This window comes from Cavia porcellus, unplaced genomic scaffold (genome assembly GCF_034190915.1).
Source record: "Cavia porcellus strain 051 isolate PalLab524CR breed Dunkin Hartley unplaced genomic scaffold, mCavPor4.1 scaffold_21, whole genome shotgun sequence".
NCBI classification, from domain to species: Eukaryota; Metazoa; Chordata; class Mammalia; order Rodentia; family Caviidae; genus Cavia; species Cavia porcellus.
The window spans coordinates 46,750,616-46,894,794 of record NW_026947504.1 but is presented as its reverse complement, the minus strand read 5'-3'; the positions used below and the strand labels follow the sequence as shown (position 1 = coordinate 46,894,794).

Here is a 144,179-nt window from a genome sequence, read left to right as displayed (position 1 = left end):
CTGTATTCTTGTTTGTTTTATCCTTCTCTCATATTACTTTCATTGTATCTATTCATCCATCCAATCATTCATCCATCCATCCATTTCACAACACATATGAGAGAGAAACAGAGACACAGAGACAGATAAAGGTTACATGTATGTGAGTATTTTCATTCTTCTGGACTTTACAGCCAGAAAGTTAAATCTACCTGGAGACCAAATTGGGAAAAATAACTGCTTTCGTCACTACTTCTTTCTTGACCCACCTGTGTTTGCTGTGGAATTGATTGATTGATTGATTGATTGTTCAAGACAAAGTCTCCCAGGCTGGGGATTTAGCTCAGTGGCGTAAGCGCCTGCCTAGCTAGCACGAGGTCATGAGTTTGATCCCTGATACCAAAAAAAAAAAAAAAAAAGACAAGATCTTGCTTTGTATTCCAGGCTGACCTTGAACTCTATATAGCCCAGACTGGTCTTGAACTCACAGAAATACCCCTGCCTTGGTACCCTGAGTGCTGGGCTTATAGACATGAACCACTATGTCCAGCCTGCTGTGGCTTTTCATTTCTATATCATAAATTCTTACCTCACATGCCTACCATCAGCTAGGAATATCATGATTTCTTTGTGTAAATTCTTGAACGGACTAGCCCTGTGGGAGGATGAAGCAGGATTGTGAGTTTTTGAGTTCTACCTAGACAATTTAGCAAGACCATATCTCCATTTTATATCTATTTGTTTATTTGTTGCTACCATGGATCAAATACACAACTTCATGCTTGCCAGGCAGGCACTTGTGCTGCCAAGCTATATCTCTGGCCAAAACCATATCTCAAAGTCAGAAAATAAAATAAAAAGACTGGGGATGTAGCTCGGTGCAAAGGCCTTGAGTTCAGTCCTAGTAGAACCAAAATAAATAGATAAATAAATAAAATGTTAAGGGACAAAAAGGAAAGGGTTGCTTTCTGGTCTCCACCATAAATCCACGTCATGGACCCCTAATCACCCTGGGGATTGGTCTCCTGGGGTCAAGTGCCCTCTCCCTGTGTCCTTAGCTATTGTGGGGCAGGGACCTAAAGATTAGCATGCTAGGCTGCCGCTTTAAAAGTTGTGGGTGGGGCAGTTTAAATTAGAAGTTCCTGGACAGGTTCACTTGATGGCTGTTATACTTTGTGTGTGGATGTTCTCCCAAAGCCTCAGGCAGTCATGGGGGCTGCTCCCCAGCGGTGGCTGGATCTAGAGTTTGTAACTGATTCATGGTCCAGTGCTAGGATTAAGGGTGTGAGTGCTACTCCTGCCCCAGGGCAGGTAGCCTGCATACACTGTAACAGACAGAAAGAGGCTTGTCTTTCCCTCTTGTTGCTTGTGCCGTCCTCTGCAGCTGTGAACAGTTGCCTCTCTGCCCTCAGAAACAAGGGGAAAGTAAGACAAAAGCCTTAACTTCTTTAGATCCCCCTGATAACTCCATACCCTGAGCCTCAGTTTTCCCTTCTCCGTGAAAAGGTTTGCAAACACTGGGTGTGAGTTTGCTGTGAGAAATAAAGGAGAGAAGAGTGAACAGAAAAAAGAGACTAGTGCATGGCTTGTGCCCAGCAGAGAACAGTGGCAATCACAGGTAATATTCAATTTTTTTTTTTGTACTGGGAATCGAACCCAACTTGATGCTCGCCAGACAGGCACTGTGCCACTGACTACATCCCTGGCACAGATGACACTCAGACTTAGTGAGAGGGGCTTTACTGCGCTTTATCATCTTAATTCTCCAAACAGAAGATCTACTGTGTTCATTCAATCTAAATTTCCCATCGGTCAGAAGCTTATGCAGTGTGAAGGACCGTTTTGTCTTTAAGTGCATTATACTTTTTAAATTTAACAAATGTTTGTAGAAGACCCTACAGATAAAAAGTTTAGAGATGCCTCCCAGTCATTCTAGATCTTAATGGACAGAGAAAGGACCCAAAAGATTAGAATTCAAAGAAGTGACTGTGTCTTACGAACATCAGTTAAACTTATAACTTGAAAATAGTTCGGATCCTTTCATGAGACCCTTGTCCAAAATGTGCCTTTCTGCCCACCCACCTGCTGTGGTTTGAATATGTTCTCCTAGGTTTCTGTGCTAGAAACTTAACCCCAAATCCATGTGGTAATGGTATCTGTGATATAGCGAAATGAAACTCTCATCCTACTGGATGTCTGGTACAAGTTTCAGTTCTCTAAAACTGAAGAATGAATTTTAGGAACAACAGAGGTAAACAGCAGAATATATGCCTTAGTTACTTTTTATTCATCACTGAGACAAAATACCTGATGCCCAAAGTTGGGAAAGGAAAGGTTTATTTCTTACAGTTGGAGGTTTCAGTCCACGCTCAGTTGGCTCCAAGGCAGGCGGGCATGGCGGGGCCGCAGTTCATGGTGGCTGCAAACAGCAGGCAGAAACTGGCAAGAGAGAGACACGCGCCTTCTTCCTGCCATTACCTTGTATGCTGGCTCCACCCCTAGATGAGTGTAGCACTGACACCATCGATCCAAGCTAGACAATGAAACAATCACAAATGCACAATGCAAATCAGGCCTGGGGGCCACCAATATAAACCATGACAATCTATTTATTGAGAGAAAGAAAACTTCTTCCCGAGAGAGACAGAAGAAGAGGTCCCAAGCAGGTTGCCAAAGACTCTGTCTTTTCTATAACAAAATCACGAGGTGAGAGACAAGTCCAAGATAGGGAAACGTGGAAACTCACAAGGTGTGGGCATAGGGTGGGACAGAACTCTGAACCAATAAGATTCATTGTTTAGGTAACTGACCAAATCAGGGACAAATGAGGAAGCAAGTAGGCATTCTTCCAAAGCAGTGACTCTTCCTGAAGGGGCCTGAGATGGCGACTCCTGGCTTCCTCAAGTGATCCATACCTATTTAGAATTCAATTTCTGATTTTTATACTTAGGGTGCAAGTGCATTTGTTTTGCCTTTTGTCTTGAGACCTGGCCCACAGCGGGAGGTGTCTGTCTCTTCCAAAGCAGCAAGGTATCTGGGATCCTGCACTGGCTCCCTTGGCCCAGCCCTGTCTGACAGTCTATAATATTTCTAACTAGCTCAGCTGCCTGTAACATTTGGACCAAAGCCTTTGAGAGCTAACTAGGCCTAAGTAAGATCATGAGAGTGGTTCCAGGATGGCAATAGTGGTCTTCTGAGATGGAAGGAGACCTCAGTGGCCATGTTTGGCCTGTTTTGCTGTGTGATGCTGTTCCCCAGACCCCCATGTCATGAGGCTGCACAAGGGCCCTTGCCAGATGGTGAGCAGAGGCCACACGATGCTCTTGGACTTTCTTGCCTCCAGAACCATGAACCAGATAAACCTCTATTACTCATAAATTACAAGGACTGAGGTATTTTGTCATAGGCATGGAACAGAAACCTAGACCTTCTCTTTCCCACTGTGCCTGAAAAGGCTGCTAGATGCTCACTAAGTCACAAGCAAAACCTCACTCAAACTCCCTGAAGGTAAAGGGCGGGGCCTGGGTCACAGGCTGTTTGAGGGACCATCTCTGTCCTGCACTCCCACTGCAGCTGCCCTGGCTTCCTGTCCCACTAGCTGGCCAACTCTGTCTAACCTACTTACACTTAACCTTGGAGTGAGTGTGTCGGGCTCCATAATGACCACAGACCCCACTGGCCAACACTATTGGTCCACATCAGGGACCTGCCCTCGGATCAGATGGCCTGGTCCCTCTTGTCCAGTGATGGTGGACCCTTTCCTGCTAGCACAGGACAGCTCCCATGGCCAGGGCCCATGAGCAGGCAGTTTCATCTGAAAGAGGAAACAGGGTGTCAAAAGCACTGTGCCTGTCTGGCAGACATGGGGATATATATATCCTGGATATATATATATATATATATATATATATATATATTTTTTTTTTTTTTTTTTTTTTTAGGATATACTTTAAAGATAAAATATCACCCTTTGTTCTTAAGTTCTCTGCATTTCTACCCATCAGTATGGTAGGTTATGGTTTCTGGCCAGGGATACTTGGGATGCAATGCTTTTTGGCCCTGCCCAGAACCACTACCACCTAAAGATGTAAAGATAGCCAAGGGCTTGATTTTTTTTTTCTTTTTTTGAGACAAGATCTCATTATATAATGCAGGCTGGCCCGGAACTCACTGTGTAGCCTAGACTGGCCATGAACTCATGGTGATCTTCCTGCCTCAGCCTCCCTAGTGCTGGGATCACAGGTGTGCATCATCCAGCCAGCCTGCTTTTTTTTAGCTTGCTTTTTTTTTTAAACAAGCAAAAGGTATTATTTTCATTGGTGTACAGGCTGTTTGGCAGCATTGACATGCAATAGGTGTTGGATGAAAACAGAACAAAACAATAAAATTTTCTTAAATTATGACAACATACAAAAACTTCCACTTAGTTTCTTGTCCTGAAAAATCTCTCTCACTCCTGGTCCCTTTTCTTATTTCTCCACTGAGGAGGGCTGGAGGGCTCACAGTTCAGCCACACTTTTGCTCTCTTCTTCTTCATCTTTGTCTTTGTGAGACAAGGTCTCACTACACAGTTCAGGCTGGCTTTGAGCTCACTATGTAGCCCAGGCTGGCCTCACACTTGCAATGATCCTCCTGCCTCAGCCTCCAGAGAGCTGGGATTGGAGGCGTGAGCCCCCACACCTGGCTTCCTTTGCTTTCTTGTTCTTGGCTTAGCACAAATGGAGACAGGACCAACCACCGCTCCCTCTGCCAGCCCTCACGCCTGGAGGCCGTGTCGGTGAGACCCTCTGACTACCTGTGTGCCGGGGCTGGACCAAGCAGCCCTGCCGGAGGAAAGCTCCCTGAGGAACACAATTCCCCTGCCATTCCGAATAATTCCCGCTGTTTTCTGTTCCCTTCAGAGGGTGTGTCTTTTTGGCAGCCCGTCTGTCTTTTCTTTCTCTGTTTTCTCTCTCTCTCGCTCTCATGTTGAAGGACCGAACACAAATGTTTTGTTTTGCTTTTTGAGACAAGGTCTCCCTATTTCAGGCTGGCCCTGAACTCACTATGTAGCCCAGGAGGACCTCAAATCCACAGCAGTCCTTTTGCCTCAGCCTCCCAAGTGCTGGAATTACAGATGCCACTTCACCCCAGCTGGTAACTGGTTTTTAGTTTGGAGTTTCCAACTTTACCTACCTGTACGAGTTGTGCTTTTAACAGAAGGCGCATGTATATGTATATGTATATATATGTTGTTTTTTGTTTTGTTTTGTTTTGTTTTGTTTACCAGGGATTGAACTCATGACCTTGCCCTTGCCAGGCAGGCACGTGTGCTGCTGAGCTAAATCCTGGCCCGAGGAGCCCTTATATTACCGTTAGACAAGACTAGGACAGCAATCACTGTAACTGCCCTGCTGACAGTTTCAGTACTGAGGGTTAAGCCAGGCCTGGTGCACGCTAGGCAAGTGCTCTACCACTTAGCTGCTCTCCGTATGTGTATTCTTTTCATGAACTAGATGCCTTAGCAAAGCTCAGAATGCAGTAAGAGTGATTTCCTTTGGGAACTGAACCCAGGGCTTTTCACGTAGTAATAAAGGCTCTGCCACTGAACTACTGCTTCAGTCCAGTGGTTTGTACTTTAGTAGACTTCATTATCAGAAATAATTCTTCTTTTTTTTTTTTGTCTTTTTCCTTTTTATTGGTACCGGGGATCGAACTCACGACCACCTGCTTGCAAGGCAGGTACTTATGCCGCTGAGCTTAATCCCCAGCCCCCATGATGAAGGTTATTAAACAGAAATCAAAATACCTAAATAAAGCTGTGTGTGATGCTGTACATCTATAATCCAAAGATACAGAAAGCTGAGCCAGGAGGATTATAGAGAGTTGAAGGCCAGCCTGGGATACAGTGAGACCCAGTCAAGAAAAGAATGAAGAACTTGGCAGAATACGTGAAGACGCTGCATAATTTTGGACACTCTAGGTATATACTTTCATCAGATATTCACTTCTCACTTAGCTTCTAAAAGAAAGAAGTGGAAATAAATGACAGAAATAAATGGTAGGTGTACATCAAATGCTACTCCACTCCAATGAATTTTTTTTTGAGACAGGGTCTCAATATGCAGTTCAGGCCAGGCTTGGGCTCATATTGTAGCCCAGGCTGGCCTTGAACTTACAATGATCCTCCTGCCTCAGCCTCCCGAGTGCTGGGAGTGTGCTACCATGCCCAACTCCTCCAATGAATTTTTAAGTAAAATTAGGATAAAGTGGAGAAAAGGAGAAGAAGATCAAGTCAATTTTTTTTTTTTTTTTTTTGTATTTTACCAGTACCAGGGATCAAACTCAAGACCACACGCTTGCAAGGCAGGCGCTTATACCACTGAGCTAAGTCCCCAGCCCCTGGAAGATCAAGTCTTAAGACCTGAAAACAGCTTTGAAAATGTTTGAGGAACTAAGAGGTAAAGTGAATTTGGGGGAAGTTTTGCTAGTGTTGAGGACATAACACATTGAGAATATTTTTTGCTCTCAGAGCTAATCTTTCAAATCTGGCACAAGATTGTAAGTGAAACAGTTTCACTTAGCACTTTGTTTTTAGGTAACTTTAACCTTAGTCTCCCTCTGGCTTTGCAAAAACAGACCTGTCCAACACGAACTTAGAAGGTAAGAGTGGGTAACCAGTGTCCTGTCTTTGTGGTTCCCAGAGGCAGGCTCTTCCCTTCTCCTTGGTGCTGGGATGTGTTTAGAGGTTGGCTTTGGCTTCCTTCCCTGGTTCTGGCTGGGGAGGACAGGGGGGCTGGGGGCAGAGAGCTCTTGGCCATATAAGATGCCTTTTGACTGGTTGGCTATGTACCCTATCAAACACAGCAGAAATATTTGTTTCCATATGCAAACTAATGTTGCAAAATTATTTTACTGTCTAAAGCAGGCTTGTAATGGTTGATACATTGTGTCAACTTGAGGAGTCTGCAAGCTTAACTAAGTTACTCAGCAGGGAGCCAGGCATTCTCACTTTGTAAACATCCTGAGCCTGTGCAAGAGGAGGGCACAAAGACTGTGTGGGTGCTACACCTGCCCAAGGGCAGCCAGCTTGCTTACAGTGTAAGGGAGGAAAAGGGGCTTGCTCGTAGCCTTTTTGTTCTGGTTGCTTTTTCTGTCTTCAGCTGCCATGAACTATTGCCCCTCATGCTACCCTGTCTTGGAGCCAGCTGACTGGACTGAAACCTCCACAAAACATAAGCTAAATCAACTTCTCCTTCCTGAACTTTGGGCATCAGGTATTTTATCTCAGCAATAAGAGAAAAGTAACTAACACAAGAACTTTATTTATTAGGGGCAAAGCTGTTCTCTGTATCAAGTCATAACCACTGATTCCAGCTTTTGCAGCTTTGTTAGTTTCCTTCTAGCCAACCATCTCCATGAACCCTGATGTGTTTGTCTATGACCCTTCAGGAAATCAGGGATTGATGGCATTCACTGATAGATTTCAATAACTATTATAATGGCTCTGGAAAATGAAAGTGGTCTTCTCAGAGAGAGAGAGACAAAGAGAGAGAGAGAAAGCCTTTACTGAGGGCCCAGGAAGGCTGCTGAAGAGAGGCAGGTACCCTCCAGAGACTTGGGCAAAGAACCAAGGACTTTATTTGGAATTTGAGAGGGGGGCGGAGTTAAAGGGGCAGGTGGAATGATGTTTGGACAGTTGCTTGAAGGAGCATTTGTGCATGAGCGAAAAGCAGGAGGTTTGATGTTTGGGTTCATGAAAATAATGCATGGAGGCGCTGTCCAGCGCCAAAGTGAGGCGCTTTCTAGGAAAAACCTGTCAGATTTTTTTTTTTTTTTTTTTAAACAGGGTCTCACTATACAGTTCAGGCTGGCCTTGAGCTCACTTTGTAGCCCAGGCTGGTCTCAAATTTGCAATGATCCTCCTGGCTCAGTCTTCTGAGTGCCGTGATTACAGGCGTGCGCCACTACACCTGACTCGACATTTTTATTTAGAGTTTGCTTATTCTCAATTTCTTTCCTTTATCTCAAGAGAAATGATTCTATTTTTAGACTAAAGATGCTCAGGCAGGGTGTATGGTGTTAGGTAAATTGTCTTTAATAAGAGCCTTTAAACCAGGTGTGGTGCACACCTGTAATCCCAGCACTTGGGAGACTGATGCAGGAGCATTACCATGAGTTTGAGGCCAGACAGGGATACATAGTGATTTTAAGGCAGCCTGAGTTATATAGTGAAACAGTGTCTCAAAAAAAAAAAAAAAAAAAAAAAAAAAAGAAGAAAAAGTAAATTAACAATAGTAATAATAATAATTACAGAACAAGACTGTGCCTCCAAAAGAAAAACAAAAAGTATCTTTTAAAAGATTAGGCACAATAATACACACCTGTAGTCCAAACTACTTAGGAGCCTGAAGCCTGAGGTAAGAGCATCACAAGTTTGAGGCCAGTTTAGGCTATTAAATTTAAGAAAGAAGGAAAGAGAAAGAAAGAAAGAAAGAAAGAAAGAAAGAAAGAAAGAAAGAAAGAAAGAAAGAAAGAGAGAGAGAGAGAAAGGAAAGGAAAGGAAAGGAAAGGAAAGGAAAGGAAAGGAAAGGAAAGGAAAAAAGAAAAGAGAGACAGACAGACAGACTGAGGTACTACATAACTCCGTGGTGGAACATTTGCCTAGCATGCATGAAGCCCTGCATTCAATCCCAGGAGCACAAAAAAAAAAGAAGCTCCACAAATTTAATTGAAAGTTTTATTTCCCCAGCAAAGCTAAATATCAAAGATAAAAGATGTAGACAAATTGTTAAAGTATGTCTTCATAATGACCAGTAATGAAAATGGAAATTGATGTTACTGTTAAGACATCCTAAAAATTAAGCAGCTGTAAATGTACAGAAAAGATTTGAAAGCTTTTCTGTGCTCACTTTCGCAGCAGATATATTAAAGTTTTTTTTGTGAATTTTACTATCTTTTCTTTAAAACTAGTAAACTTCCCAAATGGCTACTAATGCTATAGACCAGTAGGGGGCGCTACAACATTGCTTTTAAACTTTACACAGTCATTTAAAAAATACTTTCATTTGCACAGAAAAGGCCTTTGGGACAGTTTCTTTTATCCTTTTGCAAAAGAAAATGAGGAGGGCACCAGCAAGGAAAATAGTCCCAGGAGAAGATGAAAGCTAACAAACAAGTTACTACAACCTAAGTTAGCAAAAGAAAGAATTATTTTCTTTGTCACAACTAATGTTTAGTGTTGATAAACGTCTCACAGGCACAAAACTGCCTGCTAGCTCTCTCACACCCCACAACTTCCATGGGCAATTATGTACATGGAATTTTCAAGCTGAAACTAACAGCAAAATTTAATTGTAGATGGTCTGCTGTCCATGTTGATGGTCAACAACACGTAACTTTAAAAACTCGATTAAAGTAGCTTCTGGATAGATTGCAGTTTGGGCACAAACTACTGAGCATGCCTTGTGGTGTGGCGGGAGTACACGGTGAGGTCCGCTGCAAGGTGCACCCGGCACCAAGGCCAGGTGCATTCTTGGTGTCTGGACAGTCTGGTGTCCCAGAAGCCTTGCCACTCTCCAGCAGGGACAGCCAACACTGTGCCTCAGTGTGCATGTGGTTCTAGAAAAAAGCAAATGCTGTTTCTTGGATTTTTTATTTCCATGAGAAGGAGAACATGCATTTCCTGTTGGGAACAATGGCACAGCTATTATCATTTGTGTTGCAAATTTTAGAAGCATGGAAAGAAAAGTGCCATTGGCACAGAGGGAAAGATTGTGGACTCTATATGTGTTCAGGTGATGTCAGCCAGCCACTCTCCAAGGGGAAAGGCCCAGATGTTGACAGCTCTCCCCAAGGTGAGTCCCCAGGAGAGATGGTGTAGACTCAGACCCCTGAGGGAAAGGTTGTGGTTCTGGGCTTGAACCCAGGCCTCAAGCATGCTAGGCAGCTACAGAAACCTGAGCCTCCAGGAATGTGCTTCATGAGGGAGTGCCAGTCCCAAAGCAGATTCTCCCGGGGCTGTGTGTCGCTCTTCCTGACCGCTTAGCTGATATCCCAGAGATGGGGTAACAACTCACATTATGGATTGTGCCTCCCAGGGCTGGGGTGCAGCTCAGCAGTAGGACTTTTGCCTAGCATGCAGGAGGCCCTAAATTCCTGGCCAGCATTGGAAACAAACAACAAATGCAACAACCACCACCACAGAGCACAGAAGCAAGCCAACCAAGATTCTCAGCAACCCAAACTGAGTCGCCTGAAGGCAGCTTGGAGGGGAGGGCCAGAGTTTAAGATCCAGTTGGAGGGGATCCAGTAGGGCCCTCTGATCACCTGCGCCAGCTCGGAGGAGGGCTTGCCTGGCCTTAGGGACTTACACTTACAGCAAAGCTGGAGTGTAGAGTTGGAGCTGCACTTTAGGATCTGAGTGTGGGGAGGAGGCGACTGCCCAGGGTGGATCCCATCCGTCTTTCCTCTTGTTTGTCCTCAGTGCAAGGGAAGCTGCACCTGCTTGGACACATAGGGTTGAATCCTCGAGCACTGCAAATTCCAGATCAATCAGAAGGGCATATAAATCGGTGGGTGGAACTAAGGCCCTCATGGACTGTCTCAGAGGAGAGTTCTGAATCTCATTACAAGGATCTTCAGCCTTTAGGTAAAAAGCCTGTAAACAGGCCTGGGGGGTTTAGGGCTAATCCCACCGCAAGCCCCTTGATGCCGGTGACCCCTCAGCAGGTCCGCATTGTGATGCCAATTGCTGGAGTAGGGGAACTTCCTGGAGCAATCAGGGCAGGGCTTGCATCTGAATTTAGGTCTTTAACTCAGGTCTCGTACATTTCTCTTCACTTTGCACTGCTGAGTAGTTAGTATTATCTATTGATTTAAGAAACAGCATGAATTGCAGGTTAGAAGCAAATAGTTTGGGTTGGGATCCCGGTTCTCAGACTTGTTAGCTACAGGACCTAGTACAAATGACTGAACCTGTCGGTCTCAGCTTCTTCATTGGTAAAATAAAACCTGCTCCATAGTTTTGTGACTATTAAGTGAATTTCTATAGTAAAGTATTTAAGACAACCTCTGGCATATAGTGAATGCTAAATATGTGTTTTCCTCTGTGGTGATGACCATGACGTTTGTTAATAAATAAAGTACTAGGAGAAAGAGATCGTCAAGGCTTTGTTAAGTTCCTGCTTTACTTGTTTAACTGTTGTATGGATTAGGCCCATAACTAAAGTTCCTCAACTGAATGCCAGAAGGTCTAGCCTACCCTTTGGGAAGACAATCGATCATTTTGTCGGTGTTTATGTTGCTAGGGCTGCCATAACAAAAGTGCTGCATGGTTTAGCCATTAGAAACTTATTTTCTTAAGGTTTTGGAGTTTGCAAGTCCAAGGCCAAGGTGTCAGTGGTTTTGAATTCTCTGGAGGCCTTTACCTGGCTGACAGGAGCCGCCTTCTCCTGTGTCCTCTTGGGGTTGTTCTCCGTGCAGAAACTCTATCCATGATCTCTGGGAACTCTATCCACATTTCCTCTTTTAAAGATGGGGTGCAACTGGGTTAGGGCACTTTCTGAAGCTCTCCTTGTAATTCATTCACCCCCTAAGAGGCCCTGTCTCTAAACACAGTTACCCTGTGAGCTACTGGGGGTTAGCACTGTGACAAAGGCAGTTGGTGGGTGGGGCAGGGGTGGGTTGGGGCGGGGCGGGGTTGGGGAGAGGGGAACGACTCTGCGTGGGAGTCAGGTTCCTGGAGGAAAGAAAGTTGGAGCTGGGGGCCCTGTAGCTAGCTCAGTGGGAAGAGGCTTGCCCAGCATGCAAGGGTCTCTATGTCAGATCCCCAGCAGGGGTGAGAGATTCAGATGTGCTAATCCCGGTGATAGCCCCCTCCCCAAATACCCCAGCTCAACCCCAGACCTTGCTTGAGATGAGCTCTACCACTGAGCTGGCCCCCTGACAGCACAGCCACCATTTGCTTCTTTGGTTTTGAGTTACTGGGGATTGAACTCAGTTCTTGCAGACTGAATCCAGTTGTTGGGGATTGATCCAGTTCCTGTACACTGAATTACATCCCCAGCCCTTTCTAATTTGTTTATTTTGAGATAGGGCTCCTAGATTGTCTAGGATGGGCTCAAAGTCGACACCCTTCTGCTTCGGCCTCCCGGAGCACTGTACCACACTCAGTTTGTAGCCAGGAATGGTAGTGCAGGTCCCTGATCCCAGCACTCACTGGCGCTAGAGATGAGAAAGGAGGGCAATTGGGGGAGCCTGGGCAATTTAGTGGACTTTGCCTCAGACAGGAAAAACGGAAAAAGGACGCTGCTGAGAGCTTGGGGTGGGTTAGTTGTTAGTGGAATGCCATCACAGTCCCGAGGGTTGCCGGGGTGTGGGTTACTTTTGTTCCTGTACTGGGGATGGAAGCAGGGCCTTGTGCATACCTTACCATGGAGCCGCCGCTGCCCCAGCCCCACTTAAAATTTTTAAAACTAGCATGCTGCACTAGGCAGGAGGATTCCGGGCAAGTTCACAGTGAGATAAACATGGAGAGTTCAAGACCAGCCTGACCCTATCTCAAACAAACAAAAACACACAAACAAAAAATGAAACAACAACAAAACCCCTAAACGCCCACCTCCATGGCTCCTGCTCTCTCCACCGTGGCTTCTCAGCGGGCTGAAGAAGAGGAGGAAGGTGGCGGGGAGAGCAGCTGGCGGTGAGCACTGTCTGAGGAACACTGTGATCCCACCAAGCCGGTCCACTCACCAGAGGGCTTCACCTTGCCAGGAACCCCCAGGACCTTACATATGTTGCCCACTTCAATTTCTCCTCCATGAAAACAAATTTTTTTTTAATCGTGACCTATTTAGAAATCATTTTTCTACCATGACTGGTTAAAGAATGGATTAGCTAAGAGGGCCACTGCTAACTGACCACCACCAGCCTAAAGCCTTTCATACCTTTCAGTGTCCTTTAGGAACATTTGCAATACTTAACTGTGTGATGTAGCAACTTGTTTTTTAAATTTCTGGTTTCTAATTTAAGATGTTTCTATGGCTTTCAGTTTTTTTTTATTAGTGTTAAGTTTATCATATTTTTAAATTCTGCTGTAAAAATAAGATGGCATTTATGCTTTTAATAGAATCCTCGTGTATATACACACACAAACACAGGTTGACAAGTGGTTTTACAGTGTAACTGCCAAGAACAACTAATCTAGGAATAACTGCAGAATCTGATAATACAGGTGGTGTGCCTTGTTAGAAATAATTTGTCTACGTGAGGAGACACGAATCCTTTCTAATTTTAAAATTCACATTAAAATGAAGAGATTGCTTTTTTCCTACAGAATATTTAACACTCTTCAAAAAAAAAGTCAAGCCTCCCCCCACCCCCCCCCAAAAAGATTCAGGATTTAGGAACCACTGTACCACAATTCCCCTTGAGTATTAGATTTTTTATTACCATTTTGTTTTACTTTTTTACCCTAAGATCTGGTTTCCTAAGTTTTTTTTTTCCTTTTGTTTTCTGTTTTCTTCACAACATAGTCACTTTTCTCCAATGTTTATGTTTCTTAGAAGTAACATCTAATTTACAAAATAGGTTGGGGGTGACTGAATAGACTTAGTTTTAAAAAACTGTACCCAAGCTGGTGGTAGACTGTAATCCCAGCACTTGGGAACTCTGAGGCAGGTGCAAGGAGACTCCAGGCCAGCCTGGACTACTTGGCAAGACCCTGTCTCAGAAAAATAAAGAAAGAAAGAGAAATTTTTTTAAACCCAAGAGAACCACAGAAAACTAAAGAACACATTGTATCAATTCTCTCCAGTAACTCTTTTTAGAGAAATCTGCTCCATTGTTAAAGTTGTTGTTCTGTTTTCTATAATAACATTATCTATTATGGAAGCTGCCCTTGCCTGAGCAGCTAAACCCCTGAAATGAGTCAGCTAACTTTATTTTTAACTGGTTTTTAATTGCCTGCTGAGACCATCAAAAATAATATAAGAGGATTTTAAAAGCTTTTATAGCAAAGCTTTCCCACAGCAATTCCCATTGCTTTGAAAGTGAAGCAAAGATTCAGAATAATTTGCATGTATTTTTTCTTTTCAAACTCGGTGGTTTAGCCAGGTGTGATGGCACATGTGTAATTCCAGCTCTCTGGGAGGCTGAGGATAGGAGGATCCCAAATTCAAATCCAGCCTGGGCAATTCAGTGACTTAGTGAGAGTCTATTTCAGTATCTCTCCCTGAAAAAGCTAGGTAGCTTGCTGGGTGTGATAGTGCACACTTAGAATCTCAGCACTTGGAAGCTGAGGCAGAAGAATCTCAAATTCAATTCAGTCTGCACTACTTAGCAAGACCCTGTTTTTAAAAAAAAAAAAAAAACTCAGTTTGGTAGGTGGTCAGGTATGGTTGTCCATGCCTGCAGTCTCAGCTACTTAGGAACTACTTGAAAACATGAATTCCAGATCTGCAAGGTGGACCCTGTCTTTTTAAAAGCAAACCTCATAGCTGGCCTGGGGAGGTAGCTCAGCAGTATAACAAGTGCTTAGCCAGACAAGGCCTGGGGTTCTATCCCCAGCAGGGCAGAAAGGAAACAAATAACAGTTTCAGAAGCTCCTAGCTGTAGGGTATAGATAGGTGGTAAAAATCCCTGATATTAACAGGCCTTTCCTAAGCTTTTGCTATGACGGTCTGTCCTCAGATATATTACACAGTACCTCTGGATCACAGAGAACAGGTTGTATTCTGGCAACCAACATGCACAGCACGTGAACGTAAAGTACAATTTAGAACAAATATCAGTGATTTAGAAATCATGTATTTACCTAAGTTAAAGCAATTTGGATAGTAACAAAAACCTACCCACAAGGTTGTGCCAGTATTAAAGAACAAACATTTCATCCTTGTTTCAAAGCACTTTAAGGCATTATTTTAATCCCTACAATGCTTCTTTGAGGTATGTAGGTGGCAAGTCATGCCAAGATAAAAATTCAAAATGCAGAGTAAATGGAACATTACTTAAGGAATAAAGAGCTTCTGGTCGATCATGCTTTGTTGATTTTGTGTTTTTCTGAAAGATCCATCAGTGATTTTGCTTTCTTGTATTTTGCATATTGCACTCACACCTGATCACGGGCCGGGGTGACACACAAAGACCTCTGTGTTCCCACAGTTCGCTCCTCCCATCAGCCTTGGCTGGAGATGACTGAAAGACACGAGCTTGCCACACACGCTGGCATCCTGTTCCTTCTCCGCCCTACTTCCCCAGGCCTTTGTCAGATTCGGATAGGACTGTCCACCATGAAAAGTGCGGTAATTAGATCAAGCATGAAACACATGGATGTTAAAGATGAGAGCGGAGTACCTGGGTGGTGTCCTGCTTTTGCTTTAGTTGGTATCATTCAGAGGGTGGTGTTCACCTTAAACGTCTGCTGACCTCATGCAGCAGTGTGAGGCACTGAGCAATGTCCAATGGGTCGCTGGGCCTAGGCCACTTCAGGGAGGAGCCACTTTCCCTTTGGAATTCATTGGCAATTCAAAGAAGGTTGCCCAGATAAGCTCTGATAAACTCTGGTTGTAGGGTTCTGCTGGTGGAGGTCACCTGTTCTTCTCTGAGACTGGAGGCTTGAACTTGTAGCTGAACGATGTTTTACTCTTGGTCTTTATGAAAATCAGGGATATGAGTATCTAATTCTGCCCCATTGCCACAGTAAGATTTTCTAAAGGTGGTTTAATCTCTGGTATTTTATGCTTATTTGGCAGTAGAGGGGAACACTCTCCAATTCACATAGAGGCCAATTTCAAAAGAGCAGAGTTTTGTTTATTTTGCTTTTACTTTTGTTTGTGTCTCAAGAAAGTAAATCTGACAGTTGCCCAGCCTGGTAGGCACAGCAACAGAGCTGGAGGAAGCATTATTGAGAGGAGACCATCATCTTCACTGTAGAATATTCACTCATTTCTAACTCCACACTTCTGAAACTCAGCCAAAAGATGGCTTTTAAAGAAAATCTCATTGCTAATCACTTTCTTTTGATGAGGGTACAGCCCCAGTGGATGCTGCTGTTCAACTTGGTTTGATGTGCTTCTTGTTTCAGGGTAAAGAAGTTTCAGAAAGATTCCAGAGAAGCCAACAATTCTGGAAGGGAAGCGGACAGTTTAAATAAGCAAGTGTTAATGCTCCAAATCCCTACCTCATTTGTATTATACACATGCAAGCATTAGCATTGCTATTGATGTGTATGTTGTCTCTGTGTCTTTCAAAAACATAAACTGAACTGGTTTTAGGCTGGCCGATTGCCAAAAATACTCCCCAAAAGAAACAAATTCTACCAATGTCCATATTTTTGGGGGGCAGAAAGTGTAATATTAAACAGGAGATGACCTCCAAGTTTGAGTAGCTGACTCAAGTTTGATTATAAGTAGATATGCTTTTTTTTTTTTTTTTTTTTTTTTTTTTTTGCTTTTTTCATTTTTAATCGGTACCAGGGATCGAACTCACGACCGCCTGCTTACAAGGCAGGTACTTATGCCACTGAGCTAAATCCCCAGCCCCTAGTAGATATGCTTCTAAGGTGAGCCATTAGATAAATTTTGTAGCTTTTCAATCTTAATTTATTTCTTCCTTTTCTTTCTTCCCTTCTCCTCCTCTGAAGGTACTGGAGTATATTCTGATTCTCTATAAAGATATCTTGTGTTTTAGAACTTGGTTTGTAATAATACATGTATATTTATGTTTCTCTTTTGTTTATTTTGGTGCTGGGAATGGAACCCATGGTTTGTCTACTGAGCTACATGTCATGTTATGTGGCATTTTATTTCAGATCATATTTAAATAACCTGAGAGAGAGATTTTACTAAGCCTAGTCTTGGATTCTGGAAAGCGTTTTTCCAGATTGGAATATTCTAGAGCTCAGGCATATAATGTAACTGTCAAATGTTCTGTTTTCAGTTTGTTGTTGAAATACAAAATTATTTAAAGTACATATGGCATCATATGAGACAAATTGATTTTGCCTCCAGCATTACATGGGGGAACAGCCAATCTGAAGTTCCATCTTAAAATGTTAAGCCTTAGAATATAGAGTGTTCCAGGGGGTTTGGAAAGCTGTATTTATCACAAAATAGAAACCTGATATCCTGGAGATACCATTCATCTCCGTTTACTTTTTGGCAGGGGAGACTTTGCATATAGTGAGCCCTCTGAATCAGCCAAATCTGAAATTTGATGAACTCCTACCTCCTGTGTTAGCACCCTAACTGACACAGTGCCTCTGCATATCATAGTAGAAACACATGCAATGTAACCACACAGTCATTACTTCTTGTTATTGATTTTTATCAACAAATGACAAGCAACATGGTTAGTTACTGCGAAATGCTAGCAGTTTCTTTTCTTTTTTTTTTTTAATCAGTACCAGGGATCGAACTCATGACCACACACTTGCAAGGCAGGTGCTTATGCCGCTGAGCTAAATCCCCAGCCCCTCCTCCTTCATTCTTTTATCACTGTCTTGGACACTCTTAGTCATTTGTTTACAATCACATTTGACTTCATTTCCCTGTGAAAATGTGGGAATAGGGTGTGTGTGTGGGGGGGAGAACTACCAATTATGGTGAAAAGCAACTAATTTCTTACTGCGTAACTTGAACATTTGTGCACATTAGTTTTCCAAGGAAATCAGTATAATATGCCTTGTTAAATTTCCTTTCTGCCAGAAATGCACTAGCATCTGTGTTCTACATGGCAGCGTTTTCTTATTTAATACATATGTCCCCCTTTTTGGGAAGCATGTTAAGAGCTTTAATATGACAAGAAACAGAAATAAAACAGTGAAAACACATTGTGTTTCAAGCAGGAATGCAAGGTTCAGATTTGTGACATTCAGAGGATTTGGGATTTCATGGGCCATCCATTAATTTTATGGCAATGCTGTCAGTCCTCCGTGTGAAAAAAAAATGTTTAATTCTAATGCTTATGCAGTTTGGGGATTGGAGATTTATAGATCCTTTCCAAGATAGTTGAGGACCTAGTGTTTAAAATCGGTTGATGAATTTCAGTGGGGCATGCTGGTGCAAGCCTGGAATCCCATCCTTGGAAGGTAGGACAGGATGACGCAGAGTTCGAGGCCAGCCTGGACTGTAATAGTAGAACCTGTCTCAAAAAGTGGTGATGTGTGTGGGGGATTTGAGTTTAATCAGATGATAGTGTCTGAGGCGCTTCAGATAGAAATGAGAGTCATGAAAAGCCATGGAATGGAATGCAGAGTTTTGGCTTTTTTTTTTTCAATCAGTACTGGGGATCAAACTCACAACCATGCACTTACAAGTCAGGCACTTATGCTGCTGAGCTAAATCCCCAGCCCCTAGGGCTTCTCTTAATAGGCACTGCCTTTTATTTGTGATAATCAGAAGTAGCTTTCATCTTTTGTCCATTTGGGTGAGATTATCCCAGCCCTGAAGCCTAGCAGCCAGGGTTGATACTCCTAGTGCCTATGCATGGTTCACTTAGCTTGTCTACCTTAATGGGTAGGCTCAGTGGCACAGCGCCTGCCTGGCAAGTGCAAGGTCTTGAGTTCAATTTGTGGTGCCAAAAGAAAAAAAATATTAGCTTGTCTTAAAATTGCTCTTTGAAATAGTAATTATGATATTTTAACTTTTCCTGCTCTAACATTCCTTATAGCTATCAACTCCTCTTTTTGTATAACCTCTCTGAACGAGAAATATTCTTTCAAATGTATGCTATGCATTGCTATTTATTTATTTATTTATTTATTGCATTGCTATTTATGAAGGCGATGAACTCTTAACTCCGTTATCAAATATCAAGAAAAATAAAATAAACCATTTTGAACCTCAAGACATTTACCATCAAAACAATGGACTCTCAGATTCATAGCACTAGGCATATATGTGACAGATGCCCTATAAACATTTGTTGAATGAATGACAAGATCCAAAGGAAAATTTATTTATTTACTTATTTATTTTGGAGACAGGGTCTTGTGATGCAGTTTGAGCTGACCTTGAACTCACTTTGTACTTGGCTGGGATTACAGGAATGTGTCACCATGCCCCGCTTCTAAAGGAAATACTCTCTTTAGAGAAATGAATAATTACATCTGATATTACTATAGCTACCAGTTATTATGCTAGTTTCCAGGGGATTGTTTTAAAGGCCTGAGACTACCATTCTTTTTTTCTCTTCTTTTGATTATAATTTTCTTTTTTTTGTCTTTTTTTTTTCATTTTTATCAGTACTGGGGATCGAACTCACAACCGCCTGCTTGCAAGGCAGGTGCTTATGCCGCTGAGCTAAATCCCCAGCCCCTGATTATAATTTTCTATGGGCAAACTGAAGAGTTGGTTTGAGGTTGAAAGCAGTATCTTTAATAATTCAGACAAAATACTGGAAATGGTCAATTGTTATGAAAAGGAATATGGAGCAAGAAGTAAGCTCCACAACCAGAAAACAAGAATCTAAGCTTTTCATATAATCATCAGATTGAATTTTAATTACCTACTTTGAGAAGTAAGCACTTACACCAAAACCCTGTGTATTAGTGGGGAGAGGGTAAACATAGAGATATTTGTCTGGAAACTGATTGCAGGGAATCATCCTCAGTCTTCCTGATAAGACAGATACAATGATTATTCTTGAAAACCAGGGACAGAAGAATATCATTGGTTTTTCAGATGGACTTTATGAGAAACTTTCCTTTTTCATTTTACTTGTCCTTATGTGGCATGAAATGTTTTTCTTCTCTATTTTCTTCCCAGTTTGGCCACTTGCAGAAACTAACAAATTATAATCAAGAGAAAAAGGCTTTAAAAGCAAATAACAACCACAGAAAACACAGAAAAAAAAAATAACATCTTTCCCTTAAACAAAACCAGTGCACCATGCTAAATACTTTGGGTACCATTCAGGGAGAGAGCAGATGTTTACATTTTTGACTAAAAACCCAAACCACTTCTTTTGTAATCTTTTTTCTTTTATTATCTTGCTATCATTACCATCTTTTTGTGTCTGCTTTCCTAATTTTTGAGATCAACTCCTTCTTCAGTGTGAAGAAGTTCCTGTAACTAACATTGCCAGGATCTATGGGTTGACTGGAAGGAGAGAGACCTGGGAAATACAGGTTTTGGGGATTGACAAAGGTTACTGATGGCAAAGCAGGAAATTGGCACCCCACTTTTTTGTCACTCGTGAGTAAATCAGTTTGTCCCCTTTGGCTCCACTTTTCTAGCTATAAATTTTAGGGAGTCAAAGGTGATCTTCAACTTTGTTTTCAGATTGAACATTCTGTGGGGCTACTACCTACAAGGAAAGTTTAGCTTGCTCCAAGCTTTACAAAAGGTAATTTGGCTGTGTTCAGAATGACAAAAATGCATAACTGCTGACACGGTGACACCAATTCTGGAGACTTCTCCTACACATGTGAATGGATGCGAAGTGACTCTAGTTCAAGGTGATGCCTTGCAGAATAGTTTATGATGGCTAAAGATGAGAAATAGTTAAATGTCCCTCAACACCCTACAGCTCAGTAAATTGTTTTAGATGATTTTGGCTTTTTTTTGGACATGTATTAGGGACATTAGTGGTATAGGTCCTCTTGCTTTACATGAAAGATATTTTTTTGAAGGGTATATATTATTTATTTATTTTTAAAAGGGTATACATTATTTATTTATTTTTTGAAGGGTATATATTTTATTGGAAACTTTAGGTATTCTTCAGGCAGACATCTTTAATCAAGGCTTTTGTGTGGCCTAGATAGAAAGCTGCACATTGTAGGGCTGGTGGGAAGGATAGGGACAATTCAGAGGACCAACCATTAGTCTGGCAAGAGGCCCCCTCATGATGAGTGCTCACTCTATGAGCACTCTTTGGCCAGCTTTTAGCCCTCTCTCGTGGCTTCTTCAGTGGATCCCACATATATGGAACATATGCCCTTGGGAAGTCAAGTTTTTTTTTAAAGACCAAATAAAGCAAACTATGATATTTATTATTACTTCTATGTGAGGAAGGAAGATTGGGGATTTAACTCAGCCTTCAGGAAGCTAAGCATGCATCCTATCACTTAGTTATATTACCCTCCCAACCTACGGCAATTAAAGAAATGACCAGGCCAGACATGGTGATGCCCACATGTACTCCCAGGTATTCATGAAGCTCAGGCAGGGGAACTGTAAGTTCAAGGCCAGCCTGGGCAATACAGCCGCATACTGCCTCAAAATAAAAATTGAACAAAAAGGCTAGGAATGTAGCTCAGGGGTAAAGCACTTGTATAGCAGGCCCAAAGCCTGGGTGTTGAAAAATAAGCAAATATTGATGGGGAAGCCTCAAAGATTTCAGAGATTTGGGGAGCCTGTAGGAGAACTCTCAACTACATATTCTCTTCTGACTGAGGCCCATGAAAAATAGAAGTGAAGACATGGCCAAATTTGGAGCTGGCTTCTTTGCCAAAAATGATCCACTAGGGCACTTCCTATTCTGTAGGGTGCAGCTGCCTGAATGGAAGCTGCTTCTGGGAGCATAATTGGAAAGGCCAGTGGTGGGGGTGGATGGGTAGCAAGTATTTTGTGGCTTTCCATTTCTTTGAGCTCATCATCTGGATTTCTGGGGTCCCCTAGGGGTCAGCAGAAGAGGCCCCAATTACCCAAACTGGATAGTACATAATTGTGAAAAAACCACTCACTAAAGGAAGAGGGTAGCAACCAACCCCTATCCTCAGTCTATCCAGCTCACAATCCTCCTCCACGCCGTCCTCCTTCAGTATCAGTAAGAAGCTGATGTGAAATTGGTTAAGCAACAGGGACCCTGGGCCTGGGGTACAGCTCAGCCTCACAGCACCTGCCTGGCAAGTGTTAGGCCCTGAGTTTAGTTCCTGGTATCAAACAATGACAAAGAAACAGAGGCCTGGACTACCGAGATAATAGTGAGGCTACAAAGGAAGGAATAAATCTCTAAATCAGTTTAACTTTTTAAGAGGCATATGTATATGTATATATATATATATACATTTTTTATTTTTGTCTTTCTCATTTTTATCGGTACCGGAGATCGAACTCACGACTGCCTGCTTGCAAGGCAGGTGCTTATGCCGCTGAGCTAAACCCCCAGCCCCAGAGTAAAATATTTAAAATATTTTATTTGGAGTTGGGGATCGAACTCAGAACCTTGCACTTCCAGGGAGGCACTTTGCCCCTAAGCTATGTATATCTCCAGACCAACTTTTTTCTTTTTTCTTTTTTTTTTTTTGTGGTGATAACAGTCCCACTCTGTTGAACTCAGTATGTAGCCCAGGCTGGCCTGAACTTGTGATGGTCCTCCTGCTGGGATTACAGGTACACTTTCTCTAATTTTTTCTCTTTTAGATGCCACTTTTTCAATTGAAGAATGATATGTAAGAAAGAAATGTGTCATTAAATATTGGGAGCTGATCTTTTGGACAAGATACTTAAAAATCTATTTATTATCTATCATTCATCCCGAGAGATCCCATCCTTCCAAAAGGAAATGCTTCCCATATTCTTCCTAAATGAATAAAACAAAAACTTGAAGACTGTATCTTCTGCTCCATGAGACACAGGGTCAGTTGTCTTCCTACCTTTGGCCTTCCTCCATTCAGTACAGGACGTCCCAGACTGGGAGCCCAAACGGGAAAGGTCGGGTGGGGGTTGGAGCAGACAGATGAGCATACAGCAGGTAGCCTTAATTAGCCCGGGCCAGCGCTGACCTACGGGCTGCTCTTAGCTTTTTTCACATTTAACTTCACGCGTCCATCCTAAAGAAATAACCAGTTTTAAGCTTATTTAGGGACATGTAATAAAGCAGCAGGCAAGATTCTCGCTAAAGACTTTTTCTGAATCTTATGCCACCGTCCTGTCTCAGTGGAGGCTACACGCAGGGAAAGAGGTTCCCTCAGAGGACCTGGGTCTTGGGTGACTTTACGTCTGTGTGTGCAACAGAAATCTGTTCTCCACGCGCCAAGCCCCTTTCTTTCATTCCTAGCTTTTTAGGTCAGAATACAATCGGTCTGGCCAGAGGCTGCCGACCTGGACGACTGGCCTTGGGCTAAGTCGCACTGCCCAGGCCCGGCTCCCGGGCGTGAGCAGGTGGGATGTGTGCGTGGGGGCGGCGAGAAGCGCACGCGGCGCGCTCTGCACCGCGCGGGGCCCGAGGACTTGACAGATCGCCGCGAAAGTAAACATTCCACAGAATAACAGCCCCTCCCCGACTTCCCACGCCGCTCCGCAAAGAAATCGTGGGAGGAGCCGAGCGAGGGGGAGGCCGAGTGGAATTCTGTGCGGCCGCCTGCGCCGCCCACCCCGCGCCCCCGGAGCGCGGCCTCCGTCCTCGCCCCACCCCGTCCGGGTTTGGCTCTGAGAAGAGGTCGGGGCGAAGCGGGCGTCTCGTTTCACTCGGGCTTCCCGAGTACTGGGCTTCTCTCCTCCGTAGTAAACAAAAGTGTCGCCGCCGCCTCCACGCTGGTTTGCTTCCTAGCAATCAAAACACTGAGAGGGCGAGAGACTCACAGAAACACTCGAGAATTACCAGAAAATAATAACAGATCAGAAAAAAAAAAAAAAAAGAAAGAAGCAGTGCGTGTGAGAAACAGAAAAACACCCCACTACCCCCCACCAACCCACTGCCGCCTCCCAGAGGAAGGCCAGGCCCCGCCCAAGCTCGCACTCACTGGCTGAGTGGGTGGCGGTCCCGCACGCTCATTGGTCGCGCAGGATGCCAGTCAGGGGCGGGCCGGCGCGCGCGCCGCCGCGGGCGGGGGGCGGTGGCAGATCCCGTAAGTCGGGCAGCGGCGTAGTTGCTGCCGCCGCCGCAGTCACCGCCACATTCAACAGGCAGCAGCGCTGCGGTCGCGCCGCCGGAGAGAGCGAGCATCAGTGCGTCCGCGTTTCTCTGGCTTTCCGTCCGCGGCCCTGTCACCAGGAGCGCGACGCCAGCTTGCCGTTCAGTCCGCGTAGCCTGTCCCGAGGAGTCCGGGTGCGGATGGACCCGCGAAGTTAAGTTCTGAGCTCGCTCTTCATTGCCCCGCGCCGGGCTCCGGGTTTCCGTCCGCTCGCGGCGCTGACCTCGGCCGCCAGACCTCGGCCGGCTCGCGGCGCCCTTTCACCCCCGCGCTCGCTCTCCCCTCCTGCGTTCTCCGCGGCTGGGGGAGGGGCGGGGGTCACCATGGCCGAGGCGCCCCAGGTAGTGGAGATCGACCCGGACTTCGAGCCGCTGCCCCGGCCGCGCTCGTGCACCTGGCCGCTGCCCAGGCCGGAGTTCAGCCAGTCCAGCTCGGCCACCTCCAGCCCTGCGCCGTCGGGCGGCGCGGCCGCGAACCCCGACGCTGCCGCGAGCCTGGCCCCGGCCCCGGCCCCGGCCGCCGCTGTCAGCGCTGACTTCATGAGCAGCCTGAGCCTGCTGGAGGAGACCGAGGACTTCCCGCGGGCGCCCGGCTCCGTGGCGGCGGCGGTGGCGGCGGCCGCCGGCGGGGGGCTGTGCGGGGACTTCCAGGGCCCCGAGGCGGGATGTCTGCACTCGGCGCCGCCGCCGCCTCCCGGGCCGCTACCGCAGCACCCGCCCGTACCCCCCGCCGCCGGTCCGCTCGCGGGTCAGCCGCGCAAGAGCAGCTCGTCCCGCCGCAACGCCTGGGGCAACCTGTCCTACGCCGACCTCATCACTAAGGCCATCGAGAGCTCGGCCGAGAAGCGGCTCACGTTGTCGCAGATCTATGAGTGGATGGTCAAGAGTGTGCCCTACTTCAAGGACAAGGGCGACAGCAACAGTTCGGCGGGCTGGAAGGTGAGCCGCCCGGGGCGCGCGGTGGGCGAGGCGCGGGAGTGGCAGGTGCGGTGAGGGGCTGCCCGCTACTGGCCGGGGCGCTGGAGTAGTGCGGGGGCGCGCGCGGGCGAGTTCCGGACTGGGAAGGGCGAGTCTGGAACTAAAGAGTGGAGAGAGTACCCGACTAGAGGGCTTCGGGGGGGGCGGGCAGAAAAGTTTAGCCCGCTAAGGAAGAAAGGAGTTGACTCGGAGAGCCTGCCCCTGTCTCCGCGGACCTCCGAGGGGAGGGGAGCGCCGCGCCGCGGAGCCGTTTCCGCCGCCCCGGTGGTGCCCATGAGCGCGCGACGGGGCCCCTGAGGACCCGGCACCTGGGGCGCGGGCTGCAGGTGGAGGGGACAGTGGGGCGCGGCCGGCGGTGCTGGCTCTGGAGGCTTGGGGGGGGGGTGAGCCCTCGGCTTTGTTTTGGTTTTAGCCAGAGTGGCTTCGAGTGCAAGGGGCCAGCCGCGGCGAGCCCGACGTAGCGCCGCCGACACGTGCGAAGGGGCGGCCACCGCCTGCGGAGAGCTGGCGCCCGGACGCGCGGGGCGAGCTAAAGTTCAAGTGTGACCCTCGGCGGGGGCGGGAGCTGCGGCGGCGAGGGAGGGGCCGCGGGCGCAGGAAGCCAGCGCCTTTAAAGGGCCAGCGCGTCCGGGCCGCGGGGCCAGCACTTTTCCTCGCAGGGAAGCGTCCCCAAACTTGGTGTTGCCCAGAGCGCGAGGCTTTTCCTTAGAAACGCCGAGGCTGCCCGGGTGTTTGTTGCCTTGACTTTTCCGTATTCCTGAGCACGGCGGCACTGGTGCAGGGCAGTTCTGTGACTGGGAACTTTGGGGAAGTCAAGTTGGAGGTGCGCGTCTAGGGAACTGCCGGGGACCACCTCCTGCGGGGGAGGGTAGTAGATTTGCGGATGAGAAGCTTCTGGCCCTTTTTGCCTTGCTTATTGAGACTGGGAGGGATTCAGGGTGGAGGATTGGTACAACCCGGCCAGGTGGTAAAGAAAGCCGCGGGGGCTCTTAGGGAGACCGGAGCTAGGGAGGGTTTCCGGTAGGTCTCCTCGCTGTGCAGCCTCGGCAGATTGAGTTTCTCACTGTCACAGGTGGAGGGCTTGGTGTGAGACGTACTCAGTTGAGTATCTTCGGACTGTATTGCATAGTGAAGATCAGTGTTTGCCGCTCAGTTGTTACACCAAGATTGTGTTACATACAAGATCATCCTTGTGGTTAATGTGTGCCAAAAGGTCAAGTTAGTTACATCACGTTGATGCTCCTGGAAAAAGGAGGCAAGAGTTACTTTCTTCCAAAGTGTGTTTCAGAGTAAAGGGTATCACTTATAATTTTATTGCGAGGCTTTAAGTGCAGTTTTACGTAGTTTTTAGGAAGATAAAAGTGCGACTTTAAGCTCGACCTAGTAAGTCTCAAAATCGGGATTGTCTGCCAAATCCAATTTTACTTAATATTTGAATTAAAGTGTTTGGCTCCTTTGTGAGTCTTACTTCAGCTTTTAAAAAGCATCTGTCATTTAAAAAAATCTTTGGCGTTCAGACAGCAAGTGTATACTTAACACTGTTTTTTTTTTTTTTTTTTTTTTTTTTTAAATGTCCTTGGAAGTGGATACAACCTACTTTTACTGGTTGTATCCATTTTGGAATATTTGCCGTCTTGCCTTAAAAATGTCATTGTCAAAGTATTTTGACTAGAGATACCACTTAAATTTCCCAAGATTTATTTGCTCATTTTTGGTTTTTTGAGACAAGTCTCACAATGAAGCTCAGACTGGCTTGTAATTTGCACATCTTCCTGTCTCAGCCTCTGAGGTACTGGGATTACAGGTATTGGCCAGGTTTTACTTAAAAAAAAATTATAGGGTTATATTACTCTGGTAGCCATCAGTTTCTTGTTCTAATATTTGAAATGCATATATAACTTTATTTTTAAACTTTGCTTACCAGGGGCTGGGATTTAGCTCAGCGGCATAAATACCTGCCTGGTACCGATTAAAAAAAAAAAAAAAAACCTTTGCTTACCAGAGCTGGGAGATCCCTGAAGTACAATAAGGGCTGTACCACTGGGATGGAGGCCGAGTTCCCGGGGAACCTGGGTGAAGCTTTGAGAGGCACTGAGCTTCCTTTCTCTGAGGAGCTGTTGCAGGGGTGAGGAGAGTCAGTTGGTGCAAGTTAGATTACAGCAAGTGCGTTTTCAGTTTGAGTAAAAGGGTATTTTAAGAAGTGAAGAAACAACTTGGAACTGTTCTAACTCATAACTAGTCTTCTGGTTAGAATTTTCATAAAAATGAATTACTTGTTAAAACCAGGTTTCACTCTCAGATCTGAAAGATCCTATCTAAAAATTCATAAAGGGAGAATTTTTACTCTGATTTTTAAAAATCCAATTCTAAAATGCAAATGAACCCATATTTAAGGGTTTTAGTACTGAGGAGAGATTGCTTTGAGAAACAGAATATTTTCTATGATTTACTACAGGGAATTATACTGAATAGTTAAACGTGATTTCTTATATTCTTGGACCTTTCTGAAAAATTTGAAAAATAGTTTGTAAAGACCAGAGTAGTTGGAAGGCTATTGGTGAACTCATTTGATTTTGCTTACATAGTTAAGCACTGGTTATACTTGAGAAATATATGCCTTTCCTGTTCGTGAGAATGGTATGTTACATCTGTCTTACACTGGTTTATTTTACTTTAAATGTCTTTCTTTCTTTCTTTCTTTTTTTTGAGACGGGGTTCCAAAGTGTAGTTCAGGCTGGTCTTGAACTGACAGCAGTTCTACCGAGTTTTTGTGTTTCCAGGTGTGTGCCACCGCACCCGGCTGCTTTTTTTTTTTAAAATATTGTGCAAAATTGTCGTAGTTACACATAAAGTGGAACCTAAGACATTTGGAAAACCCAAGATCTTTTAAACTAGTTCAGTATTTATAAACAGTGAAACTTTATTTCCATGACCTGCTTTCTCACATAGAAAGCTTTCTAAAGCTTAAGAAGCAGTAGTGTCAGCTCCGATTTTTTTTTTTATGGCAGTTTTGAATTGAATCTTGTTTTTTGTTTTGACATTATTTGGAACAGTGTTAAGCTAAAAGAATGTGTGGACTGTAACGTTTACGACACATTGAAGAGATTTTTAGATTTTATTATGAAATGTCTCAGTCTTTAATTTGGAATAATATTGCTTTAATTTGGTCTATGAAACGACAATGCATTTATTTGTATTTTGAAAAAATCACTATTCTGTAATTTGGATTTTTAACGTGCCAATACATAGTTTAGCCACAGAGCTTTGTTTTGTGTTGTTTTGCACATTATCATGTTTGACTTAAAGAATCTTGGTGAGAATGGTTGAGAGGACCTGAGTATCCTTCCTCATTCTTATTTGTTCCTCAAGTTACCTAAAAGAAAGCAAGTTTTATGGTTGAGCAGAAAGACTCAATTCTGTATTTGGGGAAGGAACAATGAAGAAAGAGAGTTTAAAATGTCTCAGAATTATGCAGATAAATGGGATGGTCTTGTTCATTAAAGGCTTAAAGGTAATCTCAGCTTGCTGTGTATCTTACGGCTAAAATATTTTGTTCAGAAACTGAAAATAGGGGCCCAGGATTAAGCTCAGTGGCACAAGCCGCCTGCCTGGCAAGGTGAGGTCATGAGTTCAATACCTGGTACAAAAAAAAATTTTTTTTGAAAATAGATACCAAGTCTGAAGACCTTATTTAGGTTGCATAAGAATGTATATTTACTTTTTATCTATGGTCTTGTGGCAGGCAGGCCCTTGATTGGGAAAACAGTGGAAAGTATTATTTGTTTTTTGAGTGATAACTCTGCTTTTTTTTTTTTTTTAACTAAAATGGCAAACATTTGAGTACTGAGAAGAAAATACAGTGGTTCCTCAGTTCAAGAAATTGATTTCTTGCACAGATGTGTTACAGACAGCCATATTTGTGTTTGTGGGGGTAAGATGGGTGTTGTTGTGTTTCTCACCTGACACAGAACTTGCAAACAAAAACAAAATTTTGCCAAATACTTTGGCTTGTGAACCAAACTGTTCTCAAACAAAAGTCATGAACTGAGGTACCAGGGTATTTTAATTTTCATGTGAGCTTTAAGAAAAATTGGAGTTGTAGGAGACTCCCCAATTGCTGAAAGAGTAGCAGCAGACATAAATGCCAGTGGATTTCATGCTGTGCTTTGGGAATCTTCTCTGTGGCCATATGAGATAGGGATGAGAGGAAAGAACATTTAGAATCTTTGATTGGCTAGAAATGTTTTTCCTGTTTTTGTGCGGTGTCCTCTTTATCCAAGTTCCAAACTGCAGCTTTGTATTTAGACTTTCTAAGAGAGCAGCCTTGTATTGCCTGGAATTTCTTTGGGAGAGCCTGAAGTACTTGCATTTTTCTGGAACACTCTGACCTTGGAAGCTGCCCAGGATCCTGGCAACATGGGAATTTACCCAGCCCTTTTTTTGGGTCTGTCTGTGTTGGAGCTTTTTGGAATCCTTTTGGAAAAGCAGTATAAACCTACAGGGAGTGAAGAGAGCAACATTTTCAGTTACATAGAAAACAGTGAGTGGGTTTGTCTCTTCTTTTCTGCAGCTAAAGACATACCTTGGCCATCATAGCAACAGCTTGTAGAGGTTTGTCTAATCCTCAGTGCCTCCCCCATCAAATAACCACCTTTTTTTGAGGAGTACAAAATTCTGAAGTTTGGTGTTATTTTGCGCTTGTGAAACAGAGGCCCAGTTCGTGTATTTCTTATCAACTTCAGGGCTAAGCACTGTAAATAGTGTATCACAGTTAGTGAGTTGACTTAACCTTACCATTCAGAAGGCATTTAGGCCACCTTTATTTTTTATTCCAACGATCTTAGTATACTTTTGGTAAAAGCTTAAAAGAGCAAAAGAGGAAAAGCAAACTTGTCTTGATAAAAGGTTAATGTACTTGGAAAGCTAAATCTTATTTTTTGTTTGTTTGCATATTTATTTATTTGTTTGGTACCAGAGGTTGAACTCATGACCTCATGCTTACCAGACAGGTGCTATGCCACTGAGCTATATCCCTGGCCCTTCTGCATATCACTCATTGAATTTTTACCTTAGTGCATTACTTAAATTAGGACATAAATGCAGTGTGTGTTCTTTACTTCAAGTCGTATTCATTGCAGGAAAAAAAATCAAGTGAGAGTCCTGAGTGTGATTAGTCCTGTAGCCCTATTCTGGTTTTTGTTTCGATAATTGCTAAAGCTGTGCTCTGAGGTCATTAATCACTAGGTCAGGGGTGGGGTTGGGGTGTGTATGGCCAAGCGTTCCCTTTTTTCAACTTTCCTTTGAGAAATCTTTTCTGTATTGGACCTGGCTGCATTGTATTGTCCTGGTCTTTTCCTCAGTCCTGCATCTTCCTTTGATTAACTTACCTTTCCTTCTCTTCTCCGTAATAAGTATACTTCAGAATTAGTTGTAGACTTTCTCTGTTCTTATTCTAGCTCCTTTATTACCCTGTTTCCAGTTACTTGAAGGCTATAAGTTTCTAACTTTGACCTTAAATTCAAAATCTCTAAACTCAAGCATACTATCCTTATTCTCAGATGAGGTTTCATTTCAAAGTCTCCAATTAGGTTAGTGGTCTAGGGTTCGTCTTTATCATAGCTTTTAAACCTGTATTTTCTCTTACATTATTTAGTGTCACCAAGTAAATCTGTTAAATCTTCCTTCTCAGGGCCTGGTGAGACTTAAATCTTTGCAGCCCTTAAGCATTGCTTTAGGCTAACTCATATATTTTGGGCCTAGACCTGACTGTCCTAGAGCTTGGGTCATTTTGTCCTGCTTGGCCTGCAAGGTTCATGTCAGTACACTGACCTCCAGTTTTGGCTCCTGCCCCGAGGAATTTTTACTATCTCTTGAGAGACTGCTTGGTCATCTCTCTCTTTTTTTTTTTTTTTTTTTGTCTTTTTAGTTTTTATCGGTACCAGGTATCGAACTCAACGACTGCCTGCTTGCAAGGCAGGTCCTTATGCCGCTGAGCTAAATCCCCAGCCCCAGGTTATCTCTTAATTCATGCCATTGTGTTATAACTTTAATGTCTACATGTTTTGGCTTCCTATGTGTATTGTAAATACAGTATATAAGGTTAGGAAAAAATTTTCCTTTAATCATGGGTCTTTTATATTTTAGCTTTTTACGTAGCTAAGATTTTCTTAATGTACATCATGTAAAAAAGGTAAACAGTGTAACTAAAGAACAATGATTATTATTATTTTTTTTTGGGCAGTACCGGAAATTGAACTCATGGCCATGCACTTGCAAGGTAGGCGCTTATGCCGCTCAGCTAAATCCCCAGCCCCCACAGTGATTATTTTCATTAGATGGTCAGACTATTGTTTTCATTTATTTGTTGAATAATTAATATGTGCAAAATGTTGTGGTCCATGTTTCTAAATCATAGAAAAGACACTCAAATTTATTTATTTATTTATTTATTTATTTATTTTTAAAGGTAGTGCTGATTTAATATAGTCTTTTTTTTTCTTTTTTTTTAAATTTTATTTAAGGAGAAAAGAAAAAGCAGAGAAAGGGTACAAGTTATACAGATTTGCAGAAAAAAAATGAACAGTAGGAAATTACTAGTTAATGGATTACATATTGTCATCTTAGAAATAATTGTTCAAGTCACAAAATTAAAGCTTGTAAAGTGGACATTCCATCAATGATACTGCAAACAGTTCTGTTCAATGATCCAATAAAACTCTGTGATATCATATTCTATCTTATACACTTAAATATACATGCAGTTATATAGTTTAGAGCACTTTCTTTTCCTCTCTTTTGTACAATGACTATTACACATTTTGGGTTTCATTGCTCTCACGGTTCTTATTACTTTTTTGGAAGAGAGTAAAACCAAATATGACATAACAGAACAGAATCGGTCAAGTCAAAAGGGTGGACATAATAGATAATGTGAAAACATAATACAAGGTGATCAACAATGGTTACCATAATGCCTCCCTCTATCTCTAATAGAATTGCCTATACCATTAGTTATAATACAATTGAACAAAACAGTAAAGAACAAAACCGACAAAACCAAACCATTGGAGACATTGTAGGTCTTCAAAAGTAGATAAAAGTCAACGAGAATGGGCGTTATAATGAATCTCATTATCTTCACAGCTGATGCCTAAATTTTCAAACCTGATACTATCCAGCAAAACAGAATAGGGGAACATCAGTTAAAAACCAGATGGTGAGAGTAATACAGGGCTTTAAATCGAGGTAATGGAAAATCAAAGTGGATTACTATAATATATCCTGTTATTTTTTTTCTTTAATTAAAAGAATAAAAATTTTAAAAAAGTATTAAAAAGTAAATAATGGAGTGGAGATTGAGATAAAAGAGGGCATAACAACGAAACAGCACAGATCAAAACATAACAATTTAAGCAGAATAGTGTTTCACCACCAGATAATCCTGACCTAAAAGTAGTTACCATATTGTCTCTTTCCTTGAAATCCTTGAGTACAACTTCGTATACTGTAGCATTAAGTATATCAAAACAGTGTAAAACCATTTAAGAGAATGACAGCATTACAGAGTATTTAGAATCGACTAACAGAAAATGAGTAATGGTTTCTGTATAATCTCCTTGTCTTTAAAAGGTTTTTGCTTATACTATCGTACATAATAAAATCCAGTAAGATACAACCTATTTAGACCATTGGAGACAGAAGGACAAAAGCTAGATGAGACTTCAAAACAAGATGATACTAAATCAGTATTACCTATTAAGATGTCATTTTCTCCAAAATAGCTGTTCCTATCATCCAATCTTCTCTGCCTCATTTCTGTTGAGCTCTTATTCTGTCAGTAGCTGTCAGTTTGTCTTCTTCACTTTGTTCTCTGCTCCATTAGTTGTGGCCTCCACTATTTCTGGATTCTTTGTATTTTTCTTTTTTTAGAATATCCTGCAATACTCTCTGTAGAGTTGAATTGGTGGTTGCAAATTCCCCCAGTTCCTCTTTATCCTGGAAGCACCTTGTTTTTCCATCAATTTCCAGGGACAGTTGTGCAGGATATCTCAATCTTGGCTGGAGATTATTATCTTTCAAAGCTTGAATTATTTCCCCCCACGCTCTTCGTGATTTGATGGTTTGTGCAGAGAAATCTGCTGTAATTCTGATGGGTGCTCCCTTGTAAGTGGTCTGTTTCTTGTCTCTGACAGCTTTTAATATTCTGTTCTTGTATTGAATTTCTGGAATTTTTATTATTATATGCCTGGGTGTTGCTCTGTTTGGGTTGTAGGTAGCTGGGGTCCTGTATGCCTCATACATCTGAGTATCTTTACCTTTTGCTAAATTAGGAAAATTCTCCTGGATTATTTCTGTGAGTAGCTTTTGTAGTTCATTTGTTTGTGTCCCTACTTCTTCTTTTATGTTCTTAATCCTTAAGTTATGGATCCTCTTATCATCTTCTTGTCTTTGTATTATTGCTGTTTGTTTCTTTGTTATTTTTAAGAAGTTTTTCATTTCATTCTCCCATGTTACAATTCTGCCCTCCAGTTCAGATAGTCTGTCCTTAGTTTCTTTCAAGCTGTTATGCCAGTCTTCTATAGACTTCTTAGTTTCTTGGTAGTCCCTTTGAACCTGCTTCACGTATTCTATGCTTTCCCTGTTTTCTCCATCAAACAATTCTCCCCTCTTTTTTTGTTCTTCCATTCCACCATCTGTTTTTTCTTGGGTGAGGCTTAGCATTTCTCTAACTATTTTGCATACTTCTAGCTTCAGGTCGTTGATAACTTCATTCCTGAATTGGTCTATGAGGCTCTCTATATGGTGCTTTATGTGTATTGGTGTGGTGTCCGCTATTGCCTGTTTCTCAGAATTGGGGGCCGAGGAGCCTTTCTTGTTGCTGCCTCTTCCCATATTCTCTGTTCCTTATATATGCAAGCTTATATGAGAGGCCCAGCTTCTCTCCCTGTCAGCCACAGCCTGATCGAATTGGGCCGGTTAGGTGTTCCCAGTCACCGCTGTGCACCAGGCAGCCTACTCGGGGGCCCGCCCCTCCCGGCCTCCGTCAGGCTCTGGGATCTGGTTTGGGCCAGCCTACGGGGTCCGCCGGCAGCGTCACGCAGGCCAGGCACTTTTCACCAATCCCGCCCGAGAGGGGAATGTGTGGCTGGAGTCGCCACCACGCCCTGCTCCCGCAGGACTGCTCGGGCCCAGTAAGTCCGCTGGAGTCAAACTGTGGTGGAGTGTCAGTTTCTCTCACTCACCTCGCCACAAGTCAGAACATGCCTCCCTGCCCGTCCTGTTTTCGACTCCGTTCACAGACTCCCGTTTTCAGAGTTTCTGCGCTTCTCTCTCCTTGCCGAGCCAATGTAGAGGCAGCCAGCCACTACGCGGCGGGAAACCCAAATCGCGGCTTCCAATGGCGCAGGCTCCAGCCTCAGCAGCGAGACTTTTCTGTTCCTGTTTTAGCACCAGGACTGCATTCCAAGTTGGTTTCTGTCAGCCGAGTTCGTTCCTGAGTCAGCAGAGTATAACTCCACCTGCTTATGTCTCTTTAGTCCGCACCATACCTGGCTTCTGAGCCTAGTTTTTTTTTTTTTTTTTTTTTTTTTTTGTCTTTTTCATTTTTATCGGTACCAGGGATCGAACTCACGACCGCCTGCTTGCAAGGCAGGTGCTTATGCCGCTGAGCTAAATCCCCAGCCCCTTTGAGCCTAGTTTTTCAGAGAGCCTCCGGTAGTTGCTGTGATCTGTCCGCCATGTTCTCCCGGAAGTCAAGACACTCAAATTTAGACCAAGTAGGGAGACAGGGTATGATGTACAAGTAACTATGGTATATAGTAGGAAGGGCTAAATAAATGCCTTAGAGATAAATGAAATTCTCTACTGGTCATTGAGCTAGGCCTTCAAAGGGGAAGACTGTTGCCCTAAGATTTCACTATGAAATTTTTCAAACATTCACCAAAATACGTAAATACTTAGAACCAGGTTGTACTAAAATACTTAATTGTAATTATCATATATCTAAGTGTGTATTTAGCTTTCCTTTCACAATTCATCACATTTTTCACCTTTACTTTTGGTATGGTCTGGCATTCATGAAGTCATGGGAATAGAGAAAAGGAAATACCAGTTTCTCTGAATGATAGATGTGTGAAATACAATCTGAAAAGTACAGGTTGGACAATCTATTGTAGAGTCAATTGTAGATATAATAAAATGATTGTTTTTCTGTCAAACTTTATCTTTGCATTCACAATATAAGAAATGAAAATACAGCTGCATTTTGACATTTTTAAAATGCATCCATTTCCCCTGTGGTGCCAGGGAACCAACCCAGGACCTCAAGCAAGGTAGGCATGTGCTTTACCCCTGAGCTACACCTCTAAATAGAGACCTGTGGAATGCACTATAAAGCCTGCATATTGCGTGTAATGTTGAAAATGATGTTGTAAATATAAGGAACAAATTATGTAATATAATATGAATTGTTGACACTGAGACATTCAGCTTTTTGCTTGATCTGTTCTTTAAAATTAACTTCCATGCTCAGTGTCCTAGCAGCAGAGTGGTTCAAAGAAAGATTTGATCAAACTTTTTTTTTTTGGAGATAGAATTTTATTTTGTAGTTCAAACTGGCCTTGAACTTTGTTTTTTTTTTTTTTTTTTTGTCTTTTTCATTTTTATCGGTACCGGGGATCGAACTCACGACCGCCTGCTTGCAAGGCAGGTGCTTATGCCACTGAGCTAAACCCCCAGCCCCATGGCCTTGAACTTTGCATGCAGCCCAGGCTGGCTTTGAACTCCTGCCATAATCCCCCTTGCCTTAGCCTTGTGAGTGCTGTGATTACAGGTGTGCACCACGAAAGCCCTGAGCTAAAACAATTTTTATCTTTGAAAAATGAGAAGTTCTGACATTCACAACTTCAAAATACAGTTAAGGCAGTGTTGAGGATTAAATATTAGATTATATTAGATTAAACAGATGTTTCAAAATTTAAATATCAGTTCTAATGCTGCATTAGCTAAGTGCTACTTTTTTTTGGTATTGGGAATCGAATTTAGGACCTTGGGCTTGCCAGGCAGGTGCTTGGCCCAGGCTAAATGTCTATGTATATATATGTATTTCAGACTGTCCTTGAACTCACTTTGTAGCCTAGGCTGATCTTGAACTCTGAGGCCTTCTGAGGGCTGGGGCTACAGGTGTGTGCCATCATGTCCAGCTGTAATGTTAGATATTTTTGCTAACCTTCTAATTGTCATATATTGTTATTCAGTAACTCAGGTACAAGAATGAAGAGTAGAATGGAACTATATCAGTAGATCTGGAAGCTGTTAAATTTGAACAGTACTAACTCCAAATTGAGGTCGGCCAAAACCGAATGTATCAGAACACTTGGGGTGAGTCTGATTGGTTGTCATAAATCAAAAAGGTTTATGCAATAAAAATTGAATTAATGGTATATCAGAAAGCATAAATCAGCTTTTTAAAAACTTAACCAAGAGCTGGGGGTTTAGCTCAGTGGTATAAGCGCCTGTCTACCAAGCCTGAGGTCATGAGGTTGTGAGTTCCATCCCTGGTACAAAAAACCAAAAAATAATTAACCAAGGATTGAAAGCTAACATGCTTTCAATGGTGAAACCTATCTGGAAGTAGCAGACATTATTTTATTTCAAAGATACTCTGCAAGAAGATAGGAGACAGTTAAATAAAGATACACTGAAAAGGCCACAGCTGTGAGGTTTTATTAAACGTGTATGTTTTGTTCCCTCTTACTCTGAAGTAAACAGCTTTCAGAGTATGGCAGATATTAACACACTTGCATGGCAAGGAAACAATAGGAAATTGGCCAGTTTATTTATTTATTTGAGACAGGGTCTCCCTCCGTGGTTGAGGCTGACCTTGAACTCAGAGCGATCGTGCTGCTTTAGTCTCCCAAGTCTGATTTCAGGTGTGTGCCACTGCTCAACCCAGCCAGTCCTAATTTTTAAAGCCATTATTATTATTATTATTATTATTATTATATTTTTTTCCTCAGAATACTTTGCTTTACTTTTTTTTTTTTAATTTTATTTAAGGAGAAAAAAGAAAAAAAAACAAAAAGGGTACAAGTTACACAGAATTTCAGAAAAAATAAACAGTAGGAAATCACTAGTTAATTACATATTATCATCTTAGAAATAGTTGCTGAAGTTACAAAATTAAAGTATATAGAGGGGACTTTCAAACAATGAGACTGTAAACAGTTTTGTTCAATGATCCAACAAAACTCAGTAATATGATTATCTATCTTATACACTTAAATATATATGCAGTTATATCTTTTAGAGAACTTTCTTTTCCTTTCTTTTGTACAATGACAATTACACATTTTGGGTTTTATTACAGTTCTTATTACTTTTTTTTTTTGAAGAAAGTAAAACCAAATGTGACATACCAGGACAGAGTCAGTCAAATCAAAAGGATGGACATAATACATAATGTAAAAACGAAATACAAGGTGATCAACAATGGTTACCATAATGCCTCTTGTTATCTTAAAAAGAATTGCCTATATCATCAGTTATGATAAAATTGAACAAAACAGTAAAGAATAAGACCAATAAAACCAAAACATTGGAGACATTAGAGGACTTCAAAAGAAGATAATAGTCAACCAGAATGGGCGTCACAATGAATCTTATTGTCTTCATAGTTGTAAAGCCATTATTATTTTTTCTTGTCTTTTTGAGACAGGGTCTCGCTATACAATGCAGGATGGCCTTGGGCTCGCTTTGTAGCTCAGGCTGGTCTTGAACTTGTAAATGATTCTCCTGCCTCAGCCTCCCAAGTGCTGGGATTACAGGAGTGCGCCACCACACCCAGCTAAAACCAATATTTTATTTAGTAGATCTAGTAAAGGTCAAAATTACAAGTTGTCTTTGGTCTTTTCATTTTGTAATTTGAAAAATGCTATGGGAATCCTTCACCTATGTCTCATGTTGGTGGGCTGGGGATTTATCTCAGTGGCATGAACGCCTGCCTAGCAAGTTCGAAGTACAGGGTCTGTCCTCAGGGAGAAGTGGAAGTCAGTTTGTAGATCTGTGGGGGAGACAGCATCTTTTCCAAGATTGCATGTTACTTCTATCGCCAGGTGAGTCCTTCAGGGAGGGTGAAGACTTGTCTGCCTTCACGGAGAAGTGTGCCACTGCTAATGTCTTTTATCTCGTCGGGGTAGGCACCATACCTGCTCTGGGCAGTAGGTGCTGATGCCTCCAGTGAGCCCAGCTTCTCTCACACATCTGCAGCTGGTCGCACATGGAGATCCTGAGATTGCCGTTTCTCTTATTTTTATGTTGTTGTAGTATTGCTGTATAGACCTCTGGAAAAAAAAGATCAAACAATTTTTGATATATATTCCCCTAGATGAAATTTGTCTAAATTCCAGTGTTGTTCTTTTCGTGGCTTCAGTTACAGAGCTGGTGCTAATGACATACCTTAACGGGCTGATTTCGCACGATTAAGATGAAGTGTGGGGAAAGAAGTTGGGGAGAGAGGGGCTCTGTTTCCACTTGTGCTCTTTTGATGATAAAGACTTGTCTTGACCAAAGAGGTTTTTTTCAATTGCTGTTCACAACAAATCTGGAAAATAGGTCATGATTTCATCAGTCTCTACTTTTGTTATAATAGAAATTTGATAGTCACTTAATTTCTGAAAAAATTCCTTGTATTTTTAACTGTTGCGTCATCCTGAAGTTATTACAGTACTGTCTTGGGCTTGCTGTGAGGAGCCTTCATTATTGGTTTGCTTAGTTAAAAATTTGAAAATAGTAGGTATCAGGAGATCGGAGTGCTTGCCTTTTAAATTCCGAATTATAGTACAAAAGCCAGCGAGCTTGATGAATCCTGTATGTCATATTTGGGTCTTAGGTGAGAGGGGAGTTGGTTTGGATTGTGCGAGAGGACCAGCGGTCTGCTGTTCTAAGAGTGAGTTGAGGCCTGGAGGTACCGAGCCCGCTTGCTGCCTTGGGTTTCGCTCTTCACCAGCAGTTTTCTTTTCTTAGTGTAGGAAACAAGTGCCCTCTGCCGCTCTCCTGCCTCGGAAGCCCCGTGCATATTTCTGAGGAAAGTCCCTTGTCTGAGTGAGAAGTCCTCGCTCATGTGGAGTCTTAACCAGTGCCAGGGTAGCCGGGGTAGCAGTGAAAGGACACACTGCTTTCTGTGTCTGAAAAGAAATGCATTTAGGCTTTAATTGGGAGAAATTATTATTGAATCCCCTAATTACCAGGTTTATATTGTGTTGTCCTTCAACGCTTGAAAACAAAACCAAATACATACAGTGTTTGGTAATGGTCTGTGCAAATAAGTGTGCAAGTATACGTAAGATAGTTTGGTTGCTTGTAAGGAAGGTCAGAGGAAATGGTTTGCATGTGGTTTAACTAGACACCTTATTTTGATAAGATTCTTGAAGTAGTAATGGCTGTAATGTGGAATTTATTGTATTGTGTTGATATGAAAATATTTTTTAGTTAACTTCCTAAAGTTAATTAGCCTTAACTGTAGGATTGCATAAATAACAAGACAGGTGTTTTATTCACTGTAATATTGTATCAGAGATAGTATAGCATCATGACTGGTTGTGAGGTTTAATTTGCTGGTTCAGTTTGTCACTATTGAGGTTTCCGTGTCAGGTTTCAGCCTTGTCCTACTGTGCTTTGGATATAGGAGCAACTTAGCTCCCTGAAAGCAAGAGTTACAGTTACCTCATCCATCTGTATCAGGGACCTCCTGCAGAGGTGCAGGAGGGAAGGCAAGTGAAGGGAACTGCAAGAACTTGTAAATACCAGCTGAGATTGTTTGTGTACTTGGTACCATGTTGGCTACAGACTCCAGGCTTGAGTGGAAAAGATCTCTCCAGATGAGTAGGTTGGCAGGCCATCATAAAATTTACATTCAACAAATGTGAGAGCTTCCTGTCGACTGTTGTAGTTTTCTTTAATCTTTGTGACTGACTTGGTCTTTGTCCTTCATTTAGAATTTTATTTTCTCTCTATTGGCTCATTGTTATTTGTTTGTGTTGAATATGAGCAGTTTCTGTTCTTCTGTTACCTGTGTATTTATATTTGAATTTGTAAAGTTGGTGAAATGCAATTTTGAATTCTGTAGGCCCTAGATTTATATTTATTATATGTCGTATATTACAATGGAAGCTTTCAGATTCCATATAACATTTAACACTCAGCATTTGATATTTTTGCATTTTAGAGAAAGTCAACAAAATTAGTCTCGTGCTCCCCCCCGAAATGGTTGATAAAATTGAGGATGAATGCTGAGAAAATGCATTAGGACTAAAGATTCCTGTGATTGGGTGTATTTTTGTGATTGACATCTTCAGTTCATCTATGATGCTTCTCTGCTATGACCACACTGCTGTGTAGCACTCCTTATGTAGTATTTTATTCCTGGACTCTTGGGGTGCAGCTTTAAAGAGCTTTATCTTTTCTTTTTTTGTTTTTTTGAGGCAGGGTCTCACTATGTGTAGTCTTGTCTGACCTTTCCCAGCCTCACCTGGAACTCACCGTGATCCTCTTGCCTTAGCCTGTTGGATGCTGGGGTTTTGAGTGTGTGCTATCATGCCTGGCAAGAGCTTTATATTTCTTGAACTGTAATTTTGACGCCTTTGATCTAAGTTATACCAGACATACTTACAAAGAAAGCAGGAAGATTGTTGAGATAGTTTTAAGAGTTATCCTGCCTGCTTTAGATGAGTTGAGTGGAATTGGCTCTCTCCCTGTGTTGGAGAAGGGGTCCCCAAAGCTCTGTACAGATGATTTTCCCCGCCACCATCGCTTAGTCTGGAATCCTCTCGTGGCTGCTTTAGTCAGAAGTATGTACTCATAACCTGTTCAGCTTAGTTGAGTTTTTAAAACTTTTAGTAAGTAGTTGGAGTATTAAAGTTGCCTTTTTAGTGTGTGATATTTGGAGGTGATGTGGGAAATACAGAATAAAATAGAGACAAAATATTGATTCAGATGTAGTCCATATTCATGCTGAATTTTTCCCCTGGATTATCAGAAGGTACATGTCTGATTACATTAACGATTCTTTTGCCATGCTTTATAAATTATATATATATATATATCCCCTCTCCCCTTTCCTTTGAGACAGGGTCTCCCTTTGTAGTTCAGGCTGGCCTTGAACTCACCATGGAGCCTAATCTGACATGGAACTTGTGTTGATCCTCCTGCCTTAGATTCTTGAGTGCTAGGATTACAGTTACGCAGCACCGTATCTGGCCCATAAATTACATTTCTAAACAACAAAAGGTTAAAAGTAATTATTGTGTTATGTGAACCCATTGAACAATGTCTGTGATTCTGGATTACATCAAATGTTGACTATTAAGGAGGACCTACTTAAATACCTTTAGTGCTGAAAGTGTGGAGACATTTTAAAGTTGTTAATGGTTTTGTGCTATGATTTCTGCCTGAGTTTATGTAAAAGAGGTAAGAAGGGGAAAACATGTCCAACTATAGATGTCATGAGCTGAGATCTATTATTGACTTCTTGGGGGCCTTCAATTAAACCTCTTTTAAATATCCACCTGCCTTTGTTTCAAATGTAGCTCATTTTAAGGAGTACTAGAAGGAAGAAGAAAGTAAATCAGGCAAAAATGAAAATTGAAACACTTTGGACTCTCAGGTTAGTATGTCAGAAGGATCCTTTTTTATTTTTGGTACAGCGGATCAGACTCATAATCTTGCACTTGCCAGGCAGTCTCTTGTGCCACTGAGCTGAATCTCTAGCCCTATCAGAGGGATTCTTTTGGTGACTTAATTTGTAATCGTGAACTGTGAATTTACCCCTGGGATTAGAAATGGAGACACTGCAGTCTCTACACTTCCCTAGTCGCATGTCCTGTTAAGTTTATTTCTGTGTGGCTGGTGAGCTTATTTCAGAATTTCACTTAAAAAACTGACTTTTTGCTCAGCAGCACAACAAGCACTTGCCTGGCAAGTGCGAGGTCATGAGTTTGATACTAGTATCAAAAAACAAAAAAACCAAAACAACAAAAACTGACTTTTATTAGACAGACAAACTTTCCCATCTGGGAGGGGCCTTTTGCAGAAAAGTTAACCTCTGCTGGGGAGGTAGTCCTGCTCCCCTCAGGTTGTTGTTTTATTGCTGTGACCTAAAACAAATTAGTGGCCGCCTTTCTGCAGACTTGTGCAGGGCACGTTATAGCTATGGCCTATGGATTACAGCAAATGTCTTGTTAGACCTCATTTGTGATGCAGTAGAGTGTTACTAGGATAGCATATTTCTCTCTGTTTAGAAAACTGCATTTGATGCCCCTTCTGCCTTTCATCACCTGAAAGCTTTTGGGTTTGGGCTAGATACTTTGACTATGAATCTATTACTGGCATTTTGGTTTGGCCAGTTATGGGGCAAGACCTTTGACATCCTGCATGGCTGTGTCTGGAACGTGCCATCCTTCTATTCGGATGGAATTTCCTTGTTTCCTGTGGTAGTATGGGGAAATACACATTTCAGCAAGAAGTGGAGAAAGAAGGGAAAAAGTAAAATTAGGATGCATGAAGGAGGGCATTGGTCACTGTTTCTGCTGGGTGTGATTTTATACAAGTCTGAACCTGTGAAATCAGTGCAAAATACTAACAAAATGCTGTAAGCATATTTAGATTTTTTTTTTTTTGTCTTTTTCCTTTTTATCGGTACCAGGGATCGAACTCACGACTGCCTGCTTGCAAGGCAGGCGCTTATGCCGCTGAGCTAAATCCCCAGCCCCAGCACATTTAGTTTTTATATGGATTCCTTTTTTAAAAAACTAGATATTTTAGGGTCTTTGAACTGTTTTGTGTTTAAGCACACAGAGTGATAAAGTCAGAATTACTGTCACATTTTTTTGTTGAGATTTCTACCGTTTCTGTACGTACCAACAGCTGAGAAGAGTTGGAAAAAGAAGAAACCCATCTATATTTTTCCTTGGGAAAGGGAAGGAAGTAGTTTACTGCTGCTGCCTGAAAGTCTACATTTACATTTCTGTTTCCTAACTGTAGTCAGAACTACAATCAACAGTTATCCCCTCAAATTGTCACAGAACCCAGGTATGCACAAGTGATAAATTATAGAAGCCAGAGTTCATATAGTATTTTCCTTTTTAAAAGTTACATAAGTTAACTTCTGTTGTAAGTGCTTTAATCAGAAAACTCCAATTTTCTCACACCTTGAAAATAATGGGTTTGCTTTTTGTTCATTAGTTTTTTTCGTTTTCCATGTAAGGCGGATGGATGTTCAGGGTAAAAGCAGTTTAAGGTCTGCGCAGGGAGTCTGCTTTGTTTTCAGCTGGCCTCCAGATGCAGTGCTGCATGTGTAGCCTCCTGGGCTTTTGGCTGAACACATCTAAATGGCTTATGAAAATAAGGATTCTTTTGATCTCCCTCTTCCCTACATTTTCATTTCTTTTTGTGCTTTTCTTCTCATGATCGGCCCCCCCCCCACTTAAAATTTTGATTTGAATAAATTGTGCTGCCCTAGTAAAGTAAATTAGGTAAAATTTCTTTAAAGGTCATTGCTAATTGCTGATGTGAGTTTTATATTCACTACAACAATCCTACTGCTGCTTTTGGAAATGGTCATTAAGTTATTAATAGAACTGATAGAGGTATTGAAAGTAAAGGATTTAATGTTTGTTCGTGCCTGACAAGTTATCTGTAGAGCTCTGCTTAAGAGCTTATTGAACTGTGTGATAGAAGGTAAGAGTCACAGAATAGTAATTTGTGCAGGGGCTGTCACTTGATACAGGTACCTTGCTTGGTCATTGGGAGGTTTTTAAGTATCCACTATCTTTACACTTTTTTTTTTTCCCCCATTTGTTTGTTTTGTTTTGATAGTGGTAATTGAACTTAAGACCTTATGCTGCCAGGCAGGTACTGTGCCATGGAGCTGTGTCCCCAGCGCACTGTCTCCACACTGTTAATAAGCTTCTTTCTGTATTGAACTATGATTTATCCCAACATATTTCCCCTCTTCCTCATTCCTGACTTGTTTCTTTTTTCTAAATTTGGGAGTTATGTTGATTTGCCGTTAGACACATGAAACTCCCTAACTTGTTTTCCCGTCAGCCCTAACATACTAACAAGCTGCTCGGAGGATCTGTTTATTTTGCAGTACTAAGGACTGAACCCAGGGAGCACTGAGGGACATCCCCACCGCTCCTTACCTTTTTTAACAAGGTCTTGCTAAAGTTGCCTGGCTGGTTTTGAAATATGGGATCCTGCTTCTGCCTCCTGAGTAGCTGGGATTACAGGCTGTATCATCACCCTGGAGTGGGATGTGGGATCCCAAAATGAGAGCTCTGCATGGGGAATGACCTACAGAGACTCCTGTGGGGTTAATAGTACCCTTGGCCAGCAATAGCAGGCATCTGGTAGAGTGGCCTGAGAAGGTCTGTGCCTGCTCTTAGTCACACTTTGACATAAACGAGGCGGGTGGATAACGCAAGACTGTGCTGGTCTCTGTGTCTCGCAGCCAGCATTTGGAGCGGGTTGGTAATGTGTTTGGTATACTGTATACAAACGCTCACTATGAGCCCTGGCAAGCAAGGGCCTCAAATAATTTAGGAGAGTGAGTTAAATTGAATCCACTCTGTGTTAGCTTTTTAAGCTAAAAAAATATGTTTGTGACATGTCTTTGATTTTTTTTTTTTGGTGCTGTGGATCGAACTCATGACCTTATACTTGCCAGGCAGGCACTTAAACCACTGAGTTAAATCCCCAGCCCCGATTTTTTTTTTTGGTCTTTATGAGAGGATCAGGCTGGCTTTTAACTCCCTTTGTACTCCAGGCTGACCTAGAGCTCACAGCAATCCTCCTGACGTAGTTTCCCAGTGCTGAGATTACAGGTGTGCGCCACCATGTTTGGCTGTCTTTGATTTAAAATTTTTTTTAAAGTTTTTATTTTACAGATAATAAAACCCAACGAAACAAAACAGAATAATGCCAGTCAAAACAAAGCAGTGAAATTGGTATAGAACTTTGAAGCAGGACAATAGGAAATCAACAGTGTCTACCATGGTTTATCTAGTTACCTTCATCATAGTTGGCCATTCCACCAGACATAGCAAAACCAAACCCAACAGAATAAAACCAATCAGAATAGAACATTGAATTAAGCAAAACAGTAAATTGGAACAAAACAAAACAGTGAGAACAGAATTGGACTTCAAAAACAAGACAGAAGGAAATCCCCGTATTTGCTATATTGCATATCATTATCCTCTTAATAGAGACTCAGATCACTGGGCCCAGGCCTGCAAGATCAAACAATACAAGCATTTAGTTACTTTTTGTATCTCAGTTGCTATCAACTCATCCTGTCCCCCAAACCAGTGGGCTGCCCACAGCGGTAGGGGTTTCTCGATTCTCAGCCCACACACTGGTGGCTCACAGGAGGCGCTGGCTTCTATCTTCCTGGGTCCCACATGGCTTGCCCTGCTTACTGGAAGGGCTAGTTGGCTTCTTCTTGATGGTCCCTCCCAGCCCCGTCATAGCTTTTGCTGATTCACAGGAGGTGCTCTGATATTTCTCTGTCTCTCTGTCTCTGTCTCTCTTTCTCTCTGTCTCTGTCGCTCTGTCTCTGTCTCTGTCTCTCTGAGATCTTGCTTGTATAGTCTAGCCTGGTGTTGGACTCTCTGTTCAGCCCAGGCTAGCCCTAAATTTACTGACTTTTGTCTTGGCTTTGGATTACCGGTGGGGTTACAGGTGTGTGGCTCCCCACCTGATTGTCTTACGATATTACTACTTTGATTATTTGGGAAGTATGACCTTTGAATTGGGAATAGGAAAGGAAGGAAATTATTTGCTACTGATAATTTGGATGTATGGATGAACATTTTTACTGAATCTGCATGTGCATAATCTGTCTCTCCCTCCTTTCCCCTCCTCTTTGTTTTGAGATAGGATAGTTGAGGCTGGCCTTGAACTCACTGTATGAGGCTGGTTGGCCTAGAACTTGCAGCATTCTTCCTGCCTCAGCCTCCCAAATCCTGTGATTACAGGTGCCACCACACCTAGCTATTCATGCCTTTTTGTGACATGTAGTTAATTCATATTGAACTTTGGGAAAGGGGAACCAGGGACTCAGCAGACAGCGCAGCGGTGAGTAGTCAGAGGCTTTTTAGCAATACTTTAGGCATGCATTGTCCTTAGTTATTCTCCTTCTATCAGCTAAGAGTCTGTGCTTTTCAATGGCAAACCTTGAACTATCTCTAGCTGTGGGCTGGCTTAGCAAATTCTATAACCTTCTTGTTTCATCTGTGTTGAATGCTAAAATTGCCAACTTTGAAAGGGGTGTACTGTTGCCTGGCTTCACATTCCAAAGTCCTTAATTTAAATTTCTGGCCTAGAGAGTGTGAGATTAATGGCCCGAAGAAGTCTCTTATGTTAGTAAAAGGAGTTAGAATTCTCAGGGTAGGGTAGTGTTTGGTGCTCGAATGAGGAAGGGAGACAATGCTGCCTGTGTGTTTGGGGTGAATGATTCCATAGACGTTTTATATGTTGAGATGACAGGGTTTGACCCAGGCAAATCAGCAGGCTCTGTGTAATCAGCAGGGTCTGTACTGCCCAGGGCTCTCAGCTTCTCTGAAGCCCGCTCTAAGTACCTGCGCCAGCATGATCTGTGTGACCTGGTACCTCCCCTGGACTCCAGAGCAGAGTCTTCTTACAGTACGAGGATTTCTGCAGCTCCACTTGGGATTGATTCTCACCCTTTCTGGCTGCTGAGCAGCTCTTTTCACCCCCACCATTCCCCACTAAATTTTTTCTCTCAGTGTTATTCCACGGGGAGTTGTGTTAACTGGGCTCCCTCCCGTGGGGTCAGGTGGGGTCAGGTGGGGGCAGGAGTCTAGGTCTGTGTTGGTCACAGATTGTTAGGAATGTGTTTCAGTCTCCTTTTACTGCCTGTAATTGTGGCCATTGTCAGCTGGCCTGCCCGTGGTCAGTGTCCATGAGGCATTCTTGGAAGTCCTTGGACTAAAGGTGCTGGTTAGTTATATTTTCTAGCATGCCCTGGTAGGGGTCCTTAGATCACCAGGATGTTCCAAAACCTGTGTTAGGATCACTTCAGAACCATCAGAATTCCCTCTAGTATCTACTTCTTGTAATGCCCCTATGAACCTAACCCAGACCTGTACTTTGCTGTAAATATTAGGAGTCTTAGATTCTGCTTCTGGCTGCTAACCAGATAATTCATATTTAGGCAAGTCACATCATTGCTGTATTGGCATCCTCATCTTTGAGTGGGGTTAATGATACTGTTGGGAAGTACCTGTAGGACAAGTTGGGGTGCTCTGACCAAGGAGCTTTGTAATTAAGTCACATTACACAGTATAGTGTTAGCCAAAATACTTGAGCTTAAAATTGAGAGCGCCTGAGACTTAGAACTTTCATTTTTTAAAAACTTATAGGCTACCTGATAATGTCAAATGTGTAAAAAAGCAAAGCAAAACAAAATTAAAAGAGACCCAGAGCCAGGTGTGGTGTTATGGGTGTGTAATCCCAGTACCTCAGAGGCTGCTGAAGCAAGAGGATCTCTAATTTAAGACCAGCCTAGGCTACATCGTGAAGTACTGTCTCAATGTGAAAAAACAAAGCAAACGAAACTTCAAAACAAAAAATGGATTAGAATCAAAGAAAGAATCCAAGCACTTACTTAGACCAATCTTTTCTTGTGTTTCTGTAGCAAGCACTTGGGGAGTGTTTGTTGTTCTTGTGCTTTGGGAGAATACTCGGTGACGTGAAAAATCACAATCTAAGACTGTGTATGGGCTGGCGCAGTGTGAGTGCAAGAGGGGTCTCAGCTCCTTGGGGAAGCTAAGGTGGAAGGATTGCTCAAGCTCGGGAATCTGAGACCAATCTGGACAACCAGAGTAAGTCCTCCATCTCAAAAACAAAACACAAACAAATAAACCCCCAGACCCAAAAAATCTTGTAAACTGATTGCAGTTTTGTAAGTTGTCTTGGCTTTATGTAACTGTATCTGGAGAGAAAGGTACCCAAATGTTAGTGTTGGCCTATATTTGAACTATAGAAGAATGGGTTGCTTATTCTTTTTTTTTAAAGCCAGTCAAATTTAGCAGTGGGGGGGGTGGTATACCAACTTTAGTGACACTAATGTTAATAAGTTCTGATAACCCATCGGACCAGCCCGGGTTGCTTATTTCTGTATAACTCATGCTTTTAATAGAAGTGTTCTTATGGGGGGGAGGAGTTGCACTGAATTGCATCCCTAGAATCCCCCCACTTCTTTTTCATCATCATCTTCTTTTTTTTTTTTTTTTTTGGTGGTCTTTTTTGAGACAGGATCTCATGATGTAGTTCAAGCTGGCCTTGAACTCATTTTGTAGCCCAGGCTTGTCTTGAGCTTGTAGGGATCCTCCTGCCTCAGGTTCCCAGAGTGCTGGGATTACAGGTGTGTCCTGCCATGCCCAATGCATTAAAAATCTTTGAAAAGAAAAATGCAATTTGTGGTTTTCCAGCTCTTTTTCTTGAGAAAATTCAAGCAAAAGTTGAAGTTGAAGATAATAAGTTATACTATTAAAGTGGGGAGAGGTGGGCTGTGTTTAGACTTCTCGGGTCAATTTTATGTGCTAGGCCAGGAGGCGGGACTTGACGGGATGTGTTAAGATTCTAAAGGTCTGAGTTTGTGGCTTTACTTGTGGAGACAGGCATGCAAGGTGCCCTTTCACACACCAGTGCACAGGCGAGGAGGGCAGCGCGGCTGAGGGAAGTACACAGTAAGTACACTATAAACTCATTTTGAAGGCATTTACTGATTATTTGTCTAGACTAGATTTTGGTTGCACTTGCTACACATACTGGCAATTCTTAGGAATATCCAAAAAGGAAATCTATAACATTTTACCCGTTTTTCAAACTACGGATGTTATAGTTATAAACTTGGCAATACTTTATTTTGAGATCAAGCCCAGGGGTGCTTTCCTACTGAACTACATTTCTGGCCCTTTTTAGTTTTTGAGACAAACTTGCTAAATTTCTCAGGCTGCCCTCAAACTCAAATCCTGGGGCTGACAGGCGTCACAGACACGTGTCGCTGGGTGTCCATCCCAGGGTTTCATGGGTACTAAGAAAGTGCTCTACCACTGAGCTTTATCCTCAGCCACTAAAATATCTAACATGTATTGTATACTTAATAGATCAGGCATAGCTGTAAATGCTTTTTGTGTGCTACTTTATTTCTCGGTGGGGGGGCGGCGTTGGGGAGTGTTTGAGACAGAGTCTCACTATGCAGTTTAGGCTGGCTTTGAGCTTGCTCTGTAGCCCAGGCTGGTCTCAAACTCAGTGATTCTCTTGCCTAAGCCTCCTGAGTACTGGGATTACAGGTGTGTGCCACTGTGCCTGGCTTTTTGTGTGCTACTTAATCTATAAACGTATAAGGTAGATATTATTGTCTCCAAATTTTAGTTAAGGTGAATTAGATACAAAGTTAAGTTGTTTATTCAGCAGGGAGTGCTAAATGATGGAATGGGAATGACAGTGAGATTAATTTTAAAATCTTTCTTGCTTTTTTCTGTCTCTGTCAAGACAGGGTCCTGTGAGCCTTGAACTTGCTTATGTAGCCCAGGCTGGCCTTGAACTCATGGTGCTCCTCCTGCCTCAGCCACCCAAGTGTTGGAATTGCAGGAGTACACCATCACTCCCAGCTCAGTGCTGAGATTTTTAGGTTTCTGACTTTATTTATTTTACGGTCCCAGGGATTAAACTCATGACCTCAAGCTTGCCAGGCAGATGCTTATGCCACTGAGCGAAATCCCTAGCCCAAGTTTCTGACCCTTAATCACTTTGTGGTTACATCAGTGTTGGAGGGAAAAACCAAGACTTAATGGTAAAACTGGAAATTTTAAGATAAGATAAAATAAATGGATAATCAGTTAATGAGCAGATCTAAACACTGCATATCCTGATTGTCTTAAGCAGTTTTGCTGCCTTCCCATTCATTAACCAGATTTTTACTCTCTTTGGTGCTGGAGATCAAACCACGGGCCTCTGTTCAAGAGCACCTTGTAGGTGCTGTACCACTACTGACCCACACCCGCCAGCCCTTAACTAGACTATGAAATTTGAAAAAATGTTTTGATATACTGATGCCTTGGATTAATGAATCTTTTTTTTTTTTCTTCCTCTAATGAAAAAAGTTCAGATGTGTTTGTGGTGATGACAAAAGAACAGTTGGGTGGAGGTGAGTGGGCCATCTAGTCCTGGCCCACAGCATGGTGAAGAGAGCTGCTTGTGGCTGCTCCACCAGGCGAATGGGTGGACTCCAGTCAGCTCTGTCGCTTCCCTCCACAGATGAAGTTCTCGCTTAGAGACCGAGCAAGAATACTTTGTTGGAGGGCTAGTGGGTAGATTTATCCCTGTGGATTCAAAGTGACTGGCAAATCGTAACCAGATGTGGTGGCTCACATAATCCTAGCACACTGGGAAGCTGAGGCAGGAGGATTGTAAATTGGATTCCAGCCAGGACAGTTTAGTGACTTGGTGAGATCTTTCTCCAATGAAAACTAGCAAAGGGCTGGGGATATAGCTTAACGTGAAGGCCCTGGGTTTAGTCCCCAGTACTGCAGACAAACAACAAAACACTGATCCATTTGGACAGGAAGGACTTTGACCTTTGGGTAAGCTTAGGCTTTTAGAAAGGCTATGAAACCTTTTAAGGGACAAGGTAAAAATGAAATTCTTTTTTTTTTTTTTTTGTGCCAAGGATCGAACTCACAACCTCCTGTTTGCCAAGCAGGCACTTACACCGCTGAACTAAACCCCCAGCCCTAAAAATCAATTTTTTTTTTTTTATTTTTGTATTTTTACCGATACCAGGGATCGAACTCATGACCACAGGCTTGCAAGGCAGGTGCTTATGCCGCTGAGCTAAATCTCCAGCCCCAAAAATGAAATTCTTAAACTGTTATTCACAAGCAGCATTTTACTAAGTGCTGGGTAGTCATTCCTATTTGATACTATTATATGAGTAAAAAAGAGGCCAAAAGAGACTAAATAACCTGCTCCCAATTACCCTCTTGGTGTTGGGTAGTTCTGAACCTTAGCTTGTGGAGTGCTGAGGTCGCCCTTTCCACCAGATCACCAGTTGATTTTTATGACTTCCCTTATTGATACAGTCTCTGTTTTTTGTTTTGGAAGATGCATGGACAGACTGGTGTGATTCAGAGGCAGTGATAACTTGGCTTTAGAGTCACCAGTGGCCTGGTGGAGGGGCCAGCTTTGCAATAATGCACATCCTCTCTTTCCATGTAGCCTTTAAAAATGTGCTCACGCTGAGGCCTTTTACATGCATTGCTTATACGCAGTTGGTCTCCTTAGCTTTTTCTTGAGCAAATGGTTACTATTTTGCAGAATTTGTGCCACTTAGCATAGTATTACCTAAAGAGTTGGTGAATATTTGTTTAATTAAAATAGTCGAATTTCTGTTTACTTAAGTAAAAGGGCTCTGTGGGCAAAAGTCCTGTAGGGTTTAGATTAGAACCTTCAGTATTGTCACCCAGTCTATTCAGGTTTGTTATTGAGCTTAAGTTTGGACAAGTGATTGTCCTCATTTGTAAACTGAGAAGAGTAATTCTTGGAATTGTTGAGGGTTAAGTGATTAGGGTTGCCAAGTAAGACGGAAGCTACTATCTCACTTCCCTGCTATCATTTTATTTGTAGGTTTTTCAGATAGAAGTGAGAAAGGAGGGAAAAAAAACCTTTTACGTATTCTTCCTGTATAAGAGGTTGAGGTTCCCAAATGGAGTTTTTGTGCCTTCTCCCAGTTTAGCAATCCAGGACAAATTTTGGGGGGGTCATAATTTGTTTTGTTGAGAATGTTTACTATGCTACCATCCTCTAGGGATTAGAGATCAGAGATGCTGCTGAACATCTTACAATGCATGGGATTAACGTTATCTGGATCTAAATATCAAGGTGTTGAGGTTGAAAAACCCTGCTTTAGGCAAAATTGCTACTTTTTTCTGCAGGAAAATCCCTTTTAAAAAACCGCCACCACTACCACAACCAAAAAACCCCCCAGCAACAACAAAACATAAAATTTGTATTTGTTGTTTACAGAGACACTTACAAATAGTTGGAACAGGAGAGAGAATTCTAAACTTAGTTACTGTTATCTTTATTTACTGCCTCTAAAACTAGAGGGATAAATAGAGCCTGAGCCTTTTAGTGTGGGACAGCCATGCAGGTTAGATTGTTAGGGGTCAGATAGGAGCTTTTATTCTTACAAGATGGCAGAAATGCTCCTGCTTCCTTTCTTGAACCTTCTACATATCCCTACTTTCGTATTTTCTTTTGGTACTGGGGATCAAACTCATGACCTCTCACTTGCTGGGCAGGTACTTGTGCTGCTGAGCTAAACCCCCAGCCCCCTGCTTTCATTTTTTATCAATCCAGCTGTGTACTGTTCTGGATTTACCTAGGCGTGCTAAGCTACTCCTTCTCTCCTTCAACCCCTAACCCCTAGCTGAGGTCAAGTAGAAGAGTCTTTCTGGAAGTCAGTTGAAATACATTTGTTAGTCAGTACTTTTTTGGTCTTTTTGAGACAAGGTCTCACTGTGCAGTTCAGACTGATCTTGAGCTCACCTTGTAACCCAGACTAGTCTTGAACTTGCAGTGATCCTCCTGCCAGTTTCTTGTGTCTCCAGTGTCAGCCTGGTCTGAATGTAGTTTGCTTCGCTTTCACCACTGTGTTTGCAAATAAGGCTTTTCTGGGAATTTGAGGTCCCTGGGTTGTATTTGGGCGAAGTGCTCAACTGAACCTGTCCTCGCACCATTTTCCAGTGAGCTGCCACCATCTCTGTACCTCTTAAGCCATCTTGTTTCTCCTCCTCCTCCGCTTCCTCTAGGAAGCCTGTCTTCCGTCATTTCCTCCCCAGGTGGGGGCCTCTCTCTACCTGTGAGTCTGCACAGCAGAGTTCTCTCCCCAGGAACTTCTGTGGGTGAGTCCTTGACCCTTTTTTCCCAGGGAGTACAGGCTCTTCAGGGCAGCATTCCATTCGCTTCTCTTTCCTTCAGGCACCTGTGTGTTGTGCTTTATGCATGGTGGGAACAGCGGGTTAAAATACAAGAAATCACAGTTTCAATAGGGGAAATAATAATTTGTTCTTATGTCACTGTACATTAATATTCCTTCACAAATTACCTCATATCATGAAGATGATGCCAGAGGTTCTTGTCTGGTTTGACATGTTTTTCTAGTGCAACCTTCTAAATTACTAGTCCTTAATTGCCTGGCTCACTGCTGTCCTTGTACTAAACTAACCCCAAACCCACCCTTACTATTAAATTTAGAAAAAGGAAATAACCTTTCACAGTATTCCAGCTTTTCTCTGCCTCTGAACTACAGTGCAGGAAAACAAATTTCAAGGAAAGAGGACAGGCCTTGTCTTGTTAATTAGATAGAGGACTGTTGGTGCCTGCTGCAGCTTGGAGACGGTGCTGAGTGAGCATGGTGCTTCCAAAATTAGTCTCAGCTGTAATCTCCGATTTATAGATAAGCATAAATGTTTTCTGAAGCTGTGGTGTTGGCTATCTGAACTGTATATTCGGCAGCTTGTTGTACGGTAAGGTTAGTAGTTGCTGGAGAAGTCCATAGACTCGAGTGGTTAGGAACTTCCGGTTCTGTGAGTCACATCACCTGCTCGGACTGATCTGCCTTCAGTAACGCACAGCTTTGTCACCAGGGCAGTTAACTTACTGCATTGTTTTTCTGGTCTGAAAATGTAAATAGTAACTTACAGTTTTTGAGAAATGATATAATATGAAATGTGTTCTTGAGCAGTGTTTGGTGTGTGGGAAGTGTTTTGTAAATGGTAGCTATTATTATTACTTTAGCATAGAGCAGTATATATATATAGCAGGCACAGAATAGTAGGCTGATGTCTTTAGAGTTGGTTAAAACTTGACAGGAAGGCAAAAGTCAGGAAGACATTCTTGGGGAACTTGTCGGTTTTTGCACTAGGATTAATGATTGCTGGTTACTACTATCTGCCCTGAGCTGGAGAGCATACGGATTTTGAATCTGACTCTTCTTGTAAAGAAGTTATCAGTCTTTATGTCTGGTTTCCTCACTGATAAAATGGGGTAGCAGTGGAGGGTTGTTGTGAGAATTCTGTGAGTGATGTGTAAAAGTGCTTGAAGAACAGTGCCTGGAAGATAAGTGATGGTGCGGAACTGTCACTGTTTATAGTTGCTGTTCTGTGTTCAGCCTGTCCCTGGGCCAGGCATGGTGCTAAGCTTGTTGAAGACCTTACAGTGTTTCATTCTCAGGTATTCACCATCCTTGTTTCATAGACAGAACCTTGCCCAAGACTGTGTAGCTTATTATGCAGAGATTTAGCTGATCCTGCTGGGTGTTTTGCAGCTACACCCCACTGTGTGTCCACGATGTGCATCCTCTACAGGGACCACTCAGTCCCCTGGCAGTGGGCAAGGTGGGCTTTCCCAGGAGGACAGAGGATTGGGGGACGCCATCATCTCAGGCCCCTCTAGGAGAAGACACCAGCCCTCCTCAGTTGTTAGAGGGCAGTGATTAGAAGTGAGAATTTTAGTTTAAGACATTGCTCAGACACAGACACCTTCTAATTTTTTCCTCAATTCTGAGGATTAAACTCAGGGCTTCACACTAAGGTGCATTTCTAGCCTTCCTTTTTTTTTTCTTCTTCCTTTGAAGACAGAGTCTTACTGACTTGACTTGACTTGACGAGGCAGGACTTGAGAACATTGTCCTGCTTCAGCCTCCCTCACTGGTGTCCTCTTTAAGTTTTCATCTGTAAAAATGCTCTGCCAGAATTGATTTGAAAATACTTTCATTGTAGGCTTAGCAGAGTATTTGTTCAGGGGTTATAAACATTATTGCAAAAGTATCACTAGATTTCACAGGCAGATTATGAAATTAAATAAAGATAAAACTGACCAGGATTAAAAGTGGCCTCAGTTATGTCCATGATGTCGTCTCGTCCCTGGGGTTGGCAGTGTTAAACTGTAAAGTGAATCTTTATGTATTGTCCTCTGTGTTAAAGACTGTTTATTAGAAACATCTAATTTCCCTGTAAATATTAAAAGAAACTAGTAAGGAGTGAATGCTACAGTTTTGTAAAGCTACAGCTATTTAGTGGCCTGGAGGAAAATTTTACTATCATTTCATTCCTGCCCATTGTCTTCTTAGGAAGTGAGGAAACAGAAATTGAGAAAACAGTGCTTTTCTAAACTGTTTTAAGTTGGTGCATGTGGAATGAGGCCTGCTGGCTTCTTTATTGGGAGGCTTGGTAAGCTTGTCTACTGTCAGATAACTTCATCTCAGGCAGGCAGAATGCCTCACGGGGAAGATGTTTTATATGCGTGATTGGCTGTGAATCAGAAATAATGTGAATTAGGTGTTGAATTTAGATTTTAGTGCATGTTGCTATGTTGACATTGAATTTGTACTTTTTTTGGAGACAGGGACTTACTATGTAGCCCAGGCTGGCCTGAAACTCATAGTGCTACTCTTGCCTCAGCCTCTGGAGTCCTCTGATTACAGGTGTGTGCCGCCCTGCCTGCAAGGTTTTTGTTTTGTTGTTTTTAATTGAAGCCAAAGCCATCTTTCTTAACAGTATACTTACAGTGCATTTTCTCCTGTGGCTTCCTGGGTTTGTATTCAGTTCATTGAATATGGCACTGTATATTTGTAAATGCCTACGTGAGGCTTGTTTTACCATACAGCAAGGTGATTATTATGTATGCTTGTTACTCGAGTCTTGTAACAGGAACTGGTTAAATTGCTGAGTCCTCTGTCGCAGACGAATCCAACACAAAGCCATGCTTTGTGGTATCTCTGGGAAAAAAACTCTTTGTCATGGCAGCCTCATTAGAGAAGTGAAACTTCCTTAACTTTCGCTGTAAAATTGCATATGGAATCTCAATTTTGACATTCTGTGATAAACCGAAATGTGGGCTACCAATGCGATACTCCAGAACTGACCTCCCGCGAATGTGTGTCTGGAGTGGTACTTCGGGGCTTTACTGGTAAACTCAGGAGTGTGTGTCTGCAGAGGACGCTGCACTTGTGAGTAACTGATTGTGAAGAGACCTGTGAGTTCTTTCTTTTTGCCCTTTACAAGCTTCTATAACTAGGTATCTTTAGATGTAGAGTAGGTAAAGATACATTCATTTTTTTTGGTTTTCCTTTTTTTGTTGTTTTGTTTTTCTTTTTGCACTGTGAGTTGAACTTTCTACCTCATGCTTGCCAAGTGGCAGGTGCTGTGCCTCTGAACTATATTTCTGGCCCTTTACTAATTTTTTAAGTATTAACTTTATTTATTTTTTGAATTTTTTTGGTACCAGGGATTGAACTCACAACCTAGCATTTGCCAGACAGGCACTTAGGCCGCTGAGCCAAATCCCCAGCCCCAAGTATTAACTTTATTAAAAATTTCTCATGTCATACAGTTCATTGTTTAAAAAGTATAGTTTTTAATATATTCACAGAATAGTGCAAGCCTTTCCACAGTTCTTGAGCATTTTTATCACCTCCCAAAGAAACTCATGCCCACTACTAGCCTCTCCGTGTGTCCCTAAATAGCAGCTTCTCTGCGTCAGCGAATTTGCTTCTTTTGGACCGTTCATGTAAATAGTATCATATAACATGTGGTCTATTCTGGCTGGTTTCCTTTTACTCAGCTTAACATCTTCAAGGTTCGTCATTTATATTGAAGCATGTATTGGTACTTCATTCTTTTTATTGATAAATGCTAGTCCATTTTATGGAAGTTACATTTTATTCATTCATTTATTAGTTCATGGACATGTGAGTTGTTCTCACTGTTTGAGTTTATCTTTTCTGTACTGGTTTTCTTTGCACATATGTCTTCATCTTGGCTTGGCTTTATACCTAATTGCTGCGTCACATGTGCTTCTGTATGTGTAATTTATTTTTTATTTTTTGGTGATACTGGAGCTGGAACCCAGAGTCTTGCTCATGCTAGGGAAGTGCTTCAGCACTGAGCTACATTTCTCACCCTTCTCAGAATTTGTATTTTGGGGCAGTGTGTTGCTGAGTTGACCAGGCAGGCCGTGAGCTCCAGACGCCTTTCCTCGGCCTCCACAGTAGCTGCAGTTACAAGTCTGTGCCACCTCATGAGTGTTTAACGTCCTGGACACATACTACACTGTTTTCCAAAACAGCAGCTTCCTTTTACTCTTTCATGTCGCATTTAAGGATCTTTATTATGTTTGTTATTTAAAGGATCATGCTGGTAGGTATTAAATATAATATCTTTGCTGTAGTTCTGTTTTCATTTTTTTTTCATGACTAATGAAATTGAGCATCTTTGTTGTTATTGGCAGTTTTTTTTTTGAGAAATACCTCTTCAGAGCATTTGCCTGTTAGTAAACAGTGTTACTCATTACTGAGTTTTTAAGAGTTTTTTACATTTCTAGGTGCAAGCCCTTCTTTACCACACCTGATTTACACGTGGTTTTTCCAGTTCCCTAGGTTGGGAACTACGGGAGGGTTGAGTCCGGGACTTTACATATACTAGATAAGTTTTAAAAGTTATATCCCCAGTCTTTTTTATTTTGGGACAGAATCTTGTTGAGTTGCCATCCTGGCCTGAAAACGACTTGTCATCTTCCTTCTTCAGCCTGCAAGTAGTGTGAGATCAAAGGTGTGCACCCCCTTACTTGGGTCTGTGGATCGTCCTTCTATTATTTTGAAGATGCTACTTCTCCCTTTTAAAAATTGTGTTAAAATACACATACAGTGTAGCATCTTACCTCCTTTAGTTGCACTGTTCAATAGTGTTAACATTGTAATAGTGCAACTGTCATCATCCAGAACTCTTTGCATTTTGTAAAATTGAAGCTCTGTATTCATTAAACATTAAGGTCCCATTTCTTCCTTCTTCTGCCCCTTGATAACTAACATTCTACTTTCTCCGATGAATTTGACTATTCTAGACACTTTATAGTGGTGAAGTGGTACAATATTTGTCCTTTGTGATATTATTTGACTTGGGTGGACCTGGTCCACCCATGTTGTGGCATGATTCCTGTTTGATTGTCTGTATATATCTCATTTATTTGTTGGCAGACACTTGGGTTACTTCACCTTTTTGCTGTTGTAATAATGCTGGTGTGACTACGAATACACAAATAAATGCTGGTAGTGTTCGAAACAAAAGTTTTAATTTTTGTGGCATTCAACTTATTTCTTTTGTTGGTTGTGCCTTTTGTGTAATTCAGGGTCACAAAGATATGTTTTCTTTTGATAGTTTAGTGTGAGATCTTAACATTTGGATCTTTGATCCTTCTGAGTTAGTTTTGGTATATATTGTGAGGGCATGTTCATGTTTTATTTAATGGTGGCTCTAAACTTAAGCTCCATGAGCATGATTTTGTTCTCTTTCAAGACACTGCTCTGCCACATTGCAGGACCTCAGATCCAGTCTGTCGAAGATAAGAGAGAACTCTGGGGAAGACTTTGGTAATAATTATTTTATACCTGCTACATTTTTATTTGCAACAATGGCTTTATTCCTTTTCATGTAGCCTCCTCTTTGTGGGTGCTTAGGGGACACCTGTATGGAGGCAGCCCTATTCCAGCGTGGTGTCGAAGAGGGAATCTTGCTGTAATGTCTCAGAATGACTTCCTTTCCATTTAGGAAATTAAAGACATTCACAAACAGAATGACAGAGTGTTGCTGCCAAAGCGTGTAGCTTTCACTGTACTTCAAGGGAAAATCCATCATTTTAGTTTCTTCTCTGTGGATTCCTGACCATCAGCAAAGGACGAGCCTTTCCTGATTTTTCCAGTGTTGACAAATAGTTTTTGCTCTGTATTAGGATTAAAAGGAAAAATAAAAACATCTCTAGCCTTTTTCAAAGGATTCCCCTTGGCATGCCTGTGTGAAAAAACTACACCCAGATTTCTGTGTAATCAGAGATTCTCAGGATTTCAGTTCCCCTTGCTGTTTAATTAGTAGTGGTTGAGTTCCTAGAACAAAATGCCCAGCATTATGGCCAAACTGGCGTTCCTAGCTGGGCTACTGACATTTTAAACCTTCCCTGAGTTTTTGGCGCTTGACAGAAGGTACTATCAATTTTTTAAAAGTAGTGGACATTATTGCTTAATAATAATGGTGATGTAAGGTTATTGTGCTCTATATTGATGGGCTTGAGTGCTGAGTATAAGGAAAGCGTAAACTTAGCTACTGATTTTGTCCAGAACCTTCTCGACTACTGGTTCTCATGTGTGTTCTAGGTCCTCTGGTTTGAGAATGATTTATGCACTCATTTAATTGTCCTAAATGCTTTTATCTGGAGCTTCTTACGGAACTCAGTGCCCCACAAGGAATCGTTGGATCCATGATCCCCCAGGTTTTAACCAAGGCCCACAACCAGTGGTGAGTGGGTGAGCCCATGAGCAGACGCCTCATCTATCTCTGCAGGTTGTGTGGCTGAGGCAGTTCAGCATTTCACACCTCCTGGTGTTGCTGGCTGGGCCTCTTCAGCCAGTGTGGTTTAACATGTTCACGACAGGGCTGTGATCTGAATGTCTTGCTGCTGGGCAGCTCTGAACCACAGGGGTTCAAGCCGGCAGGAATGTGTTAATTTTGACATTTTACTGAATTCAAATATTGAACTCTTGATGAGCAGGACTTTGCCACATAAAAGATGAGGCACAGGTCGGTCTGTTCTTATAACATTTGCATGGTAGTCCACAGATGGCCTCACTGAGTACCTATAGTGGTACTATGTAAATTCAGGCAAGTGTGAGAGAGGTGATTCATAGACTCTGCATGGGAGACAACTTTGGGGAAAGGATTGAGGCTGCAGGACTTTAGATGGATGAAGATAATGACATGTAATGGTGTTTTGTATTATTTCAGTGTACAAAGTACAGGGTTGGGATCTCTCAGTGTAAAAGTCTGAAATCTGAAATCTCACTGTGGCACTCAGAAAGCTTCAGAATTTGGAGCATTGCAGATACGGCACCCTCGTACATTCTGTGTCCACTGCTGATCCCCAGCCACCCTGCAGGTCTCTTCTCACCTTGTCAGTATTTGGTCTAATCCTCACTTCATAGATGAAGAAATGGCCACTTACTGGGTATGTGACGTGGCACAACTGAGTTTACATCACATCAGTACAAATTTTGGCAGCACTTTTTAGGAAGTAGAAGTTAGTAGTATGAAGAAGACAAGCACAGAAACGCAGGGAACTTGGGAGAGAAGAAGAGGAGCGTAGAGAGGCTGCACTTGTTGACACAAGTTATCAGAGCACCCAGGAAGACTGAGGGCTTTCAAGGTGTGTGTGTGTCTCTGTGTGTGTCTGTGTCTGTGTCTGTGTCTGTGTATGTGTATGTGTGTGTGTGAGAGAGAGAGAGAGAGAGAGAGAGAGAAGCTTTGTTAAGGGTAACTGACACATATAATGTGTGCATAATTAAAGTATACAATTTCATAAGTTTCAACATATGCGTATATTACTGAACTATCACTAGAGTCAAGAGAACAAATACACCATCACCCTGGGAAGATTCCTTATGCTGCCCCCTTTAAGGAGATTTTAAAAAACAAACTTTTTATTTTGAAATTCCTTCAAAAGTTAAGTTTATTTTTTCTGGTACTGGGGCTGAAACTCATGACCTCGTGCAGGTGCTTTGTTGCTATAGCCCTAGCTCAGAAGATAAGTTGAAAGAATAATAAAGAGTTTCTGTAACACCCTTTATCCAGTTTCACCAGTTTCTACCTTTGTTGCATTTACAGTATTCCCGCCTCCCCTCTTCCCCTGAGGACTGAACCCGGGGAACTCCACAAGGTAGATAGACAAGTGCTCTCCCATTGAGTTACTATGTGCCCCATCACGCTGTGTGTATGTGGGTGTGTAAGTTTGAGATAGGATCTCATTAAGTTATATAAAGGCTGGGCTTAAATTTGAGATCTTCTTGCTTCAGCCTCCTAAGTAGCTGAGATCAGAGGTAGGTGTTAGTTACTTTTCTTGTTGCTGAGACTACTCAACATCCAGTGTTAAAGGGGGAAAAGTTTCATGGTTTAGAGAATCTGTACTCAGCTGGCTACAAGGCAGGGTGGCACATGACAGACATAGAAGAGAAAAAACAGTTCATGGTGGGCAGACAGTATCAAAGCCACAAGGGGTAACTATGGGCCTTTCCATCCCTATGTCTTATCCAGGCTACTTAGGGCAGGAAGCACTCACACCCTTAATCCTGGTGCCCTTGATCCTAGCATTGCACTGTGATGAAACTGCTTGGGTATAGATGGAACTGGAGAAGGAAACAAGCCAGGGCAGGGTTCTTCTGCCCATGATCCAGAGAATGAAAGAAGGGGGTGGAGTGGCACATGCTTGTAATCACAGCAACTGGGACACTGAGGCAGGAGGACTGCAGGTTAGAGCCAAGCTTTGCCCATTTAGTGAGACCTTGTTTCAAAAGTGAAAAAGGAGCTGAAGATGTATTGCAATATAGAGTTCCTGGATTCAAATTCCAGCACCCATCCCTGCCATCCCAAAAAGGGACAGAATAACAGAAAAAACAAACACACAACTATTAGGTTTTGTTTTTTGTTTGTTTAATTTTTTGGAGATACGGTCTTGCTGTGTAGTCCAGGCTGACCTTGGAGTTGCAGTGATTATAAGGATGTGCCACCATGCCCAGCCTAGATAGGATATGTTTGTAATTTATCCTACTTTTCAGAACACTGTTAAAATGGGGTGGGATGGGGTGAGTGGTACTGGGGTTTGAACCCAGAGCTTTTGCACTGGGCTGTATTGCTACATCTTTATTGTTACTATTTTTTTTGTGTGTGTGTGTTTTTCGTTTTTATCGGTACCAGGGATCGAACTCACGCCTGCCTGCTAGCAAGGCAGGCGCTTATGCTGCTGAGCTAAATCCCCAGCCCCTCATCTTTATTATTTTGAAATAGGGTCTTGCTAAGTTGCCCAGGCTCAACTTGAACTTAGACCCTCCCGCTTCAGCTTCCTAAAATGCTGGGATTACAGGTATGTATTACTATGCCCAGCTGTTACTTTGTCTTAATTTTTTTTTTTTTTTTGTCTTTTTCCTTTTTATTGGTACCGGGGATCGAACTCACAACTGCCTGCTTACAAGGCAGGCGCTTATGCCGCTGAGCTAAATCCCCAGCCCCTGTTACTTTGTCTTAATAGAATGTGTCATTAGCAATAAAAAGTAAACATTTTTTCCTTTGGTCTGTGCTCCCTGATTATAGGTACATCATTGATACTCTTGTCTTGGTTTCAACATCAGTAAAATAAAGTTGGTAACTATACTGTCCTGGTTTGCTTTTGACAAGATGTATGTCTTCAAATGGTAGTAGGTACTTACATAATGTATCTAAGTCATAGTTTCACAAGTCATATTTTCCTTCCATTTATACTTAAAATATATTAAAGTGCAGCAGTTGCCTTACATAGAATTATCACAGGTCATACAGCCATTCTCACCTTTGTGGAGGTTAAACCACCATCTTTTTAACCGAATCTAAGCTAATAGAAATTTAATTATTGTGAACAGCTTTGTTTTATATCTGAGTCTGCCATTATTTTTCCCCGTTTTTTTTTTTTTTTTTCTAGTATGGGGAATCAAAGCCAGAACTTTAATTGTGAACTGCATTCCAGTCCTTGACTGGTGTCTTTTGTGAGACAGGATCTTTTTAAACTGCCTACTCTGGACCCCAGATTGCCGTCCTCCTGCTCTAGTACCCCAGACTGCTAGGATCCCAGGCTTGTACCAGTAATTCCATGTCTACCTTAAATCTGGATTTTCTGCTCAGTCACATACAGATTTTCTGTCTTCAGTGTTAATGGTGAGGCATTAACTTACCTAACAATATTTAGAATTTGTAGGAAAAATAAACTGTTAGCACTGGAAAACGCAAGCAGTGTAAATTGTTTATACTGTATGTTGTTTTCTTTGAGTGAAGAAAGCAATTGTTTGAATTAGGAGTTTTTGGCTGATACAATTAAGTACTTAATCATTAGTACATTTGCGCATGTCAGTTTGGTTCTGGATTATAATAAACAAACCAGTACGCTGCATTCATGATAGTCATGCAGGTACTTTTATTTTTCTTTTTTCTCCCCCACTTTGAATCCAGATTAATATGCATCTGTGTTTTTTAATTCAGTAATTCCATCACAGTGAAGCTTGAAGCAATTTTATCTTTATGAATAATCCATTTAGATCTATCCCAGTAAAAGCTCCTTCATGATTTCTACTGACTTAAATTATTCAGTGAAACTTTATGTATTACTAGATTTTTTGTTACTTTCTAGTTGCATTTGTAACCATGTTTTATAAATAATTGGTCAAACCTTGAGTGGAGCTAAGAATAATATTAAACTCCTATATAGCTTTGCTTCTGACAAGTTGCCTGGCTAACTATAATTTAATTTATGATGAGATGGGAATTCTTGCCCTGGGATTCCCTTCCCTGTTCTTTTGTCAGACTGCCATTCATGTAAATGTGAATCAGAACGACAGTGTTAAAAGTGATAGTACATGCATAGTACTTAGTGATATTTGTGTATTGTTCTTGTTTGGCACCATTTTTAGATGTTATAAAGCTGTGGTGGCAAACCTAGGGCATATGTGCCTCAGTAGTCTGTCTGTATCATGGAAAGCTCTAAAATATTTGCCATTGCTCTTATAACGCAAGGCATTTTTGTTTTTTAAATTTTTTTTTTTTTTTTTTTTTTTTTTTTTTTTTTTGTCTTTTTCCTTTTTATCGGTACCGGGGATTGAACTCACCACTGCCTGCTTACAAGGCAAGTGCTCATGCTGCTAAGCTAAATACCCAGCCCCCAAGCAAGGCATTTTTGCAGACTCTGATAGTGTTTCTCGTTTTGTTTTGTTTCAAGATAGGGTCTCACTACCACATAGCCCAAGACTGACCTTAAATTCACCGTTCATCTCTGTATCAGCCTTCTGAGTGTTGGGATTTCTGGGCAAGCATCACCATGACGCAGCTCTGGTAGTTTTTTATGAAGTGCCTGTTGTGTCCATCTCCATGTGCTCTTAGGAACTTCCTGAGCGATGTATTTTTTTGCAGCTGTGTTAGATAACAGCTTTGGTCGTGCTGTGATGATCGCTTGTCTTCTCTTGCTATAGTTTCCAGAACTGGCCCACATTCTCTTTTGGATTCCCTAAAGTATGCTATAGAGGGCTCTCACCTGGTCTGTTTTTAGCTTAAGACTTTCATTTTTGTTTTTCTTTCTTTTTTTTTTTCAATCAGTACTGGGGATCGAACTCACGACCACGCGCTTGCAAGACAGGCGCTTATGCCGCTGAGCTAAATCTCCAGCCCCAAGACTTCAATTTTCTTTCTTTTTTTTTTTTTTTTTATTCTTCCCTTCCCTAAATGGTTTTTTTTTTTTAAATTTTATTTAAGGAGAAAAGAAAAAAAATAAACAGTGAAAGGGTACAAGTTATACAGATTTTCAGAAGAAAAAAATGCGCAGTAGGAAATCACTAGTTAATGGATTACATATTGCCATCTTAGAAATAATTGTTCAAGTCACAAGATTAAAGCTTGTAGTGGACATTCCAACAATGATACTGCAAACAGTTCTGTTCAATGATCCAATAAAACTCTGTGATATCATTTTCTATCTTATACACTTAAATATACATGCAGTTATATAGTTTAGAGCACTTTCTTTTCCTCTCTTTTGTACAATGACTATTACACATTTTGGGTTTCATTGCTCCCACGGTTCTTATTGCTTTTTTGGAAGAGAGTAAAACCAAATGTGACATAACAGAACAGAATCGGTCAAGTCAAAAGGGTGGACATAATAGATAATATAAAAACATAATACAAGGTGATCAACAATGGTTACCATAATGCCTCCCGCTATCTCTAATAGAATTGCCTATATCATTAGTTATAATACAATTGAACAAAACAGTAAAGAACAAAACCAACAAAACCAAAACATTGGAGACATTGTAGGTCTTCAAAAGTAGATAAAAGTTAACGAGAATGGGCGTTATAATGAATCTCATTATCTTCACAGCTGATGCCTAAACTTTCGAACCTGATACTATCCAGCAAAACAGAATAGGGGAACATCAGTCAAAAACAAGATGGTGAGAGTAATACAGGGCTTCAAATCGAGATAATAGAAAGTCAAAGTGGGTTACTATATTATATCCTGCTATTTTTTCCCTTTAATTAAACAGATAAAAATAAAAAAGTAAATAATGGAGTGGAGATTGAGAAAAAAGAGGGCATAACAGCGAAACAGCGCAGATCAAAACATAACCATTTAAGCAGAATAGTGTTTCACCACCAGATAATTCCGACCCAAAGGACTTCAATTTTCTATGAGATCTGTTTTTGGGTTGCTGGGAACAGAATCCAGGGCCTTGTATATACTAGGCAAGCACTGTACCACTGAGCTAACTTCCCCAACCCACTAATTTCCTGTGATCTGGAAATTGTACTTTTGTTAATGCAATCCTAGACCACCCCTCATTCAGTATTTCTATCACTGTGGTACTTTGTTAGGGAAGACTACAGTCAACAGAGACTCTCTTGTCTGCCTTCAAACACATTGGCTTATGTTTCTCAGATTTGCTTCCCCTTCCCCAAAGGTTCTGTTGAACTTTTGTTTGTTTAGGTTAACTATGCAATTCAGGCAGGCCTCAACTCACTCACAGCAATCCTCCTTTCGCAGCTCTCAGAAGTGCTGGAGATTATTATGCTAAGTTTTTTTTGGCACTGGGATCAAAAACCCACCACCTCCCGCACAGGTGCTTACGTTGCTGAGCTAAATCCCTGGCCCTTATGTTAACTTTTAAATCCAGGATTTTAATTTGTGTGATTTCATTCTGTTACTGATTTTGTTTATCTCCTTTTGTTTTTTGTTTTGGCAAGTTTGCTGGTTGTCAAACCAGTCAGGAACACCACAGCTAATTCCCTACATGGTTCCCAGTGTCACTTTAGAAAAAAGCTTTTGTTCCTAGAGCAGCCTACTGATAGTTCCCCCAGCTCCCAGGTTTGAACCCAGGGCTTCTCATATGCTGAACAAGTGTTGTATTTCTGAGTTGTGTGCCAACCCAGATATAGTCATATTTTTGATATTTGGAGAAATGCGTTTCAGTATAATAGTGATTTTTTTTTCAGAAATTAATATCAATTTCCATGTTCCCCTTCCCCTTTAACTGTATTTCATTGTTTATTTTGTATTGGAGGACTGAGGAAAGGTGAATAAATGCTAATGAGAATTTTTTTTTTGGAGAGAGAGTTTCACTATGCACTTCAGGCTGACCTTGAAGTCACTTTATAGCCCAGGCTGGTGTTGAACTTGCAGCAGTCTTCCTGTCTCAGCCTCCTGAGTACTGAGATTATAGGCATGTGCCACAATGCCCAGCTATGTATAAATGTTTTGCAGTGCTGAAGAATGACATTAATCTGTCAGGTCCCAGACATGTAGGTGATAACAATCTCACCAAGTGTTTAGGACTTCAAGGAGTGGGAAGAGCTTAGGTTTGTATGGCTTTTGTTTTGCTGCTGGAACATCATGGAAAGATAACTAGAGCTTACATTGTAGATAGGATAATCAGAGAGCTACATTTTACTGAGTACTTACTTTGCACCAGCTCATAGGAGCAGATAAAATTTTAGTTCCGATTCTAACTTCATAAAGACACTGCTGTTCTTTAAAATTAAAGCCTTTTTTTCTTCTTTTTTTGTTATGAGTCAGGGTCTTGCTCTGTGGCTTAGGCCTTGAACTCATAAGGATCCTTTTGCCTCAGTCTTCTGATGGCTAGGATTACAGGTGTGCACTATCATGCCTGACTTGTTACTTGAATTTTTTCTTTCATTTTCAGATCCTGGCCCCCCTCCTCTGCCCCCAGAAGTCATCTTTTTTTTTTTTAACCTCTTATTTATTCACTCTTATAGAGAGAGAAAAGGCTTTTTCTGTTCATTAGGGTTGTATTGTTCTCTGCCATTTCTCTTCCTGTAATCCCATTTAAAATTCATGCAGAAATTAATTCTTTTGTATGATACCTATGTTGAGTTATTTATTATGTGACTTGGATTTAACAGGGAGGAGAGTGTAGGTGATTCTCTGTGTTGCATGTTGGGGTTGAGGGCTGAGGGGTGGATTTCAGTTGAAAAAGAACTCTTAGGAAACTGCATGTCTAGTATTTTCTGAGAGAATCAACTGGTACCAACTAATTTACATTGACACTGCAAGTGAAGTGGTTCTGTGGACCTCTCCCTGGAGCCTACCCCTACTGTTGGTTTTTTCTGGTCCCTGCTGATAGACCACTTCATAGTGCTGGTTTATTCTCCTATTGCTTGGTCTACTTCAGGTCTTAGTTTCATTATGCTCTTTTCCGGTCATAGCTCTTTGCACCTAGCTTCCCTTCCACAGTTCTGTCAACCGCGGAAACACAGCCTTCAGCTCTCTCTTGGTCTTGTTCTTCTGTGTGAGTGTCTGACACTGTTTCCTGCAATAAATAAAAATTGCTTAGCCTGGTCCCCTCATGACACCATTTCTAGTACTGTACTCCTTTTGTGGAGTCACTGGTAGACTTACTGACGTTCCCCATGTGTATTTTGTGTTTTCTGGCCTCTTCATTTTAAATCATTTTTTCCCATCTTTTCATTATACCTGCATTCTCATTCATTCTCTCTCTTTCTCTCTGTATTGTGATACCCCGTAATTACATTCACCTTGACAGTTTCATCCTTAAGACTCCTTTCCTGCATAGAACTTCCTAGAGGTACCTGCTTTGGTTCTTTTCGTTAGGTTTTCCACTTCTTTTTGATAGTCCCTGTAAGTGTTAACTCCTCTGCAGCATACTTTGGTTTTTATTTATTTTTTGTTTTTTTGAGACAGGATTTCTCTGTGTTGTTCAGGCTGAGCTTGCCCTTACGGTAATACTCCTGCCTCAGCCTCCTGAGTGCTGGGATTACAGGCGTGTACCGCCACACTTGGCTTGGTTCTATTTTTTATTGTGTGTCAGGGTGTGCAGTATTCTTAAGTCAGCTGCAGATAACATATTTTTCACTTGAGTAAATATTCCAGTTTACTAAAACATTTCCCTGTGTTCCGAAAAGAAGACATTTTCCCTTTTTTCCCTCTACCTACATCCAGTTTATTAGCAAATTCTGTCATCGAAGTACAGTTATGAGTAGCTGACAACAGAGATAGGTTCTGAGAAATGCGTCTTTAGGCAGTTTCATCATTGTGGGAACAGCATGTGCCTCACATGCGCTAGGACTGCTGCCGAGCCCCTTGGTGTGTCATCTCACGGGACCGCCTTAGCGTGTGTGGCCTGCCGCCGAGACAGCAGTGCAATGTGGTCAGTGACTTTCTGCTGCTCACCCTTTCTACAGCCGCCCCTGCTGCACACCACTGCCATTTCCCACCTGGTTGACGGCCATGACTCCAGAGTAGCTTCCTATTACGCTGCACCCTGCTCTCAGCAGGGCCAGAGGGACCCTCTTCTCCTGGCTCCCAGGCTTCCTAACTCTCTCAGCATAAGGACTCAGCGTCCCTCTGTTGGTCCACAAGGCTCTCCAGTCTCCACTGTGGCTATTTCTCTGCCCTCGTTTTCTTCCTCTGTGGCTTCTCTGGCCAAGCATCCTCCTGTCTCTGGGCTTTGATACCATGCTTTGCCTTTCCTGGGGACTCTGCATAGCTGACTTTCCTGCCCCTTACTTCTCACTCATGAGTCACTTTTCAGTACCTCTTTCCTGACTGCTCTGTTGGTAATTATGGGCTCCTGCATCCTGTATGTGCCATTCGCCCATTCATCCTCCTCTTTCCATTTGTTGCTATTCACCTCATGTAGGGTGCTTTTGTATTTGTGTTGGGGATTGAACCCAAGGCCTTTACACTGAGCTACATTGTCAGCCCATCTTACAGTCTTTAATTAAAGACAGAGTCTTGCTGAGTTTCCCATGCGGGGCTGGATCCTGTGATAGTACTGCCTTGGCTCCCAGAGTGCTGATAGTACAGGCGTGTCCCACCACACCTGGCTGTGTGTGTCTCTGCTGCAGAACATAGACGCCTTGACGAGAACTGCCTTCTGTCTGTCTTACTCATTCCTTGAGCTCAGGACATAGTAGCTGCTTGACAACTGTTTATTGTTGCATATGTGCACTTTTCATCCTCCTGAGGTCACTGTGCGATTCTCTACCAGACTGTGACTGGGAGTGGTTTACTGTACACCAGCTTTTTTCCTTTCCACTATACAATGCTTTCTAGAGTGTTAGGGTCATCTCATACTGTGTATAGATGCGTCTCCCAATTACTGAAATGTGACTTTCAAGTGAGAAAGGGGTACTTGCCTGGAGAAGCTGAGTAAAAAAGCTTATTAAATAATTGGCTTGACTTCCTACACATTCAAATCCAACAGGTCAGGTCAGCCACCCTGTAAGAGAGCTGTTGTGGCACTGTACTTCAGGCTGTGCAGGGCCAAGCCTAGCTCCACTGATGGCAGTAGTAACAAGCTTCTAGCATCGTTCTTAGTAGTAAAGCTTTTTATATAAAAATACGTCATTTCTGTTCCTTATTGTTTCTATTAACAAACAGAGATGGCCACTGACTATAATTTTGGGCCTTTCATAACTCTAATGACCTTGAATTTTATAGGTCATTTTCTGGGTTACCTTTTTTTTTTTTTTTTTTTTTTTTTTTTTTTTGAGACAGCGTCTTACTATGCAGTTCAGGCTGACCTTGAGCTCATTTTGTAGCCTAGACTGGTTTCAAACTCACAGTGATCCTCTTGCCTCAGCTTCCTGAGTGTTGGAATTACAGGCGTGTGCTACTACGCCCGACCTCAAGATAATTTTGAACTCACTGTGTATCCCCAGGCTGGCCTGAGTACCTGCCTCAGCCTACCAAGTACTGCTGGGATTACAGGCCTGGAGCATTTTTAAACCAATGAAATGTGGTACCATCAAGTTGACATATCATGAGTTTCTTTTGTCTTTGAGCTACATCCCCAGCCTTTTTTCATTTTGAGACAGGATCTTATTAAATCACTTAGTCGCCCAGGCTGGGCTTGAATTTTGCAACCCTTTGGCCTTGGTCTTCTGGAGTATAGAATTGCAGGCATGCACCACCAGTCCTGAGCCTGATTTACAGTACTGTGTTTAGGATGGGGTGGATTCTCTTTCTGCATTGGAGCAAGCTCTTGGTCAACACTCGTCCTGATAGTTAAGTACATTTAGTCTTAGGAATGTACCCGCTGGAGGGGAGGTAGTGAGGACCAAGCAGACAGTTTGACTGTTCAGATCTTTTGTTAGTTCCTTGGGACTTTTCCCAAAGTTTGTCTCCATATTCAGTTTTTTTGTTCGTTTTTCTGAAACAGGCCACTGAAGCTAAAAATTAGAACTGCTTGAAAATGCCTCTGGAAACTACTGTGTTGCAAGGTAGAGAAAAGTCAGCTTTCAGTAGAGATAGAGAGGAGCTAGTTGACAGAGGTTCAGATGTGGATTAGATACAGTTTTCTCCATTTATCTTCAGAGAAGGGCCTGATTTACTTTCTCCTCTGCGCATTACAGTTTTTCATGGCCCCTTAGGAAAATGAGCTATTTTAATGGTACCATGCATGGGGGTCCAACTTCAGATTCAATGACAGTTGCTTCAGCATCCTAATGGGAGACTGAACAGCTGGAAAGGCGGGGCTGCCAGGCAGTCCATGAGAAGCTGTGGTACAGGATGAGCCCTGTTCATTCGTGTTGGTTCAAATGACCCGAATGTGCTTCCCGCACTGGGGACCTGTTTTAAGCATTGCAGATGCTAATGCCTCATAACCATCTGCTACACTCTGGGGAGTGAGAGTACAGACAGACATTCAAACTGATAGTGCCTGTGACTTGGCCACACTGCCCACACATGTGTCAAGCTCCTGAGTGAGAGAGACTGCCGCGTACAGCAGCTCTGAATTTGCAGATGAGAGCCAAGTTGCTGATGGTGTGAGAACTGCAACTTTGAAGTTCCAGGCTTTGATGTGATTAAACCCTCAGACTTAAAGTCCCTCTGTGTGTGGTAACTTACACAAACACCAAAACGAAAATATAAATTGATTTAGATTTGGGGGTGAGTTGTAGAGGCAAATCATAAAGGGAGGAGGCCCCTTGCAAACCACATGTAAATATGTCATATCCTTATGTACCCGAGGAAGGAGGAGGAGGTTATAGACCTTTTCATTTCTATCTCTTTCTACTTCTAGCCTCTCCTCATACATGCTGACCTCCAGCACACATGGTCACCCCTAAAGAGGACCTTTGGCCTTTGCTCTGGTGATTGCCTTGTATATTGCATGATGGAGAGATAGAGCTGCATGCATTGTTTTGTCCAGACCTTGAGGTTCAAATTCTTGGGATCATTTCACAGCCTTCTTAAAACTGAGAATAATAGAAATTCTTTCCTTTTGCATTACTGATGAAAACAATTGGGGGACAGAGTCAAGTTTGTGGGTCACTTCCTCTTTCAAAAGTTACTAAATTCTAGATCAGTTCATAGGCCAGTAATGAAATTTACTTCAAGCAAAAAAAAAAAAAAAAAACAAAAAAAAACAAACTGTGCTTGGCATGTTTAAATTTCATGGCTACAGAACTTACTGCTGGTCTTCTTTCTCAAAGAAACTTCTTTAGGCTTACTTGCATATATGTGATGTCTGTATACAGTAATGCATATGCAATCTCTTTGTTTTCTTCCTTCAAGTTGAAAGCCTGAGGCATTCTGATTTCATGGAATACTGTAACTGTTTCTCCCTCATACACAGCATATTCCTTTAATATTTGTGTCATATGCTGTGTGTCTATTGTGCTCTCTTCTACAGGTGTTTCAGGAGAGGTAAGGAAGCCCAGATTTTGTTGAGGTGTTCATGATTTCCATAGTGTGACAGCTAATACATGGAAGATGGATGACTGGAGCTCTTAAGTCCCTGCTCTTGCTACCAAGCCTAAAAGAGCCTACTGACTGTGATTGGTACAGTCTACAAGAAGGTTAAACCTAGCTCGCTCTTAGGGTTTTTATTTTGTACTTGATGGGCTGAAGGAGATAGTAGTACTAAGGGGATAGTATATAGATTCTATTTTAAAAAACCCATTCATTCTTGAAAACACTCTTAACCCTTGCCCTGAACTAAGACACATGCTGTTTGCATTTGCATGTGTGCTTTCCTTACTGTGCCATTCATGCTGGAGTAAACACGAGTCAGGTGAGGAGGGAAGGGCATGTAATGGGTCAAGAGTCCTCTAGCAGAATTTCTCCTCTCAACACTATTTCAAAGAGAGGTATTGGGATCATTGCTGAATTCTGTCAGTGTAATAAAGGGACAGAAGCTTTATAGATTTGTCTTCAAGTGCATTACACACCAACAAACTTAAATAATTCTAATTTTTTTAGTTAGAGCCTAAAAACATGCATTATAGGTTGCTGAAACTAGCTGCAGTGATGTCTTGAACTTGTTTAAATAAGTATACTGCTTCTACAGTAAGTGTATTGTACAATTAAGTGTGTGGATGTAGCACTATACACAATTTTGAGTAACCAGTTTGTATTTTGAAGTGGTGTGATTTCTGGAACTCTGAGGTAGCACTGTGTTTAAATAAAAGGACAACAATTATGAGTCTTGCAGTCTACATGCAGTAAAAAGGCCACTGAGCAAGCATTTCTTTTTGATGAAGATGTACTTTCCACTCTAACATCTAGTTGAGAGTTTATAGTGACTTTTGGTTGGGGCATTTGTCTATGTGTTTTATATAAATATGTGTCATTTGATAGGACTTGGCAACCTTCACAAGTGGTGGCAGAAGGTTTTGACTGCCTCACAGCAGCAATACCATGTGGTTGACCGTTTAAATATGCAGCACTTTGTCTTGATGAAGTGAGTGCATTTGATTATCTTGGCAAACCAGGGAGTTTGTTGGTTACAAACATAATTTTCTGAGTGTTTGTATTATTTTTTTCTTATAGATGTTTTTGAGCTATCCATTTTTCCAGTGTATATTGAAAGCATGTTTTTTCTTTTCAGAGTGGATTGTACTACAAGACTTTGTTAATGAAATAAAAATACAAATGGTAAGGCAGAATGACTTAGTTATTTTTATATTTTCCTGTAAAAACAGCCTCAGTTAAGTGAGCCACAATGAGCCATGATGTATTTCCTCCATCAGGATGGAAAATAAGCCATTTATTATTTCAGGTCTGACTCACAGTGAACCTGCTGACACTGGTATGTTTTAAAATCATAATCATAAGGAACAGGTTAGGGCAGAAACTTGGACGCTGGGCCTAGAATTACCTGCTTATTACAATGTTTTACAACTTGGATGCTTTTGGTTTTCTGGCACAATGTCCTAAACCTCACACACTAAACACCCCCTTGTTGTACAATTATTGCTTGCTGATTTTAGTTTGTGCCAAATAGACAGATGCTTCATCATAATTACCATTTTAAAATTTCACTGTTAAAGACGTGTGTGTGTGTATCCCCATATATATTTGTGTGTGTGTGTGTGTGTGTAACATTTAAATAGGGTATTTCCTCTCTCTCCCCTCAGTGTGCTTGTCTTTGTTCCTGCCAAGAGAACTCTGGATGTCCCTTAGTTAATAAGGATAGTCATCTGAAAAGTGAAGGACCTGATATATGGATGCAGCATTGTCTTAAGTTACTTTCTCCTTGGGGGGACAAAATAGCCAACACCCACAGGTTAAAGGAGGAAAGATTCATTTTAGCTCATTGTTTCATAGTCTGCCTGCTTCAAGGCAGAGCAGCATGGCAGAGGAGTAACAGTCCAAGGCATGACGGGCAGGAAGCTGGGAGACTACTTACTTCTTTCCCTTTTTATTCTGTCCAGGCTGTAAGCCTATTGGTTTGTACCACCCACATCCAGGGTGGGTCTTCCCTCTTCATTGACTCTGTTACCCACACTCAGAGCTATGCTAAACCAATCACATGATTAATTTCAGTATCATATACCAGTGATCCAGTTCACTTACCAAAAGTCCCACCTATGAGCACGTGAAGCTGTAGGGGGACATCTAGATATGAACTGTAACAAACAAGCCATCAGTGTTGTAAATATATAAGGTACACGGGTTTGTGAAAAAGTCCAACTCTGATCAGGCGTGGTGGCTCACGCTTGTTGTAATCCCAGTACTCAGGAGAGTGAGGCAAGAGGATTGCTGCAAGTTCAACACCACCCTGGGCTACAAAGTGAGTTTAAGGCCAGTCTGAACTGCATAGTGAGACCCTATCTTAAAACGACCAAACAAAACCAAAAACATTTTCTCAATACACTAAATAACCAAATTTAGTGGTGAGACCCTTCAATTATGAGGTAAAGAGTAAAGACTATTTTTTTAAGTTTTGAGACAGGGTCTTGCTAAGTTGCCCCAGATTAGGTTGAGACTTACAGTTTTCCTGCCTAAGACATGAGCTACCATATGTGTTGAGTAAACATTATTTTGACTTAAATAATTTTTGATTTTGTGATACTGAGAATCATATCCAGGACCTGGCACAGGCTAGGCAAGTGCTTTAACACAGAACTACACCCCAGCCAATATTTTGAATATTTGATTGGAACTGTAATGTGAGGATAATCAGAATTTTGTTAGTGCCAGGGTCCCAAGTATTGCCAAAACTTACTATAAAATTGTACGTATACTTATAATTAAAAGAAATACTATATTTCAATCAATGGTTTATAAAAATGTTATTGTCTCTCAAAGAGTATTGATCCCCCTGAGTTTTGTCAAAAGTTTAAAAATGCATGATCATGGGGGATTTTTTCCCCCTCCAAAAGAATTTGTCTAGGCATTAGTTTGAATATATCCAAATCCAGTCTTTATTGAAGACCGTGTTTCTACTGATCTTGATTCAAAACCAGGAAAGGATATTTTGTTTTCTGCTCAGGTTCTAACTATGTATATCCTAAAATGAAAAAATAAGTTTTATTTTCTTAAAATCACTAGCACCTGTGCTACCAACAGGCAGATGCCTTCAAGCTTGTATTTTCTGTGATATTGTATTAATGGACTTAAATTTACAAGGCCCAGTGAGTCATTTTATGTATACTCCAGGTATATTATACTGTGTATCCATTTCATTTTATAAGACAAGAAGAAACATGAAGAAAGGAAATAAATTAATTTCTTATTGGCAAGCAGAAGTAGAAATGAGAAGTAGATTCCCACTTTGGTATTCGTTCCCTCTTTTTTGGGATTTTGTTGCATAATGTTATTTATTGTCCAAATGTTATGTATTATCCAAATGTAATTCTGTTTCAAGTCTATTGAGCTTAAAATTCCAAATGCTGCTGATAATTAATTAATTTTGAGTAGTTTGAAAACACTGAGCTGTGTGCTAACATAAGAAAACAACAGAACTGAAGACATTTACATTGGCTGCTGTTTATAATGTTACCCTGACCTGGAGGCCCTTTAAAAATACCAATCGTCAGTGCATTTTAGCATTTATTCCAGATTAGGGTTTTAAAACTATTTTTGAAAAATCTTTACTACCTGCAGTAAAAGGTATTTGTACACTTAAAACTGTCTGTGGGATCCATCATATGAACTGAAAATGATCTTTAATAAATTAACAAGTGATCGTGACAGATCTTACTGCTTTGAAGGGAGAAGGCGGTATTTCGTGAGGTAATACTGAAAAGATAACTCTCCCACCTTCTTACATAATACCTGCCTTAAGAATCAGTAAAATATTTGACTATGACACTTTAATTTGAAGACATGTTCTTTTCTGAACAGTTAGAATAAAAGATTAGTAAAAGTGGAAATAAGTGACTGCTACTTTAACAGCTGTTTAATCCTGGGAGGGAGTGGAACAGACAGATATGCAGAAGCATGCATTTTTTACTTGAAGGAGAAGGAAGACATTATAGCAGTCAGCTTTTGCTGCATAACAGCCAGCCACTCTCTCAGTGGCATATAACTATAAGCATGTATTTCTTGCTCAGATTGATTGTGATTATATTGCTCACATTGATTGATATGAGATTGCCAGGGCCAGCACATTTGGTTTGTCTCATTTTGAGGTCTTGGAAGGTAGACAAGTGACTCTCCAGTTGGTGTCAGATGTGCAAGAGGATTAGGGGTTAGGGGTTAGGGTCAGGACAAACTTTGCTGTGCAAGTATTGTTTGAAAGCTCTGCTAGTGTCATATTTGCTAGCATCTCGTTGGTCAAAGTAACTCTGAAATTAAAAACTGGAAGTAATCTTCACCCACCAAGAGATAGTGGAAATCCAGCTAGCAGAGGATAGACCAAAAAGTGTATACTACCTTACAGGCTGAAAATAGAAACTCTGGGAATATTTTACCAGATCATGTGGTGCTGCCTTGTTGCCGTCCGCTTTTGTCATTTTTCCTGCTCTAAGCAACACTAGTTCAGTCTTCCATGTGAATGTGGACTCCTGGGACCGAGGTTGTTTTATGCCGTGGTAGATACGCTGCTGGCAGTTAGGTAAGGGCCAAGATACTGAAATGGCACACTGTGTTTTGGGGGCCCATGTATAGTCCGAAGGGAAAGGCAGACGAAAGCAGGCGAAGATCCAAGAGACTCGCACAAGCTTTAGCTGTGAAGGGAGAAGGTCACTTTGAATAGGCTAGGGAGGTGCTCAGTTGTGGAGAGTAAGAAAGGCCGTGAGAAGTCGGGTGGTGGGGTGCAGGGTCTTAGGCCGCAGTGTAGCTTAAGGGGGGTGAGCTGCGTCAGCACCACTCCAGCTTTCTTCAGCCCTTTGACACTTGCCCCTTAGAGCCCCACTCCTCCATCGGAGATAGCGTGGAGTGCTGCTCCTTAAGTCACCCTTTCGTGAGCTGACACAATCTGGGTACTATTTCTGAAATGTAGATAGTCTTTGGTCACAGGATGGGCGTGGTATGGTCTTGGTGTCGAACGGTAAAACCTCAGTTTGGAAAATCGTTGATTTAGTATGCTTGAAACCACCTTAGTCACTTCAGTAATGTGTGTTACTTATGTCTTCATTTTTACAATTGGTTTATCTTGCTTGATAATCAGGAATAAATTTGCTTTTACAGTATTATTTTGGTTAAGTAGATTATGCCTTTCATAACTTGCACTGTGTCACTGTGTCAGAATATCTTTTCAGTTGCGCCACATTTGTTGATAATTTTATTATTGCTTGGTCCATGTATGTCTTGTAGATGTTTAGCTCCATGCTTGAACACTTTCAGGTGATATTAAAACCACAACGTTAATGGTGTAATTTGTGGCTCTCTTCCATGCACCAGTTGGTGGTTTTTGCCCGCTGTGCGTCTCTGTTGATCACTAATGATACTGTTCTTCCTCAGTGCAGTTGATGGCTTCACCACTGGTGAAGGGCGAGTGTCATGAGGAGCTAATGGGGCGAGGAAGCAGACACTGGGTGTGTGGTGGGAGGGCACACCAGCGCACCAGGAGGAATGAGGTATAGGTACAGTTTCAGCAAGCTGAGCTGTATTGGGGATGAATTGAGAAGACAGAAAGTGAGGAGAAAGTCCCCATCATGTGAGAGTAGCGAGTTCCTAGTAAGGAATTTTCTCAGGTGTACTGATGAGAATAATACTGCTAAGTTTTAAGCACCAACTGTGAAGCACTTGGCCAGTTGGAAGTACAACAAAATATCTGCAGCCATGCTGGAATTATCTTTGAGTTATACTGTGTCTTGGAAATACCCACTTGTTCTTGGATTAGGAAATAAAATGATACAATCATTCTATGACTTGTAAACACTTTTTCTACTAAGTTATTTATTTCTATAAATATGTACTAGCTACTATAAATTGAAATTGACTTTTTTCTAAAAATGGGACTATATTGACTAAAAATGGAAATTGGATAATAGTTGATTTATTCATGTGTTCATATATTATGCACATTAATATAAAATGTTTATATATATATATAAAATCACCTTGGACTTTTGGGGAGTGTGCTCTGGATTTCAATCCCTGGAGCTCACACATACTAGGCAAGTGCTGTGCTTTTAGTAAATCGGGAATAAATATTAATTTTTAAATTCTGTAAACACAGGCCTCAGCTTTTTAAGACATTTACCAAGTGTGTGATTGCTCAGAACAAAATATGCATTCCTGAGGCAATTTAAGAACCAGAAGACATAGTGTAGATCAAATAGGAAACTAGTTGATTTTAGAAACACAAAGCATATACCTGTTTGGCTTTCTATAATGTTAAATAAACATACTTTTCTTCTCTGTGAGGAAAATATCTCAACTTAGTGGCATGTGGTTTATTTTCATATGTAAAACTTTTTATGGGAGGGCAATAATATTTATAAATATGAGAACAAACAGAGCTTTCTGGTTTAGTTTATGTGACATTTTTCAAGCAGAAACTTGCAGAGGAGAAAAGTTTGTAGTGATTAAGTAGCACCATGGTTCTATGGGTGGGCTATATTATGTGGTCTTTATATCTGTAGACTATATTATGTGGTCTATATTATGTCTGTCTGCCTTCCTGTCCATGCTGGTGGCTTGTTGTCCCTGCCTCATATCAATATGATTGTGGGCTGAAGGCATCATAGTCAATTATAATGTAAGGGTAAAGAGTACCTGGGAAGATAAACTTGCTAAGAGAAATATATATATCCCTTAGTCTCATCAAATTAATTATGAGATAATTGGGAGTTGCATATGGTCAGGTGCGCATTAATTAACATGTACATAAACATATACATAATTACCATAGTTCCCTAAATACGGACTTGTAGCAGCAAGTAACATTCAGCACCTACACATTTAAGGAGTTGGTACCTCTTGGGTGGCAGGGTTGTTGTTTTGTTTTGGGGTAGAATTTGTAACAATTTGGTTTGTGTCACATTCAATGTAAATCACACATTTAAGAGGCTCCCCTGCAGCTTTCCCTGAGTTTGCTGTACTTGGCATCTGTGCTTAGGTTATGTTTCAGTGAGACACCAGAATGTACCACAGTAGCTCTGTGGTGCGCCTTTGCTTCTCCCATGCCTGGAGGAAGTGTCTCTCCTGATGAGTGGTGCGCTGTTCTGGAAGCCGCCTCTCCCCTTCAGGACAGTTGTTGACTTCTAGTCTGCTTAGAACTCAGTTGTCCTTTTTCAGACATGTTTGTGCAGTGGTACTTGTTTCCCTAATTAATAAACATTAATTACATGTTAAATTAACCAATTAAATATGAATGTGAGAACTATCTTTATGAAAACTAAGTTGAACCCTTTAACAAAAAACTGTAATTACTGATACATTAGGTGTGGTCAGACCCTATAAAAGATTAGAGCTTATGAGTTGGGTAGATTTCCCCCTTCACTTTAAAGGAGCCAAAATTATAAATCTTTGGTGACAGTACATTATGAGTTTATAAGAAAGCTTGAAAACCCAGCCAGGAGGCCTGGGTTCAAAGGATTTTATGTTATTCAAACAATTTATATGTGCAGAGTCTGCCGAAAAAACACGTACTGCAAGAAAGTAGCTTGTGTAAGGTGCATGTTTTCTTGGTTTAACACCTGCAGGCCTTTATCTGTGGGGGTTCATAAAGGATGTCATACATGCAGAAAACCCACTACACTGCTGGCCATTAGCGAAGAAATTGTGTGTGCAGCAGTCTCAGTGAACACTTTGACCACGGTTACCAAGCAGCAGTTTGCCATACGAATGAATGTCTGGAAACTGATCGGTATCACTTTGAGTACCTCTTGCAATTGTAGAGGCCAAAAAGGTAACTTGTATTAATCTCATGTCTCTATAAATTTAATATTAAAATATTTATGTAAGCTTTTCTTGAAGTTGTACAATTTTTGGTGGACTGTGTCTTGCTGTGTAGTCCAGACTGACTTTGAACTGTGTAGTCTAGTCTGGACTCAAACTCCGGTCTCAGCCTTCCAAGTGCTGGGATTATAGGAATGCATCAGCATGCCTGGCTTACATGTACTGTATTTTTAAAGCAAATGTTATGGTGTGTGTAGTGTACATACTTAAAATTTTGTGCTTTCTACTCACTTCCCCTCTGACCTCTCTCCATCTGTCCCTTCCTTCATGTCCCTTCCTTATGTGGCGTGTGTGCTGCAGCAGGCTATTAGTATTGTTAAAAGATTCACCATCACTGAGCGAGGATTTTGTTTGGGATTGAGATTGGATAACATAGATTTGGAACCTAATAATCAGTGGCATTAGGAATGTTATCCTAGGAATGCTAAAAGATGTATCTAACCTTTATATGGATACGGCCTGTTTTCCTTATTACTGTATAATGAACTAATAGGTTTATCTGAAGCATATGTTGAAAGATGTCTAAAATACAAATAAAAGGAATAGGTATAATAAAAAATTGAAGAGGATCCTAAGGACTACTGCTAGGGCCCTACATTAAGTCTGGTTGAGATCTGCCTTTCAGGCAGTGGCATAGCTGTGGCACGACTACAGCACTGAGTGGGAGCTTTGGTGTATGTGGTTTCACATCCATCCCTCAGGAAGCTGCCTCTTGGTTGGGACCTTGCATCTGTTTTATGGTGCCATAGTGTAATTTGCAAAAGATGTTTTATTATGCAGATAAGCTCAGTAATACAAATTTTTGTTTGCTTTGTATTTGGGGTCATCTTTATATGGCCCAGCTAAGTAGGATATGTTGCTGATAACCTACACCTAAATCTTTGGCACAAATCCTGGAAAAGCCTTCAAGATCCTGCAGGTAGTGTGGCAGAGGTGGAGTGTTAGGGGATTTGTAAATCATGTTTTCTAGATAGAACACATTGCATTAGAATGAAGCAAAGATGGATTTTTTTTTTTAATTTTTATTTAAGGAGAAAAGAAAAGAAAGAAAAAAAAACAGTGAAGGGGTACAAGTTATACAGATTTACAGAATAAAAAGAGATGGATTTTTTTAATGTAATGTTAAGTGGTCTTGTAGAAAATACGAACATTACAAAAGCTATTTTAGTAATTGAAGGTAAATCTGTTCCCATTTGGGTTTGAAATCTTTTTATACTGCTTATGTGAATTTTATTCTCTTTTATTTGAAAAGTACATTGATATGCATCTTCCCATATATCCCACCATTAATCCCCGAGGGATCTTTATTAATGAGTTTTATGCTTTGAACTTGAAATATTTTCTTGTTCTTAATAGTGAGACTGAGAAGAAACAGAAAAGCAAAGTTTTCAAATTTCCTTTGAAAGCTTTTATCTTGTGTACATATTCTTTTTAAAAATTTCTCTGTGTAGAAGAGGCGTAGTTTTTTCTTTTGGCAGATGACTAATCTGAATCCTAGAGACTGTGTTCAGATTCTTTGTCCCTTAACTATTCACATGCTAGTTCCTTTGCTTGGATTCATCTTCTGAAGGTGAGGAAGGGGAAGCATATCCCACCTAGTGTGAATTCATAGGTTGGCTGTTCGATTTGTAGAAAGGCTTTTTTTTTTAAAATTAGTTTTTCCCTGCTATGACAAAACTAAAAAATTAAGTGACTGTTACTTAGGTTTATGTGACTTTATCTGTGTGTGATTTCAGTCAGATTTTAGAGATTTGGACTCTAAAACACGTCTACCAAGCAATAATATAGATACCTCTCGATAGGGTTCCAGTTACCTTATGTAAAAACTTTTAATGTTGGAAGATAGATACATTTATTGTTATTTGTAAGATTACTTGAAAGGTCTAGACTCAGAATCTTTGGGGAATCCCCCCCGGCCCCCCCCCCTTTTTTTTTGCTGGGCATCAGACTCAGGCTTTTGCTTGCACTAGGCAGGTAGTAGGTGCTCTACCACTGAGCTATATTTTCAACCCTGATGCTGTTTCCATTTCAGAATGTATTTATGAAATCCAGAGATTAGTGATGAACTGATAAGTATTAGTTATTATTTGTATTTTTCAAAAGAACAGTAAAAACAAGAATGATACCTTTTACAAAATTATCAATCTGACAAAAGAGCCCTTTTAACCACCGGGAATTTTAAATATTAATTATATGGAAGTGTCACTGTTTAGTGCATTTAGTTTAAAGGATTAATTTGTTTAGGGATTTGGATAAATTTGGTTTTAAATTTGTGGTATATGGAATTCTAAAGTTTATCAATATAGTATTTAGAAAGTAAAAAATTGTATTTTAGAAATTTGAAGCTACTGTTAATGTTTTAGAATTCTTAATATTATGTTTTAGAATTCTTAATATTCTTAAATATTTCTTTAGAAAATAATCTTTTTGGATTTTAAAAAATCACAGCTTGGTGTGTGTATAAAATTCGCAATTTTCTTTTCTTTTTTTCTTTTTGAGACAGGGTCTCGCTGTTCTGTTAAGGCTGGCCTTAAGCTCACTTTGTAGCACAGGCTGGTCTCGAACTTGCAGTGATCCTCTTGCCTCAGCCTCCGGAGTGCTGTGCAAATGTGTTTTTGAAGAACAGGAATAAGTTTAACCAGTGAATAATGTAAAATATTGTTAACAGCATAACTTGAAATGACTCAAGCAGATTAAAAATTACCTTAAAACTAACTAAAGCCAAATTCCCTTTTATTATCCGCTATCATCATTTACAGAAGAGCAACAGGCCTCCTCTTTGGTGTTTGCCTTTGATACCTTCCAAAGACTGAGCTTTAATGAGCACAGTTACTGTTTTGTGCCACCTGGTGAGGTTACTGTAATCTTTTAAGAGGAGAAGATGAACGCAAAAAGGAAGAACAGAGGTAACGCGCTATACTCTATGGCGGTGAGATAAATTTTATACATAGATGGAGTGAACTAAGCAGCCTCATGTTTCCAAACAACCATTACTTTGCCATCGTTGATCTTGTTTCCTGCTTTTGTCTCTGTTTATAGGGAGAGCTTTCCTAACCAAAGGTGAACTGTGGATTAGTTGGTTTATGATGAAGAAAACATTTAAAAAAAAATATTAAATCTAATTTGGACAGAGAGATGACTGCCTAAGTTAGGGACCGCCTTTAGATTATTCCCCGTTGGTGACATGGATGAGCGCAGACTGAGTTAGTCTCGTGTGTCAGAGGCATGTTGGTAAATGAGACAGTTTGAAAGCCTCATTAACTCTTGAGAGCACTAGGCCACTATTTATTCTACCCAAACAGTCATTTGCTAAGTTTAGCATACCCAGACAGTAATTTGCAAAGTAATGCCTGGAAGAAACTGGAAAGAGTTAATGACACTTCTGAAGTACCTTGTGTTTTCTGGGAGAATCTAGACTGGCATATTTAAATCAAACACAGAATCCTTTAAGCAGGAATTGTTGCTAAATTTATGCTACAATGGCTTCTTGTTGTCTTTCTGTACTGCTCCTGTCCTGCTACATGCCAGTTTTATTTTTTTTATTGTAAAAATTTTACTTTGAATGTTCACCAGGGTGCAGTCCAGTGTGGTTTCTTGGTGGCCCCTTCTCTTCTCACTGGGTTTACTTTGTCACTTTGACGCACAGCGTTGTGTTTGCAGGCCAATTTACGTTTCTTTTTAGCTATGGTCTTCTTCATTTCCCATGTTCATGTTTCTGCTTTTCCTGCGTGTTGGTCACATCTGTCAACTCGGTGGGAACCGAACAGCTTCCTGCTGCCTGGGCCTGTCTGTCCTCCTGCCTGAACCTGGTTTTCCATGCTTAGTTGGCCAGGGTTTGAGGAGCACTTACTCTGCTCTTGGTTGTCAGCTTCTCTGCGTCCATAGTAGAGTGTCCGGCAAGCTCCCTGGGCTTCTGCCTGTCTCCCCCTCGCAGTGGCCCTCCCCATTTTTCATCATTTCCCAGCTGTCCCTGCAGTTTCCCTCTTTCCTTTAGGCAAGCTGCTCCATCGTCTTGAGATATCTTCTTTACTGTGTTCATTGGCATTTTTAGATACGTGCTATCTGGCTGGAGGATAAAGTTAAATCTTTTCCTGGTGTTCAAAACCATGTACTTCATTAAAAATGGATTTTTGAGACAGGGTCTCACTATGCGGTTCAGGCTCACCTTGAGCTCACTGTGTAGCCTAGGCTGAGACTTGAGCTCAGCCCAGGCCTGTCTCAAACTTGTAAGTTTGTTGGAATTACAGGCATATGCCACCATACCCAGTTTTAAAAGCCCACTTTTCAGCTTCCTTTCATAGACTTCTACCATTCTCTCCAGGCCCTGTCTCCTAGGTACTTGATCATTATATTCTCTTATCCAGGCAGTCTCTTTTCTCTCTCTACACTGATTCTGCTGGAATCCCTGAATAAAAAGAAAGCTTGCTTCACAAGGCACAGTTCCATTTGTATGAATTTCAGCAAACAAGCAAGGCTAGTGTGTGCTACGATTCACTACAGAAGTGATTTGAAAATTATGATGAATGGTGAAAATTTCAATGAATTACAGTAAAAAAGAGACACGTTTCCATTGATCCTCCCAGAAATGTCGCACCTTAAACATACGTATCTGATTGTTACTGCTCTTTCCGAAACAATTCTGAAAGTTCTCTTTTTGTGAAGGAACTTTTTACAAGGTGTGATAAAAGTATGGTGAGTCTGCTGTGGTGTGTCATTTAACAGAAGGGCGGTCTTACAAAAACCATTATGATGGATCCTTATCCCTCTTATTTACCAGGCCTGGTGCTGTTCAACTTTCAGCTCTTCTCCAAATGTTTTGAATTGATTCAAAACATTGAGACAGCCAGGATGGCACAACTAAACAGACTCACAAAAGAGGAATTGTAGAACTGCTTCAGAAAGTGGCAAGAAATATGGGAAAAGTGTGTTTGGGAGGAGTGAAGGGAGGAGAGGAGTATTTTGAAGGAAATTAATGGCAATATGTCTTTTACTATAAGTTTACTATAATAAGTTTTTTAAAAAAAATTTAAGCACGCACTTGATTTTTCCATCACACCTCATCTAGTGGTTACCTGTGGAAAAGGGGTTGCTGACTGGTGAGGAGAAGAGAAGGATGGGTTGCTGAGAAGGCTTCTGGCTACATGTAATTTAAACCTCAGTTAAGCGACTAAGGTAGTTCCTACCTCCTAAGGCTGTGATGAGGCTTAAATATTATACAGTGTGTAAAGTACTGAGCACAGGGCCTGGATGTGGGGGAACATCTCGTCTCCTTCAGCTTGATATAAATTACCTTAGTCTAAAATTGTGAGATCGATCAATCGATCTATCTTTCTGTCTATCTCACCAAGACTGACTTTGCATATAATTTGGTCTTGAGAAGATTGCTGTGTGTGTATGTTGTGTTCTTCAGTTTGATTGCTCAGTTGGTATCCTTGCTGTAATGTGAATATTTGCTTTTATTTTTGCTTATTGTGTAAATGTTAATAAATAGAAACAGTGGCAGTGTGACACGTAATAGATTAAATAGCCCCTCCCAGCATTGTACACATCCAAAAAAATTTGTTTTGACTTATTTTTTAAAGGATTCAATACAAGTTTAAGATTTATTTTCTCAGGTTTTCTAGTTAACAGGGAACATGCATAAACAGAACTTACAGGTGGGCATACTATAATTTACTGTCTTAGCAAAGTTATGAAAATGGGCTTAAATGATTTTTTAAATAAAGTGTTTCTCAAGATTTCACTTAAACCAGGCGTGGTGATGTGCATGCCTGTAATCTCAGCACTTGGGGAGGCTGAGGCAGGAGGATTGCTGTGGGTTTGAGGTCAGCCTGGTGTACATAGTGAAACCCTGTTTAAGAAACAAAAGTAGGGGCTGGGGATTTAGCTCAGCGGCATAAGCGCCTGCCTTGCAAGCAGGCAGTCGTGAGTTTGATCCCCTGTACCTATAAAAAGGAAAAAGACCAAAAAAAAAAAAAAAAAAAAGAAACAAAAGTAAAATAAAATAGAAAAAAGAAAAGAAAATTGTGCTTAGCAAACCTTTGGACTGAAGCCTGAGGTTAAACATTTGTAACCAACTATAAGGTGTTGCCAAAGCTGCCCGCCCAGAGCCACACTTGGAGCAGTGTGGAGTTAGGGGTGTGTTCACATTTAAAGATGTGAAGGGCAAAACAAGAACTTAACTCATAACAGCCACCTTACAGATTTGGATGGGCAATGACCTGTGAACCACAGTTGTATAAATATTCCTGAAAGAATCCATTTAAGGAAATAATAACTTTTATTAAAGATTTTGATGTTGTGTGATTTTTCTTTTCCTTGTCAGCGGACAAGACTGATTGATTTTATCAGCTTGTGGGTCATGAATTCAACCATTACTTTTCAGGAAAGAAATTAAGAACTATCTCAGAATCACTTGAATGCTCTTTCTTAAACAGAGCAAAACTAAAAAATAGCACAAGGACTTCATGCACGAGGCTTGACAAAACTGCCACCAGCAAGCCCTCTGCCACTTGCAGAGCTAATTTTACATATTTATGTCTTCCCACCCACTGCAGGTAGATTTCCATTTCCCCTCTGAACTGGAACTTCTTTTATTCCCTTGTTCCATTTTGCCTGTCATAGTCCTAACTTTGTGAGAGGATGATTTTTAGACCTGTTAGTCTTTACCCTTTGTCAGCTTGTGATTTGAATCAGAGGAAACTCCAAGTTACAAATCGAGAATAAGGTCTTGACCCTTGAATTTGAGAAGGAGAGCCCTGAGGGAATTGTCTTCTAGCACCACACCACCATCCTGACAGGTTAATAGGAACAATGTGGCTTGGCCTGCTGGCTGCTTGGTGCATTCCTTTTTGTCTGGGGACTGATGTACATTATTCAGTTACTTAATGAAGATTTTTCAGCACACCTCTACTCCCTTTGAAAGGCTCTTTCAGTGGGAGAAGGGTGTGTGGGCTGGCAGAGAGTGGAGCTTTCACCCTGGTGAGCCAGGCCCTTCAGATGCCCCAAGGCTGGCTATTCTTTCTGTCCTGATCAGCAGAAGATACTTTGACAAGTTCAAAAGAAGATTCTTTTTTAGGCAAAGGCCTTCACCAAGGGAAAATGCAGGATTTGGGCCTTAGCCTTAACTCAGCACTGCTGTTTACATTCTGATGCAGAAGGCCTAATTTGGTACAGTTGTATGTTTAAGGGCCTTCGGATGGTGGGCTTTGGGTTCAGGTCCTGATCACTTATGAAGTGTGCATCTCAGACTGATAAAAATCGGTCCCAGGAATTTTGCTATCAGATAGGTGTAACTGCAATATGTAGATAGTTCTATAGCAAAGGTGTTTTCGTGTTCCTGCCACCCTGTCGGGGGAGAGTGACCACAAAGGGGGCAGTTTGCTTACAGAAAGAGAAAAAGGCTGTCACCTCAAAAATTTGAGTCTTTGTCTTTGCTGATAATAATAACAACCGTCTTTAATATGTCACAGGGTTACTAAGGTGATCGAAATAATATATAAGGAAAGACTGGATGTTAAGGCATTTATCACATGTATTTGTAAACAGTCATATTAGACTTTTGTTTTCAGTAAATAGTTTTTCCCCATGTGATCACTTTTTTCCCCTCTTCTGTGTGTTTAAATTGTCAGCAGAAAAGTACCTTTCTTAGAGGGCGGATTGTTATTGGCTCACATTGTTTTTGATGTGCGGAGGTGAAAGGAGGACACGGGCCCTCTGTACCTGCTCTTTGGGCTGTGTTTCAACAAACAGAAGGTAAGAAGGGGGAGGACTGTGATGAGTTATTGCCATGTGTATTTGCTGCAGTATGAATTATGATTGCTTAACTCAGTCTTGAAAGGGTAGCCTGATGGGGACAGTGACAGAGTCCCACTGTGAACATTCACTGGACCAGACACTGAGCTGCTGAAATAAGTTCTTACTAGCCATTAGGTGGTAGTTGTCCTCATTTTATACTTTAGGAAACAGAGTCCTAAAGCTTAAGTAATTTTCCCAATGCCCTAAAACTGGTAATGGACAGAGATTTGAGCCAAGATTTTGAACTCCAAAGCTAATATGTTTTCCTAAACTCAATTTTAAAAAATTTATTTCTTCAAAATGGAGTAACGACACAGTCCATAGGATAGTCTCAGAAAGCCCCCATTTTCACTGGTGCACATCCAGGTGTATACAGAAAGAGTGTCAGGTGGGTAAGGTTGCTCCCGGTTAGAGAGACTGGAAGAGCAAAGGCTCTGGGTTCCTGATAAGCAGCATATCCCACTGGAGAGCAAATGAGGCATAATTTCCTTTGCATGTAGAGATTATCTTCCATGTAAATGAATATTGTGAAATGTTTGGCTGTACATTAGGAAAACTTAAATCATGCTTCATAACTTTTACCAGTCTTTAACTTTGTTGAATGACAGCACTTACACTGAATGCCTTTCGACCTGACACTCCCCAAAAAGGGAAAAATTATTGATATTTCTACAGGACAGGCCAGCAAAGAGAATGAAAAACCTCATGTGCTTCCCTTGCCAGCAGTCTCAAGTTGTGAGATGGGACAGTACCTTGAAGTGTGGCTTTTACACCTCCTGTATTTTTTTGCCCTACTACTTGAAGTGCAACAATGACCTCTGTTTTGTTTCTGTTTTTGTTTTTAAGACAAAGTCTCTTAGTTTAGGCTGACCTGAACTCATTATGTATCCCAGGCTGGCCTTGAATTTCTGCTTCAGCCTTCCTAACGCTAGGATTACAGGTGTGTGCTGCTGCGCAGAGCTTGGTTTTGTTATTACCAGGGAATCTGTTAATGGGGAGTCAAAATCTGCATTTTGATACAATGCTTTGTGACTGTTATTACATGAAACCTTTTTTCTTCTTTTGCAAAGCCTATTTTAAGGACAAAAATCTTACATTTATGGAGATGGGCCATAGAGCATGGAAATCTCAAGTTTAGCACTTTGGCATTAAGAGTTGCTTTGGGATTTCTAGCAAAGTCCACAACTTTTTTATTCAACTCCTAATCACTCTGTCTCAATTTTCCTTGTTTATGATGAGTTTGTGCTCGATTTGTAATGTGACGTTTTGTAGGATGTTCCTTTCTGTGCATTTGTGTGTGTATGTGTGGGGGCATATGTTTGATTATTATAAAGGTCTAAAAATGAAAATGCAACAAATATGTTGTCTCCTGTGGGAGACCATTGAAGCCAGAAGCCTGTTAACCGTGTGGATGATCCAGACGGATTCTCCTCCTACTCGCCTCTCCTGCGTCTTCTTATATTCTGTCTGGGAGGAGAGTGTGAGATCAACACCCAGAATGGTGCTCTGTGTGGTGGCAGGTTGAACTCCTTTCACTTGTCATCACGCATTCTGCTTTCTCAGCAACTGAACTTAAGTAACCTGAACCTCATTCTTGTCGCTTCCTGGCCTTGTAGCCATGGGCAAGCAGCTTGTCTCCTGAGCCTCAGTGGCCTCACTGGTGCAATGAAGGAGCTGGGTCCCCCCACTTCATCTTCTTCAGCTGGCTATTCAGAAACCCCCCCCACTCTGGCTCAGCCTCTTTTCCTCCACCTGCACTGTGCTGCCTGCTCCTTAGCGCCCACGGGCTCCCTTAAACTACAGGACAGCACAGACAGATCTGAGTGGGCCTCCTTATTCATTACTGTTGTTGTCAGGGGTTATACACAGAGAACAATTTAGGATTAGGACATGGAGTTTATAATATTTTTATAATGGTCACCATGAGTTAACACAGGAAAATGCAGGAAATCTATCCGCAACCCCAAAGACATAGATTATTTAGTCAAGAGCCTAAACTCCACAGCAATGTCCTACATGAATCCAGGTAAAATCCAGAGCTCAGGACAATGCCTCCCACGAGTCCAACTGAAGGTCCAGAGCCCACAAGCAGGACTCACACCCGTCTCTTTTATGGGTCCGTGCCGCTGATCTACCCAAGGGTCAGCAGTGGAAGCCAGAAAGTCTATGCCAGCAGGATGAAGGAACTGTGCTGAGACAAGGGTTCTACGCTGGAGCCGAGAAGTCACACTCACAACAAAGACCAGGGCTATCCTGAAGGCACCACAGCTTTCCTCAGTGACACGGAGGCCCCGAGGTCCTCCGACGACAAGCACAGTCGGGTACGTGCCAGGAAGCAGCGTGACGAGTTCATCCTGGAGACCAAGCAGCACATGTTTTCCCCTCCAGAGCAAGGAAGCAACGCTCGATGTGAGGACTAAAGCTTCTCCAGGAGAACCAACAGCTCTGACAGCAACTCATAGGAGAACCCACAATGCCTCCTTAACACCTCAACCCTCAACACCTCCCTTCTTCTCCACCTATTTATCCTGGCAGCTTTCCTCAGATGGAGCATCTTCTCTCAATGCATGCTGATGTAATCCAGCTGGCGTTAAATTGACCACCAGTTCTCAATCCGTAACAGTTACCCATCAGTTCTTCAAGGAGTGAGGGTCTGTGTCAAGGAACTAAGGTGAAACTGTGACTTTATATTATTGTACACTTAATAATTGCACACTTGGTCTTATTCAAACAAAAGATATTTCTCCGTTAGGGACAGAGTTTCCTTAATCCTTTTCAAATTCAGGGAAGTTAGGAAAGCTTAAATCGTTTTGCATTAACAGATTGTGGGTGTTTATCCTCAAATGAGCTCTTCTAAGGGGACTGCATTAGTCAATGTTGTATAATAGTGACAGGGTTCCTTAAAATACCTAACTAAATGTAAATTCTCTCAAAACCAATAGTTGAATATTACCTGAAAGCCAGTGATCCATCTGTTTAAGCAGAGAATGTGAGAGCTGAAGTCCTGAAGTTTTGTTATATTAGGATTAATTTTACTGAAACCCTGAAGATTCTCCATAAAATTAATTTGGAGAAAAAAACCCAGCATGCAACCGAAACCAGATTTTCTCTTTTCTTTATGTGTAGTATAACTATAACCACCTCATAAATTGGTAGGTCTAGTAGTTTGTATTACTTGGGTATTAGGATTTGAATTTGAACTTGAGGTTTATATATTTCTTTCTGTGCTAAGAATTGAACGTAGGGCTTCATGGGCACTAGACAAGTGCTCTACCACTGAGCCACATCCTCAGCCCTGAGCTAGAAGTATTTTTAAACAATACTAACTTTTCTGTAAGTAGAAAACAGTAACATCTTGAAATGGTTGTAAACTAGTGCTTGATACCATTGCTGTGGTTCAGTACCCCTTCCTTTCTCTTGAGTTACAGATTTAAAATAGTCTCATTCAAAATGCTGCCCTGTCTTGAAGGATAGCAGTGTTACATTTTGTAAGCATAACTATTTTGTGAGGCTTATGAGGTGGTTAATATCATGAGTCATGTAACATTTAATAATGAGAGGCTAGAAATTACCTTAAATACTCCTTTAATGTCTGATGGCAAGGCAGTTGGGGTCCACCATCACTATGAAGCTGTAATTTAAGGGATTAGGAAATAAGAGGTGGGATCATCGCATTGGAAAAAATGAGGAAATAGCTTAGATTCTTTTGCATTCTAAGAGATTCTGATTGTTCTATTTTCTCAGAATCTTACACTCAAGCATGGGGTCTCCTGATGCTACAGCTCTAGTTGTATTCCTCCAGGAGAAAGGGAGAACTGGAGAGGTTCAGAAAATGTTGCGGAGGAATAGAGTAACCAGGGCACCCTTCTTGTTTAGTCTTTATTCTGGCTTTCACTACTGTTTAGAAAGATTATGCTCTTTGTTCTGGATTTTTGAAATAAATATTGGTCAATTGATATTTTAAATTTAAAGAAACTCCTTTAAAAATATTGTAGGCCTAGTTCATAAAACACATTGTATAGGGAGCATGGAACAATTCGTTCTGTCCTGAGTTTGTTTGAGGTTGTTTTAAAAGTTCAGACCCTCAAATTAGTTTGTCTGAAATTTAATAATCTGAGTGTTTATTGAAGGAGATGAGAGTAGTAGGCTTACACGAGATACGGACTGCACTTTTCGGTATAGTTGGGAAGCGTAGCGTATAGGTAAGATGCAGATAGTGGAAGTAAATAATGATAGCAAGTGTACTGTTGGGGAGACTTCAGCAAGTATAGTACTTTTTTTTTTTTTTCATGTAATCTACTTGCAGAGGTCTAATTTACTGAGCTATGGAACTTCCTAATGCTCTGCTACAGTTTAAAGTTATATACTATACCTGGGAATATATGACTGCAGCTCATAGGAAGGTGAAAATCGGGGGTTAGATCCTGAGTAATACTGTACCAGCCTTTGCCACTACTTTGTGTTTATTAGGTTTCTTTGGCAGAAGAGTTAGTTAAATAGAGTAATTGATTGAGAAGGTGAAGTAACACCCCAGAAAAGTCTACAGTGATTTTTACTTAAGGTAAAAGTATGTAATGAGCCTCTTATAAAAAATTTCATAAATCACTCATGAAAAGACCACCATTATCAGCTGTTTCTGCTTTGAGATGCACTCAGGGCATGGTATTCAGTCTTTGACTGATTGATTGATTGATTTATAGAAAAGTAATGTTTCTTTTGGAGCTTTTTAATGGATCAAAAGTTGACAACTGAGAATGGAAAGTATCTTGAGTATCACATCTGAATTTCACAGTAGCAACTACATTAAGATTATGCAGAGATTTTTTTTACTGTACCTTCTTTGAATTTAGCCAGCCAGTGTGTTCCAGATGTCTGTCACATGCCACACTCCACCCTCGAGGCTGGAGAACTGTCTGTGTGGAGTTCACAATCCCAGAAGCAGGGAGAGTTGGTGATTAAATTATATAAAGATTGTCATGATGATAAATGCTTCCAGAAAAACGTTAATCAGTGAAAGGGGGCTAAGTTTTGTGGTATCCTCATTGGTGTAACACGCAAAAATCTTAAAGGTGAAGTCTTTGAATTTGCACCATGTATTTCTGTTTCCTATCAAGAAAAAACACGACATCTCTTTTTGACTGCATTGTGTCATTCTTTCATGTATAGTGGAGCCACAAAGGATGTCTTTGAGAAAGGATGGGAACCGTGTGTGAATGCAGAGTCGGAAGGCTTTCTTGAGGAATATGCTAGTTTCAGTTTTGTAAAGTTTCATATTGAAGGTTTTCACCAGGTGAAATAAAATCTCTTGCTGAATAATAAACATTCTACAGCACACAGGCACTATTTCTAAGTGTGGATCTGGAGTCTTGGCCCAGCCCAGGTGGGTATCTGGAGGGAAAGAGAGGACTCCACAAATACCTTTGAGGCTGTCTGCCCATGGCGTCGCTCAGCAACTGTGTCTCTTATAAAACATAACCCTTTAGAATGACCTTGGGATTGTGGAGATAAGAGGTAAATTTCTTCCTATTTTTTGAAGGAGAAGAGGAACTGATTTCTTTACTTTTCCATCTATTGTTCAATAAAATGTAGCGCCCATTATAGGGGAATAAGAATCACTGAAACTGAAACGTAATTCTGGAACAGACCCCTTTTCAGCTCCCCGCGCTGCAGAGTGCTGCTTCCATCCTCCCCACTCGGCTGTCCTTCCTTATCAGGTCTCTTGGGTGCTCTGCCTGGCAGGCCAGCTGGGGAGGATGGGACTGGGATTTCTGCTCTTGGCCTCCAGCTGCCTTCCAGTGATGTGAAAGTCACCTTATACTGCAGGGGCTCCCTGGACCTTCAGATGGTTCAGTTCTTTTCCCGCATCTGGTTTGCAGCTCATTGCTGATGCTTGTTTCTTCTTTCTGTGAGCCTTCCCCCGGGAGCATTGTCTTCTTGAATATCGTTGGGGTGGGATCTTCAGAAGGTTGGACCCATTCAACTAGGAAACTGTCCCCCGTCACTGGCAAGCTACCAGCATTCCTTTCCAGAGTGTGTTTCCCCGCACACTGCTCAGTGTTCCCCTGTCTCGTTCTGTACTTTTATGCAGGAAGGGCCTCTTCCTCAGTTGGTTTGCGGTCATCCCTCTTCTGAGATTGCCAGCTCAGGCCCCTGTTCCATATATACCTTCCAGAACCTGAGCATTATGCTTTCTTTCAGTACCTGTTCTCTTGAAAACCAGAAAGGGAGAGATAGGAAGGATAAAAGGAAGATGAGAGTAGATATTAAATAGAGGATTTTGATAACTTACGAAATGGAATTTTGATTAAAAAATGGAGCTGGTCGATTTAGTATTTTTAAAAGTCTAATACTTTGCCATGCAAAACGCTTAGTTAAATTAAGTAGTCTCCTACCCCAGCATGTAAAACAATTGTTTTTCAATCTTTTTTCCAGTGAACATGTTTGGCTGACTAGTCAAAGGTAAGGTGGCTGAGTGTGTTTGGGGTTGCGTCTGCATCTTTTGTTCCACTGATCACCAGCGTGTTTTGTTCTGTTTTTGTTTTTATTTATTTATTTTTTGATACTGGGCATCAAACTCACAACCGCACACTTGCCAGGCAGGCACTTATGCCACTGAGCTAAATCCCCAGCCCTTATTTTTATTTTTTTGAGACAGGTTCTTTTTTTTTTTTTTTTTAATCTTTTTCAGTTTTTATCGGTACCAGGGATTGAACTCACGACCGCCTGCTTGCAAGGCAGGTGCTTATGCCGCTGAGCTAAATCCCCAGCCCCGAGACAGGTTCTTGTTACGCACTTCAGGCTGGCCTTGGGCTCACTTCGTAACCCAGGCTGGTCTTGAACTTGCATCGATCCTTCTGCCTCAACCTCTGGAGTGCTGGGATTACAGGAGTGTACCATGACGCTTGGCTCTTTTTTTTTTTTTGGCCACTACCATGCTGATTAGTAGCTTTGTAATATAATTTCACGTCTTGGATTGTGATGCTCCCTGACTTATCTTTGTTGCCCAAAATTGCTTTTGCTATTTTAGGTCTTTTCTGGTTACAAATGAATTTTGGAAATGTTTTCTCTAGATCTGTGAGATACGCCAATAATATTTTGATGGGATTGCATTAAATCTGGATAGCAGTTTTGGGAGTATGTCCATTTTCACTGTGTTGGTTCTTCCTGTCCAAGAGCACGGGATATATTTCCATTTTCTGTTAGCCTCTCCCTTTTTAGGGTACTGTAGTTTTCACTGTCTGAAGACTGTAACTAAAGCCATGTTTATCAACATACATTCAAAATGGATCAAAGATCTAAATACTAAAATAAAAACGCAAATTTGCTGCAAGAGAAAATTGGTAGAAATCTCAAAAACATAGGTGTAGGCAGAGACTTCATGAACAAAAAACACACTGCAAGGGAAATACTACAAAGAATTACCAAAGGGAGTCTTACCTTATTAAAAAATCTTCTACACAGTGAAATCACTAACAGTGTAAACAGACAATTTACAGAACGGGGAAAAACATCATAGCCAGTTGTCCCACAGACAAAGGACTTTACTAGAAAGAACATAAAGAATTGAAAAGTGTTTCCTCCCCCCCAATTTCAAGGATCCAATCCAAAATGGCCATTTGAGGTGAATACACACTTCTCAGATAAAGGAATACAAATGGCAAATAAATACATGAAAAAATGTTCAGCATCATTGGTCAGTTGAAAAGTGCAAATTAGAACGATGAGATTACGTCACCCCAGAAAGAATGGCCGCCAAAAAATACAACAAATGCTGAAGGTGCTGTGGGGAAAAAGGAACCCTTCTCCACTATTGTTGGGGGTTTATACTTTTGCAACCACTGTGGAAATCAGTGTGGAGATTCCTTAAAAAACTAGTGTTAGAGGTCCTATTTGGCCCAGCTATTCTGGGTATCTTCCGAGAAGAACTAAAACGTCATACTATAGTGATATAATGTGTACCCAGGTTTATAGCTGTTCACAATTTGTAATAGCTAAATCTTGGGAACAACCCAGAAGCCCATCAACTGAGGAATAGGTAAAAAGATGTGGGGTTTTAAAAGAAATCTAATGGAGTACTACTCAGCCACAAAGAAGGATAAACTGGAGACTTGTGGGTAAATGGATACTGCTTGAGACTATACTCATAATTGAAATATGTGTAAACATTGTATTGTCTCCCTGGTGAGAGAAACTGAAAGAGAAAATAAGTTCTAAAATGTACAGTAGATACTATGAACCAGGAAGGAACTGTTCAAAAGAAAAGACAAACTGTGATGGGAAAAAGAAGGAAGGAAGGAAAGGAAAGTATATACAAGGCAGTTAAGATAGTTACACAGCTGGTCTCTCTTAGTTCATTAAAAAGAACGTTTTGTGCTAATATTGTTCGGACAAGATATCATGCCTGTCTGTATCTTGTATGCTGAATAACTACTGTGAAGACTAACCTGGTTTGAAACTGTTTCATTGTTTTCATCTTTTTTTCTCTTTAAAATAAAAAGTCCAAGAAACTGCATAGGGACATCAGACATCCTCTTGATCCACAGTGTCACTTCTCTGTATGTCTCCTCAACCATAGGGAGTTTCTGTGAGAGCAAACCTGAGCCCCAAAGAATAAGCACCAGCCTTTGAGGCTGCTGAGACAACCAGTAATGCAGAGAAGGAAACGGACATGGAATCCACTGAAGCTCTGGTTCATTCTGTTTTGGGTTCATCTTAGGCTTTTTGGTGGTTGTGGTCATGCGTGAGTTTTGGGTGATTGTTAGGTGGAACAGCTTCTGTCTGTCCTGTGGTTTTTTTTGCTTTGTTTTTATTGCCATATGGGCATTTAACCTAGGGCCTTCACACTGAGCTACATCCCCAGCCCTTATTTTTAACATTTTGCGGTGGATCTTGCCAAGTTGTTTAGTTGTCTAAACTGGGCACCCGGAATGCTGGGACTAAAGGTGCCTGCCACTATGGCTGGCTGTCCTAGAGAGTGTTCTTAGTCCTTCTGTTTCTTCAGAGATGGTTGGACTACTAAGGAGAGCCACTGTTTCTTAGCTTGGCAGCATATGAAGAAGTTGAGGGGTCTTTGGAGACCGTCAGGTAAGTAGATACTGAGGAGCGAGAGGGACCGTGGCAGGTCGCCGAGCTGACGAGCACCGGCAGGTGGAACAGCGTTCTTGGCTACCGACTGCCCGCAGTCTCCATCCAGCTGCAACACGTGAAAAGCACCAGAAAGTTAAGCTCTGTTTCTCTGTGCACCTTGATAGCCTCTGTGAAGCTTGCTGAACTTTGGGTCATTTTGGAAAGAAAGCTCTTTTGGGGACAGTAACTGTCTGGAGTCCTCATTAAAAAGGAAGCAGAGAGTCAGGATATCTTAGACCAAAGAATGCATTCCTTTTGTTTGCACTGTTTGGCTTGGAGTTTATTAGATGTTACTAAACCAGTTCCTTGTGTGAAAGTGGGGTTTTGGTTTATTGGAGTGCAGTTCTTTGGTCTCTGACTGGACTTCTTCCCTTGGATAGAAACGATGGCATTTTGATGTTACATTCAGGAATTGCTTTCAGGGTTGTAAAATAACCCTGCCTTTACTGGGAGAAGTTGGTAGGAGCCACAGGTAGTAGAAAAATTACATGAGAGGCTGCCACCCTGCAAAAATACAGCAAAGCTCGTTTTTAAATTGTACTTTATGGCAAAAAGAACAAGACCTTGGTAACTCCTCTCCTCGGGTGACTGTTTCCTCACAGTGTTGTTCCCAGCATCCGTCCACCATGCCTGAGTGACCAGCCCAGGAGCCTGACAGCTCTTCCTGTCCGAGGGGCTGCGCACACAGAACGGGGCTCCAGAAAACGGCCTCCTGTTGGCACGCAGGAGCACCCCCGCCCCAGGAGGTGCTGTGGTGGCTTTGGGATTTGTTCTGAAGGGTTCTGTTAATCTATTCTACGTATTTAGGAGACAGCAGCATTCATTATTTGACTTACGTTACTGGTTAATTAACTAAACTAGAACATATTTCCCTGCTACAAATTGAAGATAGAGTAACAAAGACCAAATATTTTAGAACACAGATGTTGTGAGTTTTACTCTGAAATAGATTTTATTTTGCAACAACTTATAGGTTTTAGAGACACTTAAATACCGTGTCTATTATTAACAGTTTTAAATTTTAAGTTAATGTAAATTGAAATGAAAATTGTTTCTAAAAATAATACAGATTATACTTTTGTCAGTTTTTTTTTTTAAATTTTGTGCCGTCATTGATAAGGGAGGCCTCAGGGAGAAAACGTAAATATTGTGCCAGTCTTTTCTTTTGTATTGGTGAGAATGGAATTGAGTTATTTTAAACTGTTCATGAGAATAGATACAAACATGAGACTTTTAAAGTATACTTCTTGCAGCCCTTTTTATTTTTAACTGACACTTAAAATTGTGCGTGTATTTGGGGTATCATAATTTCTGTACTGGAAGACATTATGTAATGTTCAGATCAGGGTAAGCATATCTGTCTTCTCAGACATTTTACTGTTTTTGTGTGGTGAAAACAGTCTTTCTAGCTTTTTTGAAATACACAATATATTACCTATTGTCAGTCCATCATATGACAGAACACTAGAATTTTTCTCCTTTTTAACTGTGACTTAGTATCCCTTTACCAGTCCTGACTATTCTGGAGAAGTTGCTCAACTACTGTGAGATAAGCTTTTTAGATTCTGTATATGAGTGAGGTCACGTAGTATTTGTCTTTCTGTCTGACTTATTCTGTATAATAGCATGTCCTCTGGTTCCATTCATGTCAGAAATGACAGGAGTTCATCCTTTTTATGGTCAAATAACATTCTTCTGTGTGTACATACATATCGTTTCTTTATCCATGCATCAGTTGACACATGGTTGTTCGTTTCTTCCCCTGCTTAAGGTATGTAGCAGACTGGCCTTGAACTCACTGTGGAACTCAGGCTAGGTTTGAATTTCCAGCTATTGTCCTGTTTCAGCCTCTTAGGTTCTGGGATGTTAGGCGTGTGCCCCCACTCCAGGCTGCTTCCATTCCTGGGCTATTGTGATAGTGCCTCTCGCAGTCATTTCTTGATGATTTGTCATAAGTTGTCATGTGAATGGTGGGCTGCAGAGGCACTTTGAAAGCACTTGTGGTGTTGACACTATTTGTATTGATTTTGTAAAAGATGTGCCCTTTGTTCTTTGCAGAAAGGTTCCCTATTCTTCATTATAAATTCTCCAAAGAAGACTTGTTTGAGAGTGGGTCATATAGGTGAAGGGGAAGTTGTACAGCTCTCCAGTCCCTTTAGATGGGGTCATCTTGGACCAGTGATGGCAAGGATTTTAGAGCTCTCAGCGCTACAGACAGCCACTTCAGCATGCCATATGTTTAGCACCACAGTCTTAGGGTGACTTTTGTTTGGGAGTATATCCTCCCCCAAATCTTATGTATGCTGTGTCTACAGGGATGAAGATGTATTATTACAGAGCTTTAAAATATTTTTTTCCTGAAATTTGTGAACATTTGTTTCTGTTAGTGGTGCCTATGGAAGGATTTAATTACCCTCATTTTCACTGTGTGTTTGACTGCTCCATGGAAAAGGAAAAGATAGATAAAATTTTGTTTATCTTGGGACATCATGAGGCTTATTCAGATTGGGGTCAAACACGGTTTGTTAGTGAAAGTAGAGAGATCCGTTTTACAGTTACAACCAGTCTTTCGGGGAATTATGAGTTTCTCTGAGGAGACTGATCATTTGGGGAGGAAAGATGGGAGACAAACACTCCTATAACCCTCTTCACCATGATTTCTGGATGTTAAGTGGACGTTTATGTAAGTGTAAGCTTGTTTGTCCTAACCTTACATTAATTGAGTTCAATCCTTGATATCCTATTATACCACAGATGTGGGGCTACGGAACATAACACAGTGCTCTGTATTCTGTACTCTATACTGAAAAGCGCCTTTTGATACTGAAAAAGATAGTATCTTGGTTCTCTTTCATATGAAAACTCTAGCTTACCTCGGGTGCCAACTTAAGATAGCACAGAGGCAGAGACCCCATCTCTATCACCAAACACATACCATTTTGAAAAACAGAGAAAGCATACTAAAATGTGAGAGACAGCACTTTAATTTGATGGGTTGCATAATCAGTGAAGACTTGTGTTTCCTTTTCCTTTGTACACCATTTGGTAGAATTGCAAAGTAACAGGAGGGAGGGCAGCACATCCTAGTTGGCAGGCAGTGAGAGCGGATGTTGAAGCACCATAAGACGTGCTGCTTGCTCCTGTATTGAAAGCACTATTCTCTACAGGCGCTTGAAGCGGGCTTGGTTTTGTCTAGGGTCAGAAGGACGGCTGTAGACCATGCCTGTGGTGGAGCATGCCTGTGGTCATTGTGACCAACACCAGGCTCTCTCCATACTAGAACCTTTCTTATAGCAAAAAATGACCTTTTGCAACCAAAGGTACCCTGGCTTAGGAGATGAACTAAATTTGGATAAATCCTCCCTAATTTGCATTTGAAGGAGATTAAGCCTCTGCATAGATACCATTTGGTTTATCTGGGCTTTCAGTCATCTTTCAGTCAGTGTTCTTTTCTCCCATAGATAGTTGATCTTTAAGTATCTGTTGATGCTTGTTTCTCCTGTAGTCTCCTCTGTTCCCTTTTTCTTCTTTGTTCTTAGCACTTGTCAGGCAAAGAGATCAGGGCTAATGTGCCTTCAAGATGAAGGTGTGGGGAAAAGTACAGAATAATGAACCCTTCTCTGGCTTTTGGTTCAGCAATTGAACATTGATGCAGTAGGTGGAGTTATTCTTGGAACCCCAGTTTGAAGATTGCTGTGCAGAAACCCATCTGTGCTGCTGGGTGCCAGCATTTCTGGTACAAATATTGTCATTCGCTCTTCAAGCAATCTGCTATTTCAGTCTTAGATGTAATTTTTTAATGTGCTGGGCAACATGACAGAAGAAAAATATCTTAAATGGTGGTATAATCTTCAATTTAAAAACACTTCAGCAATGTTGCTAGTGAAAGATTATTCAGCGTGTCTCCTTTCCATGGCTGTAAACATAATCTGAATTTATTTTTTCATGCTTGCCTGAGCCCTACTTCTCTTTTGCTTACTCTGCACATCAATCATTTCTGCACGCATTGGAAAAGAAAGTCTTTGTGTCCAGAAAGGCTTACATAATATTTCTTTAAAGAATTAGCATGGCTTGTGAACTTTGTTGATTAAAAAAAAAAATCCTCAGTAGCTTGCTCATAAGTTACTTGATGTGTGAGTTAGCTTTTCATTGCATTAACAAAATACCTGAAGCAGCCTATTTTATAAAGAAAATAGGTTCATTTAGCTCACAGTTTTGGAGGTTGAAACTACACAGCATATGGTAAGATCTGGCACAGGCTGTCCTTGGCTATGTCACATCCTGGTGGAAGCACGTGTGTATCTGTGTAAGACTTTGGTAGTTAAACTTGTGCATCAGTTGGGGGGACATATCAGAACCATAGCTCTTAGTCACCAAACTTGTCAAACATGATGCTGTACAACCATTTCGCATCCAGTATCTTTCCTGGTCCCAGGGAAGGGAGTCATATCTTACGGGAGGCTAGAACAAGAAGGTGCTGGAACAGCTTGGAAGAAGGTGCTGCTGTAATCTGTGTAGAATGGAGGCTCACTTGGAGAGGTGCCAGGTCTCTTCAGAAATTTGGGGATAGGTTTGTGCCACCATTTGTGGGAGGGTTGTCATTAAGCCCTTCTTAGAGAGAGGAAAGCATATTCTATAGGAAATAGCACATTTTTTTTTTTCCGATTCTGTGGCTTTTCCATTTTCTTCCCAGAGTGATACATAGTGAGAAATCCATTCTACAGTATGACTCATGGTGCATGTATACACACAAAACTTAAGTTTTACAAAATAGCAGTTTACTCATTTATATGAGATATGCTTGTTCTTGTTAATTAATGTTAAAAAATGCTGGTCTCAGCTCTCAAAATTGATGTTACTATGGTACTTCTGTGGAATGGGGCATAGAATTCTAACGTAGAGGCTTTCCCCAACATTGTTTCAAGACCTTCAGGTCTGGGCAGTGTCCCCTGAAACAAGGGGAGAAGTAGATGGGCCGCTAGGGTGAAAATGAGGCAAGAGTTCAGAGTTGACCTTGAAACACACTGAAGGATTTAGACTCAACAGATAGTGACATAGCCCCTCTCTGGATTTATCTCAAAACATGAATTTAATTAGAATTATAATACGCTAATCAAAACTGATTCTGAAGATATTGTTTCTCAAGTCCTGATGTGATAGATCAGCCTGAGTGGAGCCTGGCGCTTAGAAGATTTGGTATTTAGTCATTGAAACAGGCAGGTATTTGGGTTGGGTCACTTTTCTGGATGAGGTTTCGTTCTTTCTTTTCAGATTAACCTGAAGTCGGGCTTGCCTGACCTACACGTAACTGCCTGCAGAAGCTTTGATCCCATGAAAGTATATTGTACTTTGCATTTCCTCGGAGCGAATATGCGAGTTTCACGTGTACCTTGAAGTCAGGGGTGTTACCAGATGTAAAGGAATTTTAGGTGAGGTCAGCGTGTGAGAAAACAAGATACTATCTTTTCTTGCTCTATAAAGCTAGAACAGTTGATGCAGGTCTGATTGAGCTGGGATAGAGCTGTGCTCTAGCATAGTGTTTTCTCACTAAGGTCCTGACTTGCCTTTTGGCATATGGAGCAGTAATCTTTTCAAAACTAATGTCAAGTTGGCTCTGTGCGAGCTCAAAGGAAATACTATCTATTAAAGGGGAAAGCAGGGGAGAAAAATTCCAGGAAATTGAAAGGTGAGATTGACATTTCTCATTCACCAGTGCCACTTCTGTTTTATTTCTGATAAACAATGATGCCTTAAAAATTGGTCCCAGAAGGAACTAGCTTTCTTTTCCTATAAAGTAACCTTAAAATTGTTTTTTTAACACATCATTTCATGACATCTAGTGAATTGCCTTTGTTCTGTGTTCGTAACATAGAATGCACTAACATAGTGTTTTTGCCTTCCATATGAGTTGATTGTTAGGAATATTCTGGAACTTCACTCTTTTCTGTTGACTCAGACTCTATATGGACTAACATGGTTGATTTCTTTTTGTTTTTCCTTTCCTTTTTTGTTTCTGTTTTTACATCACTGATGATTAAACATGGAACTTCACACATACAAGGCAAGTGCTCTAGCCACGAAGTATATCCTTAGCCCCATGCGGTGACTTCTTAGACTATTAGAATTGAAAAAGAATATTCAGCATAAAATTATTTCAGCTCTTCACAATTCTGGGGTTGTTAGTGTTAAGAATATTTTAAGACCGATGGCTGTGTTTTACCTCATCCCTGTCAAGTACTAGTATCTAAAGTGTTTTACAAAGTTCCAACCATCAACCTGGAGTGATAAACGACTCATCACTCCAGAAAAAGTACATTGTGCTTGGTTACTGGGCTAGTTAATAGCAGAACAAGAAATTTTCTTTTCACAGGGGATTGGCTCAGTTGGTATAGTATTTGCCTAGCATGCTGTGGAGTTAGTCCCTAGCCCTGCAAAAACAAACAAATTTTTTTCTGATCTTTGATTCATTCAAGTAATATCTGAATGAATCAAACAATATAATAATGTTTGATTGAGTGTCTCAGAGACTAGGTAGGTAAGAGTTTCAGCATGTGTAAACAGTCCCTTCCTCAGCGGTATGTACGCTGTTACCCACCCTTTCTCAAAGGATATGAGTTTTGGAGATAGCATTAAAATCTTTAGGGAGTGTTTTTCAAGCCATGTACAATGCTATTCCAGCTATCAGGCATGTTTGTGCCTGTCTGTTGACATCAAAAAATAGGGAGTCAGCTCATGTTTGACCTTCTCTTAAAACTGGATGAAATATTCCAAACATCCAGAAAGGCTCAGGGGGTTATACAGTTTGTACCCTACCTTCCAGTTTTGACACATACCATTCATCTTGCCATAAAAGGCCTTCTGGAGGCAACTGCTAGCTCTAGAATTGGTGCCCTGGCAGGTACCTTTTTTCTGCCAGAATCCTGCCCACTGGCTGGGTTCTAAAGTCTGGTCTGTTAACCTTGTGTAGGATTATTTTTTTCTTTTTGTTAACTTTACCTAAGTGTTATCATGTATGGTCAATATTATTGCTGCTTGGTTTTCTTTTTTCTTTTTTTTAAAGCAAAACAGAAAAAAGGATAGAAATGATACAGAATTTTTAAAAATAGTATATTGCATATTGTTATCTTAGAAGTAGTTGTTCAGGTTACAAGATTTAGGTATAAAAAATGATCAAACAGTGAAAGCACAAATGTTCTCTAGAATGAACTAACAGATTAGTGGTATAGCTATCTATCTTGTGTACATGTATACGTACATACATGTATATGTATACCTGTATACACATAATCTTTGCCCTTCTTCCTTCTCTCCTTTTCCCATCCCAGTTGTTCTTTCCTTTTGAGCACTTCTGCGGTCCCCATATCTATTGTACGGTTTGGGTCTTACTACTCCTTCAGTTTTGGTTTTCTTTTAAAAATCAGCATCATGTTGCTGAGCTTTATCCATGCTCATTACATGACCAGACATAGCCCATACCTTACAATAAAGCCAGGTAATTGAAGCTAGACACCTTAGAAAGCTTCTTAATGGAAACATACAAGAAACGTTGGTGGGAAAGTGTTTCTGTTGAGGTTTTAAGATGAGCACTAACATTTATGAAAGAGTAATTGATTTGAATTCTACATTACTTTAAATAGCCCAGGATTTACTTAATGAGAATTAATTGTTTATTAAGAAAAATTGTTTGCATTTACTTTGGGACTAGTCAGTGCTTTTTAGTCTATAAACAGGTGAAAGTCGAGATATGTGGCATAAAACAGGAAGCAGATGGGGGCTAATTAAAGTTCTGTTGATGATAAAAGGCTGACTGATCAAGGAGCAGCTGGTTTCCTGATTTAAACATAAATTTGTACTATTGTATGAGGGCAGCCCTCTGCAAGTTCCTATGATTTTCAGAGGTAAAGGCGGGTGTTCAGCAACAAGTGTGAAGACTGTTGGGGCTTTATTTGTGTTCACTTTTTGTTCTCAAACAGTGTCTTTCAGGATTTATCCAGGAGAAAGAAAAAGGTCACAAATATCTGGCTAAGATTTGTGGCCACCTATTATGCCCTCCTAAAAGCTGAAAACCCTTTCTGTCTTCTTCAAGCAGGTGTCCAGACTTTTAAAAAAATTTTTTTTTTCTTATTTATCGCAATTCTCTGTTCTTGTGATGTAAAAACTGTCGGTGTCCTGGCCCTCCCCCAAGAAGGCCATAGTCCTTTTGCCTAAGTGCTAGGTAGAAATGTACATGGGTAGCACTGAGAGATGCTCTGGAAACTTTCTTGGGGCCTCATCCTGTTCTGGTGTGTCTGAGTTTCTGGCTTTAAGAAGTCACTTTTCTCAGTTGTGCCTGAATGACTTTTGCTGTCAAATGACAGCGTCTTTTGTTTCTACTGCTAATAATGGTTGCATAAATACTAAAACAGGGCCCTTCCCTGGCATGTGTTCTGCCTGCAGAGCACCACAGTAGGGGGTTATCCTGTCATATGTGTGGCAGGTGACATAAGGTCTGATGAAGTATTGCCTTACTCAGAGTCCTAAGCCCTGCTTTGAGATTTTGTGTCCATGGTATCTAATATATGTAAGTGCTTTGTAGGATTAATCACTATAAAAATCCTTCGAGTTGGCAGCTTTTATGCTCATTTTTTTGATGGAGATTGAGGCCTGGAGAGGTAAAAGTGACCCAGCTAGGCCACATGTTTGTCAACTGCCAGAACTGGATTTGATGTCCGAAGTTTATCTGACAAACCCATGTTCCTCAGCAGTATACTAATTTTGTGTAAAAAGTTTAATTTTTTAAAAAACCCCTTTCTGCTTGAGAAGAGATCTTTTTCTTACTTGGTTATGTAATGTGTGTGTGTGTGTGTGTGTGTGTGTGTGTGTGTGTGTGTGTATGCATGGCCATCCATGTACAATCTGCATATATTTTTTTTTTTTAATTTAAGGAGAAAGAGGAAAAAAACAGAAAAAGGGTATAAGTAATACAAAATTTAAAAAATAAACAGTAAGAAATCACTAGTTAAGAGATTACATATTCTCATCTTAGAAATAGTTGTTCAAGTACAAAATTGAAGCATATAAAGTGGACTTTCAAACAGTGAGAGTGCAAACAGTTTTGTTCAGTGATCCAAAAAACACTCAGTAATATGGTTATCTATCTTATACACTTAAACATATATGCAGTTATAACCTTTAGAGCACTTTCTTTTCTTTTCTTTTGTACAGTGACAATTATACATTTTGGGTTTTATTACTCCCACAGTTCTTACTATTTTTTTTGAAGAGAGTAAAACCAAATGTGACATATCAGAACAGAGTCAGTCAAATCAAAAGGATGGACATAATAGATAATGTAAAAACAAAATATAAGATGATCAACAATCGTTACTGAAAGGGTTTTGGCCCAGACAGGACACTGTAGCCAGGAAAGCCTCAACCGGAAGCAGGAAGCCCCTATCTCACCTGCCTCTAGGAATTTACCTGTGACACCATCTTCCCGCCCCTGGAAATTTACATATGGCGTGAAACCTAGGACCAATGGGCTACCTGTGTATCCCTAATGCCCGCCTTAGGTTCCACCCCAAACCAAGGCTACTTATGTACCCCCACACCACGTGTATGCCAGGAGAAATCGCTGGACTCCAGCAGTGGGGGGTGCCGGTCATTCTCTCCGTGTTCTCAGAATAAAGGCTGCTTTTTGCTTTATACTTCTCATCTTTTGGAAATATTTTTCATCTTTGGAAATAATCCTATCAGTTACCATACTGCCTCTTGCTATTTTAAGAAAAATTGGCAGTTATAATAAAATTGAACTAAACAGTAAAGAATAAAACCAAAGCATTGGAGACATAACAGGATTTTAAAAGAAGTAATAGTCATCTGGAATGGGTGTCATAATGACTCTTATTGTCTCACAGTTATGCCTATACTTTCGAACTTAGTACTATCAAGCAAAGCATAATAGAGGAAAATCAGTTAAACAAGATGGTGAGGGCAATATCGGATTTCAAATCAAGTTAATTAGGAAATCAAAGTAGGGTGCTGTAATGTGTCCTGCTGTTTTTTATTTTTCCCTTAATTAAAAAAATAAAAAGAAAAAATAAATAATTTTTTTAAAAAAGGGGATTGAGATAAAAGAGGGCATAACAACAGAACAGCGCAGGTCAAATCATAACCATTTGAGCAAAACAATGTTTCACCACAAGATATCCTGACATATAATAGTTACCATAGTGTCTCTTTCCTTGAAATCTTTGAGTATAACTTCGTATACTGTTGCATCAAACATATCAAGACACTATAAAACCATTCAAGAGAATGACATTATTACAGGGTATTTAGAACTAATTAACAGAAAATGAACAATGGTTTTCTATATAAACTCCTTGTCTTAAATTTTTGCTTATATTATCATATATAATAAAATCCAATAAGATACAACCTTTAAGACCGATGGAGACAGAAGAATAAAAGCTTGATGGGACTTCAAAACAAGATGATGCTAATCAGCAGTAGCTATTATGATGTCTTGTTTTCTCCAAAATAGCTGTTCCTACCTTCTGATCTTCTCGGCCTCATTTCTGTTGAGCTCTTTTTCTGTCGTTTGTTGTCAGTTTGTCATTCTTCATTTCGTTTTCTGCTCCATTCATTGTGGCCTCTCTGCCACTATTTCTGGAATCTTGGTATTTTCCTTTTTTAGACTATCCTACAGTATTCTCTGTAGAGTTGCATTAGTGGTTGCAAATTCCCCTAGTTCCTCTTTATCCTGGAGGCATCTTGTTTTTCCATCAATTTCTAGGGACAGTTGTGCAGGATTATTCAATCTTGGCTGGAGGTTATTATCTTTCAAAGCTTGAATTATTTCCCCCCACGCTCTTCGTGATGTGATGGTTTGTGCCGAGAAGTCTGCTGTAATTCTGATGGGTGTTCCCTTGTAAGTGATCTGTTTCTTGTCTCTGACGGCTTTTAATATTCTGTTCTTATATTGGATTTCTGGAATTTTGATTATTATATGCCTGGGTGTATCTCTGTTTGGGTTGTAGGTGGCTGGAGTCCTGTATGCCTTATATATCTGAGTATCTTTACCATTTGCTAAATTAGGGAAATTCTCTTGGATTATTTCTGTGAATAGCTTTTGTAGTCCATTTATTTGTGTCCTCACTTCTTCTCTTATGTTCTTAATTCTTAAGTTATAGATCCTCTTATCATCTTCTAGCTTTTATATTGTTGCTGTTTGGTTTTTTGTTATTTTTAAGAAGTTTTTCATTTCATGCTCCCATATTACAAATCTGTCCTCCAGTTCAGATAATCTGTCCTTAGTTTCTTTCAAGCTGTTATGCCAGTTTTCGATAGAGTTTTTAGTTTCCTGGTATTCTCTTTGAACCTGCTTCACGTATTCTATGCTTTCTCTATTTTCTCCATCAAACAATTCTCCCCTTTTTTTATGTTCTTCCATTTCACCATCTGTTTTTTTCTTGGGCGGTGCTTAGCATTTCTCTAACTATTCTGCTTATGTCTTGCTTCAGGTCATTAATAACTTCATTCCTGAACTCGTCTATGAGGCTCTGGAGATAGCGCTTTATGTCTATTGGTGCCCTGTCTGCTATTGCATGTTTCTCAGGATTGGGGGCTGAGGACCCTTTCTTGTTCTCCCTCTTCCCATATTCTTTGTTCCTTATATATAAGCGTATATAGGAGGCCCAGCTTCCTTCCCTGTTGGCCACAATCTGTTTGAATTGTGCCGGCTAGGTGTTCCCGCCCACCGCAGCGGCACCAGGGAGACACAGATCTGGGCAGTCTATGCTGCACCGCCCCCCCTCCAAGTCAACCTACCGAAGGGTTCACCGCTAGGGTTTACCTCCAGGTGCTGGGACCTGGGTTGGGTTAGCCTACTGGATCTCAGCCAGCGGCATCTCACAGGCCAGGCACTCCCCACCAATCCCGCTTGAGAAGGGGATATGTGACCGAAGTCACTACAGCATCTTGTTCCAGGAAGTCTGCCCGGTCCAAGTATGTCCTCTGCTGAAGCCTCCTTCTCTGTGGAAGGGTCCTGATCTGCTCACTCACCGCAGGTCGATGCAGGGCACCTGGCCAGCCCCGCTCCCAACTCCATTCAAGGCTTCCCACTCTCCGAGCTTTCGCACCTCTCTCCCTGCTGTGCTGACCGGGACGCAATAGAGGCTGTAGGAATTTCAAATCGCAGTTTCCAGTAGCACGAGGTCCGGCTTCCGTGCTGAGACCTTACCTGTTCCTGCTGTATCACCAGGATTGCGTGTCTAGTTGGTTTCTCTTAATTTAGTTCGTTCCTGGGTCAGCAAAGAATATCCCCCCTTGCCTAGGACTTCCTGCCCGGCACGATTCCTGGATTTCAAGTGCGGTTTCTCAGAGAGCCTCCAAGGCTGCTGCTATCTATCCACCATGTTCTTCCGGACTCACAATCTGCATATTTATTTCATTTGGGTATTTTCCACTTGGCGTGGGTTTGATATTAAAAGATTAAAATGCATAGTTTTTGTTTGTTGCCCTAATGAAGCTTTGTTCTGCCTGTAAAAGGTTTGCATGCATTTTCTTCCACAGCAGTGGCAAAACAGACAATAAACAAAGGTAAACTAGAAGGTGAAAATTCTCATTAGATTCACTGCCTAGAGCAAGAGTCATTATATTCATCAAGATGACCTTGTAAATTAAGTAACTGACCATACAGAACTCTTCTGGTTGGTAATAAAGAACACCACTGGTTTTCCTGACAGACAGTGGAGAGCAGAGGTTTCAGGAATGTTACGATGGACATTCATGGGCACATATTTTGTAGAAATTTTCCAATCCTAAAGCCTGCCTTTATCCAGGTGGGTTTTATCATCCTTCCAGTTCTTTGTCCATTGATGTGGGAATCCTGGGCGTGGATGGCTCCAGGCTCCTCACTCTCTAGGTTCAGTTCCAGTAGCCGTTGAAGCTGTCTCTCCATTCGCATCATGGCTCTTCATGGAAGGGCACTGGTGTGATGGGTAAAGCTAGAGTGGTAGTTTTAATCTGGGAGAAATTTCAGTATTATTTTCTCTTACTCTCATGTCTTATTGGTAAGTCAGTCTAAACCACTCTTCTGTTCTCTTTTTGTTCCTTTTTTGTGTCTGGTTTTTCTTTCTGGCTTTTCTCAGGAGTTTTTTAAATTTTTTTTTGTACTGGGAATTGAACTCAGGACCTTGGGCTTGCCAGGTAGGCACTGCATCTCTGCGCTGTATTCCTGGCTCTCGGGTATGTTTTAAGGAGATGGAAGACATTTGCTCCATTCTCTCCTTATAACCCTCCATTTTATATTATTGAAAAGACTGTTAGTATCTGGTATTTGGGAAAGAGAGGTTGACAGAGGAGCCTACTTCATACCTGTCTGACATGGCTTGTGCTTGTCTCCTTCCTTCTTCAAGGAGTAAGAGAAACTACTTTGGAATTTTCAACTTTAAGCTCCACAGAGCACTGGGAATTCTAAGACACCTAGAATCATGATGTATTCTTCCGTAGGAAGACTGAGCAATTGATTAGAGTACTTCTCCCTCCACCCGTACCCTGGACTTACTCATAACATCTCATAAATACGTGCTGTTTCATGATTTGTGATGCACTTGTATCTGTTAGGACAGTGCTATCTGTTATGAGACAGTTAGAACAGCCATTATTTTTCCATTTTATGGGCAATAGAGCAGAAGCAAGATACAAAACTTGTACGAAGTCTTACTGAGGAGGATAAGTCTTTTCAGGCCTTCTTCTTTTGATTACCATTTTGCCATTAGAGCATCATTTCCCACAGTATGTACCATTAAACGTTGGTTTCAAATATGGAAAGTCATGAAGTGGTCAAGTGTAACGTGCACTGTGAGCGTGTGTGTGTGTGTGTGTACCCTTGTACATATCTATATGTGTATGTGCAGGTTATCCCACTTAAAATACCCCACTCAAAATGCTGCAGCAAAATGTCTTTGGGTTAATGGAGGATTTTGTTTTCTTTGTTTTGCATAAAACTAAGGTAGTAAAAAGACTCTTTTAAAATAAAGAAACAAAAACCTGCAGTTAAGAATGCTCTTTAGGTCTGTGCCTCAAGTATGTTGCCTCAGTGAATTATTTTCATCCCAAAATGGAACTGTTACTCTATGGAGCACGTAGGCCAAGTATGCTACTTTCTCCTGGAGGTGCTAGTGACCTCAGTGGTTAGAAAAAGGTGTGTTCTTCGGCTAAACCGAGCAGAGGGTCCAAGGGTCGCTATTAGATGAGCAGTGGCCTGGAGGCGGGGTTGGGTGGGAGACTGACTGGCTGCAGGGAATCCTTGTCACTCTGCCGTGTTTCTTCTGGTGCTTCTTACCAAGGAGGGTTTTACCGGAACACACGTAAGTCCTGCCTGTAGGCTCAGCATTCTAGCGCCATTTGTCAGCTGCCTTAGATACTTAGATGGTAGCGTAAGTGGCAGCTGCAGTGTTTGGCACTTCCCATTGGATTTTAAGGTGCTGAACCCAGAACAGGGAGGATCTTGTTGCGTCTCTCAGTGCGATTTTGGCAAGGCATATTTCGTGGTGAGATCTTCTGTATTGATACCCCTTCTACTGCCTTTTAATAATAATCAGCATTCACCTTTATTTGGAATTGATGCTCTAAGTTGTCAGTTGATGGGTAGTAGAGAGGGAGAGGATGAAAAGGTGTCAGGGACAGACTTCACATATCTATCATGAGTCAACTCTGATTCCCTTGAGTACAAGTAGAATTGTGCCAAAACTCTTTATTTTGACATGATAGATTATTTACCAATGCAATCTTAAGCCAAGGTAGCAAGTCCAACATTTTACAACTGGTTATGGTTGTAACCATAACCGAACCACTCCTCACAGCCCTCCCTTACTAGGACCTGGCTGCTTTTCATCTAAATACTAGACTGTGGCCTACGCTTTGAATAAGATTTGAAATGTTGGTGTTTCTTGGTTAGATAGTAACTTTAGGCATGATTGAAAATTGCACAGCACTGACTTGCTATGTAAAAGAAAGCAGTTGGAGGCCAGGGTGTCTGATGGTAGATGGGGGGAGTATTGTTGGAATGCCGTGTATAATAGCCTATGGAGGGGGACACGGGGAGTCAGGTGCCGTCTCATTTTAGCCTCACGTCCCTGCAGTTCAGCTGTGAACCAGTCTTGGCCCTAGATCCTTTTATGCCCCCCCCCCCCCCCGTATTGACTAAGTTGTGAGCAATGTATTGTCACTTTATCCATGTTTATGTAGAATAAGCCATGGTTACACTGTAGGGCATTATTTCCTTTAATTTCCTCTTAGCTGTTCAAAACAACTTGAAAGATGTTATGGTTAACCCTAGACAATGACTTCAAGAAACAAAAATAAACCATCAAAATATAAGAAACAAATTTGTATGCCAAATAGAATGTTGGAGCAAATGTATGAAAACGTAATAGATTTCACTAAGCAAAGAGCTAGAAATTTGTTTTTAAAACAACTGCCCCTTACCCTATATCCCTCTGGCTATGATAAAATCAGAGATTAGGCCATGAGTTTCAAAACAACCAAGTATCATGTAAATTGTAAGACAAAGTGCTTGGACAGAAAACTCCTGTAGTTTTCTGAAAAGGAGGAAGTCCTGAGGGTGCCACTTGTGTCTAGAGTCCCTGTGCTGTACACAGGCTGGGTTGCATTCTGTTAAATAAGAGAGTAACCAAGGATGCTTTTGAGGGTGGGAAGAACCATGTATACAGTAGCTCTCCTGTATTGTGTTGTTGTAACAAAACACCCGAGGCCAGGTGAGATATCAAGAAATAGGTTATATTTACCTTATGATTTGGGTGGTTAGAGATTCCAGTATGATGCCAGCTTCTGGCAGGTACCCCAGCAGCAGCACAACATGACAGATGAGGACACATGGAGGGAGTATGTGTGAGAGTGGTGCGCAGGTGAGTCTGCAGCAGATCACACAGCGAGATTGGAAGCAGGATACCGGGAGGGAGCAGGCTTGCTCTTTTGTGACAACCCCTTTCCAGGGAGAACTAATTCACCCCAGCGTTAGTCTCTTCCCCAGGCAGGCATTTCCCACTGGGCCTCCCCTCTTTGAAAACCCACCACCTTTCCACTGGGGACCAGATTTCCAACAGATGAGCCTTAGGGGAACAGACCACATCCCTACAATACCAGATGCTGTTACTTCTCAAGAGAAATTTATTGCACATACATACTGAAATTTGAGGGTAATCAAAAATACTTTCCTGCTCTCTAAGCAGGACCCTATTTTTTTTTCTTCCCACTATTGGTGTAGGAAGACAGGTTTGGTGCTTACCTCTCTACCTTCCTTCTTTTGTGTTCAGACTTTGCTTTTCTGTGTGTTGTGTAGGGGATAAAATGCATGCATCTGTCTTATACTTTCAGATCACACCCTTTTTCTCTCCCTCTGTTGTCTAAATTCAAATACAGCCATCCTAACCTCTCCTTGCAAGAAATGCCTTGAGAGTGCTTTAAAAATTTTTTTCATTACAAATCCTAATAGCCAGTACTCACTAGGCATTTTGCATGTACCGAACATTCAGTATTCTTTCATACAGTTGAGGGAAGCAAAGCTTAAAGATTGCAAGATGCTTACTCAAGGCCACTTAGGCATTCAAAGTGTTGACCAAGTTTGAACTGGACTCATCTGATTCTAGAATCACACACTTTGTCTGTCAGCTTTAAATTTCATTTTTGTCCCCACATCAAGAATTTATTTCCTCCTTTATCTAGCAGTCTCAAATCCTGTCTTTTCTAAATGCCCCAATTCCAGTGTAACGTCTTTTCTGCATTGTTTTGAGCGTGTGCCATCTGAAATTTTTGTGTTGTCAGTCTTTTTTACATAAAATAAAGTTGCCAGGAGGAAGTACCTTATTTCCTTACTGGTTCCTTAGTTGTAGTATTCACCAAGAACACATTTCATATTTGTTGAATGAAATTGTATTTTCTGGCATGGGTTTGGCTATATCTCAAAATCTTAATGTATTGAAATATATATGGAAATAGGTTAATTTCTGAAATTGTCAATTGGTTGAAATGCTCTATAGTAGACCCACTTTAGGTTTTGCTTAGGTTCTTAATTAACTTTGGGTAGATTTTTTAGTGATGTAGATGAAGATAAACATTTATCTTTGGTTTGTATTCTCCCTAAAAAGGGCATTCTGGATATCCTCAGAGATGGCCCCTCTTGGGTTTGTTACAGTTGCGTCTTGCTCTGTTCTCACAAGCAGTACTCTCTCTGGTTCTGGCTTGGGTTGGAGTAGACATATTCTGTTCCATCCCTTTTTCTTGCTTCTGGAACTTCATTGCATAATTAAATAAATAGTCCCTTATAAAGAAGATACATTTTGGAAATAAACATGGTTGTACACTGGGCATGATGGTACACATTTATAACCCTAACATCTTAGGCAATTTAGCAAGATCTTGTTTCAAAACAAAAAATATGAAAAAGCAGAGTGGGAAGCAAGCTGGACTGAGGATGTAGTTTAGTGCACAGGCCTGTAGGTTTCATCTCCATTACCATGGTGTGTGTGGGGGGTTACTTTGTGTCAGAATTGCTTGCTGTGCTCTTGTAGCTACTTGGAAGACTACGGTGGCTATCCAGTGTATTGGTATCTATTTTCACAAATTATTTGATTAAAATGTATGGTAGAGTTAAGTGATTGAAACAGAACCCTTCTTTTGAGGAGCGGTGGAGTCCCACTGAAGAAAGATTGTTTCCGGTTTTGTACAGTCACTAACAATTTTGCAACATCCATTACCATCTTAACTGGTTTGTCAGAATATGACCAAATTATCTATCTCAGTAATAGAAATAACAAGGTAAGATACCAAACATACATGTTGGTTTAGATAAAAGCCATCTTTGAGGAAAGTTGAAATCTGAAATGATCCTTTAGACTGGCTTTACTGTGGCTGTTCTAGTTAAATATCTGTGAGTCAACACTTCCAGGAAATCTCAGCGTTTTGTTCTAGAATATCACGAATTTCTTGAAGAATTTTCTCATACTTGAAATTATTTGCATTCTTTATATTTTTAATATGCTTTGTATTTTCCAAACACCCACTCATTTACTCTTCACAATACACTTTTGGATTAGGTAGTACTGAGGTTCAGGGTACCATGCCTCTCAGTTCACATGCACAGTTAAGATTCAACCTGTATGCAAACATAGAAGCCCATTCTACTGAACCGCATTGGCAGATGTATAATTTCAAGAAGAGTGAAGAAAAGGAACTTGTGTGTGTGTGTTTGAGAGTCACACACACACACACACACACACACACACACACACACACACTCAGTGGTGGAGAATTATAATCATAGTTCACAATAACCCTTCTATGTAATAGCTTAGAAAAGATGTTTTGTGTGTGTGTCTTTTTCATTTTTATTGGTACCAGGGATCGAACTCACGACCACCTGCTTGCAAGACAGGTGCTTAGGCCGCTGAGCTAAATCCCCAGCCCCAGAAAAGATATTTTTTAAAAAGATAGGTATTCAAATGCAGTGTTAAAGTAAAAAGTTTCAGGAAAACTGACCAAATAGTAAGGCTTGCCAGTTTGCATGGATGCTCTCATGTGGTTTAGAGGTCCTTTTGGTCCTATCTGAAATCTCTCCTCTCTCTTGAACCCTAAGAATTCACTGTGGTCTATGGCAGGTCCTTTAAATCTGGCCCAGGGTATACTCAGTAGCCCAGTCTCCTTGAATTGGCATAACCCAAGCATAGCTTTGGGGAAGCACCTTTTCCTGGGCTGACCTGGCCAGACTTGAAGCCACATTGAGCCTGCAAGCCCACAGTGTGACTACTCTGGGGGACTGCTTTCAAAAAGAGCTGGAAATTTTGCTCACAGCATGGGTGGTTATGTGGGGGAGGAGCTTGATCTTGCGGAGAAGCAAAGTGTAGTAGGCCTCATCTGGGTCTGTGCTGGTACCTACGGGGAGGCAGGCTCCAAAACAGAGAGCCCTAGACTATTTTATCTTACTCAACTTACTAATAGTAGCTCTTATAACTTCTATCCAGTGGATTGTCATCCCTAGATTTTCCAGACTATTTTATCTTACTCAACTTACTAATAGTAGCTCTTATAACTTCTATCCAGTGGATTGTCATCCCTAGATTTCCCAGACAGAAGATATGTTTAGGATAAAAAGTAATTTTAGACAATACATCTGAACTGTTTAGAGATTTTTCAGTATTCTTACATCTGGATTTATTTCCTCATGTTTTCATTGGCTTTGTAAATAATTTGGGGCATGCATCTTGAATATATATTTAACACGAATAGGATTAATGGGTTCGTCACCAGAACTGACCAAATACTTTAAAATTCACTTTGGTTTTCCCGTAGTTGTAGGAAATTTAAAAATTGATCTAGGTGTTGATATGTTGTGCTTTGTTTTATGCCTAATTTAAGTTCTTCATTAGAAGAAAATAGATCCTAATGTGCTGTTTTTGCTTGGAGTTTTTATTTTGCTTTACCTTCTTGTTGCAGCCAAATAGGTGGTAAAATACTTAATTGCATTGCAATGCTGGGTGCTTATTGAATGATCGCAGATTAGAAAGACATATGGACTATAAAATAGACAAAGATTTTCATTAGCAAACCACAGAATCGCTTTAGCAATAAATGAGTTTGCTCTTAATACTTTTCTGTGGCGGTGTCCTACGTATCTGAGAGCCATTTGGCGAGAACAGCAGAAAGTGTTTATAGTGTGAGCAATTAATTGATATTTTGGAAAGGATGGGCTCCTTTAGGGTCCTTTAGGATAGTGTGGCAAGTTGTGACTGTATGCTGTGGACTTGGCAGTATGAGGCACTGTGCCTCCTGGGAGGTGGTAGTGAGTGGGTTAAAGAAATGCCTGCATGCTGTGCTGAAACAGAATTAATACCCGGAGAAGCAGGCTCCACTTTTTGAAGTCTTTGGTAGCCAAGAGGTCCCTTTAATGGATGTACATGGGCATGGGCGCACGCGCACACACACACACACACACACACACACACACACACACTCTCTCTCTCTCTCTCTCTCTCTCTCTCACTGAATTTAAAAGGAGAATTTCAGCTAAATGACTTTTAGTCTCTGGTTCATCTGCATGTAGAACCTCTTTCGTTCTTTCTTTCTTTCTTTCTTTCTTGTCTTTTTGAGACAGGGTCTTGCTGTGTGGTTAAGGCTGGCCTTGGGCTCATTTTGTAGCCCATGCGAGTCTCAAACTTGGGATGATCTGCCTGTCTCAGCCTCACAAGTGCTGGGAATACAGGGGTGTGCCACCATGCCCAGCTGGGACCTCTTTTTGAAAAGCCAGAGTTGATAGCACTCCTTGAAAGTTTAGCCTTGTTGGTTTGTGTGGCGTGGGTAGCCCAAGCCTGTGAAACTGCAGGTAGTTGGTTTTCCAGGTTCTGCTTAAGCAGAGGTTTACATTAGCAGTAAAAAAGAGGTTGCAGAAGAACTATGAGATAAATGTCTGGTGAGCTGGAACAGTGGGGAAAAGATTTGCATCTAAGGAGACTGCGTGTTTCAACCTCAGCTACATGGTTTTGGGCTTTGTCTTTTAGAGTACTTTATTTCTGAGAGTGCATAAGAGCACATGACATTGAATGGTAGAGGTTTCACAGTCTGAAAATTAAAGGCTTTGTCCTTTTCCCAAAGCTGTAGCTTCTTTTGGTGTAGGAGTTTCCTTTGGGACCGCTTAGGTCTGAAGTGTTTTTTTTGCGTAAGCCTTTGGCCGGTAAAGATCTGGCAGACCTCTGCATTCTTTGCTTCTCCACTGAATCCTCTGTTTCCCCCAGTCTTGCAGGCCGGGGCACCTCCCACCTTCCTTTTTTGTTTCTTGGCACCCCTCACTTGTTCTGTGTAACTCACTTCACCGTTTTGTCCTACAGTATGTTGTATGTTCATGAACTTCCTTCTCCTTCTCCTCTTGGAGTTCGTTCTTTGTGAGCTAAATGATCAGGAGCAGCTAGTGCTGGAGAAAGAGCAACCTGCACGTGATTTCTCAGTAGTGAACTGATATGTTTCCTTCTCCTTGAAGAACTTCTTGGACATAACTTTTTCCCACTTAGGTTATAGGAAAGATAACAGAAAATGCTAAACCCTCCATTTTTAAAACCTGCAATATTCCTGGGATAAAGCAAACAATTTTTCTCTAAGTCAAAGATTACAGTTCAGTTGTGAGGACATGGAAAAAGTTTGAGGAAGCCTATTAAACAGGAAATTTGTGATGAATGACTTAATCAAGTTGGAACCATTCACTGTGGCTTAAAATTCCTGTTTATGCATTCATTTACTTCCTATAACAGAGTAGCCAGTGATTATTGCCTTAACCTTGCGTCCGGTGATGGACTGAGCACTTCCATTGTGCCACACCATTTGGTCCTTTGTAGTCCTGTGTGACACTCAGGATTCTTATGTAGCTGTCAGAGCAGAACTGCAGTGAGACCAGTGATTTCACTCAGAGTTGGCCCAGTCATGACTGGCTCCAGAGCTAGTTTTTCCTTAGCGTCTGGCCCACTTGTAGATGCCAAGATACATGAGACTTTTCATGACATCCGTGAGTTCTTACCTTTTTAAAAATACTATTTTAAAAGAGAGCATAATCTCGCACATCCTTTGCTCAGTAGAGGCTGCTTTCATGTCCTGTTTTCCTTCTATGGAATGATGTGAGTAACATGAAGCAGTTTAGACATAAATGTGTCTGAACCGTGGTTTGAGAATCTACACCTACAGTGGGATTCCTTGGTAGAGGGTCCCTGCATGCTTAGTAATGAATATCCAAAAGCTTTCTATCTGCATTTTAGTGTCTCAGAACTCTTATTTTCCCCAACATAAGACAAGAGTAGAACCAGATGACCCCTTCAGTGCCTTCCAGAGTTATGAGACTGCAGGTCTCCATCCATAGTTCTGAGATCACTAGAGAAGGACAGAATCTCAGTGCAAACAGAGTGGTCTTCAGGATGTGTATGTGAGAAGTAGAGTGAGAAAGAGCTCTATGGAAGGATCAAGTATAAGCATAGTTGAGCTATCATCCGTGGCAGATCTTTTGACACAACACCTTTTAAATCACTCTGTATTGTGTGTTGATAATGTGTCTATTGACATCACTTATAAAAGCAACCATTGGGGAAAAAAACAACCATTCACTAAAAGTCACATGCTTTCCTTCTGTTTGCAAGCATACTGAATTACTTTTAAAAGTTGTTGTTTTATTAGCAGCTCTAATGGGAACCGTGTGTAGAATAAGTATTTTCCTACTTTCTTGTTAGCTTGTTTTCATTTGTTGAAGTATAGGAAGAGACGGTATAAAGACAGGAAGCAGGAGGAGGAATAAAAGCCATGCTGGGAATCTGTGGAACAGCTGCACGCACTGAGAAAGTTCACAGAAATTCGACATGCTTTGGAAAAGTCTAGTTTGTGTAGCATTTTGAAAGAATTTCTAGAATGAGTCTGTTTAGTCATATGTTCCATTCTCCTAGTGTGAAGTCCTTTCTGCTGGATCTGGTGGCTGTTGCCTACACATGCTCTCACACCAGTGGGTGGCAGTTGAGGTAGCTGAGGATCTCTGAGGACCTTTCCTCTCCTCGTGAGGCCTCATAGCCTCTATGTTTACATTAGTGTGTAGATCTGAAACCTGTATTTCAGCTGTAATGGTTCCCTCCATAAAGAAGAACCCACTGGAGTAAAAGTACAATATCTTGAATAAGCATATTACACATTTAGGCAGAAAATGAATTTTATAAACTAGTTAACAGAATTATTTTTGTTTCATCAAGGTGTGTATATATAATTTCAATATTGGGTCCTTAATGATGCATTCAAAGAGATAGTTTTGTAGCTGCAATGTTACAGGTAGAATCATATAACTTTTGTTGGAGCTCTTTTATGTGCCTCAGTTTCCGTTTCTGAAACGGAGCCAATAATACCTATTTTGTAGGGCTGTGCCAAGGAACAGAGTACGGTGTATTGACTGCAGCAAACTATAAAGTAAAACATGCTGTGCATGTGTGAGGTACAACAGTCAGAAGTTGGTGAGCATTCGTTTAAGCTGCTGGAATGTTATGTTTTTGATTGGACACCGTGCCCAGCTGCCAAGCAAATAGAAAAGCAGAGCAAGTGAGGCAGCGGGAGGCCTCACTGACCTTGGTGCTTGTGCACAGGTTGACAAGCGGACCAGATTGGGTGCCTCTGAGCCAGAGCTCAGGTCAGAAGGCAGCATTTGGAGGGTCAAAGCGCCAGGGCACACGGGGAGAACGGTGGCCAGGCAGGAGGGCAGGCTTGGCTCTCATGGCAGGAGTAGAGCTGTAAGCAGAGGCCGGGATCAGCCCATTTCTTTAAGGGTTCCTTTAAGTGGGGTTGGGAGTGACGAGAGACAAGAATTTTCTGGACTGGGCTTTTTCTTCCTCTCACATGTTCTTTCAGGTACCTAAAAGTCTACTAGAATAGACCAGTAGTCTCTGGATGCTTTTGGGTGAGGGGGAATTACACACTTCTTTATTTTTGCCCTTTTAAAATTACTTACTTATTTATTTGGGTCCCAGGAATGGAACTCTCAACCTCATGCTTGCCAGGCAGGTGCTGTGCTGGCCAGCCCTTAAAATTTTATTTTGCGGTAGAGTCTTTCTGGGTTGTGCAAGCTGCCTCAAACTTGTGGTCATTCTGCTTCACCCTCCCAGTTGGCTGGAATTACAGATGTAGAGTCACATATCCTTTTTGATACAACTGGTCATTCACAATTTAAACATGATGTGTATATCACATAACACTACCCTTTGGTTGCTTGAGACAGGGTCTCATTATGTAGTTCAGGCTGGCCTTGAACTCACCATGTCATGTGTCTCCCCCCCTCCCCCCAGCACCACCATGAACTCACAGCAAGTCTCCTGCCTCAGTTTCCTAAGTTCTGGGATTACAAGTGTGCACCATAGTGCCTGGCTTCATAGCACATTATTGACTATGACTTTTCAAAGAATGAGATGGAAATTTTAAAGTAAATAAAAATTTTAAATGTTTTTGTCTTACAACTCAGTGCATGCTTAGACCAATGGGGTCTTGGAAAAGGGTAGTTAACATGTGCTCTGTCTTGTATGGTGAGGGGGTCCTGGTATCCTGAGAGCTTACTTCTAGCCAGACAGTGGAACAGCACAGTGGAGCTCAGTCAGAACGACTTCCATGGAGATCCCCCGTGGCCTTTCCCAGCAGCTCAGCTCTGTGGAGTTTTCAAACATCTGGATCCAGAGTCTGAGAGCCCCAGCAAGCGTGCAGTTATACAGGCTCAGCATCAGCCCAGTGAAGAAGGCTTAAGATTCTAGAGCCTCTGCCCAGCATGCACACTGACCAAATGACTTACAGTGTTTGAATTTAGTTCTAGACAGTGCTTGGTATGTAGAGAAATACCATAACTTGTCCTTGAAGCAGTCAACTTTTTTCTAGAAAATTAACATTTAGAAGCCTCCTGTTGGTGGGAATAATAGAAGGTATGATTCTAAAGAAATAAGACTAAATCTGTAAAACTCAGACAATGTTCTATAGATGCTGTTAACCTAGTAGCAGTAATAGTAATATTACTAATATTGATTGAGCTAAATGTTTTACATGCATGCTCCTATTTCATCCTTTCAAAACCATGTCAGTGTTGGAGCTATGAATCCATTTCAACAGATGTTTGGTACTTACTTGATGTCACTGTGAGGATTCAGAGTACCAGAGTACAGCCAAGGTCTCTGTGCTCCTGTGAACAGTGCTCATTGTGGGGGGAGCTGGACACACTCCTGGAAGCACACACAGCACTCAAACTGTAGTGAGTAAGCAAGGGTCCCATGATACTCAGCTGCAAGGATGCGATGGCTTATTGAGAGATGCTTCCAATAAACAGGAGCTAGCAAGATTTAGTACATGAATGGATGGATCAGAGGTGTGTAGTTAGACATCACACCGTAACAGGGTTGTTTCCAGGATGTCAGTCAACAGATATTTGTTGAAAATACGTGCAGAACATGTATGACGTTAGACATTAAGAACAAATTTTGTCACCTTGCCTTTAAAAGAACTTGGAATCCGATCTATAGAGGGCAGAGAATAGACATTCAAGTGTTGTAAATGGTACAACAAACCATGTCTGGGGTGCCCCCCATCCCCACCCCACTCCTTATCCATGGGAGAAGTTGTTGGGTCAGGCTTCCTAAGGAAAGTGCTGTGTTGCTTGGGGTGGCCAGTCTGCAGATGGATGGCAGAGGCTTGTGAGTGGGCCTTGAGAGCCATCTGAACTTCAGCAGAATGTTGTGGCTGCAGATAGTGGAGAGGAGACTGGTTGACGTGGCTTTTTCTCCCACTGCCACAGAAATAAGATTTGGGTGAGTGAGTGAAGGTGCATTAACGTTAGTCCTTGTCCCCTACCTCTTTGCTCATGCAATAGTTGGAAAGCCAGGAGCAGAGTATCTCAGAGCCCCAGCAGTCATGGCAGCTCTGATGCAGTGTCCTGTGCTGGTACTGCTTGTTCAGTTTCTGCTGCATCCAGCAGACAAGACACAAATGTCAGTACTAGTGACCTTTATTTTCAAAGGAGTCACCTCCAAATCATGCCCCTTCAGAAATCATGGCTTCTTTAATGTTCTGCTGGCTGTGTGAAAAACAGGAATTTATGTAACGAGCTCTGCACAGCAAACCTTTTCCTGTTCGGAAAAAAATTTTTTTTAATTGTTGGCAAAGGCAGTAGACAGCTCTGTTACTCAGTGACCTGAAATGTCCTCTTAGAAAAATATGTAGTGTGATGTTTTGATAAGTAAGGGATTGCTATAACCTTAAAACAAAACAAAAAAAATCTTAAGTAGTTCGTATATATCCCACTCGAGTTAGTGAATGTTCTTGAACTTGCGTAAAGATTTCATTATTACGTCTTCTGTAGTCGTGTTAAAAAGGCCCCCAGTCGCACTTGCCAGTGTGTCTGACAGAACCATCTTGGGGCTGTAGAGCAGCACCCCTCCGCCCAAGTCAGTGCAGACAACCAGGAAGCTGCTATCTGAGAAGATCATTCTCCCCCTTTTATTAATTAAATGTGACAGGAACAAGGGCCAAGCTTCCTCTCCTCCAGAGGTTTCACTGGAGCTTATCTGTGTGTCTATTGTGTCCAAAGAACAAAACTGTCATGAGCAAATAGTGTGTATATGCCCAGACTTCGGGATGTAGACTGGCCCCAGGGTGCAGTGCGTGGCTGCATTCCAGCTCTGCCCAGCACAGACTGCCACCTTTAGGGGGGAAGGAGAGTTTGGGCTGCTTGTGTTGGTGGACACAGCACATGACGCTGTGACTTTGTAAGCATGCGTGCATGTATGTGTGTGTGCACATGTGTCAGTGCCTTCCCGTGAGATTTGGGGAATCTTTGGAATGAAATAGGATATGAGAGAAATGCATTCCTTAGTGTCTTTGGGGGATTCTGTGTAGACCATGTCCTCACAGCTTGTTTTGCTTTGGGTGTAGATCAAAAGGAGGGAAGGAAGAGGGAAGTCTTAGGAACAGGAGACCATTCCTGCCGTGTCCCTGCACACCTGCCCAGCATCCTGCTGCACACTCCTGTTGGGCCACGTCTGGTACGCGCTCACTGTCTGCCCTGGCAGAAGGGCAGTTGTGTTGTAATCCGTAGGCGGGATTAGTACAAGGGTCAGAAGACATTTTGAAATGTCATTTTCTCAGCCCTGTCGGGCCTCTTTCTGACTGTTTCATCTCTTTGTAGAAAGTGAGATCTCCAAGCCCCTTTTCATCTTCCTACTTCCTTTCAGTAGGAAAAGATGTGAACTAAGTGTCACAGAGGGGCCTGGCCCTGACCTGCTGTGCAGAGATTATGTTCTGGCACAGTGGTTGGCACTTGGGCATCTTTGTCCCATGACAACAGCATGAGGATGTGGGCATTGTGGCTGCTTCCCTAAGTGACCACAAATTCAAGCGGAGGCTTTTTTGTGGTCCAGAAGAGGTGCTGCAGGCAAGCAAAGTGCTTGGTCAGTTGGCAGAGGAGGGCAAGAAAGCCTGGGAGCCATGTATACAGCTCCTTCCCCATTGGTCTGAGGTACCCAGAATTCTGCTCTCACACACGATAAGGCTGCTGAATGACTGGGTAGTAACTGTGCTGGGGCAAAAGCTGCTAAGACTGATAGATTCTTCTTTCTCAGGAGCTCATATTGTTTTTCCAGAAGTGTTCCACAGACCCAACCCGGTGTCAGATGTCTGGCTGTGTGTTGAGTTAGGAGAATCATATTTGGGCTTCTTTGTCTGCAGCTGAACCCTTACAGACCGTGGCCCCTTGTGCCACATGCTTGTTAGTTGTGAATTTTTATGTGTAACATTGTTAAACTTCTGCCCACAGCGCCCTGAAAAGAAGTGTAGAAGCTTGCCTTAGAATTATGTTCTGCACCCTACTCCCTGTCTGTAGTTGTCTTTTTGGACAAGGTGTAACCCTTCACGCAGTGTCATGGAGTTGATGTACTTCAGCTGTTTGGGTTAGAGCAGAGTTAGGGTTAGGTTTTTTTTTTTTTTTTTTTTTTTTTTAAATAAAATGATCATTTTCTTCATATTATTTACTTGTATTTGCCTAATGGACTTTGAAGGTATAAATCATTCTAGATCTTACAATTTTAAGGTTTTTAATTCTCTTGTTAGAAGTAACTGATTTCATCTTTTTTTCCATAATCATGTGGGTCCAGTAGTATAGGACCTGTCACATTGTACAAATGGCATGTTTCTTCTGTGGAGAATTGGGAGTTTTAGGAGTAGTAGAATGAAAAAAGGTTTTGATGGCACTTTTAAAACAGATTTTTATTTGCATAGCACTGTGACTGAGTAAAACTTAGTTGGTTTATAAGCCAATTCTGTAATCTGCCCATAAAACATAACTGTATAAAAGAAGGTATTTCTAATCATGCCTATTTAACTTAGATACTATTTTTAATGTATGATACGGTTGTTCGTATATCAGTTTGTGGTCTTTTGTAGTGGGTCTGGAGTTTGTAGTGGGTCTGGAGCTTTAATAAGTGTTTCAATTGAAAGTTGTACCAGGAACTCTTAAAATGTTACTTGTCTTCCATGTGATACGTGTTGAATGCTAAGCTTTCCAAGTGGATAAGTATTGTACTACTTCTTTTTTTTTTTTTAAGTATTGTACTTCTAACATGACATTTTTTTGCTTTACAGAATTCAATTCGACATAATCTGTCCCTACACAGCAAATTCATTCGTGTGCAGAATGAAGGAACTGGAAAAAGTTCTTGGTGGATGCTCAATCCAGAAGGAGGCAAGAGTGGAAAGTCCCCTAGGAGAAGAGCTGCGTCCATGGACAACAACAGTAAATTTGCTAAGAGTCGAGGCCGAGCTGCTAAGAAAAAATCATCCCTCCAGTCTGGCCAAGAAGGTGCTGGGGACAGCCCTGGATCACAGTTTTCCAAATGGCCTGCGAGCCCTGGCTCTCACAGCAATGATGACTTTGATAACTGGAGTACATTTCGCCCTCGAACTAGCTCAAATGCTAGCACTATCAGTGGGAGACTGTCCCCCATTATGACGGAACAGGATGACCTGGGAGACGGGGATGTGCACTCCTTGGTGTACCCACCGTCTGCTGCCAAGATGGCTTCTACTCTGCCCAGTCTGTCTGAGATAAGCAATCCTGAAAACATGGAAAACCTGTTGGATAATCTCAACCTTCTGTCATCCCCAACACCATTAACTGTTTCAACCCAGTCTTCGCCTGGCAGCATGATGCAGCAAACGACATGTTACTCCTTTGCACCGCCAAATACCAGTCTGAACTCCCCCAATCCAAACTACCAAAAATACACATATGGCCAATCCAGCATGAGCCCTTTGCCCCAGATGCCTATGCAAACACTTCAGGACAACAAATCTAGTTACGGAGGATTGAATCAGTATAACTGTGCCCCAGGACTCTTAAAGGAGTTACTTACTTCTGACTCTCCGCCCCATAATGACATCATGTCACCAGTTGATCCTGGGGTGGCTCAACCCAATAGCCGGGTCCTGGGCCAGAATGTGATGATGGGCCCTAATTCGGTCATGCCAACCTATGGCAACCAGGCATCTCATAACAAAATGATGAATCCCAACTCCCATACCCACCCTGGACATGCCCAGCCAACATCTGCAGTAAACGGGCGCTCCCTGCCCCATGCAGTGAACACCATGCCTCATACCTCAAGTATGAGCCGTCTGACCCCAGTGAAGACACCTTTACAAGTGCCTCTTTCCCATCCCATGCAGATGAATGCTCTGGGCTATTCTTCAGTGAGCAGCTGCAATGGCTATGGCAGGATGGGCCTTCTCCACCAGGAGAAGCTCCCAAGTGACTTGGATGGAATGTTTATTGAGCGTTTGGACTGTGACATGGAGTCCATCATTCGGAATGACCTCATGGATGGAGACACCTTGGATTTTAACTTTGACAATGTGTTGCCCAACCAAAGCTTCTCACACAGTGTCAAGACGACGACACACAGCTGGGTGTCGGGCTAAGAGTTAGTGAGCAGGTAAATTCACCCCAGTATCAAAAGGCCTTTTGAAACTGAATTTAAAAGAGGACCCCAGTAACTTGCCTTGTGTCTTCAGCCCTTGTTTGATGTCAGCCGGCTGCCCCTTGCAGAAAAATGTCTTTTATTATTCATTCTGTGCCCATCTCTTTACAGCTCATCCATTTTCCCTTCAAATTTAACCATAGCAAAGCTTTCTCCTCCTGCTTTAAATATTTTCTTTTGACAGTTAGTGGCTGTATCTTTTTAGTAGCTCTTCAATAAATAAATATGTGATGCAAATCAAATATTGAAGTTTTTTTAATAAGATTTTTGCTGTTGAATGATTTTAGAGCTGTTTGAGAAAGGTCTCTACCTCCCACATATGTCTGTCACCCTTGTTTGTTAAATGAATTGATTTTAGTTTGACTGTATTTTCATTGTGTGTATGCTTTTTCCTAGGCTACAGAGTCATTCAGAATGTCTGACAGCAGGAACCGAGAGAAGCAGTCCAAAGATGTCCTTCACCCATCCTTCTGGTTTTCTTGATTTAAAAAAAAAAAAAAAAAAAAAAAAATTCTTCCTTTTTCTTTTCATCAGAGTTGGCAGCAAAGTTACTTTTCCTGTACAGGATGTTTGCCTAATGTTTGCAGGTTATGTGCTGCTGTAGATAAGGACTGTGCCATTGGAAATTTCTTTACAATGAAGTGCCAAACTCACTACACCATATACTGCAGAAAAGACTTTTGGATCCTGGTATGCTTTCAGGTTTTGTATATAAACAGTAGATACAAAATTGTATTTGTGTGTTTTTGTTTTTTTAAATACCCATTTGGTCCAAGGAAAGTTTATACTGTTTTTGTAATACTGTGATCATGTCTTGATAAGTTAAACATTTGTTTGTACTACCTGTGTTCTGCTGAAGTGATGAATCACAAAAAACTGAGCTCTGCTACACCTCCACTGAGTGACTCTGGACCTGTTCACATGCCACAGGATTCACATGAGAACCAAGTAGCCTGTTACCAATCTGCTGAGTCAATGGACTTGTCAAACTTCTGGGGGAAAAATAGATTAAGCGCCAGCCTTGTATAGGTCTTTTCTATTTTTTTTATTTTGTTATTTGCAAATTTGTAAAAACACTTAAAATGGTTCTAATTTCCAGATAAATGATTTTTGATGTCATTGTTGGGACTTGAGATCATTTTTGGAATAGATATTGAACTGCAATGTTTTCTTAAAACTAGAGTCTACTTTGTTACATTGTCCGCTTGTAAATTTGTGGAATCATAGGTATTTTCTGGGACAGCATTCATAATTTTCATTTTGTATTTCTAACTGGATTAGTACTAATTTTATATGTGCTTAACTGGTTTGTATACTTTGGGATGCTACTTGGTGGTGTTTCTGACTAATCTTAAATCATTGTAATTAGTACTTGCATACTCAATGTTTTTAGCCCTGTTTGGGCAAGAAAGTGATGTATAGTTATGAACACTTTGCATTTTGTATTTAGAAGAACTAAATATGTTTTTATGTATGTATTTTAAAGAAATTGCACCTGCTTCTGTTATCTTGTGAACTGTGTGCACTGCATAGCGTCTCCTGTGGTAGATACCTATATGTTGCATTGTTACAGTTATTTCTGGGAGGCCTCATAATGTTTGTAGATCAGAAAGGGAGACCTACAGCTAAAATAATTCTGATACGTCAAACTGGCAGTCTTGGTCAGCTTAACCATTTTGAGTTGTGCTTTAGCAAAAATGACCCTAAAGTCTCTGTGCTTTTGTTTCAGTTCAGGTGGGGTTGGTTTTGCAGCTCTGCTTTGAGGAGTTGTGTCCCTCCTCACTTTCCATCACTCTTTATTCCAACTTTCAAAGTTTTAAACTAAAGGAGGAAGGTTAGAAATATAACTAAAGTGATTTGTTTTAGAATGGTTGTATTTCTAAGTAGAGTTGTCTTTCAAGTGAACTTGAACTCATTTAAAAGTAGGGGCAATTAATTTGAAGACCAACCAACTAGCTTTAACTTACAGATTTGAAGTGACTTCAAAAGCTTTATCCTAGGTTGAGAATTTGACTATTTCTTTAGCCTTTAGCATCCTGTACTATACTGCAATCATGGTATTTTAATACTTCACAGTTACTAAGTAACGGACAGATCAGGTTAGTTGGCATTGCCTCCCATTCACTCCATTAGGGTTTCAGGCATGTGGAATGCCCAGGCTCATCAGGAGAGGAGGATCAGTGGTGGGTTCTCTTGTCTTCTTGAGAAGACTGGTTTCTCTGTACACAGTCCAAATCACACTTGCTGCTTTTTCTTGTATGTTCATTGCATCCCTCTTGGTGTGTTTTTCCCCTCATATGTAACAAGAACGCAAGTGTTCCTGAAAGACCAGCTGCATGATAAACTTTCTACCATAATTTTCAGTATTTCAAACCCTTGAAATCACCCCCTCTGACCATCTTCTTTGGCCTCTCCTAAATGTGAGAAACCCATTTTTCTGTAAGAAGTGCCTCCTGTGTCATAGAAAGTTTTGGTGTCAGAGAACTCGTGCTCACTTCTGCTCCCCCGTCCATTCTTCCTCTTTGCTCCCATATAAACCATTACTTCATTGTGACAGGAGCTGCAGAACTCCTCTTCACAGGCAGCCAGCAACCGCTAAAATCACTGTTAAAACCTTGCTCCTTCAGAAGTGACTTTGGAAGATAGTTCTTCCTCTTGAGCCCATTTTCCTTTGGATTGAAATCCTAACATGAATCCTGAGTAGCTCTCTGGGGTACAGTGAAGTCCAGGGAAAGATGTCTATTTTGAAAACGAACATCATGTGGCCTCTGGGAGTTCTTTTTCTATAAGAATACTGACTTTCTGGAGTAATTAGTTTACTATTGTACATGATTGCTTTGTGAAATGTGCATACGATATCACCTATGCAGCCTTGTTTGATTTATTTCCTCCAGTTTGTACTGTTATTAAAAGCGTATTGTATTATAGAGCTATTCAGATATTTTAAATATAAAGATGTATTGTTTCTGTAATATAGATGTATGGAATATATTTAGGAAATAGGTGCATTACTTGGAAAATTCTCCTTTGACAAACTGACAAATTGTAGGCTAATTAGCAAATGTTGTATCCCAGTGAGCAGTAAATCAAGGGAACATCCTAAGACGAGGATAAGGACACTTGAAATGGAAATAGTCACCCAAAAGAGTAAAATTTGGGCTTACTCACCTGCTGGGTTTATATTACCAGTCCTCCCCTTTACCTCTCTAAAACTCGAAATTCTTGGAGTTCTTAAAAATTTCTAACTTACCACGGATTTTAGATGAGAAATTTCTCTTGTGGTTTCAGTTTGGGAATAATGAGTAAAACACGCAGTGTTGTATACAGACAGAGCAGCCTGGTGTTCTGATGGCCCCTCCTTGAGGCGTGGCCCAGCCTGGCACTGTGGCTGGGGGCCGTGTAAGTCCCGTCAGGATAGTCACTCTCTCCCACCTTTGCCACCGAGCTTAGTGACAGTGCAGATTCCATGTTTCTGTTTCGATACTCTGAGAAGTGCCTGATGACGCTGATGTACTTACAGGTACAAGAACAATCTTTGCTATAATTGTATAAAGCCATAAATGTATATAAATTATCTTTAAATGGTTTGGTGTCTTTCTTTCCTAAGAGTGATCTCTTTATAAGGAATTTGTTTGTTTGTTTAGATATCAAGTACTTGTCCACCATAGTATCATGGTTTATTTAAAACTGGTATTCCCTTTGGAGGAAAGGGGTAACAGTTCCTTAGGATCAAAGCATTGCCCCTGGAGACAAAGCATAGTACAATCCGTGATAACAGTCAATCTTGGAGCACTTTATCTTTAGAATGTCTGAAACTTCATCTAGTCCAGTGATCCTGAGGCATATTAAACCCTACATCAGAATAGACTGTTAAGAGGCAGAAATCAAGTAAAAGCAAGTTTAGAAGGGTCCTGGATGTGAATGTTACCAGACCTTTCCAAGGCCTGACGCGCCCTGTTGTGGCTGCACGCTTTGCTGAAGGAGGATCAGTCCTTCCAATGACTGCAGTCCTGAAGTTCCTGTTAGTTCTTTGCAGAAAACATCTGAAAGATGACATAGGATTCCATTTGTGTGGCTAAAATGTAATTTAAAACAAAGCCAAAGCCAGCCTTAAAGCTTTCTTCTCATTCGGTGCCGGGCAAGCAAGGGAATGAGTTGTAGTAACAAGAAAATAGATTGATGTCATGTTTTGTCTGTTTAGACACCAGGTCAGACTTTCAGGGTGGTTTTTTCCCCTCTTGCTGCAGTGGGACCCTGTCTTTTAAAAGACATTAATCAGAAACTCAGGGTGTGGAAATACTTATTTCTGGGTTGATCTAAGGCTGAAGAGATCAGCTTGAAAACTGCTCATCTAGTTCACATGCAGGGGTGGAGGTGGGGGGGGGGGCTCGATTATACAGCCAGAACTCAAAACTGCTGCCTCTTCGTGATCCTCAGTGCATTTATACAAAATGTCCCCAGGTTTTGCATTTCTTGGTTAGGGGCAGCAAGCAACCCAGCAGGGAAGCCTCCCTGGTAAATCCCATGGGCAGAGCTTGGTGCTCAGCTCTCTAGGCTGAGGGACTTCCTCACCAGGATCTCTGGCCAGAGCTATTCAGGTATTTTAAATACAAAGATATATTGTTCCCATAATATAGATGGGTGGAATACTTCTGCTCTGGCCAGAGATGACAGTAGAATTGGGATGCATACCCAGGATTATTTCTTGACCAGTGAGCCAGTCAAGCCGGAGGACTTTGTCTTGACCTAGTTTTTCTGTTTGAGATAACCTGTCACTATGGTAATGCTAGTTAACTTTAGATGGTTGGTGTGTTTCAGCTAGCTAGATGGAGAGATGCACCAAGAAGTACACTAAGTGGCAGGCTTTGAAGTATGAGCTGTCACCTACATGTTGAACCTGTCATTTCATAGTGCTTCCTGCGAGGCTGGGAACTGTAGCTGGGCTGAAGCCTCTAAAATGAGTGTATTCATAATAGTTTTACTATAATTTTTATTTGACTTATTTTGGTGTAAAAATTACTCTGATGGTTAACATGCATACTTTTCAAGTTTTACTGGGAGGCAAAATTTCTGGTTGGGTTGAAGGAAGAAGAGCGGCAGGTAGGTCTCAGAGGTAGTGGACAGTGTATCAGAAAACAACATATGAAATGGAGCCCACCAGGGCAAGAGCTGAAGGCTTGAGGATCCTTTGACCAAAGGAAGCTACAGTGCATTTGAATACCTTCAAGTTAACTTTCAGGTTTTGAAGACAGCTGGCAAAGAAAGCTTTGAGAGGCATGGGCTTGCCGGGAATCGAATTTGAGGCCTTGTGCTTAGAGGAAGCCTTTTGTTCAGGTGTTTAGCTTTGACAATATGGCTATAACAAGAAGCTCCATACTGTCCATACCGAGAAGGCATTTACCTGTACAGAAAGAAGGACAAAACAGAGATTGGGGCCAACTTCTCTAGACTTGGGCCAACTGTTCTTGGCTTGATTAGTGGCAGGACACTCGTGTTATCCCCAAATACTCTCCATGAACTCAGAAGCTAAAAAGATATTTTTGACCACTATTGGTGTCTTTGTTCACATGTGCTCAACATGCATCTTGTGCTGGAAGCCACTGGTGGAAAGCAGAGACACAGTCTCACTGAAGAAGAAGGACATCCTCAATTTATTCTATGAACTCCAGTCCGCAGATAAGCAACTTTGTGAACTGTCACAAATCAAAAGTTGAACTGGGTGTGGTGGTGCATGCCTATAATCCCAGCATTTGGGAGGCAAGAAGATCACCCACCATGAGTTTGAGACCAATCGGCTAACTAGCCAGACACTGTCTCAGAATAAAGAAGTCCCTAAGCCATAAAAGTCGGTTGAGTTTTTAGTTGCTGAAGTGTCTGCAGACACCTGTGGGGGTGTGACTTCCTTGCCTGACTGAGTTGACTCGATAAAACAGCTGCTTCCACTAGGCACCTGGTGGGCCATGTAAAACTAGGTTTTTCTGCTTGGTGACAGTTCTCCCAGAGGATAGAGGGAAGGTGCACATGCACATCAGTGCTTAGTTGTGGAATAAGCCAGAGATCCCCTTTCCTTAAGTCTGTGCTGATGCTGAGAACACTCCATGCAGAGTGGGAAGTTTCTGTGTGCTAAGGCAGTGGTTTCCTTACCGATAGGTAAGATGAGGATGCCTTCTGCCACCTGCCACACAGGTTCAATGTGAGGATGAGAGGGCTAGATAATGTCTTGAGTGGCAGCCTGTGTTGGGGCGAAGCTGCTCGTGTAAGTTGGTGTTGCTTATGTAGTAAGGACACCTTGAGGATTTCTTTCCTTAGTGGGTGCCTAGTTAGACTCTCACTGCAGTGGGCGAGTTGCTTGGTTTGTTTTAGTGGCTTTCTGTGTGTGTATGTGGAGACTTCCAGGATCCTATGCTCTTAGAAACTTTAGAAACATTCCAGGAAGACCTTCAGGGTGCTCCTGAACTAAGGACATCTGGAGACAGTTTAGCTTCCTTGACCTTGACCTTGACCTTTCCCCAGTCCAGAGTACTCTGGAGGTCTCCAATTCCATGCGCCCTTTCTGGGCTGCCCATTTGTAAAGTTGAGGAGGGAGGAAAGAGACTGATGTCAGGGGCCACTGTGCAATGCTGGAGCTTACTTCCCAAGATTGAAGGACTAAGCTTGGGGGAATTTTGTGAGCTGATTTTAAATACTGCATTGCTAACAAAGGTACATAAACTATTAATTAGATATACAAATGATAGTAAATACTCATCACTGCTAGTGATTTCCGTTTTACTCTGGTAAACTGTAAGGGCTGTATAATCCGCTCTGTAAGGACACAATGGAGTGCTGCTGCCATTGCGAGCTGAAATTTCAGCTCGACTAATTTGAGGGTCAAAAGTAACTTAACAGTTAAGTCATGATATACAGATTTATCTGGAAAAGAGTTAGTGGATTGGAGTGTTTACAAGTGGGAACAGCTACATCTGCTTACTTGAGTTACTGTGATAATTAAGTGACCTGATCACCCTCTTCAAGTGTCCAGAACATAGCAGTGGGTTCAAAAAACAGACATGGTAAAATATTCCAGTTTGCCTGAGACATGCAGTAGTCCCTACATAATTATTAAAAGCCTCCTCTTGTTACTCTGAGTGTTTGGACTTAGGGCTATACGATGTCTTACTTTCCTTGTTGCAGGGACAAAATACTTTGGAATACCTAAAGTTAAAAGAGGATAGAGGTTTCAGTCCATAGTTGGCTGGTTCCAAGGCAGGGTACTGTGGCAGAAAGACATCACGTGGAGAAAAGTCCATGGCATGCAAGAGGCTGGCGCACCTTAGCCGTCTTTGTGGCCCTTAGCCAGCCTGGGGAGGGGGATGGGATGTAACACTCCCTTAATCGAGGCCTGAACTATGCCAAACCAATTGTGGAGTAATTTACTGTCTCACACCCTTGATCCAGCACCACACACTAGCTCCACCTGCCTCTGAGGAACAGCCCCCCACAGACTGCATGAGGCTTTGGGAGGGCATCTAGACATAACCCATAACAAGGGTAAGCTGGCTGCGATGTGACCCCTTGATGGCCAGGGTTGATGTGGCTGATCTGGCTGGTTCGGTGGGTATCTCCTTCCTTAATGCTCCATGTGTCTCCTGAGAGTGTTCTGGGCTGAAGAAGACAACTTGCTGTCAGGAAGGAGACTTGTTCTCTGAGCAAGGGTATATGAATAACTGCTCCTTCTAGAATCACCAAACAAGCCCTCAGATGGTTCAGGTTTGAGTGGTCAATATGTTCAGGCTGTCAACAAATGACTGGTTTCACATTAACTGCTTCCTGGAACCCTGACCCTGGATGTATCAAGAATCCCTGTGGGTGAGGGGACTTTAGATCCTCATGGAAGAAGCCACTGTGACCTAGAGGGTTATTCTGAAGGAATATTAGCCTGAGTCTCCACATGCCACTTACTCTGCGGCATGGACTGGGGTCCATGTGTGCGTTCCCAGGATTCATCCATTGGGATCCTCACCCCAATGTGGTGGTATTAGGGGGCCTTTGAGAGATGATTGGGCTTTAGGAGTGGAACTCTTAACAAATGGATCAGTGTCTTTATCAGAGACCTCGAAGATTTACCTAGATCCTACACCTATGGGAGAACACAGCAAGAAGCTGCCATCTCTGGGAAACACTTCAGACAACAAATCCACTAGCCCTTCCCAGCTTCCAGAACTGTGGGAAATAAATTCATATTGTTTGCAAACTTCCAAAGTCTGTGGTATTTGGTTACAGCAGCCAGGATGGATGGAAGCATCACACAGAGGCCTTCCCAGCCTGCCTTTGCACTGTGCACTGTCCCACTCAGTATGTCTCCAGCCTCGTCATGTGCTGGAAGGTCTGTTTGTCTGAGATGGCTTTGATCACCCTCCCTTATCAGTCAGGGTCCCACGCAGAGCCTCTGCCCTGCAAGCCCTCCCCACAGTAACTGGAGGGGTTAGGATCTCTTCTAAATAGAGACCTGGGCTCTGTTTAAGTTGGGCCTTACCATACTCACCCTCCTGAGGAAGCTCACTCATGTTATTTTTGCAGTTGTTTTCTTTTGGTAGTTAGGATCAAACTCGACCTTGCGTTTGCCAGGCAAGTTCTGTGTCACTGAGCTATGTCCCTCATTGCAGGTCATTTTTAAAAGAAGTTAGTTAATTCCCTGTGAGACGAAATTTTCCCTACTTCATGTCAACATACAAACATCTCCACACAAACAGCTACATCAGTGTTCAGACATGCACCAAATGAACTAAAGTCACACAATTCTATTTAGAAATAATTGTGGAGTTGTGATGAAACACACCTTTGACAGAAAATTTCATTTATTCTTGTAAATACATTGTCATAGACCTCAAAACTTCTTTTGAGGCTTAGGGGCTATATTTTACATCATTACCTTATAAGTTTCTTTTCCCTTTTTTGGTTTTTAGTTTTTAGTTTTAAGTAATTGGTGTCCTATTAAAAGCATAGATACAATGTTTAAAACCCTGGATAGAACTGACTGGAAGCTTTTTAAAAAAATTTTTATTTAAAGACTAAAGACAGAAAATGGGTAGAAATAATACATATGTTCAGAGAAAAAAATAAACAGAAATCACTAGTTGATGTTTACATACTGTCCTTTTACAAATAGTTGTTCAAGATACAAAAGTGGAACATATAAAGTGGGAATTCAAACAGCGAGACTGCAAACAGTTCTGTTCAACTACCCAACAAAAACTTAGTAACATGGTTGTGAGTCCTATACACTTAAACATACATGCAGTTATCCATGTCTTCATTTATGTTGAGATTAAACAAACTAAAGCAGGCTAAAATCATTCTGAACAAAGAATAATAGTATTGCTGGATTTTACATCATAACACCCCAGGATCAGCACTGGGTACTGTAGTGTCTTTTTTTTCTTTTTAATTTTATTTAAAGAAACACTAACAAAACAGCAATAATTCTGTTGTCACTTGGTTACTGGCAGGAGAAGGGACAGGGAGGAAGAGATGTGAAAAGTACTTACTTGGAGCCCTCAGCCACACCAATCCTTAGACCTTCCTGGGGTAGTTTCCTTTGTCATTTCTGGGTAACTATAAAAAGGCTTCAAAATGGTTCCAGGCTGAGTGTTCTGTTGTGTAATACTTTTGAAGTCTCAGTTACCTTCCTGTGTTCCAGGAGTTGCCTCAAAATGCAGTCATGACCCCCTCCCCAGTCCCTGGATCTCGGTGTTAAGGAAAGTGATCTGAAAATTCAGTTTTGTGGACAATAATTCTCCTTTGGGGTTGGAACCTCTTAATGTATTTGATGACAAAAAGAAATTTGCATTAGCTTTGGATCCCAAAGGTGCCCTTTTGACCTCCATTGGAAGTCTCTGAAATCCAGATCTCTCTGCCTGGGGAATCTGAGGAGAGCTGCACCCCACCCCGTCCCCAAGGAGCCAGAGCATGACCCTCGCCCTGTAGGCTCTAGAGGATGAGTATGAACTGTTTAAGTGCAGTGAGGCTGGCTGTGGACCAGCAGGAATAAGTGTTCCAATTGTGTATTTCTCTGCAAAATAAGTTGATGTTTTCTTTCCAGGGCTGTTTGAAGACTTGAAGAGGAAAAATTATAAGAAAAAGTTGATGGATCATTAGGGTAGGCTTTTAATTCAAAAAGTTTTGTGATTATCATAGGACTTTGTATTTGTAATGCTTCTGTCACACATTTCTGTCCATGCTGAGTCCTCAGCCTCCCTATTAATTAAGAGGAGAGCAAACCCATTTTCTCTGGACCACCAACAAGGGCAGAAAAGTGGGGGAGGGGAAGGCAGTTATTGGGCACCAGATGGAGATGGATTTTAGAAATGGCCCATGGTGCTCCTCCATGTACGAACTGCAAACTGTGGGCAGGAGTAATATGGTACTTGAGAAAATTTGTAAAAATGCCTATCCTGGGGACCCCGTCCCCAGAGCTAAGAAATCAGAACCTCAGCTGGGGTGTGATGTAGGTGAGAAACCTATACTTTATTCTAGGTGGTTTTGTGAATACTGATGTTTTAGAACCACCCCAGTTTGTAAAAATGCTGTCCACCCTTTCATTCACTCAGCAATCAAACTGATTGGCAAGTTCTGCCTGCCGTGTGGCAGGCCCTGTTAGTTAGGGATGGAGCTGGGGACCCTCCCCAACCCCATATGGTGAACAGGAGACCCCTGATCTTTCCACCCAAGGCTTGAGATTTTTCTCTTTGGGCTTGTAGTGGTGTGTAGCAGAAAGATATTACGAAGTAGTCTTTTAAAATAGTGTGTGGACCAAATAGATGCATACTGGGCTGGTACCTGTCCCTGCACACCCAAGTGTCCATCCTCCATCATTGGCTGTGACTGCCCCACCTGCTGTGGGGGACAGCTGGGCACTTTGCCATCCAGGCCTGGCCAGGCCTCTCCTCCGGGTGTGCCCGTGTGTCTGGCCAGCACAAAGGTTGATCTGTCAGTCACATTGCTGAGCTGTGGTGAAGCAGTCTGAGCCAACGTGGAAACATGACCCATTCCATCCAGGGTGGCCACGTGGCTGTGCTCCATGCACCCAGCTTGAGGACAATACAATAACAACCTAGTGAGAAAAGCGTCTGTCTCCCCTGAAACAACACCTTTTCTTGTTCCCTTTCATTAAATAAATAAATAAAAAAAAAGCTTCAAGAGACAATCAGCTCCTGAGCGCTGAGAGGAAGTGGCTGAGTCGAACTTTGCTCCAGGAGCTCTGTGGCCCAGGCTAGGGGCACCGCCCTGCTCCTGGGCAAGCTGCAGCCCAGGCTCAAGGGCTCTGTCTCACCCTGGGTGAGGAGGAGCAGCCGCCACCAAGGCCAGGAGCTGGGCCTGACAATTCGTGATCACAACCCGGTGACACTCCATTCGGCAGCGCTGGCAGGCTGAGTGCTGTTCCACGCAAGGGAACGTTCTGGATCACTGGAAGTTACTGCCTCTGTGGCTGCCTGGGTTTGTTTTACTTTGTTTGTAGGACAAATAGGACATAGCTCAGTTTCTGTTACAAACAGAGCCTCACCAGTACCGTGGCCTGACCTCCTCGCACTGCCTAGGGTCGCCATTAGGCACCTGGGCTGGAGCGGAGCAAGGTTGAGCTGCGTCCCGAGGCTGCCAGGGTAGGCGCCCTTGTTGGATTCCTTCCTCCCTGCTGCTTTTTTTCCTCCTTCCTTTTCCTTCTCTTCCTCTCTGTCTCTCTCTCCCTCCCTTCCTCCTTCCTCTTCTCATTCATTTTCATGGAAAATTTCAAATAAAACAAAAGTAAAACTACAAATGTGGTGAACCTCTGTATACTTCTACCCAGGCTGAATGATGATCAACTTGTTTTGTAGATAGTCGCTTTGTTTTTTGGTTTTTTGGGACAGGGCCCTGCTGTGTAGTTCAGGCTGGCCTTGAACTCCCAGGCTGGCCTCAAACTTGCTATGATCCTCCTGCTTCAGCCACCCGAGTGCTGGATTTCAGGTGTGTACCACCATGCTTGCCTTACACACTCATTTGCTTCCCTCCTTCCTTCCTCTCCCCGTCCTTCCTTCCCTTCTGTCTTTCTTTTTCTTTTTTGTTTTTTTTGTTTTTGGTACAGGAAATCAAATTCAGGACCTCTCGCTTGCCAGGCAGGTGCCTTGGCTACATCCCTCTCCCTAACATACTTTATACACTGAATTATTTTGAAGCAAAAACCACATTTTGCAAAACAATGTGTGTAACTTAACTTATAAATACATACATACATACATACATACATACATGAAGTATTATGTAATATGCCATAGATAAAAATTCTTTTATATTTTGCCTTTTTTTGAGATAGGGTCTTGCTATGCAGTTCAAACTGATCCTCAGCTCACTTTGTAGCCCAGGCTGCAGTCCTCTTGCCTCAGCCTCCCAAGTGCTAGGATTATAGGCATGCACCACCACTCCCAGCTTGATAAAAATTCTTTTAAATTTCAAAGTAATTTTAGACATACGGTTCATATAATCTGTTCCCCAAAATTTAAGTACAATATTGAGGCCCTTGAGCAACCAAAGTACGTCACATAACATTTTTCTCAGAGGAGTCCTTCTTCAGTTTTTTGTACTAAGAAGCAACTACTAATCTGATCTGATCAGGTTTCTGTTTCTGCTAAATTCTGTTACTACAGAATTTCATATGTAGAGTCATATATTGTATTACTGGGTATTATCTTTGTAGTAGTCACTGGGTATTATCTTTGAAATCTATCCATGTTGCTGCTGTCTGTAGTCTGGTTCTTTTTACTTTTCACAGTAATACATAGGATTCCATTGTAGTAGACAGACCAGCTGGTTTATTCAAATGCTGTGGATAGATGTCCACGCTGTTTCCCGTGTTGTACGATCATGGATAAAGCTGCTCTGAACATTCTTTTACAAGCTTGTTGTGTACATGTATTTTAATTTTTCTTGAGTAAATGCCTAAGGTAGAGTTTCAGGATCAAAGGTATGTTTAACTTTTTAAAAAAAATGATAGTTTTCCAAAATTATTGTGTCATTTTGCATCCCACCAGCTATGTATGAAAAGTCTGGAGCTTCACGGATGCACCTAAATTTGTTATTATGTATTTTTAAATTATAGTCATTCTAATGTGTGTACTGCTATCTCATTATAATTTTAATTTGCATTTCCCTAACCAATAATGGTGGTGAACATTTTTTATGTACTTTTTGAGCATTTTTATTTGTGTGTGTATGTGTGTTTGAGGTATCTGCTCATTTTTAGATTTGCTTGTCTTTTTTATTTTATTTTTTACTGAGTTGTAGGGATTCTTTGCATGTTCTGAATGTAAAGTATAGATATTAAGATATAGCTATGTAGATATCAATTTATTATGTGTATTCAGATGTAAATTTGCACATATTTTCTTCCCATCCGCTATGTATTTTCTTGAGTGCCTCAAACATACATGTATGAACAGTAATTTGATGAACAGTAATTTTGAAATTTTGAGGTAACCCAGTTTATATCTTCCTTTTGTGATTTGTGCTTTCTGTGTCTTCACCAAGAAAATTTCACCTGTCCTGTATTCTTTGTTTTCTTCTTTTTACTTTGTAGTTTATCAATAAAATCAAGAACTTAATAAAACAGCTACACCAAATATAACCACAATGCCATTATCACACATAAAGAATAGAAATTTTTAATAGTATAAACTATCCAGTCAGTGCAATATTAAATTTTGCTTTATTTTCCATAGTTTTCTTACAGTTTATTCAAATCAGAATCCTAAAACCATCTGCATATTGCAGTGCGTTGCTGTTTTAATGACATTCACAGTCTCCTGAGAGGCTTCCTTAGAGTGTCTCACTTTTTTGCACTTTGTTGAAGAAACTGGGTTGTTCCTACAGTACAGATTTTGCTGAGCGCATCTTCATGCAAATTTCTGTGCCTCTGAACAATCTGAAAGACTGGTGGCTAGATGCAGAGGCACGGTCATATTTAGGGTGAGTTTTACCCCAGAATATTCCACAGCACTCTGTGAGCAGCAGGACAGGAAGATCATGATATCCAATCATCTCTCTTTTACATGGCAATACCAGCCACCAGTGACCATTGCTATTGTCATGTTAAATAAGGCTATAAAATAGTGACACTCTTAAGTCTGTATCTTCTAAATTCATTTACTAAAATCTTAAGAGATGGTTCCCTAAAAAAACTATTTGGATACCCTGCGGACTCCATCTTGAATAATTCCAGGAATCTTGATTCTTTTAGAATTCCCAGTCTGCTTTGTGGGTTTTTGATTTTTTTATTCCTTTGAGAAAGGATCTCACTGTATAGGATGGTCTTGAACTCAAAATCTTCCTGGCTCAGCCTCCCAAGTGCTAGAATTACAGGTATGTGCCACCATACCCCGTAAATGTTTTTTGTAACTAGTTGGTAAAATTTGCCCACAGGGTTAAGCTTTAGTGTTTGGGCTGCATAATTTCTTAGCAGGTGTCAATGTAAGCACTCATTCTTTCAGGAGAAAATTTTTGCTTGTAGGTTCTGTGGCTATCCGTGTAAGATAACTGGCCTATGGAATGACTCCTGATCTAAATTTGTTTCTCTTAGGTCATTGTTTCTAGTATGAATGCCTGCGAGGATTCTCTCCATTAACTTTTTAGGTTTGAATTGATTTTTACTGGTAAATGCCTTTCCCGGTATGAAATACAATGGTACCTCAGTTCATGAACTCAGTTTTCTTCACAAGTCTGGTCGCAAACTGAACTCGAGGAGAACTGAATCAAATTTCCCCATAAAGTGAACATTGATCCTAACCATCGAATTTGACTGTGTTCTTGTCCAACTCGGTTTGCTATCAGGATCATGGAAAGAAACAAGTTTGTGAGCTGAGGTACCACTGACAGCAACACAGGATAAACACTTAACTAACGGGATGTTGCCTTCTCATGTTAAGGTTGGAAGAGTTACAGCATGAGTAATCCTACCTCTGGTTGCTTACAGTCAAGCCAGAAACTTAAACAGATCATCTGCCCCTCACAAAGGCTTCATTTCCTGCTTAATAGAAAGGGAAAAAATAATACCGCCTCACGACTTTATGCCAAAGAAGTGTTTCCTCCTGTATACCCACTGGAGACAGCTCTGGTTGATGCTGGGTCATAACAGCTTCCAAACAGCTATGGGAGAACATCCCAGAGAGCACGCCCCGCCTGGTGAGAGAGCTCACTTCACCTCCTTCAGGGCTCAGTGTCCTTTGAAGAGGAAATGATCTAAGCGACTGGATGTTTGAAGGAAATTATTAAACAGAATACTCAAAGCTGGCTGCTACTTGGGAGAAGAAAGTGTTAAGGATTGGAAGGGCAAATGAGAGTCTGCAGGGACGTGTACCCTGCAGCAGGGCACAAGCAGAGAGCTTTGCTTCTTGCTCTCGAATAGGGGAGGGGGCTTATTTCTTGTATATGAAGCCATTTATACCTTCTTCTGTTTCCTAGCCCTTGATTCCCTTTTCAAAAAACATCTTCCACATGCCCAGATGTTTCTGTGCCTCACCCAGGATTGTTGTTAGCTTCCTTGAAGATACAAGTATTTTTAGCAAATGTTGACCAGTCTTAGTTGTTTTAGCTTGAGATTTTGTTTTATACGAAGTGATTATACAGTGCGATTTTCTGAGGACAGTCCCAACTTCGGGCTTGCTACCCTCATTGTGGTTATGAATGTCACCCTCTTTTCTTCCTCAAGGGAGGACACATCACTGGGCACCCTGGTTATATCACATAGTTACCCATGATTCCTTTGTTCTCAGGAGCGGAACAATGAGGCTGAGAGTTGGCAGATGCGGCAGAAGGCCACCTGGCTTCCCCTCCACAAAGAATCACTTTTACCTGGCTGTCCTCTCAGACGTGGACAAAGACATTGGAAATGCGACCCCATTTTCCTGCCTGTGGCTGAGCAATGGGAGTTCACTGTAGTAATCAAAGGCACAGAGTTTAACCCTGTCCCCCTGGTTCAAGAGCAATTGAAAGGGTATAATGAACAAAAGGGGCTTCTTAAAGGGCTTTGTGGAGGGGAGGCCTCAGTAGAGAGGGGTTCAGAAGAGCACTGTGTGCACAGAGACAGGTGAAGGACACCCCCTGCCTCCCACAGGTGCTTAGTGGACATGGGTCACTTGAAAAGCGGGTCTGATCTGGGTTCTCTGGCCTCAGCTAGTCTCTCCACCATGTCTCTCGGGTACAAGGAGGATTCCCGTTTCTGCAAAGGAGAGCAAGCACCCCTTGGAGAGAAAATATTCCTTGACCAGACTCTCACTTTCTGGGAACTGGCTTCTTACCCTGCCAGGGTCTCTGGTCCCAGGTATTTGAGGGGGACCTTGAATGCCTGGAGCTCCCTAGGGATGTGCCAACCCTACTTTCTCTCTGCTCCAGCAGAAATGGTGACTCTGGAGCATCCCTAAGGCTTTGTAAGGCAGGTTTAGAGGCTTCTTCAAAGAGATGCGCTGGATCCTGGGTCACGGCTGGCCAGCCCATTTGCTATCTCTTTCGCTTTGCTTCCAAGTTGTGTCAGACAAATGGGGAGGCCACTGTGACCCAGGTAGATTCAGGTAGTCGCATGACTCACAGGCGTCACAGGCTCAATTGGAACTTAATGGCTGGGTCTGATGGAAACCATAACACAGCTCTGGGAGCAGGACGGTACTGCCTGGGAGGACTCTTGACTGCTTGTGTTTGAACAACATGATGGTAGCTGTAGAGCTTGGCAGGTGAAATGTATTTCACTACCGTAGAACTTTTGGACATTAGGACTCTGGTCTTGAGACTAGCATTCCAATTTTAAGGAGTTCTATAAGACAACACTTTTAGACAACAGCTAAAAGGGAGCGCTTCAGCTCTCTGCGTGCTCAGTTCTGCAGACTTGACTCACAGCAGACCTATTCACCACTTTTCTGAAGAAATGGACTTTAACTGTACTGTCATATTGCTTCTTTTAGGAGTTGACCTCTGGATGCCATAAAAACATCTCCTTCATCTTTGGAGAGCCTAATATTTTGCCTAATTCTTTGTGGGAAGTTAGTAGCCACGCTAGGGAAGGAGCCTTGGCCATACCTCTGATCAGAATAAAGAAATGATAAGAGTTGGCAGGAACCTCAGAAATCATGCCTTACCCTACAACCAGCCCCTGAGCTTTGTGTGACCCAGGTGGCAGGAATCTGGACTCAGTGTCAAAGCCTGGCTCCTCCACCAAACAGTTATGTAACCTGGGCAACTGCCTTTGGTGAGCTGAGCCTTTCTTTCCTTATTGACAAAGTGGGATAAGAGTACCTTGTTTTCCGGATTGCTGTTGAGATGGAAAATCCTGACGATGGAGTCTCTGGCTCAGCGCTGGGCGCAGAGTCCACTGCCAGAGGCATTAGCTTCCGGCCCTGCTGTTCGCTGGGGGTTCTGTTCCTCCCCAGGAAGCAGTTCTGGATGTCTTCATTTTCAGGAAAGGTGGTGGGAGGGAAACTGGCTGGCCCAGTGTGTGGATGGTCAGTGGTGGTCTGCAGCAAGACATAGGCTCTGTCCGGTGCCCTCCCCTCCTGCTTCTTGCATGATGCCAAGTGTGCTCCGGAGAGTGACAGGACCCACAGTGTTGGATCCCAGAGACTCCGCAGTCCTTTCAGGCTCTTAAATATCTTTGCCATTTCAGATTCATCACTGGAAAATTCCATTTGCCAGACATGTGCCCTGCCAGGTCACCCAGCAGCCCAAGAACCTTATTTTTGTCAGAGAAACAGGCTGCAAAGCTTTGGTGTTGGGATCATGCATGGCATCGAGTTTTGGTTGCATCTCAGGTGTCAGCCATGGAGGTGAAAGTGTTACCCATGTTGTCATCGCACATCTACCCCATGAGGAAGGTGCTTTTATTCCTATTTCCAGAAGAGGAGTTGGGATTAGAGATGGTAAGAGTCTCGCTCAGCTTTCTGAGCAGAGCTCAGCCATCTAACTCCAAAGGCCGTGCATGATCTTTCTTATTCTGTTTCATCATGCTGTGCCATCCTGCTCACATAGGTCCAGGGAAAACATTGAGCAATTTCTTCCCCTCCACGCTTTCTT

General features: G+C 41.6%; 1 protein-coding gene across 1 annotated transcript; it reads left to right on the top strand.

Annotated features, from left to right (window-relative positions):
* Positions 1–23,801: 23,801 nt before the first annotated feature.
* Positions 23,802–129,687, top strand: Foxo1 (forkhead box O1). Its single transcript, XM_063232661.1, has 3 exons — positions 23,802–24,756; positions 124,720–126,068; positions 126,510–129,687. Exons 1-2 carry the CDS (start codon positions 24,142–24,144, stop codon positions 126,052–126,054), a joined length of 1,950 nt encoding a protein of 649 aa, XP_063088731.1. The 5' UTR covers positions 23,802–24,141; the 3' UTR covers positions 126,055–126,068; positions 126,510–129,687.
* Positions 129,688–144,179: the final 14,492 nt, after the last annotated feature.

What these genes read in the sequence shown, in the direction of transcription:
- Foxo1 (XM_063232661.1), top strand. Translation starts at nt 24,142, where the DNA reads ATGGCCGAGGCGCCCCAGGTAGTGGAGATCGACCCGGACTTCGAGCCG. An exon ending in ACAGTTCGGCGGGCTGGAAG is followed by an intron (nt 24,757 to 124,719) that starts GTGAGCCGCCCG and finishes TTTGCTTTACAG; the next exon opens with AATTCAATTCGACATAATCT.